The sequence below is a fragment of the Pelophylax lessonae genome (assembly GCF_965119305.1).
Source record: "Pelophylax lessonae genome assembly, chromosome: 3".
NCBI classification, from domain to species: Eukaryota; Metazoa; Chordata; class Amphibia; order Anura; family Ranidae; genus Pelophylax; species Pelophylax lessonae.
In genome coordinates this window covers 245223551-245367729 of record NC_138770.1, presented here as the reverse complement: position 1 = coordinate 245367729, position 144179 = coordinate 245223551, and the positions used below count along the sequence as shown (strand labels likewise).

At 42.9% G+C, this 144179-nt stretch overlaps 1 protein-coding gene across 2 annotated transcripts; it reads right to left on the bottom strand.

Annotated features, from left to right (window-relative positions):
* Positions 1-65723: 65723 nt before the first annotated feature.
* On the bottom strand, positions 65724-122494 carry TIPARP (TCDD inducible poly(ADP-ribose) polymerase). 2 transcript variants are annotated; one of them, XM_082249536.1, is made up of 6 exons: positions 122282-122494; positions 111086-112029; positions 77968-78142; positions 76648-76829; positions 67180-67449; positions 65724-66428 (listed from the first exon to the last, which is right to left on the bottom strand). In XM_082249536.1, exons 2-6 carry the CDS (start codon positions 112000-112002, stop codon positions 65963-65965), a joined length of 2010 nt encoding a protein of 669 aa, XP_082105662.1. In that variant the 5' UTR covers positions 112003-112029; positions 122282-122494; the 3' UTR covers positions 65724-65962. The 2 variants fall into 2 exon arrangements, with proteins under 2 accessions (XP_082105662.1, XP_082105663.1); XM_082249537.1 differs by having other exon boundaries at positions 65724-66410; positions 122282-122493.
* Between the last annotated feature and the right edge of the window lie 21685 nt (positions 122495-144179).

The following is a 144179-nucleotide window of genomic DNA, read 5'->3' as shown; positions in this document are numbered from 1 at the left end:
AATAACAAAAAGTTTGTTAGATGATCTGAAAGATGCTGTGGCTTATAGGTAGGACTTTAGAACACTGGCAATGTCCAGCTCATAGAAAGAGCCTGTATGTGGATTGGTAAATGTTGGTAAGGCCCATACATCCGAGAGCTGACATGAAGATGGCACCTTAGGGACAAAACGAATTCAACTTTGTCTGGAAAAAAGGAAATATTTGCCTTATCCACACTTAAAACAGAGCTCTACCCAAAAGAGGAAGCTCCGCTTGTCTGCGCTCCACTGCCACATTTGGGGGGGAGGGGGGGATTTGATTCCACAACAAAGATTGTTCGACAGGCACAAAGGGTTGCACTGTTAAAACTTGTAGAACTATAGTGAGATCCCAACAAGGAAAAAGACATTTGTTAGGAGGGCAAATTTTTAGTGCACCCCTGAGAAATTGTATCACAAGGGGATCTCTTGCCAACTTAATGCTTGTTACAGATGAAATTGCAGCCACCTGAACTTTGAAAGACCTAGCTCTAGCCCTGTTTGGAGGAACCCTAAAAGGTGGGAGACCAAACTAGAGATAGGGTCAAACTCTTTCCCGGCAGCAAAAGCAGCACATTTTCAGTGAGAAGCCTAAGGACTCAAATCTCCTCCTCTCAATCTTCACCTTTGAAGGTCCAGCTTGAGGGGATTCAGGGGGTTGAATTGTTCCTGAGTTAGCAGATTTTGAAAAAGGGAAATTGATATTGATGGGCAGGTCCTGAGCTGGATAGCCTAAGGAAACCACAATCTTCTTGACCAGTAAGGCAGAGCTGCTATGATTGTAAAAGTCTCTGCCACAGGTCTCCTGAGGAGTTTCAAGATTAGTGGTGGGGGAGGGAAGGCATAGCCCAGACTGCAATTCTAGGGGCATGAAAGAGCAACCCCTTTTTCCCCAGGTTATTAAGAAAGAAAGTGTGAGCTGAACCCCCGACAGCTTGATGTTTATTGCTAAAGCAAAAGGTCTATGTGAGAAAGGCCCCAGAATCAATGTGATGGAAAATGTGAGGATCCAAAGACTATTTGTTGTTGTCTGGGAAATTTTGGGACAACCTGTATGCCTCGATATTCAGATGAATGGGTAGGTATACCGCCTGTAGTATTGTCAAAGTTTTCTCTGCCCAAATCATGATGGGTTCCACTTCTCTCAATAGAGAGCTGCTGTGCATGACTCCTTGTATCTGGATTATGAGACTGTTGCCTTGTTGTCCATCTGAAGGAGTACTGCGCAGTTCTTGATCGGAGGAGTCAACCTAGTTATTGATAGAAAATCTGCCTGAATTTCCAATATGTTGGATACAACTCTCCTGCAGTGGGAAAATCCCATTTCCCCCTGAACTCTAAATTTTGAGCATGGTATTCCCCAACCCTTCATGCTGGCATCTTATTATGTAGTAAATACAATCCATGAGACAGGACCTAGCATTCGGCATCTTGACAGAACTTCCTCCCTGGTCCATCACGATGTGTCCTGCGCATGATGGCTCATGGAGACCTTTATCAGTTAAGTGAGGTGAAGCCTCCTCCCTTGTGTCAGGAACCCTGTTTGAAAATGTCTTGGATGCCACTGAGCCCAATGTACTCACAAAATACATGCACTCATTGTGCATAAACACTGGGAAGCTGTTAGGTGGGAGCGAGCCATAACTCTGCACATCTTTGCTGCTATGTCTACCACCATTTGGGATGGTAAGGATACTGAATCCCATCAATGTATCAAACATTGGTCCAAGTGCATCATCTGCTGAGTAGTAGACAGCTGACTCGTCCTGCTGTTGATTAACCAACTGAACTTCAATGTGTTCATAGGGAGGTCCCTGTGAATCATGAGCTGTGCCTGAGAATGAGCTAGGAGGAGGATATTGTCAGGGTAATGAAGCACTCAAAGACCTTTCTCTCCCAGGGATGCCAAGACTTATATGAGCACCTTTGTGAAGACTCTCGGGAGATGCACAGACCAAATGGAAAGCCCTGAAATTGTAAATTAATTTGCTGCACTGAAAATCTTAAATATTTCTGAAATGAGGGGAGAATGGGAATATGTAGCTAGGCATCCTGGAGGTCTACTGACAACATCCAGTCTTTCAGCTGCACTACTTATATGATTATTTGCAACCACTCCATCTTGAAGCTCTCTAGATGTATGAAGCGGTTTATTCTCTTTAGATCTATCACAGGGTACCATCCTCTGCTCCTTTTTTGTACCAAAAACAGGGTGGAGTAAAAGCTTGTAAATTTTTCTGAGGAGTTTGCCAGGATAACTGCTGCTAGCTCTTGAAGGGAAAATAGGTATTGATATAGAGGGGTCTTGACAAAGACTCGCCCGGACTGATGAAAATTACTCCAACCTGGTCCCGGTTGGGAGCGTTTGGGCATGCAGACTGTCAAATGGTTTTCTGGGGACAGAAAGTGTTTTTTTATACGCCTTCAAAAATATTGCTTAAGTGCTCTTCCATGTTCTCCTGGAATCTCTGGCTCTACAAGACTGCTTGAAATCTCTGGTTTTTGATTTTTGGAATCTGCTAGAAAAAGGCTTGGCCCATCTCAATCTTCTTTCTTGTGGCAAGAGGTCTGATTTGCCTCCTGTCACCCTTGAAATAGAGGGTATCAGGGATTTTTCATCGAAGGAAATCTTACACCAGTTCCTTGATTTCCCCCCATAAAGGGAAAGAACAATTGGTGCTTTTTGAGAAACAGGAACTATCTTTTCATCTTTTTGGGAGGCTAGTCTGGTTCCTCCCAACCGATGGCCTGCTTAACCACCTGAACCTAAGGTTGTACTAATAAAAATTTTAAAAAACAGTATCTCTCCTGCGCTCAAGTGGTATGCGGGAAGGTGAATGTTCTAGGTGTTTTTTTAGGCACAGATAAAGCAGTCTTGCTGCCCCCTCAGGACCAAGGTTATCCAAAAAGCACTGTAAGAAAAAAACAAGAAAAGGGGCGCACCGACCTTGTGCATTACCACTAAAAAGTTTATTAAAATCAAAAGTGGGTAGCGTACAATATACTCACAAACATAGGATATGTACAAGCATGTAGGAAATGGGAACTGCTCGCCTCCAGAACACTTCTCTACTGCTGGATCGCGTGATGGCGTCCACAAAACCTGGTAAGACTTACGCGTTTCGAAGGAGGACCCACTTCCTTAGAGCCAAAATTGCCACACTCTTCCAAGAAAACGTCCAAGGACTCTTATTGAGGCTGCTCCTTAGAATGCTATGGAGCCGATAGAGGTAGGACTCTAGTGAAAGGCCCTGTATGAGCCAAGGAAAGCTCCTCTTCTTGCAGGAATTGAGCAGAAAATTGTGTTAGTAACATGGCTGCCAATTTGGAAAAAGAGTCCTAATGACCTGTTTGAGTAAGGCTGCCACCTATCGACTCTCTGGATCATGATCTGCTGCAAACTTACAAACCAACCTGCCAGTAAAGACAGGGCTCCACAAGAACAACACTTTTTGCTTCTGGAAACATCGGGACAGGACAAAGAGCTGCAGCGCCTCCTGGATCTGTCTTGAAACAGATGCCTAGACCTTAAAGAGTGGGATTGGCACTCAGGGCTGTCACCAATGGCTTTATCATGACTCCTTGGAATCCTCTTGGACTTCTTGGAGCGTATGGGGCTGGAAAAACAAAAGTATCAGCATTAATTGTACTCTTTTAGCAGGATTGCATTTATCTAGCTGTAGGTTCCTTGCCATACCACCTGAGGGTCTTGTAATGGTTTGTGCGATCGGTGTGAGAATGGCCAGGAGAGCAGGTAAACAAGGGAGAAAAAGAGAGTCATACTACTATACAGAAGAGAGATTTAAACCAACAAGTAAGGGCAGAGAAGCTACCTACCAGCCCAATAGAGACTGCAGGATTGTAGAAATATATCCTGATATATTACTATAATTGAATATCAATTTCATCCATTTCCTAGCTGTTTATGGTTACATTTTGAAAAATCTTCGTCAAAGATCACAGAAATCATTGAAAAGACTACCCAAAATGAAAGCACAGCACATCAGCCAGCCTTGTCCATGTTTGGAAAAGTTAGAAATGTTTGTAAAGTTTATATTACTGGATTTAACTTATCCAAACAGGAATATTCAGGAGGCACATCTGGCCATCATTAGACAAAGTTCTCAAGGTGAATGTGGTTTGACAGTTTGAAGAGTAGAATGTTCTGCAATGTCCACACTGGGCCTCTCTGTGCGATGCAGCATTTTGACACTGTTTGTTCTTAGAGCCATTAGGTTTAGTCCAAAGTTTATGCAGTCAGTGGTTGACAAAGCATACAAGGAAGAATTATTAGACAATTCACAAAGTTAAATACAAGGTGCTTTTTGTGAAGCAAAAAAGGGATTTTTAAATGTATGCCTATAGGAAGACTTTAGCTCAAAAATACAATATATCCATTATAATCCAATCCTTTTTATTTAATGAACCCCAAACGGTAAAAGTATATTCTATAAATTATAAAACGCATACTTTATATGTAACAAAAAAATAAAAACACAACAGATGATTATATTTTTCTTGTGCCGATACAAATTTAAAGCTATACGTGCACATTCCATTAGTTTATAGGTAAATGGTTTACAAAACATTTAAATAGAAATTGCAACTAGGATCTGACCCATATAGTAATACAAGAGATTACATATAGAGGGAAGAAAACCCTCTATGCTTATGCTTATGGAAGGTTGCACTGATGGGCACTGATAGACAGCACTAAAGGGCAGTGAGAGGTGGCGCTGATAGATGGTCATTGAGAGGTGGCACTGATAGGTGGCACTGATGGGCGCTTATAGGTGGCACTGATGGCATTGATAGGCACTGGTATGTGGCACTGATGATGAGGCACTGATAGGTGGCACAGGTGGGCACTGGTAGGTGGCACTGATGGATACTGTTTACATCTTGTGATCAGCTGTCATTGGCATGGTAAATGGCTGATTTGCGATCAGCCAAGACCCAACTTGGCAATCACAGAGTTCGCCACTCGTGCACGGCAGGGGGCGCGCGGGCAGTGCGAGCACGGGAGGACAGCCATGTATGCCCTCTGGGCAATCTAAGAAAAATGGCAACAGCGCAGAAGTGAAGTGGTTATATTAAAAAAGTACCTTCTACTGCTCTCTACCTGCAAACCAAAAATTCCTTTATCTTTGCTGCTGTGATCCAACTTCCAGTTAGAGGGAGGCTATGTTGATTCTCCATGGTCCTACTGTACTGAGCATAGCACCCTCTCTTTCTCACTTCTGAGATGGACTATGGACCATGAACTATGGGATTTGTAGTGTGCATAGAGCATTGTACATGACCACAGCTACTATGCACTCAGTGCCGAAACAAGATCATCTAGAGCCCAGGGCGAACATGCCAAACTGCCCCCCTCCAAGATATATAAGCATTATGTGTCAGAAAAAAATCCCCCTACAAAAAGCACTGAGCACTAATGTGCATGCTTACCCCCCAAGCATAATTTCCCCTCCTCCCAGTACAAATCCACCCCCCTGCTGAAATCCCCCCTCTTAGCACCAATCTTTACCCCCCCCCCAAAAAAAAAACCCTAACCCCTAAAATGTCCCCTCCTAGTACAAATCTTCTTCCCCCATCCTCCCTCCCAACACAAATCTCCCTAAATCACCACACCACCGGCTAGAACCGGCTCCCCCCCTTAAAATCCCCCCTCCCAGCACAAATCCCCCCTCCTAGCACAAATCTTCTTCCCTCGTCCTCCCTTCCAACACAAATCTCCCTAAATCACCACTCTTAGCACCCATCCAAATTTCTCCTGCTAGAACATTACTTACCCTTAGCACTCCCCAAATTCCCACGTCCAACACAAATTCCCTCGACCCAATCTCCTTGTGGCACCCCCCCCCCCCACCTCACATGATACCACAGCACTCAGGGCAGCCGTCCCTCCTGCCCACCCCTTGTCCCAGCCCTGTGTGCACTGCTCGTTTAAAACAAAAGGAAGCGAGGGAGGGAGGGAAAGGAGAGGTTTAAGAGCTCATGGAGGATGTAAGAAAGAGGTATAAACATACAGTAAAATATGATTTCATGAAAAATAGATTACAGGGCCTTTAAGTAGTGGAAGTGTATGGATTATTTTTTGAAAAATAATGATAGCATCTAGCATCACTTTACCTGTGTTAAGTGACAATATAGGACTTTTCTAGCACCATTTTCCACCTATGGATAAAGACATGCATACACCTGGCCAAAAAGAGAGAAACAACTGCAGCTAAGTGGGTCCATTCTGGTTGTGATATTACATACTACTCTGTGCCCTTTCTTCAAGCTTGGAGCAGAAGTGAAAAGCATAGGATGTGAAGCCTCCATGTGCTGCAGATTGTTGAGTTCCTGTATGGGTTGCTATTGTTCACCAAATTATATGTATGCCCCCTAGATCCAACGCCTCCAATCCAGATAACACTTGCAAATGATTTTTTTTTTGTTTAAACCCCGCTAAATGGCATGTCTTCTCACACACGCACACACGACCCTGACAAAAGGCCCTTCTTTTCTTACTTTTGTTATTAGAATGGTTGAGTGTGTATTTCTACGCATCATTTCCAGAGCAAGCATTTTCTGGATGAAACATGACTTTGTTCTGGCTTGGTTTCCCTAAACAATTAAAAAAAAAAAATGGGCCAGAACTGATACCAGGGACCTCATTCATTCCTATTGAATGCTGATGTTTTGTTGCTGGGCTAAAATATTATCTTATGATACATTTCGTTCTGAAAGCCAGGGACAGTCCTTTAAAGCCAGACACAGTCCATGGAAATCAAGTGAATATGGGACCTCTGGCATTCATTAATATACCTAGGGGTTTCCTGATTTCTTACAATGAAAAATATTTAAAGGGGTCTTCTTTGAAACTTCCATGATGCTACGAATTCCATTGAGTTAAAGAGGTTGTAAACCTCAGTTTTTTTTGTTTTTTAAAAAACGAACACCTGAAAGAGAAACACATAATGAGTTAGTATGCATCGCATACTAGCTCATTATGAAATACCTTAGAACGAAGCCCCTGCAGTGCCAACCGCTCACCTGTCTCATGGGTGACATGTTCGTCGCCCTTCTTCTGGGTTTGCGGCATCCGGCCATCTGATTGGCTGGAGCCGCGATGATGTCACTCCCGCGCACGCGCGCGGGAGCCGACGGTCACGGCATGGGGCTCTTAAGGAACGGCACGAGCGGCCGTTCCTTCAGAGCGCATGCGCCAGTGATGTCACTTGCTGCATGCAAAGTAAATATCTCCTAAACGGTGTAAGTTTAGGAGATATTTACAGTACCTATAGGTAAGCCTTATCATAGGATCACCTATAGGTACAAGTTGAAGAGGAGGGTTTACTTCCTCTTTAAGGTCGGTAGGAGTTCTGTGTGGTATATTGTATCCTTCAGTTTGGAATTTCCTTATATATGCTGTTGGATGGCACCACCACTTCCTTGCACAACTCTGTGCTATGTAATATCTTTTTTCACACAAATAGAGCTTTCTTTTGGTGGTATTTGGTGGTATTTGATCACCAATTTTTTTTTGTTTGCTATCTAGACGAAAAAAGGCTGAAAAGGGAAAAAAAAAAAAAAAAAACATTTATTTTTTTACTTTCTGCTACAAAACATATCCAATAAAAAAAAAAATCGAATTTCTTCATACATTTTGACCAAAATGTATTCTACTACATGTCTTTGATAAGAAGAAAATCCCAATAGGTGTATATTGATTGGTTTGCATGAAAGTTATAGTGCCTACATATTATGGGATATATACTGGAATGTTTCTTTTTTTTTTTTTATACGACTTATGGCAGTGATAAATGACTTATAATGAGACTGGGATAGTGCGGTGGCCAATCTGACACTAACTGACACTGGAGGGAACTGACTAGCTGCCACTGACATCACCAGTGACACCTATTATAATATTATACACTGTCACTGTACAAATGACACTGGCTGGGAAGGTGTTAATATCTAGGTCGATCGAGGGGGTTAAATGTGTGCCTAACTATGTGGATTATGTGTAAAGTGTGCTGCTTTTACTTAAAGATCTCTAAGTTTCTCATCCCTGTACAGAGCTCTGTGTTGATTGTCAACACAGAGCTCTGAGCTGTAATTTTACACAGCTGATCGGCAGGTACCGGCTGTGAATCATTGTGTACCACACATTTTCTCTAACCCTAATCCTAATGCTCCTTAACCATTGCAGGGCGGGAGGCCCCACTGTAAAGCCCTCTACACATGGGCTGAATATCAGGCGGTATTGGCCAGGTCTATAGATACCGACAAACATTCGGCCCATGTGTACGGCAGCCGGTCCAACAGAAGCCGATCGAACGTCCAGCTTCTGTCGAAGGGGCATGACCGAAAAATGTCTGCTAATTGGCATTCAATCAGCGCTTTCAACTACTATGTCAATGTTATAAAAGATTGCAGAGAATCAACGTCCTTATCAGCAAGTAGAGTCTGGAAATGTGATAAACAAATATGGCTGCTCCCTTGAACGCATTTATTTACAAACTATATGAGCCAATCTTAACCTGGGTGCCTTGGAACCTACCACTGAAAGAAGCATCCTTCCCACTGACCACCAGGCTAATGCACTTTGACCTATAGATATGGCAGGGGGTCCCAGAGACCTGAAAGTTAATTCAAGGGTTTCTCCATGTTAAAAAGGATATAAAAGGAGGCACTATAGTATGGATGGGGGAATTCATCTATTCGGCCTTCTGCAATATTAGTGTGGATGAAGGTATCTTCACTATCAGCTATTGTATTCAGGCAACCGCAGAACCCGCTGCTCCCTAATTACCCAAACAGTGACTGTATCTGGTGCAGTTACGGTTTGGCCAAATTTTTTCCACCCAGTGCAGCTGATTGTTAAATTGAATTTGTAGTTGTGAAGCCGGGTTGCTCTGACAGGGCCACCCGCAGCTTCAATTTTGGCCAATTCAGCAGATACCGGCTGAAATTTGAGCTGTCTATGTCCAGTTTAATACACATTTTAAAGATTTAGGCTTGGTTTAGCTCTGCAGCAGTGCTTGCTGCTTTTCAGAGGCGGTTATGTTGACTTCCCACCACTTATTTAACCCTCTAAATGCTGCATCACTTCGCCTCAACCGCGTGCCCTGGGATGACCCCATTCTTTCAAATGGATTGCTTTTGGTGGTGGTATTGTCCATAGAGCATGACAGGAGAGTTCGTTTTTGCCACTGTTGCAAAGCAAAGCTTCAACCGCCTTGTTTTACCACCCCCAACTGTAAGTCTAAAGCCCTAAATGATCTCTTTCACATGTATATTTAAAAACAATAAAAATAGTACAGCTCTCCTATAGTGCAAAGGAACAGGAAAATGTATGTATTTTTCATTACATTTACTCTGTATCTGCTGTATGATGGAAGATAATCAAGGTGGCTTGTTGGATTTGGGTGTCTTATATCATGGTCAATATATACAGTATCTCACGAAAGTGAGTACACCCCTCACATTTTTGTAAATATTTTATTATATCTTTTCATGTGACAACATTGAAGAAATTACAATTTGCTACAATGTAAAGTAGTGAGTGTACAGCTTGTATAAGACCCGGTTCACGCTACTCCGACTTGGGACGCGACTTGTGCGACCTCAAGTCGCCCCAAGTCGATTGTCATTACAAATTCAATGTAAATGAATGAGAGCCGTCTTAATATACACTACTGAAGTCGTTCCGACTTCAGAAAAGGTTCCTGTACTACTTCAAGGCGACCTCTATCCGACTTGTGCACATAGACTGTAATGGGAGTTGCCTCTAAGTCGGATCCTTATCTATTTTCAAGCGACTATGATCAGACTTTCCAGGAAGAAGAACAAGATTACCCAGGCATTCCCCACAGTCAAAGTCGCCTATTATTTAAGTCTCTTCAAAGTAGTGCACAAGTCGCGCTAAAGTCGTGCTAAAGTCGTGCTAAAATCACGCTAAAAAGTCGCTCCTTCATGAGGCGACTTTCTGGTCGCGGTAGTGTGAAACGGCTCTAACAGTGTAAATTTGCTATCTGTCTCAAAATAACTCAACACACAGCCATTAATGTCTAAACTGCTGGCAATAAAAATGAGTACACCCCTAAGTGAAAATGTCCAAAATGTCAATATTTTGTGTGGCCCCCATTATTTTCCAGCACTGCCTTAACCCTCTTGGGCATGGGGTTCACCAGACCTTCACAGGTTGCCACTGGAGTCCTGTTCTACTCCTCTATGACTACATCATGGAGCTTGTGGATGTTAGAGACCTTGCAATCCTCTACCTTCCATTTGGGGATGCCCCAGAGATGCTCAATAGGGTTCAGCTCTGGAGACATGCTTTGCCAGTCCATCACCTTTACCCTCAGCTTCTTTAGCAAGGAAGTGGTCATCTTGGAGGAGTGTTTGGGGTCGTTATGTTGGAATACTGCCCTGCGGCCCAGTCTCTGAAGGGAGGGGGATCGTGCTCTGCTTTAGTATGTGACAGTACATGTCGGCATTCATGGTTCCCTCAATGAACTTTGGCTCCCCAGAGTCCGCAGCACTCATGCAGCCCCAGACCATGACACTCCCACCACTATGTTTGACTGTAGGAAAGACACACTTGTTGTTGTACACCTCACCTGGTTGCCGCCACACATGCTTGACACCATCTGAAGCAAATAAGTTCATCTTGGTCTCATTAGACCACAGGATATGGTTGCAGTAATCCATGTCCTTCGTCTGCTTGTCTTCCGCAAACTGTTTGCAGGCTTTCTTGTGCATCATCTTTAGAAGAGGCTTCCTTCTGGAACGACAGCCATGCAAACCAATTTGATTCAGTGTGCGGCGTATGGTCTGAGCACTGACACGCTGACCCCCCACCCCTTCAACCTCTGCAGCAATGCTGGCAGCACTCATACGTCTATTTCCCAAAGACAGCCTCTGGATATAATGCTGAGCATGTGCACTCAACTTATTTGGCTGACCATGGCGAAGTCTGTTCTGAGTGGAACCTGTCCTGTTTAACCGCTGTATGGTCTTGGCCACCGTGCTGCAGCTCAGTTTCAGGATCTTGATAATCATCTTATAGCCCAGGCCATCTTTATGTATAGCAACAATTCTTTTTTCCAGATCCTCAGAGAGTTCTTTGCCATGAGGTGCCATGTTGAACTTCGAGTGACCAGTATGAGAGTGAGAGCGATAACAGTAAATTTAACACACCTGCTCCCCATTCACACCTGAGACCTTGTAACACTAATGAGTCACATGACACCCGGGAGGGAAAACGGCTTATTGGGCCCAATTTTGACATTTTCACATAGGGGTGTCACTTTTGTTGGCAGCGGTTTAGACATTAATGGCTGTGTGTTGAGTTATTTTGAGGGGACAGCAAATGTACACTGTTATACATGCTGTACACTCACTACTTTACATTGTAGCAAAGTGTCATTTCTTCTGTGTTGTCACATGAAAAAATATAGTAAAATATTTGCAAAAATGCGAGGGGTGTACTCATTTTTGTGAGATACTGTATATATATATGTATATATATATATATATATATATATATATATATATATATATATATATATAAATGATTCAACAAAACTGAAACTATTAATCAAAGTGAAACCTTTAACAGACAATAGAGATGACTTAGACGTCACTTGAAACCCTCTGCAGAAACTATTTGGCAATAAAGTGTCAGGAGGGAGAGTCAATATGCAGGAAATGATGAGGTAATGAGATGAAAATTGCTGCCACCATGGCACAAAATGCATAATAATATGAACAACGTGCTGTTATGTACAACAGCTGTATTGTCCACATGAAAGAATGTAGGATGGGACTGGCTTGTACTGCTTCACTCTGAGGACTACAGGCTTGGAGGGCAACTGTCAGTGCGGCCCGGTCCCTGCCCGTGTGTGACACATACTGTATATCACTAACTCTGATTCAGCTGAGCTCACACTGAGCCCATGTCTGGATGCACAGTGCAGGCCATCTCTTTCTGAATATGATGATGACTATAATATTACAGATGGAAGAGTAAAGAGAACTGCCTGTACTCATGACTTTATGACAGAGATGCTTTAACAGATTCTTCCTAAAAAACCAAGGACCTGTAAACCTAACACATAAACTTCCTAAAGCAATTTTTTTATCATGTATCCATTCAAGCTGTGGTATGTTAAAGTAAAGTAATTTATATAAAACAACCTTGCAGTTCAAGGACTAGGCCAATTTCTGACATTTGTTGTTTGCAAGTTAAAATCAGTATTTTTTTGCAAAAAAAATTACTTAGAACCCCCAAACATTAGATATTTTTTTTAGCAGAGACCCTAGAGAAAAATAGAGATTGTTGAAATATGTTATATCACACCGTATTTGCGCAGCGGTCTTACAAACGCCATTGTTTTGGAAAACATACAGGTTTTTGAATGAAAAAAAAAAGAAAACAGTAAAATTAGCCTAATGTTTTTGTACAATTTAAAAGATGATGTTATGCCGGGTAAATAGATACCTAACATGTCATTCTTCAAAACTGCTCACGCTTGGGCAGTGGCGACAAACTGCTTTACTTAAAAATCTCCATAGACGACGCTTTAAAAATTTTCACAGGTTACCTATTTAGGGTTACAGTGGGGGTCTATTGCAAGAATTATTGCTCTCACTCTAACGATTGTGACGATATCTCACATGTGTGGTTTGAACACCGTTTACATATGTGGGCACGACTTTCGTATGCATTCGCTTCTGCACGCTAGCTTGACTGTTTTTTTCTTATTTTTTTTTTTTTACTTTTTATTTTTACACTGTGCCTTTACATTTTTTTTTTTTTTTTTTTTATCACTTTTATTTCAAATACAAGGAATGTAAACATACCTTGTAATGGAAATAAGCTTGACAGGGCCTCTTTATTGTGAGATCTTGGGTCAAAAAGACCCCAGATCTCACATTTACATTTAAAAGCAAAAAAAAAAAAGTAATTTTGCCTTTAAGTTATGTAAAAAAAATCATATCTATAATGCTGGAATTCAGAAGTGATGTCGTTCTGTTATTCCAAGGCCATAGAGCTGAGTGGGGGCTTTCTGTGCCCAGTCACAGAAAGCACCGGATTGGCACCGGGCTAACCGAACAGTCCGGTAAGCCCGGAGACGACAGGGAAGCAGAGGGGGTGGTGGGGGGGCGGGGGTACCTCTCTCGTCGCTTCTAAAAGTGATCCCGTGGCAAATCCGCAAGCGGGATCATTTATATGTGTAAGAGAATCGCCCGCTGTATAAAAAAATACCGGACTATGGCAGCCAGCTGCTGCCATACCCGCGGTATTTAACTTTAAACTAATGACATATATATACAGTGCGCTGTCCGGAAGTTTTACGGATTTGAGGCTTCCATCTATGTGGTCCATAAATGGCCTAATTTGCTGGCTACAAACAGAAGAGACAGACACTGTTTATATAATTTTAGAAGATATGAGAAATGAATGAAAAAAACAAGTATTTCTGCAAAGTTACAATTTTTGGACTTGTTTGTAGACTCCTAAAGAGTAACTCCACTTTTGATGAGAAAAAAAAAAAAATTTCCCTCTGGGTGATCTATGTACATTTCGGGGATTTTAAAAAATTCTGTTGCAGATTCATACCTCTTGTTTTGTTGAAGAAATAGCTGTTTGTTTTTCTGTGTCCATGTGTAAAGTAAATGTGAATGAGAGCGACTTTTTTATTAGTGATCAGCTGTTGTACTCGCAGGGTTCGAGAAAAGTGGCAGGGTCCGATTCCCCATAGACCTTTTGGGAGAATCTCACCAAAACTGACATTTTTGTTGCAGGGGATGCTCAAAATCTGAATTGTATCTTAGTGCAGGCTTCTGGGAAAATCAGTGAGCCAATCACACAAGCCAGAAATGAGTAAAGTGTACAGAACGCCTCCAGGTTGCCATATTGCATTGCATTTTAGAGAAAACTACAGCACTGAAGATTGGTAGGAAGGGTAATTTGAAAAAGCGTTATATTACCATATGGCTTATGTCGCAATTGTATTTACTATATTATTTTTTTCCTATAAAAGTGGAGTTATCCTTTAACCGCTTGATCCTGCATTTGCGGGTCTGGGGCATGCCTGCTCACCAACGGCGACCTGCTCCCACTGTGATTAGACATAGCGGGAGCTGATCTGCGGGTACCGCGGACTCAATGTCCGCCCGCACCCGCTGATCATACGGAAGAGAGCCAAAAAAGCGATCTTCCTATGTAAACAAAGCAGATTGCCGTTCTGTCAGTAGGTGAGGCACTGATCCTGTGTTCCTGCAAAGCAGGAGCATGGATTAATGCCTTCCCATAGTAAAATCACCTTCCCAGCCAGTGTCATTAGTACAGTGTTTTATTAGTGGCAGTGCATATTTTTAGCACTGATCACTGTATTAGTGTCACTGGTCCCCAAAAAGTCAGTTATGGGTTGACTTACTAAAACTGGAGAGTGCAAAATCTGGTGCGAATTTGCATAGAAACCAATCAGCTTCCAGGTTTTATTGTCAAAATTTAATTGAACAAGCTGAAGTTAGAAGCTGATTGGCTACTATGCACAGCAGCCCCAGATTTTGCACTCTCCAGGTTTAGTAGGATAAAAACCCTTAGGGCTCTTTCACACAGGCTGACCGTTCAGATCCGCCTGTCCGTTTTTTTTGCGGATCTGAATGGTCCCCCCATGCATCCCTATGGGGCATCGGATGTCAGCGGAGACATGTCCGCTGACATCCAATCCGATCTGTCAAATCTGGACGGATGGAAACCCTATTTTCCATCCGTCCAGCGGATCGGATCAGATGGGATCGGATGAGAACGGACCGATGGTCCGTTCCCATCCGATTCCCCCATAGAGATGCATGGGGAACTGACAGCTGTATCTCCGCACACAGCACGGAGAACAGCTGTCATTCTCCTGCTCAGCGGCGGATCGATCCCCCGCTGAGATAAACGGAGTCCGTCCGACGGATGGATAGTGTGAAAGGGGCCTAAGGGCAGTGTTGGGGGTAACTAGTTACAAAGTAACTAATTACAGTAACTAAATTACTTTTTTTGGTAACTAAGTAAAGTAACTAGTTACAATACTAATATTGGTAACTACACTACTTTACTAGGCTATAGGAGGTAACTACACTACTTTACTAGGCTATAGGAACGCGCTTTCCTGCGTTACCCAAGCCGCGCGATACAATCGTTATTTCGAAGAATAGAGAGGGATGAAGTTTATGACTTTTTGTTGCACTTTATGTTTTATTCTGTTTTTTCAGGTTTTGTTCTCATGTTTCCCAAAGCCTGTGTTTATACAGTAAACTCTATGCAGAAAGAGTGTCATGTATCTTCTTCTACACGGTCAATTAAGAAAGAGGACAGTAAAGTAATAAGTAGTGAAGTTACTTTTCAAATGCAGTAACTAGTAAAGTAATCTCATTACAATTTACAGAAGTAACTAGTAACTAGTAACTAGTTAATTTTTTTGAGTAACTACCCCAACACTGCCTAAGGGTCCTTTCACACAGGCTTTCCGATCAGGTCTGTCTGTCAGTTTTTCAGGCGGACCTGATCAGATGCTCCATGCACCCCTATGGGGCAGCGGATGTCAGTGGTGACATGTCCGATTCTGTCTGTGAAATCCAGACGGATGGAAACCCAATTTTCCATGCGTCTGGAGGATCTGATAGGATCGGATGAAAACTGACAGACGGTCCATTTTCATCTGATCGCCCATAGAGGAGAGCAGGGATCTGACAGGTCTGTCTCTGCACAATGAGCAGAGACGGAGCTGTCATCTGCCTGCTCACCGGGGATCAGCAAATTGATCCCCCGCTGAGCAAAATGGAGTCCGCCAGGCAGAAAGCCCGTGTGAAAGGACCCCTAGTGTACAATTTGTCGGCGGCCGCATTATTAAAGTCCTGCTATAAGTCCTTGATTGCCACCATTACTAGTAAAAAATAAAAATGAATACAAATTCCATAAATATATCCCATAGTCTGTAGACACTATAACAAACCAATCAATATACGCTTATTAGGATTTTTTTTACCAAAAATATGTAGCAGAATATATATTGGTTTAACATTTATAAAGAAATTAGATTTTATTCATTTTTTTATTGGACATGTTTTATAGCAGAAAGTAAAATGTTTTTTTGAAAATTGTGAGTCTTTTTTTGTTTAAAGGGCAAAAAATAAAAGCCTCACCGTTGATCAAATGCCAACAAAAGAAAGCTCTATTTGTGGGAAAAAAAGGACATCAATTTGGGGACATATTTGGGTACAGCATCGCATGACTTCACAATTGTCAGTTAAAATATCACAATGCTGTATTGCAAAAAATGGCCTGGTCATGAAGGGGGTAAATCTTCCGGAGCTCAACTGGTTAAAGTTTATGTTACCCTAAGTATTTTTTTTTTTTTTTCAATGTGTGTGTTCAATATGTGTATTTTATAAATCAAAGTCTCATGATAGTCTCATGTACTTCTTCTAAGTACCTGCTCGATCCTGCCAGTCATCTTTCTTCCTTGTTCTAAACTGACCACACAAAACACAGAAGCTGAGACAGAGCGTGGAGACAGAGCTGCCATCCGCCTGCTCAGCGGGGAATCGGCGGATCGATCCCCCACTGAGAAAAACGGAGTCCGCTGACAGACTCCGTGTGTGAAAGGGGCCTAAAGCCCCGTACACACGATCAGATTATCGAACGATCTGTCGTCCGTTTTTTGTGGCATGCTAATCTGATGTGGAAAGTGAAGAGGTTATTTTCATATGAATTTTCCCGTATAACTGAATTCTACTTCAGAAGTGATGTCATGTGTTGGATTGCTTTGTATGTGTTCTTTTGTCTTTGAACATGCCTAGTCTTGCTCTTAAGATTTTTTTCTGTCGAAAACTGTACTAATGAGACGAAAATCAGACGTTGTGTTGACGGACGATAAAAATTTTATAGCCTGCACATCAGGATTGTTTCGGCCGAAAAGTCGGCTGTCGAAAGCACCATACTAACAATCCGAAAATCGGCAGATCGGTCGTCGGACGAAATTCCCCTTCAGATTTTCTTATCGTGTGTACGGGCCTTTAGACTCCTTGCCCAAGAGATTTCTGATCAGGTTCACCTGTCAGTTTTCCAAGTGGGCCTGATAAGAAGCTCCATGTTGTCCTATGGGTGGCCTGATGAGTGGCCTCGAAGTCTGTCCAGCTCTGGAAAAAAAAGTTAAAAAGGACTGCATCCTTTTTCTTTTTTTCCTGGACCTAAATGTGATGGATTGGAGATAATCTGATACACAACACAACAATCTGATACATGACACAAGTCCATCTACATGAGGCCGCCCATAGAGCCATCCCTGGTCCACCACAGTCCACTCTCTAAAAGCTGACAAACACGGAAGAGTCACAGATGTCACAAAACTGACATCTGCCCAATACTGCACCGATTCAGCAAGGGGAATGCTCATGGATCCTCTACTGAACAGAGTGGAGAACTTACATGTAAAAGAACCCATAATATGGACATATACTGTAAGACTTTTCATTGTTCAGCTCCACAGACTGAATGAGAGAAATCACTTGATCCCCACTGCAAACAGCGTGATATGTCAGTGTTGGATAGATAAACATACACAATGCTTAAAGTCCCGCTGTATGTGTTCCAAGGATAGGAAGTAATGAAAAAGGTAAATGTCAGGTACTTTTCACAATCGCTTTCAAGGGAAAATCCAAAACGCTCTCACAAATCAATGCCACTGTCTCTGTTATCCTAGTACAATACAAACAAGGTATAGTATGTCAAACAAAATGAGAAACTGCCCCAATTTCCATCTAAATGTTAGACCACTGTGTCCATGAAGGGGCTTTGCACACAAATTAAACAATCTTAGGCTTCTTTCACACGGTCCGCCTCCATAGGTGGATCCGTGCTGCTCAGCGGGGGATCCATACACAGATCCCCGCTGAGCAGAAAGGTGACAGCTCCCTCTCGGCTCTGTGTGCGGAGAGGGAGGTGTCAGAACCTCATGCATCTCTATGGGGGAATCGGATGAGAGCGGATCACCTGTCTGCTCTCATCCGATCCCGTCTGATCCGATCCCCTGGACGGATGGAAAATAGGGTTTCCATCCGTCCGGATTTCACGGACAGGATCGGATGCGGATGGCACCGGACATGTCTCCGCTGACATCCGCTGCCCCATAGGGATGCATGGAGCATCCGATCAGATCCACCTAAAAAACTGAAAGGCGGATCTGATCGGATCAAAACAGAGGTTTTGGTTGCACAATATTTGCAAAATATTGCTCAGACCACATTACCTCATTAAGCCCCTCTGTATAGTGTGGTCTATGAGAGTCTCCATATACAATGGAAAACAAAGGGGCGCCAGGTCAGTGAAATAAGTTTTAAAAGCACATTTATTAATCGCACACTTACATGGCAATAGGCAAATGTGGTGACAGGCAGGTCATCCTCATGAATTTGTGCCTATTGCCATGTAAGTGTGCGATTAATAAATGTGCTTTTAAAACTTCTTTCACTGACCTGGCGCCCTTTGTTTTCCATTGTATATTTATTCCGGAGGATCCCCACACCGCTCATAGGAGCTGCCGGTCGCCTTCCCTTCCTCCTTGGACACATGTGACAGTGCCTTGGCCATCATATCTTCTGGAACTTTCCTCCCTCCCCTTCCATTCACTCTGGACATATGCCAGCTCAGGCCTGTTGACATTAATGTTCATGTTTTCATTTTTAATGCTTCACTTTGCACTTTCCATTGTTTTCTTTATTTTTCTATCATTATCGGCATGCACCAGTGAGCGCTGATCCACCAACTTTGGCCGGTTTTGTTTGTTTGTATTATGAGAGTCTCCATGTTGGAGCATATTCAGAATAGCAATGGATAAATTAAAGCCAAAGTCCAGGATTCCAGCCAGGTGGGCTAGCATTTTTGTGCAAGAAGTAGCCTGACCAGGATCCTGGGACCAGGATCTACGGGGAAGCTGAAGGTATTGCAGGATGCAGTTCACTCCACATTTGCTACTTCTCTGAAGCCCCGTAAAAACGTACCGATTGTCGGCTGAACGATCGGCCGTCTTTTGTCCCCGGGCTGTCGTGTCTGTTGAAAAGTGCAAAAGACTGCAGAAGAATTTTGTCCGCCGACTACAGCCGACTGCAGAAGTGATGTCATGTGATGGTTAACTTTCCCTGTGTTTTTTCTTCTCTGAGCATGCCCAGTCTTGCAAATCTGCTGTCTGTCGGCCGAATTCTGTATTGACTGGCGAACAATCGGCTGCTCTGGTGTCTGCATACAAATATTTTAATGCTTGCACGACAGATTCTTTTTGGCCGAAAGTGCGCTGTCGGCTGTCGGAAGCATCATACTAACAAGCCAAAAATCGGCCGATCGTTCGGCGGCCGAACATTTTCGGCCGACAATCGGTACGTGTGTACGGGGCTTTAGACTGAGAGTTCCTAGCCCGTAAGGGGCTGTTACTAGGCTAACAAGAGACTACTAGTTCTCTAAGGAGTGAACCAAGCAGATCTGTATGAAGGACCAAGTTATTGGATGAAGTGGAAGCTGTAAATTGGGAGGAAGGTGTTCTGTTCCTTATTGTCAAGTTAGGCATCCCATAATTCCCATCCCTATCCATGATATTATCCTACAAGATCAAGGACTGTGTTCTGTGACTGAATGTGAGTTGAAGATGCTATAAGCCTGGCTGTGCAGCAGTATGGAACCCTGACATTTGCAACTTCTATGGGGGTAGTGCTACATTTCTGTATGTGAATGATGGCACTGTAATTATTTGATTAAAAAAAAAAAAATCTACTTACCTTCTTTTCTAATTGATATACAGCTGTCACATGACCCAGCTCTTTCCCATTCTGTCTGTAGGGAAACAGTGGCAGGAGGAGCTTCTAATCCTCTGCTATTGGTCATACGTTCAAAATAAAAAACAGCCTTTGGAATACAGAGTAAAAAAGCCCCCATCAATTAAGATATAATATCCCATCCCTGTTGTGTTTAGCTGGTTAGTAGGCATGGAGGAGGAGGGAGGGAATTGACTGTCATTTATCCCTGTGTATATGCTCACATGTGTGACTCTATAGTCACATGGGCTGCTCAGGTGTGATAGGGAGGAAATTCTCAGGGTAGATAACACTGAAAACTGAGCATGTGCAGTAGTTGCCAACGCCGCTCTTTAACATCCCCAACTGCAGTGGGTACATGGACAGGAGGGGTAGATAGAAAACAGCAGGATGAACCAGGTTATTTTGCAGAATACAGAAAACGAATCCCATAGTGACTGAGTGAGTATGAACAGCATGTAATATAGCATGTACTGACAGTTTTTAATGATGTGGGTTTTATGACACTTATGGAACCCGTTCCTCTTTAAAGGTGAAAGGACCCACCAGAAGCCCAACAGAGCACAATGGCAGCTGAAGGCTTCTTATGCATCCTCGCTCCGGTTCCGGCAAGCTAAACGAAAAAAGGTATGGTACATCATTGACAATAGTAACTAACAACAGAGCAATGAAGTCCATACAAGCACAGGTTTGAGGTCTTCCTCAAAACTGGGATACTGGGACTGCTGTATATTACACTAAATACTACACTAAATACTGATTTGTGACAAGAAAATAAGTCCTACTAATGCAATGTGTGCATAGAGAAACAGTCATTGTCTGGAAAATAATTTGAAATCACTCAAAGTATTGAGCGTGATGCAAATGAGTCGATGGAAATCACCCATTGGTTGACTTGATGATGGTTAATGATCTCCAGCTGAGCACTGCAGAAATGGCTGGAAAGGCATGGTGAACTTACTAGGCACCTCACATGGACGCCACAGGCTCTGGGATATAATTGTTACGTACTTTGGCTGCTATTTTTGTTTTCACATGTTATCAGTTTTTGAAGTGGTTCTAAAAGCTGAAGGTTTTTTTTTTTTTTTTTACCTTAATGCATTCTCTGCATAAACCACTTTATAACCACCCGTCGTAGATATGCTGCAGCAGAATAGCGGCTCTGCGCCAGATCACATACCTACTATGTGATCTGACACTTTTGGGTCTGGGGTGCGCACGCGCACCAGCGGCGACCCGCTCCTGCTGTGATCACACACAGTGGGAGCCCAGCAGGGGGTACTGCGGACTCAATATCCACCGGCACTCGCTGATTGTTTAGCACAGTGGCAGAACAGCAATCTGCCTATGTAAACAAGGCAGGTTGCTGTTCTGTCAGTAGGGTAGGCATGGATCCTGTGTTCCTGCATGGATCATGGATCCTGTGTTCCTGCTTGGATCATGGATCCTGTGTTTCTGCATGGATCATGGATCCTGGGATTTTGTTTACCAAAAATATGTAGCAGAATACATATTGGCCTAAATTTATGAAGAAATTAGATTTTTTACATTTTTTTATTTAATGTGTTTTATAGCAGAAAGTAAAAAATATTGTTTTTTTTTTTCACAATTGTCTGTCTTTTTTTTGTTTATAGCTCAAAAAATAAAAATCGCAGAGGTGATCAAATACCACCAAAAGAAAGCTCTATTTGTGGGTAAAAAGGACATAAATTTTATTTGGGTACAGCGTCACACTACCGCGCAATTGTCAGTTAAATTAACGCAGTTCCATATTGCATAAAATGGCCTGCTCATGAAGGGGGGTAAATCTTTCCGGAGCTGAAGTGGTTAATATGTGTTCAGTTTTACATTTAAAGTGTTCCCAAACCCACAACAGTAAAATCAGTCTGTATATGCAGTAAAGCATGCTTGTTATACTCACTGTGATACCTAAGGGGTTAATCCTGCGCATTATGTAAAAAGGCTGTTTCATCCTGTTTTCTCCAATAATCCTCTTCTTCCACTGTCCCCAATCCATCTCCTGAAAAGACAGAGCCTTTAGAGGCACTTTACACATGCTCAATTTAGTGTGTATTGCTAGAGAGTTTTTTTTTTTGGTTCTTGGTTGGGAGGGTGCATGTGATCAGCACAGCGTCAATCACCACTGTCCAGACAGAGGGTCAGGGGTCCGTATCGCAAAAAATGGCCTGGGCATGAAGTGGGTATAGTATAAAACCTTCTGAGTATACCTCTTCCTCCAGCCACTCCTTATACTTACCTTAGCCTGATCGCAATACAGCGCTGTGCATGAGAGCAGCAGCTCTTTTCGTTTTCTCCCTCCTCATAGGCTTAAAGACAGCAGCAGGAGCCATTGACTCCTGCTGCTCTCAATCACAGCTGGTGAGGAGGGAGCAGGGGGCAGAACAAAGCCATGCTCTGTGTGTCAATAGACACACAGAGTGTGGCTTGGAAGTGAGCCTGCACAAGTGCCCCCAGAGAAAGTGGCTTGCTATGGTGACCACTCAGACTCAGCAGGGGGGAGGAGCCAGGCTCAGTGATCGTATTACTCGCTCCCTGCGCCGGGGGGGGGGCGTTGCTGTGATTCGATCCAATACCGATCAGTATTCAGGATCAGGCCATTGATTTTTGGCCTGGACCTGCTGATCGGTTCTGGCAAATCACAGAACAGCATGTGCCTGTGTCTACAAAACAGAGGCACAGGAAAGGTTGAGCTCTTCTCTCTTGGAGCTATTTTCGGTTCCAGGTAGGGAAGAGAGCAGAACCTAACTGAGTAAAAGCAGCACAATGACACAAAAACACATAGCTAGGCGCATTTTAACCCCCTGATTGCCCTCCCCAGTTAACCCTTTTACTACCCTGTCACCATTGTCAACAGTACAGTGTAAGATTTTTTACTGATAACGGTATCAGTGTCACAGGCAACACCAGATAGCGTTAGCGTCAGTTAGTGCCAAGCCCAGATGGTATCAGTTTGCTTGCCACATATTCACTATCATATTTAACCCTTTGATTGCTGGTAACACTATCACAGACACATTATAAACCTCCATTACTAGTATAGTGTCTGAACAGATCAATATCTTTGATCAGTTTAGAACTATAGTAGTGTTCCCAATAGTATAGTGTCCCCAAAGATCACTGGTATATTTAGGTTTTGTGCTGCCCTAGGCCTGACTAAACTCGTGCACCCCCTAATTTAAATATGAGCCACCCCTTCCTATAAAGGCCACGCTCTTCACGTTTAAAGAGGAAGTAAAGTCCCCCAAAAAAAACGAAAAAAAAAAAAGCCCTGTAAAGAGAAAGGCATAATGAGCTAGTATGCATCGCATACTAGCTCATTATGTAGTACTTACCTTAAAACGAAGCCCCCACCGTGCCGCCACCTCAGCGACAGGACGGCGACATGTCCGGCCGTCCTGCTTCCGGGGTTGCGTCCTCCAGCCATCTGATTGGCCGGAGGCGCGATTACATCACTCCTGCGCCTGAGCGCGGGAGCCGCCGTCCACGGCACTGAGCTCTGAAGGAACGGCACGGGTGGCCGTTCCTTCAGAGCGCCTGCGCCAATGACGTCATCGGCAGTATGCACTCTAAATATCTCCTAAACGGTGCAAGTTTGGGAGATATTTATAGCACCTATAGGTAAGCCTTAATATAGGCTTACCTATAGGTAAAAGTTTGTGAGGTGGGTTTACAACCTCTTTAAGCTGATGCTACACTAAAATTGCTAGAATTGCATGATTATTCTTATATGCAGCAGAGTGCCAGTACCAATGCCGCACTACCTTTTGGTGAACTGGAGAGCACCAGCGGCTTAGTACATCCTGGTCTTTAACACACCAGCACAGCAGTATTACTTGGTGACGGAGCGTGTCCCATAAGTGCAGTCCAAGCTGTTGCATTGGATAGCACAAGTAGTGTCCTGCAGCCACCAAGAATTAGAACATAGGCCCGTAGAACCCATAGTGTCCTTCCTGATGTGCTTGCAATTCTTCCTGATTGGCAGCCCACAGATTCTGCAGCACCCGTACTTCCCCCATTTACTGCCCAACCCGGAATTTAGGTGGAAACAGCAAATGTAACTACTCCCCTTGATATTTTTGAGCCGTTTTTCACAGAACATCTGTATCGATTTATTGTGGACCAAAGTGATTTATATACTGATCAGTTTATTGCTGCCAACCCATATTCAAACCTTGCCAGACAATTTGCATGGAAACCTCCCACAGTGTCTGAAGTTAAAACTTTTATGGGTCTAACCCTCAACATGGGCATTATGAAAAAAATGAGTTGCAGTCATATTGGTCCACAGACCCAAATCATCATATGCCCAGGTTCACTGCTGCCATGGCCAGGTGTAGATGAGAATATAATGGGATTTATCCATTTCAGTGACAATAAACCCTTTAGTCCTTGGGGTGACTTCTGAATATGATCGGCTCCACAAAATTCAACCCCTCGTAAATCACCTTAAAGCGGTTGTAAACCCTATAAAAAAAAAATAAAAAAATAAAAACCTGCAAGACAAAGGCATAATGACCTAGTATGCATCGCATACTAGCCCATTATGTGTAACTTACCTTAAAACGAAGCCCCGACACGGACCCCCGGACATCGATGCGGGCGCTGCCATGATCCCTCGTCGTCTCTTCCGGGTTCGGCGGCTCCGGCGCGCTGATTGGCCGGAAGAGACGGCTCCAGCGCGCTGATTGGCCGGAGCCGCGATGACGCGCGGGAGTGATTTTTCCGGCAAGCTCCCGGCAACTTAATTAAAGGTCCCCCCGGACCTTCAGAGCGCATGCGCCGCTCGCGCGAGCGGCTGCATGCACTGTAAATATCTCCTAAACCGTGCCGGTTTAGGAGATATTATTTGTACCTACAGGTAAGCCTTATTATAGGCTTACCTGTAGGTAAAAGTGTCAAAAAGCGGGATACTACCGCTTTAACCAGAAATTTGTAGACACGTATGCGCCCCAACAAAACATCTGCGTAGATAAGTCCCGCATTCATTTTTTGGGCTGCCTTGCATTCAAACAGTTTCTCCCCAGCAAGCATACCAGATCTGGGGTCAAAATGTATAAGCTCTGTGAGAGAGCAACAGGCTATACATGTGATTTTCGGATGTACAAGGGAAAAGATAGTCAGGTGGAGTCCCTAGAATGCCCAGACTACATGGGGAGCAGGGGCAAGATTATTTAGGACTTGGTGTTTCCCTTGTTCCGTAAGGGGTACCACTTGTATGTGAACACTATTTGGTTCATGGCACTGTGAGACCTAATCACCGGATCTTGTTAACACCTGACTTAGAAAGGGGTAGAAAGCCTGCTTGAGAAATAATGAATTGCTCACAGTGAAGTGGTAGGACAAACAGGATCTTTTCGTCCTGTTTTATATTCACGCAGGCACGAAAGTCCACAATTTGCACAGCGTCTGGGGGTGAGAAGCTCCTCTGTGTCCACAACTACAACTTTAACATGGGATGAGTGGACTTCAAGGACCAGATGATCAAGCTGTACTTAGTTTTCCATAAAGCCAGATGCTAGTACAAGAAAGTGTCTGTATACAGTATTTATTTCAATTGTTCAATGCTTTTGTGCTTTACAAAGCAACAGGAGGTAGTGGATCCCTCCTTAAATTTCAGGAAGAGATCATCACAGCCTTTTTGTACCTTGGGTTACCATATCTGTAACATGATCAAAGCCGATTCTGGCTTTGTTGGGGTCTTCAGCCAGCCAGCGGACACGCTGGCTGGTCGCTCGGGAATCCTGGTGGGGCGGAAGGCAGCGCTGTGTGTAATAACAGCCGAGCAACTGCTTAGCCACATCAGTTGTTATTACAAGAGAGCTGACTGTCAGCTAATAAAACAGTACTGGGGTAATGCCTGCAGCTGCAGGCATTACTCTGGTACAACCACTTGAAGCCAAATGATGTACAGGTATGTGATTTGGCGGCAAGTGGTTAAAAAAAATAGTTGTTTTATTGAGTTAATGTTCTGTTGTTACTGTTTTTTATTATTAACCATAGTTTTCTTTGCAGAAACGCCATTCAGCTGCAGCACTGATCTGTTTATTCTGACAGCAGCAGGGTGTGCTTTCAGAATACATACATCAGTACTTGCAGCGCTACTAGAAGAGATTCCTCATCTGCAGTACAAAAAAAGAACATATATGCCCAAGTATTAGGGGCCTCGGGATGGTCAGTGGGCGGATCGCTCCTATGCTTGGGCATATATTTTTTTCACTTTTTTTTGGCAGAGATTTATTCATTCACATTGATCGATGTGAATGGAGGAATCTGTTAGGTTCTCTTTTTTCGTTCAGCCCACAGGCTGCATAGAAAAAAAAGAACATTACATATATGCCCAACAAGGACCAGGAACATACTGGTACATTGCTGGATTTTGAGTGGTTATACCTGGATGATAAATAAAATGAACATATGTCAAAAATCTCAGTAGCGCAAGGATGGTGGAAACCCTTCACCACCCAAAAAGATGTTCACAAGCTTTTTTTTTTTTTAATCAGGCAAAAACTTTATTAAAGATGTCAGGCAAAACATCAACACAAAAAACGAAACAAAAGTACAGAGTCCAGAACACGCACAATACACAAGTACATGAAAAAGCTTGTAGTGATAGCATACACATTTTCCAGCAGAGACCCCCATAGCCAACATGAAAATGTACAAAAATCCATCTCAATCGTCCCCGTATCCCCACCAGCCACAGTAGCCATAAGCAGGGCAGACACCAATCCCCCATGTAGCAATAATCCCCAGACCTCACCCCACCCCTGCCAGTAGGCTGTTCAGGACCAACTCCACCGGGGCAAGCCCTGGCGTAGCCAGCCAGGGAGCCCATATACGGTCAAATTTACTTGCGTTGCCCCTATGTTGATATATATATTTTTCCAGTCTAAGTGTGTCACCCATAGCCGCAACCCATTCCTTAACCAGTGGGGCCCTCGGTGAAATCCATCGCCTCAGTATCAGTTTCCTCGCCTGAAACAGAGCCCGCCCGATGGCCTGCAGAGCCAGCTCAGGGGCCTGGACTCCGTTCACAAGCTTTTTAATGGACAGAGACCTACATATGGCATTAAAATCATATGAAATGATGATATAGCATCAGTCATCAGCAAAGAAGTCCATAAAAGTCCATGAACTAGAACAAATATAAATTGTATCCAAGGAGCGATAATGATCGTGATATTAGGGGAGTCACCCCACTCTCCACCACCACAGTTCCGGGAAAATAGCTGAACGGGACACTCACCGAATGGCAATGCCTCCCCACTCTCGTGAATCAGGCTTAAAGGGCATAAACTCCAGGAAACACCGCTCCACCGGACCGCCTCAAACACCAGTTCAGACTGTATAGCTCCTGTACATGTGAAAATAAATCCTCCACTAGTGTGATACCGTTTCAACACACTTTATTCAACATAGGGTGTCTATCTCTCATGCTGGATGTTGGAGAATGTTATTTGTGCAATAACCATCTTGTTACAAGTGAGTGTAATGTGTGGGATTATGTTGAATAAAGTGTGTTGAAACGGTATCAGATACTCACAATAGCTCTTACTATATCCATCCATTTATGACTGCAGCTGCAAGCATCATCCTGGTATTGTTTTTTTCAGCCGGAGGTCATTCTTCATGTAAAAGCAATCCTAGTGGCTAATTACCCGCCGGATTGCTTTTACAAGTAGTGGGAGGGGACGTCCCCCCTCCCGCTGCCTTCCATGACTTTCCCGGGCTCCCCCAGTCCACCAGGGTACCCAAGAATGTAGCCCGCAGTTCCATCGGCTGACCATAGAGCTGATTGGGGACCGGAATGGCTCCAATCATCTCTATGGAAGCTATGAGCATTTTATCACTTCGGTTTCACCAAAAATAAACAGTGCCATTTTTAAATTGGGAAGGCATCTGACCATACCGATCTTTGTGTGATCAGATGCTTTATTTCGTGTATATGGCAAAAAATAAAAAACCCAGTGGTGGTCAAATACCACCAAAAGAACGCTCTATTTGTGTGAAAAAATTAGAAATTTTCATTTGGGTACAGCATTGCATAACAGAGAAATTACCAGTTAAAGTAACGGAGTGCCGAACTGCAAAAAATACCCTGGTCAGGAAGGGGGTAAAACCTTCCGGAGGTCAAGGTGACTCAATAAAAGTGATATTTTATTTACCATTCTTTGTTCCCAGATCTCACTTATCAAGATGTACTAAGCTGTATAGTGTCACTATACTCCTTTATTGGTGTGCACACAGAACGATATTCATGGTTCACATGGTATATATACAGTATATATACTGTAAACTGTTTAGCTTTCAGTACATTCTATTTTGTACAATTCCTCCTTGATATTTCCATATGGACTTATGGCTCATATTGAGTCCCAGAATGAAAATTAGGGCATAACAGCAGAAAGGATACAGTATGTCACTTCAATGATGTTTAATATAAGGCTTTTATGGTCTTCTAATATGTATTTTAAAGGGGAAAGGATTGTCTCTTACAGTGAACACATGTTTTGAATTATTACAGTAGTGGTTTTTTTTTTATGTGCCTTTTTTTTTTTTAAGTTTTTTATTCCTTGTTTTTGCAATAAAATGAGAAATTGGTGGATTAGCCACTTGAGGCACAAAGAAACAGGATGCATCTTCCTCAACTCGCTGCTTTATGGAATTGAATGTTACCATGTGGCTAAACATTTATAAAGCACAGGGAAAGCCGGCTCCCATATCCTAACAGTGCACAACAGTAGGCAATCTGCATAGCAGGAGATTTGCAATTAATGACTACTACTATATCCAGCTCCTGTAAGACATAGCATTTATCTATATTAAGCTGGCAATACATTGATGGAAATTAATCCGGTTCTGCAGGGACCGACTGAATTTAGATCCATGTATGGGCAGGATGATTGTACAGAAGTTATACCAATCGACTTCTGTTCAGATGCCGTGTCAGATCTTTTCTGCCCAATTAGACTATTGCTAACTTTATTTGCTTTATTGCACTTTGCCTTGTCTGTGAAAAACTGGAACAGTTGGAAGGTGTTCCAATGCTTCTCCAAAATGACAAGTCCCACAGTGCCCTGCCAGAAACAGGCTACCAGTTGTCTTTGTTTAATACAATGATTAGCTATAAATCCTTAAGAAAGGCAACTGAGGGAACATTACGTGCTGCCGGTGGGTCCTTCACAATCCTTTGTGTCAAATAATAATCTCTGTATGACAACTTTACACAAGGCTGATGTAGTGACCTAAGGAGAGTACATAATGGACTAACTCAAGAAGACCCTCTCACCAGACTAATAATATTAACAGAAATCTTCCCAAAAGGTTATATGTACGTTTAGCATATGTTATGCATATTATTTACCTGTATCACATGGAGGAACACCTACCTGCTTAGATAGATAGATAGATAGATAGATAGATAGATCTATATGTATATATATATATATATACATATGTATATATATATATATATATATATATATATATATATATATATATATACTCACCAGCCACTTTATTAGGTACACCTGTTCAATTGCTTGGTAACACAATTTGCTAATCAGCCAATCACATGGCAGCAACTCAATGCATTAGGACATCTAGACGATTTGCTGAAGTTCAAACCAAGCATCAGAATGAGGAAGAAAGGGGATTTAAGTGACTTATAATGTGGCATGGTTGTTGGTGCCAGACAGGCTGGACTGAGTATTTTAAAAACTACTGATCTACTGGGTTTTTTCATGCACAACTATCCCTAAGGTTTACAGAGAATGGTGGGAAAAAGAGAAAATATCCAGTGAGTAGCAGTTTTGTGGAGGAAAATGCCTTGTTGATGTCAGAGATCAGAGGAGATTTGACAGACTGGTTCAATATGACAAGAAAGGTAACAGTAACTAAAATAACCACTTGTTGTAACTAAGGTATGCAGAATACCATCTCTGAACGCACAACAAATTGAACCTTGAAGTAGCTGGGCTATGACAGCAAAAGACCACACCGGGTGCCACTCCGGTCAGCTAAGAACTGGAAACCGAGGCTACAATTCGCACAGGCTCACCAAAACTGGCAACAGAAGACTGGAAAAATTTTGCCTGGTCTGATGAGAATCAAAATTTGGCGTAAACAACATGAAAGCATAGATCCATCCTGCCATCCTATCAACGGTTCAGGCTGGTGGTGTAATGGTGTTGGGAATATTTTGTTGGCACACTTTGGGCCCCTTAGTACCAATTGAACATAGTTGCAAACGCCACGGCCTACTTGAGTATTGTTGCTGGCCATGTCCATCCATTTATGACTACAGTGTACCCATCTTCTGATGGCTATTTCCAGCAGGATAATGCACCATGTCTCAAAGCTCAAATCCTCTCAAACTGTTTTCTTGAACATGACAATGTTCCTTGTACTCCAATGGCCTCCACAGTCACCAGATCTCAATCCAATAGAGCAGCTTTGGGATGTGGTGGAATGGGAGATTTGCATCAAAGATGTACAACTGACAAATCTGCAGTAACTGCGTAAAGCTATCATGTCAATATGGACCAAAATCTCTGAGGAATGTTTCCAACAACTTGTTAAATCTATGCCATGGAGCATTATGGCAGTTCTGAGGGCAAAAGGTGTACAACCCAGTGCTAGCAAGGTGTACCTAACAAAGTGGCTGTTGTGTGTATATATACTTTATACATACAGTGGGTACGGAAAGTATTCAGACCCCCTTAAATTTTTCACTCTTTGTTATATTGCAGCCATTTTCTAAAATATTTTAAGTTCATTCTTCTTCCTCATGAATGTACACATAGCACCCCATACTGACAGAAAAACACAGAATTGTTGACATTGTTGCAGATTTATTAAAAAAGAAAAACTGAAATATCACATGGTCCTAAGTATTCAGACCCTTTGCTGTGACACTCATATATTTAACTCAGGTGCTTTCCATTTCTTCTGATCATCCTTGAGATGGTTCTACACCTTCATTTGAGTCCAGCTGTGTTTGATTATACTGATTGGACTTGATTAAGAAAGCCACACACCTGTCTATATAAGACCTTCCAGATCCTAGAGCTGGCCGTCCGGCCAAACTGAGCTATCGGGGGAGAAGAGCCTTTGTGAGAGAGGTAAAGAAGAACCCAAAGATCACTGTGGCTGAGCTCCAGAGATGCAGTCAGGAGATGGGAGAAAGTTGTAGAAAGTCAACCATCACTGCAGCCCTCCACCAGTCGGGGCTTTATGGCAGAGTGGCCCGACGGAAGCCTCTCCTCAGTGTAAGACACATGAAAGCCCGCCTGGAGTTTGCTAAAAAACACCTGAAGGAATGGTGAGAAATAAGATTCTCTGGTCTGATGAGACCAAAATAGAACTTTTTGGCCTTAATTCTAAGCGGTATGTGTGGAGAAAACCAGGCACTGCTCATCACCTGTACAATACAGTCCCATCAGTGAAGCATGGTGGTGGCAGCATCATGCTGTGGGGGTGTTTTTCAGCTGCAGGGACAGGACGACTGGTTGCAATCGAGGGAAAGATGAATGCAGCCAAGTACAGGGATATCCTGGACAAAAACCTTCTACAGAGTGCTCTGGACCTCAGACTGGGCCAAAGGTTTACCTTCCAACTAGACAATGACCCTAAGCACACAGCTAAAATAACGAAGGAGTGGCTTCACAACAACTCCGTGACTGTTCATGAATGGCCCAGCCAGAGCCCTGACTTAAACCCAATTGAGCATCTCTGGAGAGACCTAAAAATGGCTGTCCACCAACGTTTACCATCCAACCTGACAGAACTGGAGAGGATCTGCAAGGAGGAATGGCAGAGGATCCCCAAATCCAGGTGTGAAAGACTTGTTGCATCTTTCCCAAAAAGACTCCTGGCTGTATTAGATCAAAAGGGGGCTTCTACTAAATACTGATCAAAGGGTCTGAATACTTAGGACCATGTGATATTTCAGTTTTTCTTTTTTAATAAATCTGCAACAATGTCAACAATTCTGTGTTTTTCTGTCAGTATGGGGTGCTATGTGTACATTCATGAGTAAGAAGAATGAACTTAAATGATTTTAGCAAATGGCTGCAATATAACAAAGAGTGAAAAATGTAAGGGGGTCTGAATAATTTCTAAAGAATAATAACTTTTTTCCTGGAAAGCATGTTGTTAAAATAGGTTTTTAGTGTATTGTATATTACATTGTCTATACAGAACAAGCTATTTGTTCAGTTCATTCAGGTACTATGTATAAGTTTCCATACATAACTTTGTACCATCTGTCTTTTACACTAGATGCATTTACTGCGTATATAGTTTATTAATATTTTTGTTTAATTATTAAAAAATATGCGTTTAAACAAGGAATGCAGTGTGAAATATAATTTTAATAGCAAACTGCATTTTCCCTTGTGCCTACATTCTAATTACAAGCACGGCTTGTACATTTGTACAAAAAAAATCACCAAAGAAAGAAAATTCAAGTCCGTTCTAACCAAGAACCTATAGTTACTAATGTCAGAAGTGTTTAATTCTCTATATATAACATATTGATTTTGTTACAGCTTATGAAATCTATGGTGGCTGCTAATATGCTTATTTGGTGATTTCCTAAACCTAAATTCCAGAGACATTTGTGCCTTTTCTTGTACCATTGATTGGCACTTTCTCCTGGCAGCACTAGGGTCATCGATTTGAATCCCAATCACGACCCTATCTGCCTGGAGTTTGCATGTTCTCCCTGTGCCTGCGTGGGTTTCCTCCAGGTACTCCGATTTCCTTCCACACTCCAAAGACATGCTGGTATGTTAATTTGCTCCTGTCTAAATTTTGGCCCTAGTATGTGTATGAATGTGAGTTAGGGACCTTAGATTGTAAGCTCATTGAGGGTAGGGACTGATGTGAATGTACTACATGTAAAACACTGCATATTTTGTCAACACTACAGTTATATAGGGTACATCTAATACATTTAAAAAAAAAAAAATATATATATATATATATATATATATATTAGGAGGTGCATGATGTCTTTTGTAACTTCCACAAATTAATTTCTGAAATGGAGGACTGACTCCTAATTAGTATCGGGAGAAGTTCCATTGGTGCCCAGGGTGATGATACAGAACTGTAAAGCCCCCCCCCCCTCCCCCCCGCAGCTAACACAAGGCATAATATAAACAGAAAAAATGGCGCCTCCTATATACAGTGGTGATCGTACGTTTGGGCACCCCAGGTAAAAATTTGTATTAATGTGCATAAAGAAGCCAAGGAAAGATGGAAAAATCTCCAAAAGCATCAAATTACAGATTAGACATTCTTATAATATGGCAAAAAATTTTAGATTTTATTTCCATCATTTACATTTTCAAAATAACAGAAAACAAAAAAATGGCATCTGCAAAAGTTTGGGCACCCTGCAGAGTTAATATCTTGCACTGCCCCCTTTGGCAAGTATCACAGCTTGTAAACGCTTTTTTTAGCCAGCCAAGAGTCTTTCAATTCTTGTTTGAGGTATCTTTGCCCATTCTTCCTTACAAAAGTCTTCCAGTTCTTTGAGATTTCTGGGCTGTCTGTCACGCACTGCTCTTTTCAGGTCTATCCATAGATTTTGCTTGCAAAAGTTTTTTATTTTGAAAGACATAAGTAGAATAACAACATACAATCTCAGGGAATAGTGCAAAAGTCAGATACACAATGTGACATATACAGAGTCCACATGGGAAGGGCCCTGGTAAAGGAAACAATAGCAACAATGCAAAACGAGAAAGGCATGCTAACTAAAATAGAATTACTAAATTGTCCGAGGACCAGAACAGAGTCCTAGCCCGCTGACGGAGCAAAAACAAAACAAAACCTAGGACATCCATGTAAGGTACAAGTACCCTCTGCAAACCAGGTAGGGGGGCCACCCCCCCCCCCACCCTGTATCCATGGATTTTCAATTATGTTGAGGTCAGGAGATTGTTAAGGCCATGGCAAAAATTTCAGTTTATGCCTCTTGATGTAATCCCCCGTGGATTTCGAGGTGTGTTTAGGATCATTATCCATTTGTAGAAGCCATCCTCTCTTTAACTTCAGCTTTTTCACAGATGGCATCAAGTTACCATCCAAAATTTGCTGAAATTTTATTGAATCCATTTTTCCTTCTACTCACGAGATGTTCCCTGTGCCACTGGCTGCAATACAACCCCAAAGCATGATTACATAGAAACATAGCAACATAGAATGTGTCGGCAGATAAGAACCATTTGGCCCATCTAGTCTGCCCAATATATCTGAATCCTATGAATAGTCCCTGGCCCTATCTTGTATGAAGGATAGCCTTATGCCTATCCCATGCATGCTTAAACTCCTTCACTGTATTTGCAGCTACCACTTCAGCAGGAAGGTTATTCCATGCATCCACTACTTTCTCAGTAAAGTAATACTTCCTCATATTACTTTTAAACCTTTGCCCCTCTAATTTAAAACAGTGTCCTCTTGTGGTAGTTTTTCTTCTTTTAAATATGCTCTCCTCCTTTACCGAGTTGATTCCCTTTATGTATTTAAAAGTTTCTATCATATCCCCTCTGTCTCTTCTTTCTTCCAAGCTATACATGTTAAGGTCCTTTAACCTTTCCTGGTAAGTTTTTTCCTGCAATCCATGTACTAGTTTAGTAGCTCTTCTCTGGACTCTCTCTAGAGTATCTATATCCTTCTGGAGATATGGCCTCCAGTACTGCGCACAATACTCCAAGTGAGGTCTCACCAGTGTTCTGTACAGCGGCATAAGCACTTCTCTCTTTCTACTGCTTATACCTCTCCCTATACATCCCCCCCCTCCATGCTTAACAGTTGGACAGAGGTTCTTTTCATTAAATTCTGTGCCCCTTCTTATCCAAACGTACCTTTGCTCATTCTGGCCAAAAAGTTTGATTTTAACCTCATCGGTCCACAGAACTTGTTTCCAAAATGCATCAGGCTTGTCTATATGTTCATATGCAAAGTTCAAACGCTGATTTTTGTGGTGAGGACATAGAAAAGGTTTTCTTCTAATGACTCTTCCATGAAGACCATATTTGTACAAGTATCTCTTTATAGTGGAATAGTGTACCACAACTCCAGTGTCTGCCAGATCTTTCTGTAGGGATCGTGCAGTCAAACGTGGGTTTTAAATTGTTTTTCTCACAATCCTGCGAGCTGTTCTGTCTGATATTTTTTTTTGGTCTTCCAGATCTTGCTTTAACTTCCACTGTTCCTGATGACTGCCATTTCTTAATTACATTCTGAACAGAGGATATTGACATCTGAAAACGCTTTGCTATCTTCTTACAGCCTTCTCCAGCTTTGTGGGCGTCAACTATTTTCAGTTTCAGTTTTCTAGACAACTGCTTAGAAGAGCCCATCGTGCTGATTGTTGGGGCAAGGTCAGATGAGTCTGGGCATTTAAAGCCTTTGAGATTGACATCACCTGGTCTTCCCAGACGATAACAATCCATGACACTGGCAGGTCTCAGCCTTACAAAGGGGGCAGTGCATGCTATAAATTCTGCAGGGTGCCCAAACTTTTGCAGACACCATTTTTTTTCTGTAATTTTGAAAGTGTCAATGATGGAAATATAATTCAACTTTTGTTGACATATTATAAGAATGTCGAATCTGTAATTTGATGATTTTTCCATCTTTCCTTGGCTTCTTTATGCACATTAATACAAATTTTTACCTGGGGTGCCCAAACTTTTGATCACCACTGTATACTAAATTTGTATTCACCCTGCAGCTGCCATCAATTTTTGGGAAATCCCCAAAAAAATAACTGCTGAAGATATACAAGTATACTTGTGAAAAGTACTTATACTAAAAATGTAAATTGCTACTTCATATACAACTAAACAATTATCCTCATGAGAATGTGACAACAATGCATAAAAAAAAAAAAAAAAATTATAATACACATGTACATTTAATAAATAAAAAATGTTTTCTCTATATAAATCTTCTACACCCCGTGCTTGATTGTGCTCAAATATTCCAATCTCATACGTGCTAATGGGTGATATTCCACCACCTGGAAGGAGACCTGTGTTCCTAAATAGGAGGGCAAACGCGGCCACCTGACCAGCTAATAGGCTCTCCCTGTAGCCAATCGGTGCATGTGTGCGAATCCGGCGCATGCACGCCCACTAGCGGTCCCCCAAAACGAACTACAGTTACGTAGTTTCGCAGGACAAAGCCGACTTGCCGCAGTATATGTAATGCTGGTGGTCGGTGAGTGGTTAATATGTAAATAAAGACCTGAAATAACTCTTTAGCCTCTTGGAGTATCTTGAGGCATGTTGGGAGTATCTTGGTGTGCGGTGAAAGCGGCAGGTGGTAGTTGGGGGCCCCAGGTCAACTTTTATTTGGGCCCACTAGCTTCAAGCTACGTCTCTGACTAGATGCACAGTGAGGACTGTATTTATTGTGAACAGAAAGGTGTATCCACAATTAAATGTCACTCCATTTCTTTTAGGCTTCTTTCACACGGCCGCTCCGCTGCTTTAGTCCGCTGAGGGACTTTTTTTTTTTTTTTTCACGGATCGGATGACATTTGTGTCATCCGCTCCGTGTGCCCGCATATCATCCCATCCGTTTGCGGATGATATGCGGACATAATGTAAGTATATGGCACTGCGGATGTCAGCGGATGACACCGCTGGCATCCGATTTTCCTTCCTTTCCGTTTTTTACACGGAAGGAAAAATAGGGTTCTGTTCCGTTCCAAAAAACGAACTGAAAGGAGGAAAATCGGATGTCAGCGGATGGTATTCCGCTGACATCCGCAGTGCCATTCGCTTACATTATGTCCGCAAATCATCCGCAAAAAAATAGGATGATTTGCGGACACACGGAGCGGCCGTGTGAAAGGACCCATTAGGCTATGGAAATTAGACAGATTTTTAAACCACAATATAACATCCTCAGGCGAAACACAGGACCACTGAATAGTGGGTGCATAAACATCCACAACAACAATCCACATTTAGCCAAATGTTTGTGTGTAAGCCCTCTGAGGAGCATCATGCAAGCATTCCCAGCACAGGCTCATAGTTACATAGTTACACAGTAGTTGAGGTTAAATACAGTGGCGACTGGTGAAGTTTTAAGATGGGGGGGTGCAAGACCCCGCCCTTCTATTTTGACCCCTCCCATTTATCAGAAGCCCCACCCCTTATAGACTCCACCCATTTTGTCCCCTATATTTTGCTTGCGTGAACAAATTCTCCCAATATATCACATATTAAGGGGTCTCTCAGTACTAGTATATCCCATAATAGGGAGCAGGGGCCCTATTATGGGATATACTGTGAGAGACACCCTATTATGGGATACACTGACTGAGAGTGGCACAAACCCCACAGTACAAACCCCACAGTACAGACCCCCTAGCACAAACCCCACAGTAAAGACCTCCTAGCACTAATCCCACAGTACAGACCCCCTAGCACAAACCCCACAGTACAGGCCCCCTAGCACTAATCCCACAGTACAGGCCCCCTAGCACTAATCCCACAGTACATGCCCCCTTTCAATGTAGTGACCAGTGTACATGCCCCCTTTCAATGCAGTGACAAGCGTACATGCCCCCTTTCAATGCAGTGACAAGCGTACATGCCCCCTTTCAATGTAGTGACCAGCGTACATGCCCCCTTTCAATGTAGTGACCAGCGTACATGCCCCCTTTCAATGCAGTGACTAGCTTACTTCCCCCCTTTCAATGCAGTGACCAGCGTACATGCCCCCTTTCAATGTAGTGACCAGCGTACATGCCCCCTTTCAATGCAGTGACCAGCGTACAAGCCCCCTTTCAATGTAGTGACCAGCGTACATGCCCCCTTTCAATGTAGTGACCAGCGTACAGACCCCCTTTCAATGCAGTGACCAGCGTAAATGCCCCCTTTCAATGCAGTGACCAGCGTACATGCCCCCTTTCAATGTAGTGACCAGCGTACATGCCCCCTTTCAATGCAGTGACCAGCGTACATGCCCCCTTTCAATGTAGTGACCAGCATACATGTCCCTTTCAATGTAGTGACCAGCGTACATGCCCCCTTTCAATGTAGTGACCAGCGTACATGCCCCCTTTCAATGTAGTGACCAGCATACATGCCCCTTTCATCCATCCATCCATCCATGATGATATATATATAATGATATCTGCACACTCTGGTCTGGGCCCGGCCTGGGTAACTTGATATCATTCTTGCACCGTGACCTGCCTGTACCTACCTGTTCTGGCCTGGGTCTATCCATCCATCATGGATGAATGGACCCAGGCCAGGCCAGAACAGGTAGGTACAGGCAGGTCACGGTGCAAGATTTATCAAGTTACCCAGGCCGGGCCCAGACCAGAGTGTGCAGATATCATTATCATCATGGATGGATGGATGGATGGACCCAGGCCAGGCCAGGCCAGAACAGGTAGGTACAGGCAGGTCACGGTGCAAGCATAATATCCCAAGCCAGGCCCAGACCAGAGTGTGCAGATATCATTATATATATATATCATCATGGATGGATGGATCATCCATCCATCCATGATGATATATATAATGATATCTGCACACTCTGGTCTGGGCCCGGCCTGGGTAACTTGAAAAATCTTGCACCGTGACCTGCCTGTACCTACCTGTTCTGGCCTGGGTCCATCCATCCATCCATCCATCCATCCATGATGATGATATCTGCAGCAGATATCATTATCATCATGGATGGCATGGCAGGCAATGGATGGCAATGGCATGGCATGGATGGCAGGCAATAGATGGCAATGGCATGGCATGGATGGCAGGCAATGTATGGCAATGGCATGGCATGGATGGCAGGCAATGGCATGGCATGGATGGCAGGCAATGGATGGCAATGGCATGGCATGGATGGCAGGCAATGGATGGCAATGGCATGGATGGCAGGCAATGGATGGCAATGGCATGGCATGGATGGCAGGCAATGGATGGCAATGGCATGGCAGGCAATGGATGGCAATGGCATGGATGGCAGGCAATGGATGGCAATGGCATGGCATGGATGGCAGGCAATGGATGGCAATGGCATGGATGGCAGGCAATGGATGGCAATGGCATGGCATGGATGGCAGGCAATGGCAAGGCATGCATTTTTTTGTGGAGTGGACAGAGGCCTGAGGAGGAGGAGGACTGAGGACTTTCCGGGCTGCTGCTGCACAGGGCTGGACTCGTCTCTCTCTTCCAACCCGAGGCCTGGATCCGAATGCGGTCTGCCGTCCGTCCACGAAGAAGGCCCGCCGCCGCCCGATCCGACTCCAGGTCTCCGTCTCCTCCTGGTCCTGGACTGGTCCTCCTGGTCAAGCGGCGACTCGGCGTCGGCGAGAGCTCTGAGCGGACGGGAGTCTTCTATCTTCTCTCAGCCGCGGGAAGGAATGGAACCCGGAAGGCGGAAGCGGTGATCGTGACGCCGGGGCGGTGCACCGCCCCACGCGTCACGTGACAAGATGATATCCTTCTGTGATTGGTCCAGGCTGGAGTCTGGACCAATCACAGCCAGGTGGGGGTGGCCAAGCGCTCTTTTCTGCGCCCAGGTTACGCCCCCAGAAGGCAGCCAATCGGTGCCTCTTCTGGGTCGTAAACCCCACCCCCCCCTTTAGCCACCACATAGGCCGGTCAGGCCAGCGAACCGATTTTTTTTTTTCCTAACTTTATTGTTTTTTTTTTTTGTCTTTTTTTTTTTTTTCCTTTTTTTTAGGGGGGGCGGCGCCCTGGCGCCCCCTATGCATGGGCCGCCACTGGTTGAATAAAGACAATAGTCCATCCAGTTCAACCTGTGTAGGTGTGTGTGGACGTATACATTTCACATACCCCTGAATGTTTTGATCCTTGAGATGTACCTCCAAGAGTCTTTTAAAAGTAGCCATACTCCCCGCAGTTACTACCATTTGTGGCAGAGAATTCCACAGTCTTGTAACCCTTACAGTTAAGAACCCCCTGCGTAGCCTGAGGTTAAATCTCTTCTCCTCTAAATGCATTGTATGGCATTGTGTCCTCATGCATTCCTTGCGACTGAATCATTTTTTTTCTATGCTCAGATCACCGTTGAGGTATTTGTAAATCGCTATCATGTCCCCTCTCAGGCGTCTCTTCTCCAGGGAGAATAAATCAAGCGATTCTAAATGCTCTTCGTAATTAAGGTCCTCTAATCCCATAGGGGGAAAGCAATAACAATCAGGCTTTTCTAACCTCTCTGTTTTAACCCCTGGCCTTTGTCAGATCTACAATACGAGATCATTGTCCAATCCAAACAGAAGAGTCAGAGATGGTCCATTCTCAGCATACGTGGACAGTGAACTGTAATAATCATGTTTGAAAACACAGTCACCATTTCTATTAGAAATGCTTATCACTCTCCTGGTTCACCTGAGACGTTTATCATTGTAGGCAATCAGAATCTGCCTGGTTACTTTGGGCTTCTGAGCTTTACACATCATCATTTCACTGGCTTACTCAATATATCCACATTACTAATGAGATTACTTTGTGTCATTCATGGAGGCGTAGTGTGATACTGAAATATATGAGTTTCAGTTATCAGAAGTGTTTTGTTCATAACAAGTAATCAGCTTTTTTCTTCTACACTCTAACCTGCGTTGGAAGAATGACAGCTGGAATATGTTTGTTATAAGCAACAGACACGTTCCATTTTCTGGTAAATGAGATAAAAAAAGAGTCAAATCTAAAAAAGAAGGCCTTATACATGTTGCAGATTACTGATTACAATTTAAAAGTTGAATTACTTTTGTTTTTGTGCTAAACACTAAGGGGTTGATTTACTAAATTCAAATAGAGTATGCACTTTGCAAAGTGCAGTTGCCCCAGAGCTTAGTAAAAGAGGTGAAGCTTCACTTTGCAAAGAATATCCAACCACGTGCAAGGAAAATAAAAAGGAACAGCATTTTTGCCTGCACATGATTGGATGATGGAAGTCAGGAGAGCTTCTGCTCATTTACTACGCTCTGTAGCAACTGCACTTGCAGAGTACAATTGCACTTTGCAAAGTGTGCGGCCTATTAGCCTTTACTAAATCAACCTCTAAGTTCACAGTAATGGCGGAGATAGGTAAAAACAAATTGAAAAGGATTAAGAGAGGTGCATAGAAGCCAGCCAGCCCCCAGTCTGATGTACTCACCCTCCAGTCTGCCACCAACCAAGTAGACCTGTCTCATGATATAAATAAAGAACAGGGGTTTAGTTGACGGTTTTAGCTGTGGAAGGGGTTAGTCCTCTGCATTGTCAGATCCTCTACTTCTTCCAGATACCCCAACCATCTCAGGAAAGTACAGAGGCTAGGGGACAAGCTGCACATGCTCAGTTTGGTGTGTATTGCTAGAGAGTTGCTAGAGAGTTTTTTTTTCTTTGTTTTGTTTTTTGGGAGAGTGCATGTGATCAGCACAGGGCCAATCAGCCCTGTCCAGATAGAGGGTCAGGGGTCCTGCAACCTCATAGAGCAGTCAGAGGAGAATGAGAACTCCTCCTACAAGCTTTAACCAGATACTGATAGAAGTCACAAGACTACTATATACTGCTGGTATCTAGCAGTTTATATTTACTAAAATAATTGCATTTCCATGTTCTGTGTACTGTGGGAGACCATATATAGTGAATCTAGGGTCCTGGGTTTAGTAATACTTTAGGATCAGTTCACACTTCAGTGACCTGAAAGTTGCGGGACTTACAGTGTGACCTAAGTGCGACTTTGAAGCGACTTTGAAGCAACTTTAAAGCAACTTCAGGGAATGCAGAGCAGTGCGTCCCGACTCCACCCATTGTGTGACAATAGCGAATGAAGGAGGAGGCGGGACCGGAAGTACTCGTGGAGACGCGCCGGGGGACAGAGTGAGGAAAAGCCGCCGGGACTGAAGAGAAGCCGTCGACAGGTAAGTGCATTGGTCTCGTGGGGGGGGGGAAGCCCACACTGCATTGAAGGGGGCACGCTGTGGCGCTCTGCAATGATTGGGGACAATGCTGTGGCGCTCTACAATGATTGGGGACAATGCTGTGGCGCTCTGCGTTGATTGGGGACAATGCTGTGGTGCACTGCATTGATTGGGGACAATGCTGTGGTGCTCTGCAATGATTGGAGACAATGCTGTGGCGCTCTGCATTGGTTGGGGACAATGCAGTGGTGCTCTGCAATGATTGGGGACAATGCTGTGGCGCTCTGCAATGATTGGGGACAATGCTGTGGTGCATTGCAATAATTGGGGACAATGCTGTGGTGCTCTGCAATGATTGGGGACAATGCTGTGGCGTTCTGCAATGATTGGGGAGTCTGGGGACAATGCTGTGGCGCTCTGCAATGATTGGGGACAATGCTGTGGCGCTCTGCAATGATTGGGGACAATGCTGTGGCGCTCTGCAATGATTGGGGACAATGCTGTGGCGCTCTGCATTGATTGGGGAATGCTGTGGCGCTCTGCATTGATTGGGGGCACGCTGTGGCACTCTGCATTGTTTGGGGGGCACCCTGTGGCATTTTGCATTGATTTGGGGGCATGTTGTGGACACTCTGCATTGATTGGGGTCAATGCTGTGGCATTCTGCATTGATTGGGGGCACGCTGGTCACTCATTTTTCTGTTTGCGCCCCCCCAAAAATTTTGAGCACCAGCCGCCACTGCTGGAATAGCTACAGGTAACAATGTCACTCCTCACCCTGCTGCACCCTGTCTCATTTTCTTGGCCTCCATTAGGTAAGTGACAGTAAGGAGTTGATTTACTAAAGGCAAATACACTGTGCACTTTGCAAAGTGCAGTTGCCCTTTCCAAGTGCAATTGCTCCAGAGCTTAGTAAATGAGGCAAAGCTTCACTTTGCAAAGAATATCCAATCATGTGCAAGGAAAATAAAAATAAAAATAGCACTTTGGCTTGCACATGATTGGATGATTAAAGTCAGCAGAGCTTATGCTCATTTCCTAAGCTCTGGAGCAACTGCACTTACAGAGTACAATTGCACTTTGCAAAGTGCACAGCCTATTTGACTTTAGTTAGTAAAACAACCTCTATGTTCACGGTAATGGTGGATATGGGTGGTGCAGCACTGATGCTAGGTATTCTGGAGCCTCTGTAAAGTATATTTGCAAAAGTCTAATTTTCTAACCCCAAATTAAGTAAAAATTACAAAGTGCACAGTGCATCAACCCCCCTGAGTCTGATTTTTCAGCTTGGGTGGAAGGGTCAGAGGTTACCTGAAGTCTGACAGTTGCTGCCTTGTGCACATGGATAACAGAATCCTGGAGATGTTTACACTCACTAAAGAGGACTTTCACCCCAAAAAACAAGTTATTAGCACCTGTCTCCACTTCCACAATTACAACTTTTTTTTTAACTGTTTTTGACTTAGGTGAGAATGACTTTGCACTCCTGGGCAGATGTGTCAAATGGCATGTGCAAAGATGCCCCAGTTATGGAGGTCCTAGATCTTGGACTGCCTGTGTGTGTCTAGGAAAATTTGGTGTGTGCCCAGATGTGCCACAGATTTCCGCCAGGTCCTGAAAGTCAGGCAAAACCATTTTGGCACATCTGTGCACGCGGCAGGTTCTCAAAGATGATGGCGCCGGTGTAAAAGGTGGGGCCAGCATTATCGAGACTGAAGTTATTCTGTAACTACAGGGCTCAGTTGTTGGACACATGCTTTAATGAACTGAATACAACTTCACCGTTTTCACTAAATGAACATTCACTCTGTAATTTGTTTACTATTTTAGTAAATGGATCCTGTTGTGTATAGCAAGAACTTAAAAGAGAAGTATGGGCAAAGCATTTTCATCCATACTTCTCTTGTGGGTCACAGAAGTGCACTTCTTGTGCTGTCCTGTGACTCAGACACAACGGACAGTGGGCTAAAGCCTACTGTTGGGTGACATCATAGAATAGCTCCAGTCTCTGGAAGGATCCTTGCCATATTATCAGGAAGCTTGATTGGCAGCTGTCTTAGCCTCTCAGCCGGCAGCTGAAATCTTAAGCAAGCTGCCCCTGCGCCCTCGGCAGCCCAGCGCTCCAGTGAGCGATAAACAGGCAGAGCCCAGTCATGGCTCTCTGCTTACAGCGGACCTGAGAACTGAGCAATAAGCAGTAAAAGTGATTGCTCAGTTCTTGGTCTTAGAGCCGGCGGTGGACAGCTACATCATGACACAGATGGAGGAGAATATGTGTGTTTATTTTTTTTAACAACTCCAAAGTTCTCCTTAAGGGTCCAGTCCCACTAGCGCGACTTGTCAGGGGACTTGGTCGCCTGACAAGTCGCGGTGGGTCGCTCGCCATTGAATAGTACAGGACCCGTTCTAATAGGAGAGACACAAGTCGCTCCGACTTAGAAAAAGGGTCCTGTACTACTTTGGGGCGACCTGGAGGCGACTTGCATTGACTTCAATTATATGAAGTCCGTGCAAGTCGCGCCGAGGTCGCCTACACCAAGTCGTGTGACCGCAGTCTGAACGGGGTCTTAGTGTCCGTTCACACTACCGCGGCACGACTTCGGGGGCGACCTGTGAAGTCGCGTGCACCGCGACTTCGGCGCGACTTGCACGGACTTCACATAATTGAAGTCAATGCAAGTCGCTCCGATGTAGTACAGGAACTATTTTCTAAGTCGGAGTGACTTGAATCACTCCTATTAGATTGGTTCCCGTAGCACAGAATGGATCGCGACTTGTCAGGCTGACCAGCCACCTGACAAGTCGCGGTAGTGTGAACTTGGACTTAAGCACTTGACCTCTGGATGACTTACCCCCCCCCCCCCCCCCCCCGCTTAATGACCAGGCCATTTTTTGCATTGCAATACGGCACTGCGTTATTTTAACTGACAATTGCGCAGTTGTGCGACACTGTACCCAAACAAAATGTATGTCCTTTTATTCCCACAAATAGAGCTTTCTTTTGGTAGTATGTGTTCACCTCTGCGTTTTTTTTTTTTATTTTGCGCGATAAACAAAAATAGACTGACAATTTTAAAAAAAAAAAACAATATTTTTTACTTTCTGCTATAAAACATATCTAATGAAAATCTAATTTCTAGATTTAGGCCAATATGTATTCTGCTACATGTTTTTGGTTTAATAAAATCCCATTAACCTCTTCCTGCCTGTAGGACGTCATATGACATCCTGGACTTTGAGTGGTGATATCTAAATGATGCCAGCAGCTGCAGGCATCATTCAGATATTGTTTTTTTCCACCGGCGATTCCCTGCATAATAAAAACAATCATAGTGGCTGTTCAGTTGCTTAATTATTTTTACAGGGGTATGCCCCCCCCCCCCCCCCACTACCCTCCAGTGCCTCTACTGGCTTGCCCGTGCGATTGGCGACCTGGAGAATGAAGTTTACCATAAAGCTAACCAAGGACCAAATGGTCCCTGGCCACCTTTATGACTCTCAGAGGCCGGGTGCAACGTTATGATGTCAGTTCCAGCCCCGATGTAAACATTGACGTGTATTTGGCTGGAAAGCCTGAGATGTTTTTTTTTTTTTCTTGTTTGATGTCAGGCTTTCCAGCCTAGAGGAGAGATGTGGGGTCTTATAGAAACTGTGTATCAATTATGAATATTACCACCACATATACATTGAACACATGTGTTAGTGATTATGACATTCATAACAAACAAATTAACTCACTTAAATTGTGATATAGTTAACTTAATACCTATAACCACAAAGTATAGTGAATATCCCGTAGCAATCATTAGAGTGAGAGCAATAGTACAGGTAACTTGTAAAAATTTGTAAAGTGTAGCCATTTGCAGCATTCCATGAGTGTGCGCAAATTTTAACCACTTAAGCCCCGGAAGATTTTACCCCCTTCCTGACCAGGACCTATTTTGGGATTCGGCACTGCGTGACTTTAACGGACAATTGCGCAGTCGTGCGACGCTGTGCCCAAATTAAATTGACGTCCTTTTTTCCCACAAACAGAGCTTTCTTTTGGTGGCATTTGATCACCTGTGCGATTTTTACTTTTTGCACTATAAACAAAAAAAGAGCGTAAATTTTGAATAAATAACAATATTTTTCTAATTTTTTAATATAAAATTCCCCAAAAAAATGTAAAAATCAAATTTTTTTAACATTTTTGGCCAATTTGTTTTCTGCTACATATGTTTGGTAAAAAAAATCGCAATAAGTGTATTTTGATTGGTTTGCGCAAAAGTTATTGCGTTTACTAACTAAGGGAAAGATTTCTGTCATTTTTGCTGTTTTTTTTTACGAGTAATGGTGGCGATCTGCGATTTTTTTTTTGCGGGACTGCGACATTGCGGCGGACAGATCGGACCCTTGACTGACATTTTTGACCATTTTGGGGGTACCAGTAACATTACTGCAGTAATCAGTGCTATACATATGCACTGTTACTGTAAAAATGACACTGGCAGGGAAGGGGTTAACTTTATTAGTGATCAAGGGGTTAAGTGTGTCCCTAGGGGCATGCTTCTAACTGTAAAGGGGCATGGCTAGTGGTGTAACAACAGAGACATACAATCCTACATAGCAGGACCGTATGATCTCTGTTATTACACAGGGGAGAATGACAGGCGGCTGTGTTTACATTAGCCACCTGCCTTTCTCCCTCTCCACCGGAAATCGCGAGTGGCCGCCGGTCACTCGCGCGGACTGCTTAGGGAACGAGCGGGGGCGGGAGCGCGCCACCGGCGGCGCGCGCTCGCCCCCTAGAGCCTCACAGGCTAGCGACGTAGATCTACGTCACTTTGCCTGTGAGGGGCTGACCGCCAACGTAAATAGTTGTGCAGCGGTCGGCAAGTGGTTAAAGTGTGCCATGTTAGGTATCTATGTACTCGGCATAACATTATGTTTTACATTATACAACAAAAATCGTGCTAACTTTAGTGTTTTGGATTTTTTTTTTAATTCATGAAACAGTTTTTTTTCCAAAAAAATCACGTTTCAAAAACTGCTGTGTAACTACCATTTGACATAAAAAGTTGCAACGACCACCATTTTATTCCCTAGGCCAGTGATGGCGAACCTTGGAACCTTGGCACCCCAGAGGTTTTGGAACTACATTTCCCATGATGCTCATGCACTCTGCAATGTAGTGGAGCATCATGGGAAATGTAGTTCCAAAACATCTGGGGTGCCAAGGTTCGCCATCACTGGTCTAGGGTCTCTGATAAAAACCTTCTATATTATGTTTGAGGATTCTGAGCAATTTTCTGGCAAAAAAATGATGGTTTTTACATGTAAGAGAAGAGTGCCAGAATTGGCCCGGTATGGAAGCGGTTAAACATATATTAATTTGTTTGCACAAAAGTTATAGCGTCTACAAACCATGGGATATATACTATTTTTTTTTTTTGTAATAGTAAGATCAGTGATCAACCACTTTTTTTAAAGCGGTGTTCCAGCTGGGAAGAAAAAGGTTTGAAGTCAGCAGCTACAAATACTGTAGTTGCTGACTTTTAATGTATAGACACTTACCTGTCCAGGGAGCCCGTGATGTCAGCACCCCAGCCGATTTTTTAGATCGGCTGCTGGGTGCTGCCCCCGCCATTCTTCTCAGCCAGTTCCCTACTGCGCATGCTCGAAGTGCGCTGTGCCTTCTAATTAGCCCGGCTATGGGGGAAGGAGTAGGGGAGCCGAAATTCTGAGGGACAGTGCCAAGGCGCTGTCTCCCAAAAGTAGGGAAGGGTACCTGTCAAAAACAGGTACCCGTTCCCCCCTCCCCCCTGCAAAGTGTCAAATGTGGCAACGGAGGGGGGAGGAAACAGATGAGCGGAAAAATGCTGGAAAAAACGCTGGATAAAAAATGCTGACAATAGCGTTTTTTTTAGTAGCATTTTTTAGTATCGTTTAGTAGTATTTAGGAGCATGTAGCATTTTTTTAACAGTTCCTTGAAAAAAAAAATAAAAAATATGAAAAGCTAAAAAAAAATCTATTAATAGTGTTTAGGAGCGTTTCTGCTGGAAAAAGAAACTTTGCAAAAAACATTTTTTTTCTGGTCCTAGATGCTGAAGCTCAAAAAAATGCTAACAGCTTAAGGTAGTGTGCATGGACACATAGGATAACACTATTTAGCTTCTAGGAGCAGAAAAAGAAATGCTAAAAACGCTAATAGCCTAAAGTAGTGTGTATGGACTCATACTGTAGGATAACACCAATTATCTTTTAGGAGCAGAAAAATGGTAATAACAGCTTTTAGGAGCTTAAAAAAACGCTAATGTGCATGGAGCCTCATAAGTACATTTGTAAAAAATAGAATGTAACATGAAACATGGGATTCTTGCATGAGCCTAGTAATAGCAGGCTTCCTTTAACATTCCCTGGAATTCTCATACAAAGCCTCTTATCTGATGAGAAAATGTCAGGATGCAGCACACAGCACGCAGCCCAAAGACATGATGTATGCCCTCAATGACATCTGCGGAGGGGCCCAGGAGCCAATGCCTACACTTTACTCAAATGTATTATTTAACGTAAAAGCAATTACTTTTTGGATACGAAATCAGGGTTTGATTTGCCAATCATTAGGATAAGAATAATTATTTTGATAGTAACAAGTAACAATTACGCTGGAATTTAAAAATGAAAGTCACATGGCTGAAAAATAAAGATTCTTATCCATAAGTGAGGCTTCAAGAAAGGAAACCTCACGTTTCTATACCTCACAGGAGCTGAGTAATCTGTGAAGGAAAGAGTTAATCGTAGACAAATCTTCCATAACATGTACAGTGTCAAGTCTGAACAGGCAGCAGGAAACATTCTTCCACCGTGTGCCCTGGATATAAGAATACTGCTATGTTCTGTTACATCATGGCAGTCTCCCACCTCTTCATGCCTCATACTTGTAATAGAAACACCAATAAAAGGATTGATTGTGACACTGGAAAACACTGGTTACTTAAGAAAACAGTAGTCTGCTTATTATCACACCAGGACTGTCCAAGTCAACCTGGTGAGACACAAGACTGAACTAGATGAGGACAAATTGTTCTTACACAGCGTAACATGAGACTTGTAATAGGGAAGTCTAAACCTTCATTAAAACCACATTTGCTTCTTCGCGGAACAAAAAATAGCATTGTGTCTTTTGCTGAGACTTTTTTTATGCTGGGTGAATTTTTCTTCCACAACTTGAATAATGTGGACATGTTTAAAGGCTAATTCCACCTTTTGATTAAAAAAAAATAAAAATAAATAATAAATATATTAACAAAAAATACACCCACATTGATTTTAAAAAAATGTGCATGTATAATGCTTTTGCAATGGAGCCTGCAAAGTATTTCAACCGTGATCAGTAGTAGATCACTGGTGCAATCAGGCTTTTGCGGACTATTTCTCCAGCCCGGGTCAGTATCGAAATACGGACCTTGGGTTACAGGGCTGAAGGAAGTAACAATAGACGTCTGCTCCATTGAGAGCCTTGGCGGAAGATGAGACTTGTAATCTTTTCACGAAATACTCTGGATGAACCCTCTGAACACTGCAATGCATCCTCTCTAGCAATTTTTTTTTTAGTTTATATACGTTGCAATACATGTTTAAGCTGGCCAGCTGCATCAAAGTAATCCCTTTTTGGCCAGTCCCTACTCTGCTCTGCAAAATCCAAATGCTACACTGGATACAGTGCCAATATAGGGCAGATAGACACAAGTTGTAGGAGAGCTGCAAGTCTTAGGTCTAGGTTATATACATGTAACCCAGCATCTGTTGGGTTACATACATGTAAAAGTTATTGTGATTTCAGCACAGGTATACCTTCTTTCTATTGTAGTTTTTTCCCAGTAAACATTGTATTAGAAACATTTCTTTACCCAAGTTGTACAATGACTAAGAAATATTATTGTAGTCTTTTCATTCAAGATCCTGTGAATGAATGATGCAGCTACGCAAATGGAGCCACACACAGCCTTACCAAATGAAAGGAAACACAGGGTGCTATAGGGAGAAGTACCGCAGGATTCTGTAAGAGGGGCTAAGGACTGTGACAGTGTTTCATATTACACCTTAAAGCGGTAGTAAAGTCTCTATTGCAATAAAAAAGAATGTGCCCCCCTACAGGTTTAGGTCATAATGTAATAGTATGTACTGCATACTAGTACATTATGACAAACTTACCTACAAACAGGGCCCTCCAGCGATACGCTGCCAGGGCTCTCTCCAGTCCCTGGTGCTTCCTTCTTCTTCCGGCCTTCGTTACGGGTTTCGCATCTCTGGTACTTGACCGGCTGGCCTGATTTGACGTCACTCCCACGCATGGGCTGGGGGGAGTCACATCGCTGCGGCACGCAGAACGGGCCGCAAATGTGATCTGAGCTGCACATGTGCGGATCAGATCATATTACCCGCCGACAGGCAGGGGGGATATGTATGACAGAAGAAACCCCTGGGATCTCTTCTGTTATAAAAAGCTTGCCTGTCAGCAAATTTGAAGATTCTACTGTAAGTTTACTACCACTTTAAATATAGATGTACCATAAAACATAGTCAGAAAGGTGGATTCAGCTTTTAACAATGAATAAAAATGGCAAATCAATGCAAGTCTGTATTCACAAATACATCACTAAATTTATTTTTTTTATTGCAAGGAGTACCTGAATTTGAAATGCCACCAGCCTCTTTTAAACCTCCTGTACAACAGAGCTCAGACTGGGAGAGGGATAAGCATCATGAGGGGCCAATCTGTTGTGCAGCAGAGCAAGGAGCTTGCTGATTGGAGAATATGACCGAGAGATGAGATCATCAGTGTGATGTTTCTCCTTCAATGTCCACTCACAGGCTGAGGGGAGGACAAGTCCTATAAGTTTTACTAAATTGCAGCAGAGAAAAAAACAGGTTTCCTCCGCTGCCAAGCAGGGCAATGCTATGTGGCAGAACTGTGTAAATCTTAGGACTGGTTTGGCAGAAAAACAAATCCTTGGGGGAGATTTACTAAAACTAGTGCGCGGGGAATCTAGTGCAGCTGTGCAGAGTAACCAATCAGCCTCTAACTTCAGCTTGTTCAATTAAGCTTTGACAATAAGCCCCCGTTCACATCGGGCCGATTTGATATGCGATTTGGCATGTCAAATCACATGCCAAATCAGAGCCTATTGCCCGCAATAGCACCGCCCGAATCGATGCGACGACGTCTTTGCGGCTCCATGCAGATTCCCAAAAGAAGTTTCTGCACTACTTTTGGCGACTCTGGGGGCAATTTTAATAGACATCTGTGCATGAACCTGCACAGATGTCTGTCAAACTCGCACTGACATACCCTCAGTGTGAACAAGGGCTAAAACCTGGAAGCTGCCTGTGTACTATGCAGTGCTGCACCAGATTCTGTGTGCACCAGTTTTAATAAATCTCCCTCCTATACGTATTTCATCAGTGTGTTTATTTTCCTCGAGTTCAGATTTAATAAATGGTGCTTTAAGAAGTTGAATTGATATTCTCAGATGGTCTCTTAGCTGCAAAAAGGAATTGAGATAAAATCATTGTTTCACTGACCCAGATGTTACATTAGGGTGACAGTTACAATCAGGACACAAGTAAATCCGCTATATAACAGTTTGCAAGTCAAGGACATTAAATTCCCATACATTGACAGTCATAGCATGCCCTGTTTTTTTGTTGCTAGATTAATCTGTAGACCATGGAATGTTTTAATTTCCTGAAATTCTGATTTTTTTTATTACACTAAGATTACCAGAATATTCCTTGTATCATTTGTAATGTATTGAACTGGAATGTAACTTTATGTTTTTAAACATTAGGGGAGAACGCTGTGATCTTTTGTGCCATTCAGCCTTGGAAAAAAAAATGTAATATTGTAATACAGTCTAGATCAATTGTGTTTATTTAAATGTACGGATATATTGTATAGGTATAGACGTTCCAGTAACAGTTGTTGTTCCCACAAAGGGCTTAATCACAATGTAAAATGCACAGGATTGCATGATACTTTGCATGGTGTTACAGTATTAATTAAATTACATGAATAAACGGCAAAGGTAATTGCAAGAAAATTCAACACGTAAGTCTTTTTCCAAGCGTGCTGGAATGGAGTGTGACAGTGGGAACCGGCAGGGCTGTCTTAAAGAGGAAGTAAACCCTCCTCTGCAAGTTGTACCTATAGGTAAGCCTATGTTAAGGCTTACCTATAGGTACTGTAAATATCTCCTAAACATGTACCGTTTAGGAGATATTTACCTTACATGGAGTGACGTCACTGGCGCATGCGCTCTGAAGGAACGGCCGCTGGTGCCGTTCCTTCAGAGTCCCGTGCCGTGACCGTCGGCTCCCGCGCGCGTGTGCGCGAGTGACGTCACCGCGGCTCCGGGCAATCAGATGGCCGGATGCCGTGATCCCGGAAGACGGGCGACTGAACATGTCGCCCGTCATAGAGGTGAGTGGACGGCACGGCGGGGGCTCGTTCTAAGGTAAGTATTGCATAATGAGCTAGTATGCGATGCATGCAATGCATACTAGCTCATTGTGTGTCTCTCTTTCAGGGTGCAAATGAAAAAAAAAAAATGAGTTTACAACCTCTTTAATGCATGGTCACCAGGTGCATGGGGGCCCCATGATACATTACATCATACTTGCCAATTGTCCCGGATCTGGCAGGACAGTCATGCTTTTTACTAAGCTGTCCCGGGATGGTCGTGTCCCAGGCAGCGTCCCATAACCTGTACTGTGCCCTCCCAATCCCAGTATTGTGCCCTCCTGACTCCCCACTGTACTGTGCCCATCTTCCTCCCCCGTACTGTTCCCTTGTGTTAATGTCTTTGATATATGGCATGATTTCTTATTGACTAAAATTCTTCAATTCTTAAAAGTGGGTGTGTAAATTAGGGCAGGCTGGTAGGGGCCCCGGTGCATTTCTTTGACCAGGGGCCCATTATGCTATTAAGACAGCCCTGGGAACTGGTGGCTATCAAATGTTCAGTTTCACAAAATACTGCAGAATGCATGGAAATGGTACCTATGTAAACACGCTTAAGTCAAAGAAATGTAAAAGAGTTTAACACATATTTTCCTGTGAAGAAGAGTATGACGTGAGGGCAATTTGCGATTACTTTCCGGAGAGGTACTATTTTCTCTTCAGTCTCTTGGTACACAAGGCACACAGCGAGGTACACAGTGAGGTACACAGTGGGGTACACAGGGCACACAATGGGGTAAACAGGGAACACAGCAAGGTACACAGTGGGGCACACAGCAGGGTATACAGGGCACACAGTGGGTACACAGGGCACACAGCGAGATTCACAGTGGGGCACATAGCGGGGTACACAGGGCACACAGTGGGTTATGCAGGGCACACAGTGTGGCTCACAGATGGATACACAGGGAACACAGTGGAGTACACAGAGCACACAGTGGGGCACACAGAGGGGTACACAGGGCACACAGTGGGGTATACAGGGCACACAATGACGTACACAGTGGGGGCACACAGCGGGGTATACAGGGCAAACATTGGGGTACACAGGGCACACAGCGGGGTACACAGTGGTGTACACAGGGCATATAGTGGGGTACACAGCAGGGTACACAGGCCACACAGTGGGGTACACAGGGCACACAGCGGGGTACACAGGGCATACAGCGGGGCACACAGGACACACAGTGGGGCACACAGCGGGGTACACAGGGCATACAGCGGGGCACACAGGACACACAGTGGGGCACACAGCGGGGTACACAGGGCACACAGTGGGATACAAGATGGCTGCACTTTCCAGCATGCAGAGTAGCGCGGGGAGGGTCTGTCATTAAACCTCTCATGGAGTGCTCCTCCCTGCTGGCCCCTCAGCTCTTCTCGTTCCTCCCAGGTGATGTCAAATACAAGCGCCTGGGGTGGACTGGAGGGAAGGAGTGGCCATTGGGGAGGAGCGCGCCATGAAAGGTGTATTGACAGCCGCTTAGCAGGGAGCCGACTCACTGGCAGTGCCCGAGGGCAGGAATGGTCAGTCCACCCCGAGCACTGCACAACTACTACACTGATTCTCCAACAGTGCTGCTGACTGCCAGAAATCAACTGCATGGTGGGTCCCTTGCTGCTCTGCCATGCATGCTCAGTGGGGGGGATTCACCCCCCTCATACCTCCCCCCCCCTTATCTACGTGCCTGTATGTCAGGGCGTACTCTGAAATTTGGAAATTCAAGCCCATGGATAACTTTCAGGGGGACCAAGGTGGAAGGATTTCTACATGATGGATGGAACAGATCATAGACATAAAACTCTTGCCAGTTGTATTCTCCAAAGAGCTGTCATCAGAGCCACATCAACCATGAAGATTCTCTCCATAGTTAAGCAGTAGTTGTAACATTCCAATTATAAATGCAGAAATTAGAATAGAGAATAACACCTGTTCACAAGGCCAGTCATAATCCAGTAAGTCTATGTTTGCATATCACATCATCTAGTATTAAAAGAACAAAATTTACATTATTCAAAGGCAATGTGCTCTCTTAATGAAATGCAGAGCAAAGGCAGGTAAACCATTGGTTAATATTCAGAAGTGAATACATTAGCTGCACACCTTCATTATTGTACGTACAAAGGTTAGAGGGTGAATTTTACCATGTTGGTGGTACATTTAAAGAGACTTTGCCATAATGTCTACTGATAATTCTTCTCGCTAGCAGAATATACTTAACAATTTGTGCTCCTTTGCCACCTCCCTACTTTGCTCCAAATAAGTAGTGTTTTTATGCATAGGGGAAGTATGTGACCTATCTCATCTAATAACATTTGGCCTGGTATCTCATCTAATAGCATTTGGCCCGTGCACGCGGGGGTACCTTGCCACTCTTTTCGAGTATGTGCTTACCAGAGCCCATACCACGAGGCTAGGCATATGAGGCTAGGCATATGGGGTTTCCCCACTGCAGGTTCTGTCCCAGTACTTTGGGGAACTGACCGCTAGGGAGGGAGCCAGAATACGGATCAGAAATAAAAGTGTTTAAAATTGAAAAAGTGTGTAGCGCCAAAAGTAAATAAACAACAATTAAATGTGAATACTGTGTTATAAATGGACAACACATTAAAATAAAGTCCAAAAAAGGGAAAAAATTTACAATATCTCACAAAAGTGAGTACACCACTCACATTTTTGTAAATATTTTATTATATCTTTTCATGTGACAACACTAAAGAAATTACACTTTGCTACAATGTAAAGTAGTGAATGTACAGCTTGTATAACAGTGTAAATTTGCTGTCCCCTCAAAATAACTCAACACACAGCCATTAATGCCTAAACCGTTGGCAACAAAAGTGAATACACCTCTAAGTGGAAATGTCCAAATTGGGCCCAAAGTATCAATATTTTGTGTGGCCACCATTATTTTCCAGATGCAGAAGGCACTGGAGGAACCAAATGTCGGACACCCTGAAGAAAGGTCTGCACCAGAGTGTGTGGCCAAGGGTCGATGGGAGAAGACCGCCAAAGCCGACACCTGGCCCTTGATGGTACAAAAGACCAATTTGTGTTCAACCCTCCGTTGAAGGAACGTCAAAATCCAAGCCACCGAGAAGGAGCAAGGATGAACCCCAAGAGACTCACACCATGCAATGTACGTCTTCCAAGTACTTTGGTATATCTTCATAGAAGTAGATTTCCTAGCTTTTGGAATCACTTACCCAGATAAACCTCTATCCATCAGCACCTGGCGTTCAACAGCCAGATCGTCAAAGCCAGCGACTGTAAAACAGGATAGAAGGTTAGTCCTTGGGACAGCAGATCCTCAATGAGAGGAAGCTTCCAAGGAACGTCGGCGACCAGCCGCACCAGATCAGCATACCAAGCCCGGTGAGGCCAGTCCAGGGCCACTAAGATGACCGGAATCCCTCTATCCTTCGTAAAAGTCTTGGCAGAAGCTTGAGAGGAGGAAAGGCATAATCAGATTATACTTACCCGACGGGGCCACCAGCGCGTCTGTGGCATTCGCTAGAGGATCCCGTGACCAAGCCACAAACCTCTGCACCTTACTGTTGAGCCGAGACGCCAACAGATCTACCTTGAGGAAGCCCCATCGGAGACACAACTGATGAAACACCTCCGGATGAAGGGACCACTCCCCTTGGCCCAACGCTTGTTGACTGAGGTAATCTGCATGCCAGTTTTCCACCCCGGGAATGTGCACGGTGGAGAGGGCTGGAATGAACTGTTCTGCCCACCTTAGAATGCCAGGTACCTCCCGAGCCACCAGGACCCCCTTGATGGATTGACATAAGCCATGGCCGTGGCATTGCCTGATTGAATGCGCACTGGACATCCCTGAAGATGATCCATCCAATAGTCCAGGCACAGTCTGATCGCTCAGAGTTCCAAGACATTGATGGGTAGTCTGGACTCTTCCAGTGTCCAGATCCCCTGAGCATCCAGAGACTGCAGAGTCTTGTCCCATTGGGCCAGAATCTCCCTTTGCAGGAACCTCGTATGAACTGTGCAAACTGAACCCCCCAGGCTACCCAGGCCCAGCACCCGCATGCAAGTCCGGAGGGATAACCATCTGCTGGACAGCAGGAGACCAATTGCAGCCTGCAGTTTCTGGAGTTTGTCCAGAGGAAGGAGCACTCTGGCTAAGGCTGAGTCCAGAGTCAGACCCAGATAGTCCAGCTTTGTGGACGGAACCAGAGCAGACTTCTGAAGATTCAGAATCCAGCCAAACTCCTTCAGTGTTTGCATGGTGATTTCCAGGTTTTTCACAAGAGTAGTAGGGGACTCTGCTCACAGAAGGAGGTAGTCCAAGTAGCCCAGTATTGCAATCCCCCGTTGGGGTAACAACGCTAGCACCTGGGCTAGCACTTTTTGTTAAGACCTGAGGAGCGTAGCAGAGACAAGACCAAAGAGTAACACCACAAACCGTTAATGCTCCTCTCCCACGGCAAAGCAGAGGAAGCGCTGGTGACCGGCACATATTGGAATGTAATGGCAAGCATCCTTGGTGTCCATAGAAGCAAAAAAATCCCCCTGATGCAGGGATGCCACCACCGTGTGAATGGACTCCATTGTGAACTTCTGCACCCGCACAAAGCAAATCAGCGTCTTAAGGTCCAGGATTGGACGCGCCTTTCCTTCCTTCCTGGGAACTATAAACAGGTTTGAGTAAAAACCCTGAAAACATCCCGAAGTCGGAACCAGGACAATCACCCCTTAACCTCCCTGGCGGTATGATTCTGTCAGGAATTCTGTTCCAAAAGCGGTACAATTCTTTTCATGGAAATTTGGCGTTATGTATTATAGGCCTACAATTCTTAGTAATTACTGACTTAAACCTGACCAAAACAAGTCTCTAGTAGACATCCCAGATGTGATAAATTTGAAACACAAACAAGTGAATTATAATCGAATCAATAATATTATTTTATTATTTAATATATAATATATATAATAAAATTATATTATTGATTAGATTATAATTCATGTGTTATATATTATATATATATGTGTGTATATATATATATATATATATATATATATGTGTATATAGATATATATATATATATATATATATATATATATGTGTGTGTGTGTATATATATATATATATATATATATATATATATATATATATATATATATACATATACATATATACATATGCATATATACATATATACATATGCATATATATATATATATATATATATATATATATATATATATATATATATATATATATATATATGCATGAATTATAATCGAATCAATAATATAATTTTATATATATATATATATATATATATGTGTGTGTGTGTATATAGGTATATATATATATATATATATATATATATACATATATATATACATATATACATATGCATATATACATATATACATATGCATATATATATATATATATATGCATATATATATATATATATATATATATATATATATATACATAGATATATATATATATATATATGCATATATATATATATATATATATGCATATATATATATGCATATATATAATATAAAATGTGTTATGTGTTTTGTGCAACGTTTTTTTTTTTTGACTTTCCCTCCCTAGTTCCGCTCCCAAGCAGCATTGCTGCTGCAGGGAACGGAACTAGGAAGTCCTCCTACCGACAGACGAGCGGCGGAGATCTCACTGGCGGTCACAGCAATGAGAGCTCATCGCTGGATCGCCAGGATAAGGTAAGAGACGCTCCGCTGCGCTGTCTGCACGCTCTGCCCATTGACCCCGAGCGTGACTCGGGGATACCGCTAATAGCAGAAAATTCCTACCCCGAGTCACGCTCGGGGATACCGCTAAGGCGGTTAAAGCAACAGGTCATGTACTGCCCCAAACAGACCCTGTAAGCGGTCCGGGGACAGGTGCAAGTTGGAAGGAAAGAACCTTGCTGGGGGACAAGAGAGAAACTCGATCTTGTAGCCGGACTGAATAACCTTGTGGACCCACTTGTCTTGTACAAGGGAAGTCCACCAAACCAACGAAGACATCTCCCACCCCCAAAACGGGTGAGGGTGCGCCTTCATGCTGAAGGAGCCTTGTCCGCGGGTCTGGAGAAGCCCGCTCTCAGCTTGCCAGGCTAGGTTTGTTTGGATCCTCCAAAAGAGGCCCTGAAAGGCTTTGAGCCCTTGTCAGTCGACAAGGATGGATGAAAAAAATTCTTATGAGCCGAGAAGGAGGGCCCCCGTCTACGACAAGGTTCCTTGCCCTTAGTTGCGGAAGCAAAGTACTCTTTCCCCCTGAGAGACCTTTAATGATGTCATCCAGGGTAGTCCCAAATAGGCGATCCCCTTGAAAGGGGAGATCAGTCAAGGCCTTTTTAGAAGTCTGGTCCGCAGACCTGCATTCGAGCCAAAAGACACGCTGAAGGACCACTGCCTAAACAGGGAACCGAGTCACTAGGGGAGCCGCATCCAACGAGGCATCACAGATAAACTGCAGCCCCTGGACCAGCTGGTCCGCCAGCTCACCTAAGGCAGGGGGGAGCTTTTCTCCCTCTACCTCACAGCGTACAAGCTTAGCCCACTCGGTCAGAGTTTGCAACACCAGGGCAATGGTGAATACTGGTCTTAGAGACGACCCAGCCGGTGTACATATTGTGGGCCTCAGCCTCCGCCTTCCTGTCAGCCGGATGCTTAAAGGCCGGGGACTCTTCAACCAGAATCATGGTTGCCTTGTTCAATCTGGAAACTGGAGGGTCTACCCCGGGGGAAAAGCTTACTTCTTAGTAAGGAACTCCTCATAGGGGTAACAGCGAGTAAATCGCTTAGGGATCCCAAGGGGGCCTTTGGCACTCTGGATGGCTTGTGAGTGCCAAAGGGAACCTGTTCCTCCATAGCAGCTGTGGCTGCGTCCTCCATCTACAAGGTCTCACACACAGATACAATCAGTGCATCCACCAGCGCCTTTTCGTGCACGGTTGCAGTTGTGGAGGAATCATCCTCACTATCTGAGGATTCTGGGTGCGTGACCGCAGACCCAGCAGGGTGACCCACGTCCGCGGTGGCCAAATCTGATTCAGGATCTGAAGGGACAGATGAGGCAGGGGAAAGGCGGGGGTCGCTTTTTGCTAGCCCATCGCCCAAAAACCACCTCCACCAGGGACACAAAGGACTCCAGGACTGCGGTCAGTGCATTGATGGATGGTTGGGATCCAGAGGACCCCGCCGCCTCAGAGAGGGGATCAGGTGGGGAGATGTGCCTCAAAGAATCCATGATTTACCATGGGGACCCCCACAAAAAGTGTAAAACATTGCACAGGGACAAACCCCACCGCGCTGGCAGCACCACCTGGTTGCCGACACAAGCACTAAGCGATCCTCAGCAGAGAGGAAGAGAACCCCCCCCACTCACCACACAGCAGAAACAGGTACCTGCAGCCACCAGAAAAGTCTGCACTCCACGCGCGGTGATCAGGAAATAAAAAGATCCTGCAGTCAGCACCGGGGGATGAGAAGGGGCTCCCACCGCCAAAATCGCCACCAACGGGGCTCCACTGTCATTGACGTCGCTATTTTCAATGGCAAACCACAGCAAAATGGCCACCGGACTACACAAACATGGCCACCGTGCATAGAACACACACAGGCCAGTGCTGTATCTTGGCCTAGGCCAACAATGCCCAGGCCTAGGGCGGCACTTTGCAGGGGGGCAGCAAAAAAGCAAAAAGAAAAACGGCCTCCTCCCGACTCCCGCACAAAAATGGTCCCCGCTGGCTTGCGTTACACTTTCAGTATAGTGCCAGTCTTATGGGGCGAATTGGGCCAGAGGGCAGGGTCCAGGAGGCAAATCAGTCTGGAACTCCCATAAAGTGGTCACACTGCTACCTGCTGGTATGATAATACCGGCGAGGTGAGAACGTTCAGACAGACCGCAGGCTGCCGAACACACTTAATACAACTGGCCCGACAGTCGCCGATGCTAAGTGTAGCATTGCAGCCTAAAGCTCCCCCAACCCTCCTCCTACCCCAGGTATGGCAGGCATCATGTCAATAATATAATTTCATTTCTTTAAAAATCCTTGTCCTTGGGCAAGCATATTGAATTGCATCATATACAATTAAGACTTTTAATTGTATATGATGGCAATAATATTTTGGACCTGCTCACCTCATATGTCCTATCGCAATATGTTACTGGATTAGTAGGATTACTCCTATCTTATAAGATATTTGGACTTGTGTTTGCTGCCACTGATTATTTCATTTATTTGTATAATGGACTTCTTAGTCATTGTACTAATAAGTGGAATAATCCTATGATTACAATCAGTCGCAGCAAACACAAGTCCAAATATCTTAAAAGAAATGAGTAATCTTACTAATCTAGTGACATAAGGGTGTACTAATGGGCACTGATGAGGCTGCACTGATGGCCATTGATGAGGTTGAACTGATAAGCTGCACTGATAAGGCAGCACTGATAAGCTGCACTGATAAGGCAGCACTGATATGCTACACTGATGGGCGCTAATAGGCTGCACTGATGGGCACTGATATGCTGCACTGATGGGCACTAATATGCTGCTCTGCTGGCCACTGATGAGGCGGCAATGGTGGGTATTGATAAACTGCACTGATGGGCACTAATGAGGATGCACTGATATGCTGCACTAATGGGCACTGATGAGGCTGCTCTGATGGGCATGAGGCAGCAATGATAAGCTTCACTGATGGGGCTGCACTGATATGTTGCACTGATGGGCACTAATAAGCTTCACTGATGGCCACTGATGAGTTGCACTGCTGGGGCTGCACTGATGGGCACTGATATGATGCACTTTTAGGCAGCACTAATGGACACTGATAGGCTGTACTGATGACCACTGATTATGCTGCACTGATGGTTACTGATAAGGCTACACTGATGGGCATTGATGAGGCTGAACTTATGGGAACTGATGAGGCTGAACTTTCGGGCACTGATAGACTGTGGTTGTGCTCTGTGGTTTACAGGTGACAGGGCTGGTAATAAACAGGAAGGGGTGTGGCCTTCACAGGAAGGGATGGGTCTTATTTAAATTACAGGGTACCCAAATTTAGTCAGGCCTAGGGCAGCACAAAATTTAAATACACCACTGACACAGGCTACAGCAAAATGGCAGCCCCCGTGGCACCACGAGGCTCCCAAGGACCCAGGATGGATCCCTAGGCCTCAAGGACAGGCCCAGGCAGGATGGGGGTCCCTGATAGGTGCACCCACCAGGTACAACCCGCTCCACACAGCCAATTGTCTGGGCACCAGCCCAGCCCCCATCGCCAGCATAGCACCCTGCCCCCACCCCAGGAGGTGGACCAGACCACCCACACAGCCTCAGCATAAGTGGAGGGGGGTAGGATGGGGGACAGATGAAAGGGGGGGTGCCTGATGTGGAGGGGAACAAGGAACAAGGGGGTCCAACCATCGCAGGGAAAGGCCCACATCCACCCCAAAACCCTCCAGGGGGGGCAGCTACTCACCATACCTGGAACCAGGCGGGCACTGCTCCGGACAGAACCCCTCGCCATCCAACTCGAGCCAAGACCCGGTCGTATGTGACCTAGTGAGGCATTAAACTCGCAGGCCAGTCTCCATCCAGTGGGGCTATGTCAAGGCCAGCCTAGCACAGAGCTGAGGTCTGCACACGCTCGCTGGCCAGACTGGGGTAACCACTGGATCTAGATTACCCAGCCCGTCGCCGAGTCTGGCAGTTGATTGTAGATCTCACAGGAAAACAACAGGAGAAAAAATTTCTATCTAAATGGAAAAAAATTTGCCAGGAACAGAGATCCCAGCAAGGAACTAGGTCCTTACTCCTGACCAGGCAGAAAAAAAGTACTTATAGCAGAGAGAGAGAGAGCATACTCCCTGGAACTGCCAATAGGCATAGCCAAACTTTTTTTCTGCCTAGTGTCCTACTCCTGTTGGGGGTAGTAGAACCCAATGGTTATGACGCTCAGGAGCTGCGTCCGTGAATGAACGAAAGAAAAAAATACTTTCTAAATTGCAATAACATGGTAAAGCTTCTAAAAGAGTTAAAGATTGGTATGACCTATTTAACTGTCATTGGTACATCAGGTTATGCTGCCAAGCTACAATAAATATATCTTCTTAATTATGACCATTATTTTTAATCTTTATCTAAATTAGTGGTGGTAAATTTTCTTAGTATGGAGGTTCTCAAAGTGGCTCTCAACATCACTAAAGGGTCACATATAAAATTCAGTGAATAATCAGTGTGAAAGACAACAAACACACAACCGGATATAGTCAAAGACTATGGACATGATACAAGAGATTGTCAGAGACTGTGCACATAATACAGAAGATGGCAAGTGACTGTGGGCAGGATGCAAGAGATGGTCAGAGATTGTGGTCACAAGACAAGAGATGGTCAGAGACTTTGGGCATAGTACAGGATATGGTTAGAGACTACACACATGATAAAAAAGGGTGGTCAGAGACTGCAGGCATGCTGCAAGAGACGATCAGAGACTGTAAATAGGCTAGGTGTTGGAGATTGGGGACATGCTTTAGTCATAGACTGGAGACATATTACATGAGACTGCTAGAAATCACTGCTATTACAGGGCCATTTATAGGCAGGCAAAGGTATACTGTTAGGCACCGGCCTTTATATATATTTTTTCCCTTGCTTTTGTTTTTAACTTGTAGCAGCTTAATCACGGCATGCAAGCTCGGGATGCCTAAGACACACTTTTCTGCAGACTCCATTAAAACTAAACAAGAACATAAAATGCTGCCTTGAGTGAAGTCTTTAATCCAGACTTGTACTGTAGAGTATTCTTATTTTCTGTGGAGGATAGTTCATCTGGGTGGAACACAATTCTGCAGGATGTCTTTCTGTGATGAACAATGCCGAGCTCAGAGCAGCTGCAATGGTGTTGAAACATGAATACAAATGAACACAATTTGTTCCACTCCTTTCCCTAAAACATTCCTCAAGATGAGGCACTCTCCAGTCAGGGATGTGCTGCCTGGGCATTGTACAAGCCACACCAATGAAAGCTCAGCAGAACATGTGACTCACGGATCAGAACGCCTTGTCCTCAGACACAGTTGTGAAACTGGATTGCAGGAGGTTATAAAGATCCCTGATGTGAATTTATGCAGATTGATGCACCTTAAAGCAAGTCCAGTGTGTCTGTTCACACTGTGCAGAGCTGTTTAATCAGGCATATAGAAAAGCCTTTGTAATGTCAATTATATTTTCTAACTGTGCCAAAGATTTACTTTCCAGTGCCAAATTTTACCATGGCATCCTTGTGATGTAACTTGGCAGGTCACATATGTTGGAAACAGTCATCTAAGTCATCGGTGGCTTTACTACTCGGGAATTGGCATTCAGAGCATGGCTGCGGTCACTGAAGAATTTTCAGGAAAAGAATGTAGCCTCAGAACCACCAACAGGAGATGGGTGGGCGTGCACTGTATTACGATTTTACACTTTTACTAGGATTTTACCATGCTGGTAAATTACGCAGCTCAGACTCCATGTCCACAGGCACATATGGGGCTGATTTACTAAAGGCATATAGGCGTTCAATAGAGAATTACCCTGAGCTTAGTGAATGAGGTGAAGCTCTGTTGATTTCCATCGCCAAATTAGCAAATGAAAATGCAATTTCTTTTTTTATTTTCTTTGCACATGATTGGGTAATTCTGAGCAAAGTGAATTTTTACCACATTCACTAAACTAGGGGGAGAATTCAGTTGTCATTTCTGTTAGTAAACCAAAACCTATACCTTCCTGGCTAGAGCTATCTGGGTTTAAATTATTATTTTTTTTTACCTAGATGACTACAGAGTGCTTATGCACAGTGTTCTTGACAGGTCTGTTCTTGACAACGAGGGGCAGATTTATATGACTAAGGCTGGCCATAGTAATCCATGTATGGCCAGCTTAAGTCACTGATCCAGAACATGTATAGAGCCAAGGAAACACTTTTTAATACTCGTTTACAACAAGCTTGATCTGGGTCTGTGGTTCAAAAGTATTGAAGCCAAACATTGCACAGCAACTACAATTTTCAGAAGCAGCTCAGCAATGGCAGCCTTTGTACTTCTGCCATGATAGGTGTACTTTACAGGTTTTGCCTTTGCTATGAATAAATGATCATTCTTATTGTTGTAACACAAGACCACCAACATCTACATAATCTTTATAGCCTGTTATTTGACCTCAGACTATCTGAAGACTTCTGGATAAGGCAGTTAAGATACGAATTTGAAGAAATGTTATGTTATCTACTGCTGTTGCCATGACTGCAGGAAAGAGACATTTGGCAGTTATAAAAAATCATGATGGCTTACATGAATGGAAAGTCCATTTTTAATAAAAGAATAAATGATTGTTTATGTAGGGATCCCGTGTATATATAACTTTATATACAGTATATATTTTAGTAAAACTGGAGTTTTTAAATTTATCACTGTGATTCTTCATGATCTTTACCAATAAACATGCTATTGTTTGGTTGGCTTCTCTAGCTGTTAAAAGAGAAGTCCTACAGTTAGACTACAGCCTTCTGGTGTCTGTGTATTTTACCAAACAACTGACAATTGGGAAATATACAAAGCCAAGGATGGAACAGAAGAAAAGTAAAAATTGGTTCTCTGGTCTTTACATTTGCTGCAGTCATTCCAGAGGGGCCCACTCTCCCAAAGGAGTTATAATTTTATATACCAAGAGAAACCAACAGTAAGAGTGGGGATAGTCTACTTTAGTAAGAGGCTTAAAAAAATTAAAGTGGTTGTAAACCCCCCTCTGTAAGTTGTACCTATAGGTAAGCCTATAATAAGGCTTACCTTTAAGTACTGTAAATAACTCCTAAACATGCACTGTTTAGGAGATATTTACTGTATAGAGTGCAGATGACGTCATTGGCGCATGCGCGTTGAAGGAACGGCCACCCATGCCGTTTCTTCAGAGCCCTGTGCCGTGACCGGCGGCTCCTGTGCGCATGCGCTGGAGTGGCGTCACACAGCTCCGGCTAGTAGCATAGCCAGAGTCCGCAGACCCGGAAAGGAAGATGGGTGAAGATGGATGCGGTCTCCAGTGGAGACGACGAGCACTTTGTTTGGCGGTAAGTGTCACATAAAGTGCTAATACGCAATGCATACTAGCTCATTATGCCTTTACTTTTCAGAAGAACAAAAAACAAACAAAAAAAAACCACTGGCTTTACTTCCTCTTTAAGAACAGAATAGAGTAGTGAGGGAAGAGTCAGAGCAGGACATAAAAGAAGCCTACAGGTGCTCTACAACCCACACTCCTACTGGAATATTGTCTTTGGGTGGATTAAGCCTTTAACCCAAGCAAACCCAGGCACTGGCATTATGATTCATAAAACATCCTTAAAAACACATTTTTTTATTTCAACACATGAATATTTACTCACATAAATAAAGGTTTTATTAACAAAAAGGCACACAAACTGTTAACAAAGAAAAACTATTTACAATATGCACATAAATTATGAACAAGTGCACTGTTGGTCTTTATCAAAGAGCTTGGAAGTTTCTGGTTTTCCTCCGAGTCCTTTCTTGTTTCTGAACAAATGTCTCGTAGAGCTCAGATCAGCAGCATTTTCAGTTTAAATGGAAACAGTGTTACTAACTTCTTCATACTGGATAATAAAATATGGGTAGCTCTGGTCATCGTTAAATATAACAAAAATCTGAGGCTCAAAGAAATTGTCCACACAAGAGTCATACAGGTCACTGGTAATGTCCCCAGGGTTTAGTGGCGGAGGCCTCCTCATGGTGTGATTCCCCACCACGTATCTTCCCGTTAATACTTTTGCTAGGAACATGTAGTGAACTCCTTTTGGTGACCGCTTGGAGAAATTGTGGGAATAACTTGCCTTCCTGGCAAAGTAACTGCCCTGTCCAAACATGGTGGCATGTTTCCCACAAACTCGGGGGTCAAAGTTATGTTTGCAGATTCCATCAACAACATCCTGGGAAGTTCCATGAAACAGATGTCTCTCGTTCATAATCTTGTCCAGTCCTGTCATTTTCCTGGTCATGAATTCTTTCTTCCTAAAATGGGAGGAAAAACTGCAAAAGGTAAATAGAGAGCAAGGAACAGCAGCTAAACAATTCTTTACACAATAATACTGTCATGGATGTGAAACTGGAATGAAACTATGTGCCTTCATTAGAGTTAATGACACCTCAGAAAATAACTAAATACTTGGACATGATTTAATGGACACGATGTTGCCTTGAGAAAACTGGGCAGCACACTGTGTACTAGGAGGGATGGCACTGGGCACAATCTATAACTAAGTAATAAGCACTAGATATAAGGTGAATCATTGCTATTGGGACAGAAAGTGGAAATTCAAAACTTTTACAGTTGTCACTGGAATAGGAATAGAAAAGAAAACATTTCAGTGGTGACACGTGCCCCATGTGCCAACAGCCAAATGTGGGATGGTAACAGTGGGGACAATTTACAAAAACTGGAGAGTGTAAATCTCCAGGCAAATAAACACACATATGAAATACATAGGGTGTAAGCTCCGATACTATCCCAGACAGATCTTTCACAGCATTGGGAGAAAAAAAACACAACAAACAAATGGCTCAGCAGGAGAGTGCCAAAAAGAAATCAGTGGGTGGGTTATTTCTACAAGAGAACCTGTCATTTTGCCATGAGTGGGAAATTCTGACAGGCTTTCTGAAGAATAAAATAAATGTTCGCACGGCCAAGAATTGTTATAGGTTACTGTACATTTTGGTCCTGTGACTTCACTGTTCTTTTTTTAAATGTAGCATTCTCTCAGGTCTGCTATAAAAAGAATACCTTTTATATTTCTCCCACAGGAAGAGGTTTTGAACTCGCATTATCTTCAAAATGCGGAACTTGGTCTCGGGCACTGTTTTGTGGAAGAGGGTGTAAACTGTTCGGTAACTCTTGTCTTCCTTTGGCATAGGCACTTGGATAAACTCTTGAGATGAGTCCATTGGGATCCAGGTTTCAGGATAGAAGTTTGGGGTTGTTACTGCGACAGGCGATAAAACCTGCAGAGATTCAGCCATCGGGGAAATTGCTGGCGACACCCCGCTTAGTGTCCTAGGAAGAGACAAATGTACAATTTAGCTTTGTGTCCGGATTCTAGACTATCAGCAAATAGATAATGGCAAAAAAAAATGTTTTTTTTTTGCAGCAATAAAGCATAACATACAAAATTGTGGCAGCTGTACTGCCTAGTTAACATTGTAGTGAGACATACTGGATTCATGAAATTTGTAGCCAACACTTGTTTATATTGGATACAAAGGGAAAGGTTTAGAACCTTGGTCAGGTATTTACTGCAATGTGAGTCCTCCAAACTTTTGCTGTCTGTGTCATCACTGAACTTTCCTCACTTCTTGTCGTGTCACCCGGACAGAAAATGGGGAAATATTTAAAACGAACACTGCAAAAAATGTTATTAAGCGCATAAACTCATCCCCATTCATTTTCAAACCCAAAGCTGGAGTTTAATACACTTATATTTTGCTTTTTTTGGATCTTCTTCCTTTAGCAACCTTTCTGTTTTAATTACACATCTTCTTTTAGACCCAGTTATGTCATCAATTGTTCTGATCTCTGGGCCTCTCTATGCAATGCAGGCAGATCACAGCTTGTGGGAAGGACAGGCAGGGTGCTGTACAGAGCTTCCTGAAAATATCATAGCACCCTACCTCAGTTATCCTCACAATAGCCCTCAACTCTGATGCAAGCAGTGGGCCTGCACCGACAGGTGAATGTCAATCTGAAGGAGTGGGCATTTCTAGGCAAGCTATATTTGCTTGCAGGCTGCCACTGGCAACACCTATACGTGATGCTAAGCCTCCATAATTGAATGAACTAAAATCCAATAAATGAAAGGGCCAGGACCAGTCATGCTGGGGAGAAAAGAGTTGGATGATGCTAGATATCATCTAGCTGGGACGGGCATTATTTGACGTGCTGTAGAGCTGCATCATTAATCGTTTAAAAATTGCAATCTCTACTCACCCCCCCTCATGATCTTAAAATGGCATTTCCTCAATTCATACAGAGCTGTTATCTGCTCACTAACAGCTGTCGAAAAAAAAAAAAAAAAAAGAGCCTCCCGTAATTGTCTATCAACATTGCTAAGGCTGCGGGATAACTATAAACACAACGCTTTGTAGTGTATCATTTTGTTCTTTTAGATCAAAGGAATAAACTTACATCTAGGAGGGCAGTTTACCTCTTAAAGACTAAGGCTCGGTTCACACTACGTCGCTCCGACTTAGGGGGCGCACTGTAAAATCGCGTGCAGCACGACTTCGGCGCGACTTGCACGGACTTCATAAAATGAATGTCTATGCAAGTCATCTCCAGGTCGCCCCGAAGTAGTACAGGACCCTTTTTCTAAGTTGAGGCGACGTGTCGCTCCTATTAGAAGGGCTCCTGTACTACACAGTGGGAGCGGGAGGACCGCGACTTGTCAGGCTGACAAGTCGCGGTCCAAGTCGGACTAGTGTGAATGCGGTCTTAACCTTTTTCTGACACTAGTTGCTTACAAGTTAAAATCAGTATTATATATATATATATATATATATATATATATATTTATATTTTAGCAGAGACCCTATAGAATAAAATGGCGATCGTTGCAATATTTCTTGTCACACTGTATTTGCGCAGCGGTCGTACAAACGCAATATTTTGGGAAAAAATACACTTTAATAATTTTAAAAAATAAACAGTAAAGTTAGCCCAATTTTTTTGTATATTGTGAAAGATGATGTTACGCCAAGAACCGTGATCTTTATTCTGAAGGCCCGTACACACGTACCGATCGTCGGCATACAAACGTCGGTGGACGAAGGATCTGCCGATTGTACGCGTGTTAGTATGGTGCCTCCGACAGATGTCTGCGCACAATCCGCGGACAAAAGTCTTTCTTGCAAACATGAAAATATTTGTATGCCGACACCAGAACGGACGATTGTTCGCCTGTCAGTACACAATTCGGCCGACAGACCGCAGATTTGCAAGACTGGGCATGCTCAGAAAATAGAAAACACAGGGAAAGTTAACCATTACATGACATCACTTCTGCAGTCGGCGGACAAAATTCTTGTGCTGTCCTTGTGCTGTCTTTGCACTTTTCAGCAGACACCGACATCCCGGGGAGAAAAGAGGAACATTTGTAAGCCGACCATCGGTACGTGTGTACGGGGCTTTACTGTCCAGATTTTAGAGTCCTAATCACTGCATTACAGATCAAAGTTTTATCTAGCTTTGTCCAAAAATTACAAAGCAGTTTCTAGCTTTATACAACATAAAATGAACATCATAAGAGCAGTTATTCTTGTAAATGTGGCCATTAAAAATGAACAAATGAACCGATTCTCAGTATGAGGCTAGGGGCATTAAATTGTGGCCCTATATCAAACAAACAATGATATCAGACAGAAATGAAAAACTATCAGTGGTGATAAAAGCAATGGCATTGCAGATTATTCTGTATAAAAGGAAACATTTAGTAGGGAATGGATTCCAAGCTGAGCCAGCATTTTATAGCATAATTGCAAAAGGGCTACAACTCTAACAGTCTACTGGGCATTGAGATTTATGCAGCGTTCTAGCGCCATAAAGCCAAACTATGAAGTATTGTATCAATGCAAACTACTTCTCAGCATGCATTTTAATGCAGTCCATTCATTACATTTACATGCTGAAAGGGCCTTTATTCATACCATGCTCAGGCAATGTAGCCGCTCCGACGGCAAGACCAATTATGTGTACCTTACGGTTACGTTTAAGGCTTCAGCAAGCATTGTAAAGACAAGTTAAAGTACTGCATTATTGGTACTAAGGTTTGAATGGGGAGCCAGGTTTGTAGACATGAATTCCTAATATAAAATCTCTGTAGTGTTTGGATGTATGCAGTACATTGTGTTACGTTCACATGATGGTCAGGCTATCTACTGAATGTTTCACAGCACAACAACCAAAATCAGAGGACTTCCCTGTAAAGAAAAGCCACCTGTTTGGCTTGAAATGGTCTATCTGATTCCACACTGAGGTCAGACAGGCACTGTGGCTCTCTGGCATTTACGGCCCATGACCGAACAAGTGTGTGTGTCAGCGGCAAAAGAAAGAAAGAGCTTGAGGAATTTGGGCTGTTAGCTAATGTTTGACTATCTTTCTATATACAAGGGTGGGTGAAGTGCTGGAGAACCTAAGAGACAGCTAGTGAAATTTAGGAGACACTAAGAGCTTTTGAACTAGGCATTATAACAAGCCATTCATCTCATTGAGAAAAGTAGGCATATTCTTTTCAATGGGATGTCAACTGTGTTATGCCACAAAAGGCCAAGAGGTCCTGAATAAAAAAACCTTGCAGCTGCTTAGCAGGGAAGTCACAAAAACCTGACTGGTGGGGGCACTATGAGTGGTACTACTTGAGCAGGGGTCTCCAAACTTTTAAAACAAAGGGCCAGTTTCCTTCCCTTTAAACTTTAGGCGGCTGGACAGTAGGCAGTGGGAGTTAAAAATGCCCTGGCATTGGTGGGAGTAAACAATGCTATAGGCTTGGTGGTCACTGGGAGTGAAAAAAAAAAAATAATCATTGGTGTCGGTGGGAGGAATAGTGTCCCATCATGGGTGTCAGTAGGAGGAATAGTGCCCCATAGTTATTGTCTATTGTAGACTTAGTTCCCTATCTTTAGTGTCAGTGGGAGGAATAGCATCCCACTGTTGGTGTCAGTGGGAGGAATAAAAGGCAAGCAAAGGGCCACACCCAGCCTGCAGGCCACAGTTTGCAGATCCCTGTACTATGGTCACAAAATACCAATCATTCAGGCACAGCCTGGCTATTACCTAAGGCTCTTTTTATATTGTTAATTCTGTAGTGTGTGACAACTCTCTAAATTAATAAAAAAAAGCAAAACCAAAGGAATCCCTATATGTATGATCATACAAATTAAAGAAAATATGAGTGAAGGTCTGTTATTTATATCTACTGTGCAAGCTGTACCTTCTAAACATTGGAGCTGGGATACTGGGAACCCTGGGATACTGCCCAGTTTGGAATCTTAGCTCCCTCCCCCCATAAACAATAAAAACGCTATAAAATATTAACAATTAATGCGCCACTTCTTATTTAATTCACAATTTTCTTCCCTGTGACGTCTTCAGCACTGCCAGAAGAATGTACTGTACCTGGGTGCAGAGGGGTGGAACTATGCATGTGCCACACAACATATTTGATTGGGGAAACGGGAACTACTATTTTCCTGACTAATGGGAACATTCTCATGTGGTGAGAGGGTATGCAGGTGGCGCTATGAGGCACAGTACTGTATTTTTTTATTGGCAGCTATGTGCATAACTGCCAACAAATGACTGTGGGAAGGTAACAACTGGAAACAAGGGAAAATAACTCACTGCTAAAGGTGGTGTTAAAGCCTGATGACACCCTCCGATGCACGCCCCGGCTCACCTCCGTGAATATACGAATGAAAAAGAAAGAATTGGCGGCACTCCAGATGAAGTCAAAATCCAGATTTATTAGCTGGACATCCCAACGTTTCACACACTACACTGTGTGCTTAATCATTACCAAGGTAGCAACTGGGGCTATGGAGACCATACCAGCCTACAAATGGAAGCGTAACATCACTCTGTCACTGCTCTTTTTTCTAAACTAGTGGTCTCCAAACTGAGGCTTGGGGGCCAGATATGGCCCTTCACCTGCTTTTATCCGGCCCTTGGGGCACTATTTCCTTTATTAACACCAATGAAGGGGCGCAATTCCAACCAATGACACCAACCATGGGGCACAGTTCCTCCCAATGGCATCAACGATGGAGCACAATTCCTCCCAGTGAAAATAACAATGGGGCACAATTCCTCCCTATGACACCAATGATGGGGCACATTTCCTACCAATGACACAACAATGGGGCACAATTCCTCCCAATGACACCAACGATGGGGCACATTTCCTACCAATGACACAACAATGGGGCACAATTCCTACCAATGACATAGCAATGGGGCACAGTTTCTCTCACTGACACCAACAATAGGTCCTAATGACACCAATGATGGGCACAATTCCTACCAATGACACCAACACTGGGGCACAAATCATTCCAATGACACAAACAACATGCCGCAGTTCCTCTCTCGGACACCAACAAATGGGACATTGTTTACTCCAACTGATGCTTGGGCATTTTCTACTCCTGATTGCCACAGCCCCGCCCCCTTAAAGTCTGAAGGACAACAAATTGGAGACCCCAGTTCTAAACTATATAGAGGAAAGAGAAAGCTGACTGGGAGCCATTTCTTCATAGGCAGAAAACAGCAGCGCCTGGTCATACAACCCAAAAGAGCCACCAAACAGGATTTATAAAGGACACGACTGGGGGACAAGAAATAGTGTAAACAAGGACTTTACAAACGAAAAATGGAGATCATTTTTACACAAGGTAAGCAAGTACCTTGCTAATAGGATTGTGTTGCTCCTGGCTGGAGTTCAGCTTTAAAGCAATGAGGATTAGTTTTCATCTGCTTGTGCCAGGCAAAACAGTTGTCAGAACAAACAAGATACAACGTGACACTGAGTACCATAAACAGAAGTAAAACATATAGCTGTGTACCTGGGAGGTTTCCACCTGTCCTTGTATAACTATGTCACACCTTTAAAAAACTGGAACAACAACTTAGAACCCAATGTACAACAATGTGCTAGCACTACAAAAATATTTGGGGAAGCACTTTTTGTGCCGGTAATACTTTGTGCTAAGTTCTGTTCACCTCTTGGGGCAGATTCTTCGTTCTCAGAGCAGAGCAGAGGGCAAAGCTCAAAGCAAATAAATCACTGGCACAGGGAAGGCATATGGCTGTACAATTTCATCACCATGTTTGTAGAGGCTTGAGGCTCAGAGCTCTTTCCTCTGTCCTTTTTTTTGTTCTCCAAAATCATACCAAAAAAATGAAAGGCATCTGCGGACACAAAGAACTGCAGATCACATCAAGAAAGACAGATACCACATAAATACTGATCAAAACGTTCCATGTATCAGTACACTATTCCTAAGAAATTAGGTGATTCGTCAACAGTCACCCATCAGGATCACACTCTAATTATTGCATATCGATGAGAACACTCATAGTTAGCTCATTCCTTCTCTAATTTCCAGATACTTCCAGAAAGTTCTGTTCTGCATAGAGGCAAATGACACCCAATAATGTTCTATTCTATCCCTTTCTCCAGTTTTTGTGCAGAAAGAGGAAGTGAAAGAAATAAAAGACAAGTCGAGTGCACAAGTGTGTACAGAATGAAAGAAGAAACAAGCTATTTCTATTATATTTTTAAGTCTTGGTGTATTATTCAGGTAGGCTATAAATATAAAACTATGCCAAAAATGAAAAAAAAAAAAAAAAAAAAAAATATATATATATATATATATATATATATATATATATATATATATATATATGTGCAAAATGTGCATAACAAAACCTGGTGATCCTGTCAGTCCTAGAGCCTTCCTCCAGGACGGTGACAATTCCCTGCAGTGTGGTCACCAGCAGCTGCTGTCAAGGCTAGGATGCCATGCTGACGACCCTACATTCACCGCCAACCAGAACTGGCTATGTAATCTAACCGCTTGTCCTGCTACTGAATGCAGGGCACCATCTTGGATCCCTTTTCTGGCAGACTGAAGACCACAGGGACAAAGATTTTTGCCACCTAGGTAAGTGAAAGCTAGTAAAAAAAAAAACAGCTTTACTTTTCCACGGAGAGGGAGAGTGGATTATGTTACACAATGTTTAGGGCAGACAATTAACTTTTACGTTTCAAGGAGCCCTAAAATTCTTGTAATGAACTGCAAACTCTGACTAAGTTACACACAGAGGGTCTTGTACTTTCACAAGCGCTCCGCTTATGTTTGTAGCTGGGGTTATCAAGCCTAAACACGCCTGACTATGGACTATACCTCCAAGTACTAAAAATAGCAGACAAAACATTACGCATTTTATGTCTTTTATTCACCTCCTACGTGCAGCATGCTTCAAAGTTTATGGCGTACGTGTGCATTCTGTGATAACATGCTTAGCTGCTTTCAGGGCCTCTTCCCCTAATGTGCAGCATGTACGCTCTTGCTAGACTCTGCATGTCAAGCCTCTGGGCAGACTAACAGCTTCCTACTTTATCCTAAGAGGACAGCGTGTTCCTAAATATTGGGCTTTGCAATCCTGCCTCCAGCTGTGCATGAGATGCCTCAAACAGCTTCAAATCAAAACAGATTAAGCTGCAGCACCTCATAAATGTGGCTTGCCCAAGCCAACACTGCTTTGGAACATGACGAATCGGCAATGTCCTGACAGAGGGCACTTTTTGTTCACAGCGCACGTTAATGGAAATATTTACCAGTGTGGTTCAGATTAGGGATTCCCGGACAGAATGGGCCCCCCTGACTATCTCAAAAACAGAAACAATGTCTCCGTCTTGTACGTTACACATGTAGACAGAGCCGATGGTGGTATGCATTACCACATGTATTTTTCTGGGAGTGAGTTTTTTTCTGGAACTGATGAGGACAATGTGACCAGCTGCGTGTTAAGCATTCAATGAATCATCTAATCACTACCAAGGTTATACTCCTAAAACTGCAGAGGGGCCTCGGATCAAATGTCTGAGGAAAGAACTCTTCTTCCTCCCCACAGCAAACAGATCCAGCTTTTCATGTCACCATAATGGACTGGGAATAGTTGCTATGGGCACTTCTTTCTTTCTGGTCATGAAACCCTCAGTGATACCATAATTTACCGTCCCAGGCACTCGTTTTTATCAAAAAAGCTTTTTCATATAAATATTTTTGTAAGTATTGGCACCGTTACGTTACATATTTACAGATAGATTGCCATCGCTGAGTGGAACATACAAGTTGTAGGGGCAAAATAGTGCACACATTAGCACACTGACAGCAAATGTCACCATCCAATAACGGAAATCGCTAGAGACTCTAGTAATTGGAATTCAACCTATGTCTGTCATAAATAGAAATCTCATACAACCCAATCTCTATAGGCAGAGGTTCAGAAAAACTGAACGCACATTACAACAGTCACAAAGATATGGAAAATGATCTACCAAAAGATCTTGCTTCCTCTCTGGGCCTCACATACAACTTATATGCATATTGTTTGGAAATGCTATGGTCCTCTGTACAACTAGAGAATATAACCAGACAGTGAGCGCACCTAATGAAAGCAAATAGCCCCTAAAGCAGTACGGAGTACAATATGGTTCGGATTTTGTCTATCTGCTGACTTGGCCGAAGTTCAAACTGTGGGTGGCCCTGTTGGCTCAAAAAAACTCAACTAAAAAATCGAAGGAGCTGGATAACAAATGGTCAGCCAAACAGTGAATGCATCCAGTCAGATGTAGTCACTGTTTAGGTATTCAAGCATCTGTGGGTGCTGCGGCTACTTAAATACCATAGCCTGCAATGGAGAGTCCCCCACCCACACTGTTTAGTGTGGACAGAAGACTCAACTGGTTTTCTTTTGTTCAGCCAGTTGAATGAGAGAAATCCAGCTGTGTATTGCTAGCTTTAATGCCAGTCAGACAAGCAGATACCACTGGCAGTGAGACATGCAGATACCACTGGCAGTGAGACAAGCAGATACCACTGGCAGTGAGACAAGCAGATACCACTGGCAGTGAGACAAGCAGATACCACTGGGTGGGAGACAAGCAGATACCACTGGCAGTGAGACAAGGAGATACCACTGGGTGGGAGACAAGCAGATACCACTGGCAGTGAGACAAGCAGATACCACTGGCAGTGAGACAAGCAGATACCACTGGCAGTGAGACAAGCAGATGTCACTGGGTGGGAGACAAGCAGATGTCACTGGGTGGGAGACAAGCAGATGTCACTGGGTGGGAGACAAGCATATACTGCCATTGAGACATGCAGAGAGTGCTGACAGTGAGAAAGACAAATGTCTTCTACTTTTTGTATACAGAAAGAAAGCATATGTCGCCAGAATTCTCTTAAAGTGATCAAAAGTATGCACCTAAACTTGATGTAATGTGTTAGCTTTATTAAAACTGTGAACTTTTAAATGGATCTATGGTGTGCTGGCGGCATATGCTTCCTTGTACATTAATCACCAGTTTACTGTAGCACCCTTATATTCTAGACTCTACACAGGAAGGAGTGTGATGAGCATACTTCTATGACGACAATATACAGAACACATTTATAGAATGTGGCCACTTACTGTAAATGTGGCAGTAACATCACAGAGGATCTAAAGAGGGGGCGTCTTTTGATTTCTTTCCTAAAGCAGGCATTCTGCTGGAAGCCATCTTTGATGTTCAGTATATACTGGTTGTGCCACGTAACAAAGCGGACCTCTTTCAGCCCACGGCAGTTGGCTTCCTCTATCAGCTTCACCACAGGCTGTTTGACAAAACAAATACAGTTACCAGTTGGCTAATTTGTTACAATAAATAATTTACAGTTTCATTAAATAAAATGTTTCAATAAAGGCTTTCATGGGTTTATACACTGTTTCTTTCCTCTAGATATCAGTTGTTACAGTCCATTCATGCCTTAAGACCACAAATAACAGGGCACTCCTGTACAAATAGAAAAAGTAGGCCAGGGAAGGATGCAGGTCTGGGATACTGAAACTTTACGCTGGCTTTAGCAGAGCAGAAAATGGTATTTGTTCTACAGCACGTTTGCTAGCCTGATTGGAAGGGTAATGAAGTCCAGTTTATTAAAGGTTAAGTTCACCTTTAAAAAAACAAAAATGCATATCTTTTTGCAGGTAAAAAAAATTGCATTTATTTATGCCTTTTGCAGGAGCCTGTTAAGCATCAGTAGATTGTGGGTGCAATGCAAGGCTCCTTCAGACTGTCAGTGTATCTGTCTGCTCATACCTCATATGATAAGGCAGTTACTCAATGACAGGAAGATTGAATGAACTTCAAGAGTGGTCATCAGCAACATGGTGGATCATTGAGAACTAAAGGCCATCAGCCGCAATGGCAGGCAATGGTAGTTGCAGTTCTCCCATTCCCATAACTCTCTTTTTAAATTGTGACAGCGGCTGTGGGGAGAAGATCCCTTGCCCACAGTCACAACAGGATTTCAAGGGGGCGCAGGGGCTGCTCAGTTAGCAACATGTTACATGTTACACCCTAAATATGGGTGTAATGTGTAACATGTTAACCACTTAAGCCCCGGAGGATTTGGCTGCTGAAAGACCAGGGGGTATTTTGCAATTCGGCACTGCGTGACTTTAACAGACAATTGCTCTGGCGGCGCGCGCTCGCTCCCCAGAGCCTCACAGGCTAGTGACGTATATATACGTCACTCTGCCTGTGAGGGGCTGACCGCCGCAGTATATGTACTTGCGGCGGTCGGCAAGTGGTTAATAAAGGTAAATGTATCCTATAATTCATGCACACCTAAATAGATGAATGCCTAAAATTCTGAAGAAATTAAGCTACAGGTTGCTGAGCTTGGGCGTCTGATGACATTCTAATAAAAATGTGAATATTATGAACCAGAAAGTAAGGAGCCAACTTACCTCTGAGTACTCCCTCCACCCAAAGTGATCTCTGCAAAAGTATTTCCACACCGTGTGGTAATTGGAGCTAAGACCGGAGGTAGAAGGGGTAGACAGGCGTCGGATTTGGTCAAATTCAAATTCAGAAGATTCATAAATAGTCATACAGTCCAAATTCACTAAGAAATCATGTCCCCTAGGAAAAAAATAAAACACATAAGAGTTGCCATTAATGTACTTTCCTCCGATGGTTTCATAAAGGCATACAAAGATACATCTAAATAAAACAATGCAGAAGTTTTCTTTTTTCGGCTACAAATTAAATTGGAATAATACAGCTTTTTTTAAAAAACGTTGCTTCTGATTTGTTGCAACCAAAGTGAACCACAAGTATACATTTTGACTAATTAAACCTGGCAAATTTTAAAGAGCAACGAACCCATCCTTTTGGTGCCCATTCACACCACAAAAATGTCCACCAGATCCATTCCGGATGCGCTCCTGCATGTGTGTTTTTAACGCGTTTTTGATGTTTCCGGTCTCACTCCAGTGCGTTTTTGATGCATTTTGTAATGCGTTTTACTGCATTTCACTACAGTTCTGTGCATGAAAAAAGCAGCATGTTGTACTTTTTTTTCCTGGAACTGAAATGCACTGGAATGCACTACACTTGAGTGAACTATGCCACTGGAACTCATATAACCTACTTTCCATGTGATTTTGATGCAGAAAAAAAGCACTGCACTGCATGTAGTGTAAACAGGCCCTTACTGATAAAATTTAGGTGGCAGCTAAATTCTCCTGGGGATGTCAGCAGGACATATTGTCACTTTCCTGATTGGGTGTAGGTGACAACGCACCTAAACAGAACACACCAGCGTTTGCACGCTATACCTAGCATAGTGCATTCCAGCTAGTGCGCAGAAGCCCTTCACCTGGCATGATTATCAAAATGTTCAGCGTTTCTTCTAGACAACAAAAAGCACTAGACAGTAAAATGGGTCAAGTCTCCAAGGCAAGCCATCATAGGGTTGATTTACTAAAGGCAAATAGGCTGTGCACTCTGCAAGTGTTTTTTCTTAGTAAATGCCAATGTGGTAAAGCTTCACCCAATCAGGTGCAAGGAAAAGAAAAAAAAAAACATTTTTTCTTGCACATGATTGGATGATGGAAATCAGCAGAGCTTTACTACATTTGCTAAGCTCTTGGTAAAATGAGTGCAACTTCACTTGCGTTGAGTGCACCGTCTATGGGGAAAATGAGCCCAACTTCACTTGCGTTGAGTGCACCGTCTATAGGGAAAATGAGTGCAACTTCACTTGCATTGAGTGCACCGTCTATAGGGAAAATGAGTGCAACTTCACTTGCATTGAGTGCACAGTCCATAGGGAAAATGAGCGCAACTTCACTTGCGTTGAGTGCACCGTCTATAGGGAAAATGAGTGCAACTTCACTTGCATTGAGTGCACAGTCCATAGGGAAAATGAGCGCAACTTCACTTGCGTTGAGTGCACAGTCCATAGGGAAAATGAGCGCAACTTCACTTGCGTTGAGTGCACAGTCCATAGGGAAAATGAGCGCAACTTCACTTGCATTGAGTGCACAGTCTATGGGGAAAATGAGCGCAATTTCACTTACGTTGAATGCACAGTCTATAGGGAAAATGAGCGCGACTTCGAATAACGACAACTGGAATTGAATTCGTAGTCAAGGTCTACAGATTACTACTTAGATCCAGTAAGCACTTGCAGAAATTGCAGCACCCAAAAATTCCATGAGTTACTCTCAACACCTTACTAATACGACCAACTATCTGACCTTCAAAACATCAACATTTGACAACTTTCACAATGTTCCATAAAACAGTATGGGGTTTCGGCCTTTCATACATGACTCGTTTCGCAAGCCTTGCTGAGAATTAAAACAAAGGAATTAATGATTTAAATGGATCATCTGTTCTACAGCTGTAAGCAGAAACGTGAACGAAAAACGAAACTGGGCAGCATTCCTGAACACAAATCTCTTTTGAGAACTGAAAGTGCCGTGCCCTAATGCTACATGTCTGACACACACGGTCCTGGTTGTTAACCCTCAGATGTGTTACCATGGCAACCCACAGCCCTAATCATATTATTATTCCCAATCAGGAAAGTGACAATATGTCCTGCTGACACCCCCAGGAGATGCACACTCATGATTACTGATACATGGAAAAGATCTCTCTGCTATAGGACGAGTCTGATTAGAAGTACCCGCAGCAATTACATTCGTGAGTCACAACCTCAGTCGTGTCAAGTGGCCCCATTTCACGACCTTCTGGCGTACACATATGGGCATTAATATTGGCACATGACAAAGAGTCTGCAGAATACAGCTACAGCACCCGCTCACCAGGGATGGTTTACTAAAACAAAAGAGCGTTCACTTTAAAAATGAGCGTTCGCCTAGACAAAGCTGCGTTCAATCATACAACCATGTGCAAATAAATTCTGATTTTATTTTATTTCCCTTGCACATGATTGGGTATTCAGAGTTAACACACTGGTTCAGCCTTGATCAATGTAACTAATTATAACAGTATATCATACGTGCCCTTGGATGAGGTGGAAAGCAGAATGTCACTCCCCCATCCCCCACCCCCGCCTCTCCCACTTGCCCAATCAGAAAACCCCTTACATTCATTCAGGAAATGCAAAGCATTCTCTAAATGGTGCCTATGCTGAGCGGCTGACCTGTGTTCACAATGTAGGGAAGCAGCCGATCAAAGTGGGACACGGAAGCAAGCAGGGATCACCAGAGTAGTCTTCTTCAGCCATTTCCAGCAGCATCAGCCCGGTATGTCATCTACATAGTTACTTGGACCGACGTAACTACGTCTAACAGGCCAATGCCTGGCATTATTCTTTAATACTTTCTATTCTGATAATCTCCTTAAACAGGCTGTTAAAATCTCTTTTGCATAACAGGTTTATGAAATTATGTAATATGGGCAGCGCGGCATTGTAAGATTTAGATTTCTAGCACAATATTTTTCTATTAGGAGTCCACACAAAGTTATTCTTCATACAGTTATGTAAAATTCTCTCTGGCTGTTGGCTAGGCAGGCAGGCTTCTGCACAACACAGACAACCAAGGACCGATTCACACTGGGAATTGCGCTCATGTTCCTGTGCAATATACGCCATTTGAATGGGCGTGAAATCACACCACACCAAAAGTAGGGCATGCACTACTATAAAAACGCACTGCAACTGGGTCGCAGAGTACTTCTGTACCATGCGATCCGGAGCAGGCAAACGCACTGCCTTTGCGACCTGTGTTTGAGGTGTCATTAGCATTGCACTGACACCCACTGCAGATCCCAATGCGGTGTAGGAGACGGGCACGGAATGCTGGTTTCCCGCACCATGTTCTAGTGTGAATGTGCCCTGAAAGCAGAGATCATTTAAACCAGCAATCAGCAGAAACAGATAGGAGGGCACCTCCTTCTCGTCAGTCCTTCCTGGGGAAAATGGTTATTGCTGGGTTGGGTTTTTGGCTGAAAAAGGTTCCAAAAACATAAAAGCAACGTCATTGGTATCTACAGGATATTCTATGAAGTATATATAAGGACGGCATGCTGTATGCCCTAATCCACCCTCAGTCACCTTTGTTTCTGCAGTTATAAAGTTTCCCAGTGGCTAATAGAAAGGGCCACAGTCAGTGTATGCTAATTACAATTTTAATTTGCAGTTTGGTGGAACTGGAAGGTAGGGGGTGACAATATGAAGAATGAAGAAATATTGTTAAAGTATTTTATAAAGGTTATTTTTTATTGGGGGGGGATAGGGTAGGAAACGGTAAAACCACTTAGCTTTTTTTGCCATCTGTGTGTCATTAGATTAGGGGGATTTGACTTCCTATCCTGTTGACTCAACAGGCAGTACGAGGATATTGTTCCAATGTGAGGGATATCCCCTCTAGGACAGCTGTCACTGGAACAAACATCCCCAACTTTCATTCCTGTTGGCATTAGTAATCAAGGACTGATAGAACGTATCTCACAAATGGGGACACCTGCAATAAAAACATGACAGTGGTTCTAACCCCTACCACTATCCAAATATAAAATCTTTTTCCTTTACTAATACTTAAATAAAATCAACAGCAGTGTATGCGCCTCTGGATAACACACTGACAAATGTACTTTATTAATGTTTTAAATCATCCGACAAGTGTTTGATTGTGAAAAATCAGCAAATCAATCATTCATTAATTTATGATCAGAAAACCATGTGTCTGAGGGTGGGAGAAGTGGCATTTGATAGATTGTTTTCCAATAGTATATTGCTGTAAAATCTTGTTATTGATTATCTGTAGCAATTAATCAGATGTGAACTGTCCCTTTAGGCCGGGGGTTAAACACCAAAAGCTAACAAATGGCTGCTCTCCTTTTTTCTCCTCTAGGTTTCACAATATAATACGTATGTGTGAAATGAAATATCTCAGGTAAGACTGTATTTAGAATGCGTGAACTAGGGCAGAGAGTTCTTTAGAATTGTCATATATTCTTATTCCCATGAAGACAGAACATTTGTAGAAGGCAGAGAATCTATTTTATGTGCACACTGGGAAGGAATTCCTGGTCTGAGTGTAACTGCTCAGACTACGGCTATCTAAACATGTGCATAGCACGACTATAAATAATAATTTGCATGAGAAAGGCAGAGGCTGCAACAGTTTCTCTCACGCTATCTTGCTACAGCCAACCATTTTGCAATACATGGACTGCTCAAAATAGGTATCATTAACCATGACCTGGAAAAAGTGTTTGCGTAAAACTGACTTGTCATTGCGTTCTGGACTCTCTTTGTTTTATTATACGGAGCCTATGTGTCTATTTTCATACATGAAATACATACTTTCTCAGTACTGCCTTACCCCTTGCACTGCACTTTCTGTCAGATGGCATGCCTAGATTGGGCAAACTGAACAGTAGACTAGTGTGTCCCAGACCACCTAGACCAGTGACTCCTAGACTCCTCCAAGCTAGTGTCAAACAGACCCCTCTAGACTCGTATCAAACAGAACACCCTAGACTCGTATCAAACAGAACACCCTAGACACGTATCAAACAGAACACTCTAGGCCAGGGATCCTCAAACTACGGCCCTCCAGGTGTTGAGGAACTTCACGTCCCATGCGATATTGTAAAACTCTGACATTCACAGACATGACTAGGCATGATGGGAATTGTAGTTCCTGAACAACTGGAGGGCCATAGTTTGAAGACCCCTGCTCTAGGCTAGTGTCAAACAGACCACTCTAGGCTAGCATCAAACAAATCCCTCTAGGCTAGTGTCAAACAAATCCCTCTAGGCTAGCATCAAACAGACCCCTCTAGGCTAGCATCAAACAGACCCCTCTAGGCTAGCATCAAACAGACCCCTCTAGGCTAGCATCAAACAGACCCCTCTAGGCTAGCATCAAACAGACCCCTCTAGGCTAGCATCAAACAGACCCTTCTAGGCTAGCATCAAACAGACCCCTCTAGGCTAGCATCAAACAGACCCTTCTAGGCTAGCATCAAACAGACCCCTCTAGGCTAGCATCAAACAGACCCTTCTAGGCTAGCATCAAACAGACCCCTCTAGGCTAGCATCAAACAGACCCTTCTAGGCTAGCATCAAACAGACCCCTCTAGGCTAGCATCAAACAGACCCTTCTAGGCTAGCATCAAACAGACCTCTCTAGGCTAGCATCAAACAGACCCTTCTAGGCTAGCATCAAACAGACCCTTCTAGGCTAGCATCAAACAGACCCTTTTAGGCTAGCATCAAACAGACCCTTCTAGGCTAGCATCAAACAGACCCTTCTAGGCTAGCATCAAACAGACCCTTCTAGGCTAGCATCAAACAGACCCCTCTAGGCTAGCATCAAACAGACCCCTCTAGGCTAGCATCAAACAGACCCCTCTAGGCTAGCATCAAACAGACCCCTCTAGGCTAGCATCAAACAGACCCTTCTAGGCTAGCATCAAACAGACCCCTCTAGGCTAGCATCAAACAGACCCTTCTAGGCTAGCATCAAACAGATCCCTCTAGGCTAGCATCAAACAGACCCTTCTAGGCTAGCATCAAACAGACCCCTCTAGGCTAGCATCAAACAGACCCTTCTAGGCTAGCATCAAACAGACCCTTCTAGGCTAGCATCAAACAGACCCTTCTAGGCTAGCATCAAACAGACCCTTCTAGGCTAGCATCAAACAGACCCTTCTAGGCTAGTGTGAAAAAGACCCTTCTAGGCTAGCATCAAACAAACTCCTCTAGGACAGTATCTCCCAGACCCCTATAGGCTAATTTCTCCCAGACCACCCCTAGGCGAGTGCTTTCCGATACCCTTGCTAATTTTTCCCAGATCCCCCCTTGGTCTTTCTCCCCTTTTCAATAAATTTTAGGCTCAAACAACAGACATTTCTGTAATTGTATTGTATGTGTTAATGTATAAAGTCTATGACACTTGATTTACTAAAAAGGAGATGTGAAGATGTCCTTTTGATATCCAGAGGTGTACAGGAATAATTTTTGTTGAATCCCTTGTTATACATTGTTCATTAACCATGCACTTTGCAATTATCTCATATGAAGGTCAAAGCTACCCAGCCTTAGTTGAACAATTTTATTATTCCTTTTAGTGTACGCAATCTGTAATGGTCATAAAATGCTATGGAGTGTGATTTACTGAAGTGTGAAAGTGTATGTCAGGGCAAAACAATAAAACAAGAAAAAAACATATTTTGTACATCTCTCCAATGTATGTTTTATACCTTTAAATATGCTATTTTAAATATATAAATAATAAAAAAAAACGGTTGATCTGCCAGAAGTTAAATGTAGTCCTACCTGTTTGAGTGACATCACAGCCCTTGCTGTGCTAAAATTGCCAAGCAGTGTTGTCAGCCCTACCTGGTGGGCTACAGAACTCCACCCATCCCCCATCGCTCTCTGTCCCACTCCACATGCATACATTTAACTTCTTTCTCTGCAAAATAATGCTGCTGGCATTGACCCCCAAGAGCCTGTCCTCACACTGTGTACTGGCAAAGGGCCATCGAGAGATGTAGTTCTGGGGATGTGCCTATGTCAATAGGAACAGAGTGCCTAGCAGTTGTCCCTGCCTAGTGAAGATGTCACAGCAAGTAAACAGAGAAGTTTCTCACTACAGGAACAAGACAAAAGAAGAGAATATTGCTGGAAAATTCTACTGTTAAATTTAGGGGGATTATCTGGTAAATCCTGGACATACACTTTGAATGAGGTGGTGTGTGGTGAAATTTAATTTTTCGGAACCACATCAACTCTTGTGCAGAAGAAGTTTTGATTCTTAAACTACGTTCTAGCTTGATTTCCTTTCAGTGGACTTTGAAATGTTCCAATTCCAGGTTTGCCGTAATTGTCGATGGGTGAGCTTACTCTTCGTCCCCCTGCAAAGAGCCACAAATACCAGTTAAGCTTGCCAGTAAAGTCCACCTAATGCAGATGGTGTGGTAACAATACTGCACTGCTTTTGAACTCAGCCTAGAGTTGCCACACCCATATGGGCGGTGCCTGCTTGCACTACAGTGGAATAACAAATGTTGCAGGGCGTGGCTATCAGCATTGTCACTGCTGTAACTTGTCAATCAGCACCTGGCCACACCTAGTCCCGCCCTCTGGGCTGACAGCATTGCCTGCTTTGCTGATACTCTTCCACTGTGAGCTGCAGTGTCTGAGAGGGGGGCATATGAGACATAAATGGAGGATTTAGCTCAGGTAGGGAAAGTAAAGGAAGTATTTTGTTTACTTTACAAGGCTTGTAGATCACATAGTACCTGGATTGGGTATTTGTTTAGGCTGTTATAAAGGAGCCTTTAGTTCTTCTTCTGTCTGACCTCATGAACAGCCCCCCTCCTGATGTGACTGTCAGCACAATGACATAAATGGTTAAAGTGTCACAGGATCATATTAATGGTGCAACAATCGCCTACTGTGTATAGTCACCATGAGATTGTAGGAGAGGTTTTCACTAACACTATTTGCAGCACTGAATGTGATTTTAGGATTATGGGAAACTGGAATGAAATTTCAATCTACAGGTAAACAGGGTGTGTAGTTCTCAAAGACATGAAGAAATATTAGTGAGTAAGCGCTTCATTAAAAAGAAGAAGTTGAGGGTGATGATTGTTTTTCTTATCAGGACACATGTGCTGTACAGCTATTCACCGCAGTTGCAAAACAGCAAATTGGGGTGATATGTGACCGTAGAAATATCGTCAGCTGCCAGAAAGCAATCTCAATCGGAGTCACATCTGAGCGTCAGGAAGCTTGAGGGGTTTGTTTCCCATGGTGTGGTCACAAAACTGTTATGTGATTGTGATCTTTCAACACCTTCTTGAGAAACACTCTCGTGACAGTCTTTTGCAAAAACACTGCATTATCTGTACGCTTATTCTGCTTTTCAGGAGTCACAGAAAATATTGTTTATCAGTCCTCTTACAACAGATAGCAAAGTGGGGTGAACTCACTCTGCACACCTCAATATTATACTGTGACTTTACATGGCTGGTCTTCCCTTTATAACCCCCTGTGCCCCTGACAGCTCAATCTGCCATCAGCCCACAAAAAAACATCTGGTACTTTAGGGTACCAAGAACATATCACCCTGCTACCAAATAAATACAAGAGCACTGCTACCGACCCTATGAAGGACCATGTCCAACTCTATGTAACTACATCTGCCACCAGTCTTCAGAGGACAATATGAGAACAAATCCCACCCTTCCACCAAATAATACAAGAGTACTGTCACATTGGAGATGGGGGACCACGTCTAATCCTAGGTAGATAATTCTACCATTGGTCTTCAGAGAAAAATCTGGTGCTTTAGGATACCAAGAACATATCCCCCTTTTACAAACTAAATACAAGAGCACTGCTACTAACCCTATGGGGGACCAAGTCCAACTCTATGTAAATACATCTGCCATTGGTCATCAGAGGAAATAATGGTACTTTTGGATACAGAGAACCAATTCCACCCTTCCACCAATTAATACAAGAGCACTGTAACATCGGGATGGGAGACCATGTCTAACCCTAGGTAAATGAATCTGCCATTGGACTTCAGAGGAAAGTCTTTTACTTTTGGGTACAGAGAACAAATCCCACCCTTCCACCAACTAATACAAGAGTACTGTCACATTGGAGATGGGGGACCATGTCTAATCCTAGGTAGATAATTCTACCATTGGACTTCAGAGAAGAATTTGGTACTTTAGGATACCAAGAACATATCCCCCTTTTACAAACTAAATACAAGAGCACTGCTACTAACCCTATGGGGGACCAAGTCCAACTCTATGTAAATACATCTGCCATTGGTCATCAGAGGAAATAATGGTACTTTTGGATACAGAGAACCAATTCCACCCTTCCACCAATTAATACAAGAGCACTGTAACATCGGGATGGGAGACCATGTCTAACCCTAGGTAAATGAATCTGCCATTGGACTTCAGAGGAAAGTCTTTTACTTTTGGGTACAGAGAACAAATCCCACCCTTCCACCAACTAATACAAGAGTACTGTCACATTGGAGATGGGGGACCATGTCTAATCCTAGGTAGATAATTCTACCATTGGTCTTCAGAGGAAAATCTGGTACTTTTGGGTACAGGGAACACATGCTTCCCCCTGCCACCAACTAAATACAAAAACACCGTCACATAGGAGATGAGGAATTATACCCTATGTAAATACTACCATCTAAAAATTGGTGTCTACATAAACTTTTGGGGGCTTCGGATCAAAATGGCGGGGGTATGCACTGAAGGTAGTAAGAGACATCTTATGGTGCATGTGTGGCACCACTCTTAATTTGCCTTCTTCATCCTGTATATTCTCCCAGGAGTGTTGACTTGGCTAATCTAATATTATAAAGGCATATTTCAATCACGGCGCAGTGAACTAACACCCACACTGAGTCTTGTGCACAGCCCATAATTACCCAGGCTTCTGCGTGACATTAGAAAAGGACAGATGAATTCAAAGCAGACAAAGTGAAGGGAAGGCACAGAGGGTGTGTACTATGGGGTCACTGATTGACGATTAATTGATGGTGACGTGACTTGTGCTATTTCTAAACTCTACACGTTTCCAGGAAAATGACAGAGATGCCAGTACTTTATTCACACGCTGCCACTGAGCTCTCACACAGCACAACCATGAATGAAGCATTTCAACAAAATATAAAAACAAAATTAGTGCAGCGCTAACAAATATGGTATAACCCATACAGTGTATATAATGGATAGAATTTAAATACACATAAATCAAATGATGAAAAATCGTTGTAAACAAAGCAGTGTAGATAATGGTTTAAATGAGTAAACATATATCAAAAAGTCCATAAGTGATCCAATAAAAAGGCACAAGTCCCAGAAAGGTGATGTCAGAGCGGGAGGCTTGAATCCCAAGATAAGGTAGGAATACACCCGTTATAATACAATCACAGTGGCAGCTTACCAGAAGCTAAGGCCTCCAACTTAATGGAACGTCCACACACACTTAGATGTAAGACCAAGTATATCGCATTATTCAGAGACCAGGAAACCAAGTATGCTCTGCTGCATCATATAAGACTTAGGACTCCAAAGATGTTATCACATGTGTATGAAGGGAAATGAAAGGCACATAGCATAATCCCATTTAAAACACATAAGACGTTTATTTACAAGTTGCACTTACAATGAGCCAACTTGGATCAGGCACATCAAAAGACAAGGCAGACCGTGGCGCCCCGCGTGTGTAGAACAAAAGCCGGCGTTTAGGGGGCGTGACAGCTGTGCATCCGGTACCGCCCGACCGGTTTCGTCATACGTGACGTCGTCCGGGTTTCGTCATACGTGATTTGTTTATGAATGAAGCATTCCATATTTCTACATAAAATATATTCCAAGAAACACGCATTCTACTGGGAGAACATACAAAGTTCATGCACGTGTGATAAGTGCTGATCACTTAAATCAGGGATCCTCAAACTATGGCCCTCCAGCTGTTGAGGAACTACACATCCCATGAGGCATTGTAAAACTCTTACATTCATAGACATGACTAGGCATGATGGGAATTGTAGTTCCTGAACGACTGGAGGGCCGTAGTTTGAAGACCCCTGACTTAAATGAAACCTGTTATGAGGAGCACATGGAAGCTGCCATTGTGTACCTCTCCTGAAATGCTACAAGTGGTTATAAACCCGTGCATATACCCAGTAAGGTGACTGGCCTCAGGTGATACACAGAGATAAAACAAATCCTCCTACATAAGTTGTACCTGTTTATCTGCAATTTTCTCTTCTCTACAGCTGTTCAAAGTTCCAAATTTTTACAGCTCTTCCGAACGTTCTAAAAAAGGGGAGGAAAGCTGAAGTTTCACTCTGCAGCGCTCAGTGAGGAGAGCTCTGAGAGCTGATTGGAGGGTGGGGATGCCGAGGGGATACCCCCCCCCCCCTCCCCCTTCACACAGCACAGAGGAGCAGAGCTGAGGCTGTCAATCAGAGCTCTTTTCTCTTGGTGTCATGAAAACTTGTCAGAAGTAATTCATGCTGATAGCTGAGGAACGAAGCAATAGACAGAAATGACACTTTGTGCTTTTAATTGAGAAAAGTACACACTATAGAGCAGGGATCCTCTGGCCCTCCAGATGTTGCAGAACTACACGTCCTTTGAGGCATTGTAAAACTCTGACATTCACAGACATGACTAGGCATGATGGGAATTGTAGTTCCTGAACAACTGGAGGGCCATAGTTTGAAAGCTCATGCTATAGAGGGATATGCTTTGTTCGTATTTCATGTCTGAGGTTTTTAACCCCTATGAGTACTTCGAGTCACTGACCTCAGACATGACTTTGCTCGGACTTTTCTGATCTGTATATGTGTTGTTGGTCAGTGGCCAGGGAGTCAGTATAAAACCAGGCATTAGCATTTACTGAAGGAGGTCAGCAATAGCACGAATAATATGCCTCTCAGAACAGATGTACATATAATACGAAGGGCCTATTCACACCAAAGTAATCAGTTGCGGTGGCATGGCATTTGTTAGCACATGAAGCATTAAGGCAGCCCATTCATCATGAATAATTGGCTGCCAACACGCAACAGGCGAAAAAAAAAATGCATATGACCCTTTGCAGAACACAGCACAACACAAGGTATATTTGTTGTGGTGTGCTGTCCTATGGCACAGCAATGTGAGCGCATTACAGCACTTGCACTGCTACAACGCACAAGTGTGAATGGCCCTGAATATATGAATTGGGTTAAAGGTAAACATTTTTTTGCCCACATCACCCAATCTTCTTCAAACTTGAGCTGTCGGCACTGGCATGGTTGCAAGGGGCAGCAAGCAATGTTCTTGTTAGCCCACAGCTTTTTATTGGCGCTTATAATAATAATAATACATGTAAGCATTGCTTCGATGTATGAGATAAAAGACAACGCTTTGTCTTGAAGAGTGAATAAATAAAACCACCCCGGGTACTGTACAGAACAAATTATACTGTATCTAATTGAAGAAGACATTGACCTGATTAAGGGATTACTCAGAACAGCTTGTAAATGTGCACTCTGAATGAGTCGAGTCTGGAATCACCAGCAAAGTGGCTGCTTGTTTCTTCCTGGCAGTATGCGGAACTATATGTGTTTGTTGCAATTCTGGTAAGACCTGTCAGGAAGTAAACTTTGTGTTCCCAGGATCAGATCATACTTCGAGCAGATGCAAGAACGCTGCTATGCTATGTGCACATATACGGCCTGCAACAAACCAAATTCACAACTTTTTTTTAGTGTCGCTGGGCCCTTTACTAGACACTTCTGAGTCCAGAAAGGTCTTTTATATAAAAATCTCCATTCTTGTGATGTTTGAAGGCTTTCTCAGCAGGTCATCTCATTCAGACTAGGAATAATAAAGGGCTTGGAGTCATCAAACACCTTTCAGGTTACAGAGATGGTGACCATTCAGGCTAGGGTCACACCTATGCGTGTGGCAGTGGGTGTGGGGATTGCAATGATTCCCTCACCCGCAGTAAAAACGCGCTGCTGTCAGAAAACACAAGGTGCTGCCATTCATTCTGATTGGCACCCCCACGCATGTAAACTCAAAGTGCATGTGCAGGAACCGCCGGGAAATTGCATGGTCAAAATGACTATGTGATTTCCCAGTGGATCGCAATTTGCACCTTTTTCTATGGGAAACGCAGGCACGGCAGCCCATTGAAATTAATGGGCTGCAGTGCCCACGCAAACACAGGCCGCAAAAACGCTAAAGTGTGAACCTAGCGTAGAAGTAAAGAGATAATACTGTAAAAAAATCAGCGCTTACATTACGGCAATGCGCTTATTACTGCAGTGTATTGGTATGAATCGGCCCTAGAAAGTATCTAAACCCACAACTCTTTCTCTAATCCTGGAGCCAGAAAGGGCTAGAACCTCTGTCAGGTGTTCATGCAGTTTGCATTTCCTCGGGAACTGCAGGATAAGTGTGAAATTCAAACTTTTTTCAATCTGTAGAACACTAATAGAGGGGAAATCTTACAAAATGGATTCTACTCTTTTTGCCTACTGGGTCACTAAGCAGAGGAATTTGAAGACTGACCCCTCATCCAGCATATTACAAGACAGTGGTAGGCAGATGAAAGGAGACGGGAAATCATCCATCCGTGGTGAAATCTTTGTTTAGCCACAGAATAGTGACAGTAAAAAACATCTTACGCATTTCGGCATATAGCCTTAAATAGGGCTATTTGCCAAAATGCGAGAGCTGTTTTCACTGTCACTATTCTGTGGGTAAACAAAGATTTCATTACAGATGTATGAGTTGCTTGCTCCTTTCATCTACCTACATGATGTATGGGTGTTTGGAGCCTGAGCACCAATTATGCAGATTCCTTGCATGGCTATTCTGGGGCTCTGAAGTGAAAGGCTACACCAGTATTCCTTATTACAGCTCAGTGGTAGTAAAGCAGCATTAGAATGCCATGTCATCTATAGTTCTGTGGCTATAGTTTCCCTTAAGCATCAGGCCCACTCACAGAACAAAGTAAGAAGAAATTGAAATCCACTGCGTAGTGGATAAAATGTAGGTGATAGATGTTCCGTGAATAAGCAGTATTGGTTTGTACATCGGTCAGTTTCACTTCCTGGATTCAGTTTTTATTTCAGAGCGGTTACCTTTTCTCACTGCATACAACAAGAAATTCAGACAGTAAGAACTTCCTTTTGTTCACTGCTAAAACTGATTACTGTCACTTAACTTCTGTTCCTGAAACAAGTGACAGTAATATGAATATGTCAAGTATTATATCTGAAGGAGTGGTGACACCAAACCAGAAAAACAGCAATGGTGTCATTTATGTGTACAGGGTGGGTGCATTGCCTATCAGTAAGAGCTATATTGGTAGTCTGCATTTAAAAAAAAAAAAAATATATATATATATATATATATACTTTCCTGGTGTCAGTGGGAGTAAACATTGCCACATCTTGTATGAGGGGGGTAGTGCCCCATCGTTGCCATCATAAGGAGGAATAGTGCCCCATTATTGGTGTCCATTGAAAATATTGTGCCCCATCATAGGTGTCAGATGACAGAATAGCATTTCATATAAGTGGCATAAATGGCGCTAAAAGGGCCAGGTAAAGACAAGCAAAGGGCCGCATATGGCCCCCAGGCCACAGTTTGGTGACCACTGCTCTAGGGTCTCTGCTAAAAAATATATATAATGTTTGGGGGTTCTAAGTAATTTTATAGCAAAAAATACAGATTTTAACTTGCAAGCAACAAATGTCAGAAAAAGACTTAGTCTTTAAGTGGTTAAACTGACCTCATTTACAGATCGAGGTTCATCCATTTGATCTAAAAGAACAAAATGATACAATGTTTCTGTTTATCTCAGTGCTGAGCAATGTTGTGTGAAACTTTTTTTTTTTTTTTAGAGCTGTCAGCTGTGAGCAGAGATTGGCTCTGCAATGAATCGTAGAAATTTCAGATTAAGATCGTGAAGGGGGTTCAATGGAGATCGCGATTTTTTAAAGGATTAACCGTGCAGCTCTAGGTGTGATGCAGCACCCATCATTCTGACTATATCCCAATGCAGCCTGCTGATGGAGGTGTGCTGCAACGCACTAACGTGTTGTGGTGCAGTGCGATGCCAGAAAACAGTTACGATTTTTGAATGCCTAATACAGCGCATAGTAACACTTGAAAAAATGTGCAAGTTTTAGGGTATATTCACATAAAATATACAATCAGACTATGTTGGGCAGCTATTCCAGCGTGGTTCCATGGCATGGACAAGGCAAAATACCATGTCTCGTATATGCCTGGTTCACACCCCTGAACTGCGGTAGTCTCTCAGTGCAGCGCAAGGCAATCCGCTGCCTCACAAGGTTGCAATCCACTGAGCTCAACGTTTCGTCACTGCGCTGGGCTTGGTTGAATCACACTGCACACCATTTATTGCACTGTAATGTAGCGGCTGGTGTGAACCAACCCTAATGCAACCCTCTTCAGTGGTGTGAATATAGCAGTAACCCCATTTTATTAAATTATTTCATTTTTTTTTTTGATCACAGGGATGAACCTGCTAATTTGCAAAGATATTTTCCAACCATTGTTATAAATGAATGGGAACACCTCCAGAGGTGTAAATGAACACTGATAGTTCCAATCCAGCCCTTTGTAGATCTCTAGGCACCGTGATACTAGCACGGTCTATCATTCTCGGACCTCACAGCATCTCTTCAGGGCAATGTTCAATGAGAAGAGCCAAGCCTTCTATAGACGGAAAGATAGATACATAGATAGATAAGTGTTTCCAGCCTTGCGGCTTATTCTCCATGTAATGGAGCAGCTCAGAGATGTACATCATTAGACATTACCATCCTATCATGCTGCAAGTCAAATGTGCTTTCATCACACAGAAATCACAGTGGGTGCATGCATTTGTATACCATCCCCTGCAGTGTAACTGGCTTATACAGGATTCATTATCTCAGGGGGGAAATCCAATCAAGACATTAGCAATAAAGATGAATGAGCGTAACGGGCCTTAAATGAACTGCTAAGGTGTCTCTAGAACAGTCTAGGACCCTGCAAAAGCATGCATGCTGACTGCTAGTTATATTCCTTCCTAATGTAAGCAAAGCCAAATTTATAGCTGAACTCCAGGTACATAGTATTACATGATTAGTCCCAGTTCACACTAAGGCGACCTGTGAGGCGACCTGGTCGCCTCACAGGTCGCCTCCCATAGGGAAGCTGCGGACCCGTTCTAATAGGAGCGACACAAGTCGCTCCGACTTAGAAAAAGGGTCCGGAGCTTCTTTGGGGCGACCAGGAGGCGACCGCCATAGACTTCAATGTTATGAAGTCCGTGGCGGCCGCTCGCACCGCGACCTCGGAGGTCGCGGTGCTAAGTAGCGTCGCCCCTATGTGAACGGGGCCTTAGTGAATCCAGTTATATATTATTAAATACTCAATAGAAATAATGTAAATATCTATATCTGCTCTACAAGCCCCTGCACCATATGTCTCTAAGCCAGGGATCCTCAAACTACGGACCTCCAGCTGTTGCGGAACTACACATCCCATGAGGTATTGTAAAACTCAGACATTCACAGACATGACTAGGCAGGATGGGAATTGTAGTTCCTGAACAACTGGAGGGCCATAGTTTGAAGAACCTTGCTCTAAGCCAATGAATGCTCTGTCTACTGGATTGAGGAGTACTGTCAGGCATCAGTCTGGACATGCTTACAGTGATCACCTCATCAATGTGCTGCTTTTCCTTCATGGACCAATCACAGGCTGGGAGCGGACTGATGACCAAGTTGACCAAGGCGAGGTCCTCAATCTAGCTAAGCTGGCTGGAAGGTGTCTGGACCACCAAAGCTCTTTATTTAATTATTTATCTGAAGTTTGGCTTCAGGCCCTGTTCACACCTGAGCGTTTTTCAGCTCGTAAAACGCTCATCCCTGAAGTCTCCAAATGCCCAACAAGCAAAATCCCATTCATTTCAAGGCCCCTTTTCACATATGAGCGTTTTGTCACCTGAAGCAAAACGCCTGAAGCTCAAAAAAAGTACATGTTCTTCTGTTTTGGCAGATTACAAGCGTTTTTGTTAGATGTCAATGCCTGCCTCCAAATACCTGCCAATAACGCCTGAAAAAACGCATGAAAAAAGCCCCAAAAACGCCCCCCCCCAAAAAAAAAACGCCTGAAAACAATACTCTCAGGTGTGAATGGAGCCTCAGGGATATTTACAGCCAGAAAAACAAAGGTAAACACATGGCACCATCACTAAAGGTCTCCCCCTATTTTCCAGCATTAAAGTCTTTTTACTAGGGCTTTACTAGGGGCCGCTCAGCCCCCTTTTCTTCCCACTGCTTGGAGGGATGGGGGCAGAGACTTCACAAAATGCTCAGGAGCCACTGTCAATCACAATGGTGATGGGTGGGCTATGGAACAGAATGGGCCACTATTACACGCTCTAAGCCCCGTAAACATGGACCAAGATGGAACATCAGATTGCTAGTACAGAATCTCCTCCCAGGCTCTTTCGTTCACACTGCTGGGTTGTGTACTTTACCCTGCCTATGTCACCAGAGTGTGGAAGCCATGAACACCTGAAGCAGGAGCACAAGCCGTGCCAACCATGCAAAGGGTAATTGGCTCCACAGTCCTTCTCCATTTCCAACAAGCAAGGGGAAGTCTCTGGGAGAATAAACAGGTATTTTCATATAATAAAGATACAAATTTATTGTAGAAGCTATTTTTTGTGGATTAACTGACGCTTTAATAAAAGGCAAAGTACAGCAACTGACAGTGTCCAATTGCTAATCTTGTTTCACTCTTCCGATGAAAGGTAAAAAGGAATTGGTTGTTATGGGTCACTGCCTTCTTGTCTGTAGGTAGAAAACACTGGGCTGTACTGTATAGTTCAGGTCATGTTGGTTTGCTTTGTGTTCTGCACATCCTGGATTGCTGATAAAAAGCCTTTCAGAGTGAAACCATTAACTAAGATTATCCTTGCAAACAAACCTTTTAACAGCCAAAGAGCAAAGTCATCAATTACAGGACCGGCACATAAAAAACACTTGCATTAGTGCTGATGGACTCTGGATAGGTTCCATGTTATCTTTAAAGATAAAGAGCTAAGGATCAACATATAGCACTTGATTGGAGAGGTAACCTACATAAAATAAGCCTGTTACATAAAACGCAGGTCAGCGCCAGTCCCTGCCATCTGCAGATAAAGTGCTGCCCACTGGACAGATATGGCCTCTAAACGCATTCGAATAATCAGTTTTTAGTTTCCATTACTTGACCCTCCCTCCGAAAAACCATCAACTTCTTATCTGCAAATCTGCATGTTGAGCAATGTCTGGTGTAACATGGGAATATTGCAGGACGCCATGCTCTGGAAAATGACGATGGACAGACAAGTCACAAGTCAGGAAGACCTAGCAGATCAGTGCTGTCCTAGAACACCAGTACTCTGTGTGATGGAACACAACGCTTCTCATTATTTACTAGTATGGGGGACTTTGTGCTCTAACCTTACTTGCCAAACCAGAAGCAAGCAAGAGAATTTAGGAACGACGATAGGAAATATAAATTGTTACCTGGATGATATAGGACACTCTTCTGGAAAGAATACAGTGGATACTAAACCCTAATTTACAAGTATATACTGTCCCTATAAATCTATTACTTTTAACTTTCCTTAAAATGACAGTTCTTGGCCAAAGGAAGGATTCTATAAATCCAATCCCCCTCCCATCTGCCCCGGTTTGTACTGTCAGGATGTCTGTATAGCACAATAAAAATACAGCACAAGTTTACCAAGGTGCAGATGAAGAAAACAGATCCATAGGGGTTGAATTACTAAAGGAAAATAGACGATGCACTTCGCAAGTGCAGTTGTAATCTACAAAGTGCAGTTGCTCCAGAGCTTAGTAAATTAGGGGAAGCTCTGCTGACTACCATTATCCAATCACGTGCAAGCAAATATGCTGTTTTTTTATTTGTCTTGCATATAAAATTGGGTATTCCTTGCAAAGTGAAACTTTAGGTTTGGTTACTAAAGGCAAGCAGACTGCACTTTGCAATTGTAGTTGCTCCAGAGCTTAGTAAATGAGGTAAACTTTCACTTTGCAAAGAATACCCAATCACGTGCAAGGAAAAAAAAAAAAACCAGCATTTTTGCTTGAACATGATAGGATGATGAAAGTTAGCAGAGCTTCTGCTCATTTACTAAGCTCTGGAGCAACTGCACTTTGTAGAGTGCACAATCTATTTTTTGTTTTGGTAACTCAACCCCTTTGCCCCATTTACTAAATTCTGGAGCAACTGCACTTGTAAAGTGCACAATCTATTTGTCCTTAGTAAATCAACCCCATAGTATCTATGTGATGGTATCGATACTGATGCCTGATGTGTATGCCAATATTTCTGCGTATATATATATATATATATATATTTGTTGATTCTAATAGAAACCCAGTATCTTTGTAACTTCTGATGTCTTCTGATGTCCAATCATGTTATCAGCCCTCCCAGCTATATTCTGTGAACTGCAAAACCCCTCCTCCCTATGAACTAGAGAGGAGGAGAGAAAGGAAAGCAGCATGGGATGACAGCCCTGTTTCACTATAGATACTTAAGGCGGAGTTCCGCCTTCCCCTCTAAAAATTAAAAGTCAGCAGCTACACATACTGTACATATACTGTAGCTGCTGACTTTTAATTTTAGGACACTTACCTGTCCTGGAGTCCAGCAATGTCAGCACCGCAGCTGATGTATCCATTGGCTGTTGGGTGCTGCCGCTGCCATTGCCGGTAAGGGAACCCGGCAGTTCACGGGTGGTTTCCCACTGCACATGCGCAAAGTGTGCTGCGCAATCCTATTGGCTCGGTGGCAGAGGAGGCCGATCTTCCGAAGGACAGTGTTGCGGCGCCATATCCCGGAAGTGGGGAAGGGTACCGGTAAAAAACAGGTACCCATTCCCCCCTCCCCTGAAAAATGCCAAATGTGGCACCGGAGGGAGGGAGGAAACAAAAGAGCAGAAGTTCCACTCTTGGGTGGAACTCCACTTTAAGAGTGAATGAGCGCCACCACCCTAAGACATGAACTAGTGGGATCACTAGGTAAAAAACACAAGAAAACTAATGTCTTAGGACTGATAAAATTCAATATATAACATTTTTGTGTTTAGATGCACCTTCATTTTGAGCAACCAGTGTGGACTCTCATCAGTATACCTTGTTACTAAAACTGGCTATCAAAATACAGACTTGCCAAATATACATATTTGCTAGAACTCGCTATTATTTCATCAGTTGGTACTCAAAGCCAATCTGCCACTTGTTGAATACCTGAACAATAGCTGCATCTGATTGGATACAGTCATTATTCGGCCGAAAATTTACAACCCAACTCCCTTGATTTTTTGAACTGGGCTGGGTAGTGCCAATAGGGCCACCCACGGCCTGAAATTTGACCAATTAAGTATAACCAGGCCAAAAGGGATGGCACTGAGGCCTACATTGCAGGCTTTACTTTTAGTGACCTTTTTTTTTTTTTTTTTTTTTTTATTTAAAATCCTATCCGCAGCCTAAAAACAGCTTTTATGACTCAGTGGCAAAGCACTGAGCAGATGAGAGTGTCACTGTGGGGGATGAAGGAACATAAATGAAACAAGCAGATTTCCTGGTAGCAGTATGGGGTCAGGTGAGCATAACTGCTCCCAGGTCCAGTCTAGCCATTCATTACCAAAGCACGAGCTAGTCATTTTTTATCCATGCAGCAACAGAAGGCAAGGGCACCTTGTCCCAGCAAGTGCAGCCTGCTAAGCGGCATATTCTTAATGCAAAGCTTGTTTGTGTTCATAGGCAGGGGAAGAAGAACGGCTTTCCGAAACTGCCAGAAAATCAACACTGTTCAATCCATCTGGGAGGAATGATTTTCCCTTGTGCTATGGGAAAATACAAATCCTCGGCTCACTCCCTTGTATGCACAAGCCTTAATATCTTGGTTACAGTAACCATATACTTGGACAAAATAAGGAGACTTGTGCCGGTGTCACATCATTCAAGATGTACCATTTGGCCTGATTGCTCACATCTTCTAAAATGTGGTGAAATGAATGATTAAACTGCTTTTACATGCCTATAAATTGTGCTGATAGCGTGAACGTAGGAATGTTATCTTGTACCACCCTCAGTAAACACGCCGCACTGCGGTCCCTATTTTATTAGGAATGGAATGAAACACAACAGCGCAGGTCAAGGGTGGCAATTCCATTCAAATATTTGACACATGACTGAGAACATTAACAGCTAATTCCTAACAGCCTTATCATCCACACATGTGCGCACACTTATCATCCACACAGGCGCGCACACTTATCATTCATACAGGTGCGCACACTTATCATCCACACAGGCGCGCACACTTATCATTCATACAGGTGCGCACACTTATCATCCACACAGGCGCACACACTTATCATTCATACAGGTGCGCACACTTATCATCCACACAGGCGCACACACTTATCATTCATACAGGTGCGCACACTTATCCACACAGGCGCGCACACTTATCATCCACACAGGCGCGCACACTTATTATCCACACAGGCGCGCACACTTATCATCCACACAGGTGCGCACACTTATTATCCACACAGGCGCGCACACTTATTATCCACACATGTGCACACACTTATTATCCACACAGGCACGCACACTTATCATCCACACAGGTGCGCACACTTATCATCCACACAGGTGCGCACACTTATCATCAACACAGGCGCGCTCACTTATCCACACAGGCGCGCACACTTATCCACACAGGCGCGCACACTTATCATCCACACAGGCGCGCACACTTATCATTCATACAGGTGCGCACACTTATCATCCACACAGGCGCGCACACTTATCATCCACACAGGCGCGCACACTTATCATCCACACAGGCGCGCACACTTATCATTCATACAGGTGCGCACACTTATCATCCACACAGGCGCACACACTTATCATTCATACAGGTGCGCACACTTATCATCCACACAGGCGCACACACTTATCATTCATACAGGTGCGCACACTTATCATCCACACAGGCGCACACACTTATCATTCATACAGGTGCGCACACTTATCCACACAGGCGCGCACACTTATCATCCACACAGGCGCGCACACTTATTATCCACACAGGCGCGCACACTTATTATCCACACAGGCGCGCACACTTATCATCCACACAGGTGCGCACACTTATTATCCACACAGGCGCGCACACTTATTATCCACACATGTGCACACACTTATTATCCACACAGGCACGCACACTTATCATCCACACAGGTGCGCACACTTATCATCCACACAGGTGCGCACACTTATCATCCACACAGGCGCGCTCACTTATCCACACAGGCGCGCACACTTATCCACACAGGCGCGCACACTTATCCACACAGGCGCGCACACTTATCTTCCACACATGCACGCACACTTATCATCCACACAGGCGCGCACACTTATCCACACAGGCGCGCACACTTATCTTCCACACATGCACGCTCACTTATCCACACAGGTGCGCACACTTATTATCTACACAGGCGTGCACACTTATCTTCCACACATGCACGCACACTTATCCACACAGGTGCGCACACTTATCTTCCACACAGGCGCGCAAACGTATTATCCACACAGGTGCGCACACTTCTTATCATCCACACAAGCACCCACCCTTCTTATCATCCACACAGGCGCGCAAACCCGTTATCCACACAGGCGCGCATATCCATTATCCACACAGGCGCGCATATCCATTATCCACACAAGCGCACATCAACATTATCTACACAGGCACTCATAAACGTTATCCACACAGGTGGGCATACTCATTATCCTCGCAGGCACGCATACATGTTGACTTCACAGGCACACATGCTCCTTATCCACAGACATGATTACTCATTGTAAAGAAGGATATAATGTGAAGATCTCAAAATGATTGCCACACACCTTTTTTTTTTTTTTTTTTTATGGGCAGTAAAGGGTTATAGCATGCCTTATGGCAGCCAACCAGTAATTTTCTAGCTGGTTTTATGGTTAAATAATAGAAATGGTTCAACATATTACAAGGCATGCACAATAAGTTATATAAATATGTTCAAGCTCAGTCACATATTTTAAAGCCAGCAATGCTTATGGGAGTTTGCGACAAATCAAACACTTTATAATTCTTTATACCGGACAAGCAGAAATCTGTGACTCCATGTCCATCTCTGTACAATCAGTGCGCTACAGAGGGGGACCAGCCAAGATTATATATCCAACACTGAACCCTTACACATCTGTGTACCATGTGTATAATGTAGAGGAGAGGTTGTCTGGATAAAGCATAAACCTAAAATCGGGGACAAAATACTGCCACTTGCACCAGTACTTCATGGACTTTAACGAATCAGAACAAACACCTTTTAAAAAGAATCCCCTCCGCCAATAAACAACGTGAATGGGCAGTTCTAGAGCCAGCTGAGCTCAGACACAGTAAGACTCGCGCTATGCCCAAGCTTAGCTGAGCTTGAATCAGCTGGCTCCATGTTGGCGTCATGGTATTCAGGGCACTATTTGAAAATCTGACTTTCAGCGTCACAGCAGATCATGCACTTTACTGCTGGTTCCGGTGTTGTTCATTTATTTATTGGTAATTGGTCCAGGTAAAGTATTTTTGTTTTCTGACCACTAGTTCGACTTTCTAATGGTTAGATTTAAGGGTTTTTGAATGAGATTAGTTGACTCAATGATGGAAAAATTGAAAGCTCTCAAAATTCTACTGGTGTATGGCCAACGTAACTGGCATTCTCTGAATAAAGCTGGTCTTACATGGGTCCGTTTTTTTTTTTGTTCAACAAGCGGGTTGAACGAAAAAAAACTGACCTAATTTCCCCATCTACGCACTTGATTTCAATGGGGGAATCCTCCCCACTCTGCTATTGTATTCTGAGAGTGGGCAGACTTCCCTCCCCATCGTCGGAATACACTGATCAGCGCTGCAGTCTATAGCCTGCTGCACTGATTGAGCAAAAGAAAAAGAAAAAAAGCAATATGGTGGTTGAATGGAAGTCAGTTGCTAGACTTATTTCTGTTCAACCACAGCGGCAATGCATGGATCGAAATTCAGTTGATCCCTGCTCAGTCGGCTGAAATTCAATCCATGTATGGCCAGCTTTAGTGATAAGAAGAGTTGAGGAATGGTCGCACAAACCATCGAATGCAATCGAAATGTATTGATGTGTTAAAAAAGCACTGAATGTAACAGGGGACAAAATTGATGACGCGTTTCACACGGCCAAGCGTGCTTTATCAAACCATGGTTTGATAAAGTACGCTTGGCCGTGTGAAACGCATCATCCTTTTGTCCCCTGCATTATGCCTGTCACATTCAGTGCTTTTTTAACACATCAATAAATTTTGATTGCATCCGATGGGTTGTGCGACCATTCCTTATCACTGGAATCGGCAGCAGTGGCAGGGTGTGCACCCCAGCAGGATTGTGTTGATTTTAGCCTATGAGAATCACCTGGAGCAGCGTTTTTCTGTCCATGGCCAGCTTTAGTTCTGTATGGTAATAACAATGGGAGCTGCACATGGCATGGTGTGATGAAACGTTGAACTGGATTGACTATTGTCTTTATTGAACCTTACCTACTATGTAACATACTGTGAAAAATAGAACGCGGGTCCAATGGAATGCATATATACACAAAAGAGACATAAGGTACATTTCTAAACCAGCAGGTTACTGAATTTTGCTTGCTGCCTGCTCTTGCTCTTTAGGTTATTTTCCAGCGGCGTAGAATATTGGAGAAGAACAATGAGCCATGCTTGTGGACAATGTACTACGGCATATTTACACAAGACTCAGGAAGTAAAAGCACTTGCTCATGAATGGATAGCTCCCTTGGGAAATAAAGAAAAAGGTTGCTGTGCAGTCAGCAACAATCATGTAGTATTATTCCTCCTGGAAAAGGAGAGAGCCAAGTGGTTAAACTCTTCGTTTTCAAAGCTGGCGCATGAAAGGGATGCTCTGACGCACAGGTGACAGATGCTCGCCGAAACTTTAAACAGTTTATTCAATGAAACAAATAGTGAATGCATTTGTGATTGCAGAATCTCCAGGACCGCATTTCAAAAGGCTCGCTGCTTCTTGGATCGCTCGAGTAGAAACCAATTAGTTTGATTTCATATGGAAATAGGAAAACGTGCAGCTGATAGTACCCAGACTGCTCAAAGAATGTATTTTAAACCCCTCTGACGCTCAAAGGACACGGCCGCTTTGTCATTTGTGTTGCCAGGTCCTGCTGAGTTTCAAATTATTTATACAGAAAAAACTCCAACATAGTCCACAGAGTTCGTTTTTGTCTTATTGCTTTCCAGATATAGAAAACACTTCAATATTGAGCCAAGAGTTTTAAATCAACCACCATCCTAAAGAGGAATCTTACCGGGCTATCAAAAAATAAGTCAGCACCTACAAGTACTGTAGCTAAAGCGGAACTTCACTCTCTCTATCATCATTACCCATTCCTTATGCTGCTTGCAGTAGTACATAGATAGGAAGGTATATTGAATTTACTTGTTTTAAACTTTCTTTTTTATTTGTTTTTTTCCCATTTCTTCAGTCCCTTCCTGGTTTCCGGCCTAGGCCAAAATGATGTCATACTTCCCAGGAGTCTTCATGGGCATTTTCTTCTTTCATCTGGAGGAGGGTGGGGTGGGGGGGGGGGGGCTTTGTCACCTACCTCAGCTAAGGGCTGATGGATTCCAGGAAGTAAATGCTATCTGAATTATCTGTCCTTACTCAACATAGCCACAGCCAGAAATGCTAGGGTGGGTTTTCAAAATGATTTCCCAACGAAAAAATAAAGGATGGAGGTATTGATGGATGTGTGAGTTTGCTTTGAAAATTAAAAATTAACTAAAAAGTATTTTGAACTTGCAGTGCTCAGATAGGGTTAAGTACTGCTTTAAAAAATAAAAAATGACCAGTTTATAAAAACCTCCGCCCCCTTCCTTTCACCTGAAGTCTTTGCATCTCTCTTTCTTCCCAGGCTGCCATCTTGGATTTGGGGATTGGCTGTCACTTCCTGATCACTTTCAGCCAACCCCTTTAAGATCACAGACTGCAGGAAGCCTAATGGGCACCCAGTGGCATGAATATAATATACTGCATTCTCTGATTCAATGAGGTAGGGAGGTGTGGGAGGCAATGTGCATCCCACTATGCAACATAGGCACCTTCTAAAGCTGAATACTCAAAAGTTCCCAGGGTTGAATTTTTCTGGGGCGCCTAACAGCAACCTATTATTAGGACATTATTATTTCTTGACAACTGTGGTGACAAGTGTAATTCTAGCCTCTTTCTGTTGATCATGTACAACAGCACCTATACAACTAAACACAGAATGAAAATGTCTGTGTAGCATTCCCCTACTGCACAATAGTAGTTGGACAAGGACAAAAGTCACCTATGTCTGACCGAACTCCAGCTTTATCTTACAAATTCCCCAATGCCGTATATATATGCACATTACTGCAAAACAGGAACTACCAAAATAGACATAGCCAACACACATCATCTAGGAAAATATGTGTTACGGCTAAAATTGCAGAGTGCCGGGATAATTGCAGTGTACTGAGAGACTGTGGCTTCTCCAGGGGCAACAGTCTAAAACACTGAGGTCTGTCGCTGAGCCATCTCCTAGGGAAAGTGTAAATGACAAGAACCAGAAATACAACTCAAGCCAAAGTCACAGGGAAGAAAAAAAACACAATGGAGTAGTTGTCTAGTCATCCAACATCATTTAATGCAGTTCGGTTTCCATTCCTTAAAAGAGAAATCTGGGAATCGCAAAAAAGCCTAGATGGCTGCAGCACTTATCCAAGCAGTACCTGTCCCCTGCAGGTTCTAAAACTGAGAACTGAGCGATCAAACTCTGCTGCTCTTGATCCTCAGCCTGCACAGAGCTGGTGACTGTCAGTCACGGACTCTCTACTCTGCCCCTTCAGCACTCACTGGAGCGCCGGGCTGGGGAGGGTGCAGGAGTGGCTGGCTCAGGCTCTCAGCAGCTCACTGAGAGGCTGAGACAGATGTCGGTCCATATAGTCAGGATCTTTTCAAAGCCTGGATCGGCTCTATGACATCAGCTGACAACAGATCACAGGAGTGAAGAACTAACTGCACTCTTGTGACCCACCTTGAAGAAGCATAGTCAAAAAACGTTGGCCATACTTCTCCTTTAAAGAGTTTGGGCTTTTAACGGTGATGCTAGCTACACACACTGGTTATACAGCACTACCCATTTTTAAAAACTAAGTCCACCTTTCTGATCATGTTTCATAAGTCCGCAGCCCTCCACCCCCAAACCACCCTCCTCCATCAATTTTTCAACTGCCATTGTGGTTCCAATGCAAAAACTAAAGCTTTTTTTTTTTATTATTTAAATAAATGTGGGTAAAATGTTCACAGTGTTCTATCAATTCTGCAAACCCAGATCTTCAAAACCTTTTCCAGCTCACAAAATTGGAGAACAATATCTACTGTCTGTAATGGAAAAAAAAAGTCAATGAAAAAGCAAGCTATAATCTGAGATCATTAGGATGCTGTAATGTTGAGGTCACATGTACACATGTGCTTACACCTTCCATTAGGAATAAACAATTCACTAATAGCCTTTGGCTGAAGGCAATACAGCTGACAAACCCCATGACAGGGTCATTATAAGAGCACATTTTTTGACCATGAAAGCCCACCATCTTTGGAAGAGCTATGCAACATGGAATGGCCTAGTGACTCATAGGGGGAGAGCTACTAAAACTGGAGCGCTCAGAATCTGGTGCAGCTGTGCATGGTAGCCAATCAGCTTCTAACTTCAGCTTGTTCAATTTGCTTTGACAGCTTTGACAATAAAACCTAGAAGCTGATTGGTTTCTATGCAGAGCTGCACCATATTTTGCGCTTTCCCACCTTCTAGTGCAAAATCTGGTGCAGCTCTGCCTAGAAACCAATCAGCTTCCAGGATTTTTTGTCAAAGCTTAATTGAACAAGTGAAGTTAGAAGCTGATTGGCTACCATGCACAGCTGCCCCAGATTTTCCACTCTCCAATATTAGTAAATCTCCCCCTATGAGTCACTAGGCCATTCCAGTTTTGGTAAATCAACCCCATAGCCTTAGTCCGATAAGTGTGAGAACAAGTAAAGATAGGTATATAAATGACAGATCATAACTAAAACTGTAATGATCTTGTGAAACAAACTTGTGAAACAAAACAAAAGATATGATATCTATTTATTACAAGAATGGTGTAAAAGGCTCTGCCCAAACAGATGTTGGTCGGCTCTATTGATCTCTACCAACTGTGATACAGCAATGTATTATTTATTTAGTGAGCATCTGCTGATAGAATGAAAGCCATAAATTCCTGCAACTTAGAACATTGTTAAAGTTATCTCAGTTCATGTTCTTTGGCTACCTGAGTAATGATCACCTATTTATGAATCATAGTAAACAGGCGAGTAAAGAAACAGAAGGCTGTTTCTATAACAAGGAACAATGGGATGTGTTGCAGATGACAGGGCATGAATTGCTTGCAATGCCAAGGAAACAATGTTTAAAAACAGGAACAAACAGTTACCCTACTTGGCCTCTCAGGGTTATGTAAAATGCTAAGCAGGCACTTCCTGGTTTTGCCCATGATAAACAGATAGGCCTGCTGAGCCCATCTGACCACAAGAGATTAACAGCTTTGTCCATGTACTGTGGTAACCATGCTTGTGCAGCTCCGGCTTGTTTGGGAACTCCTTAGAATGGCTCAACACTCAATTATTTTTGCCCTGTTGCCAGGAAACACAACACTGCCTTCAAATACTGGGAAGCATAGGTTGCTGTGACCATGAAGACTTTTTATTGATCTCTCTGAGTAAATGGCCCACGCTGACTTCAGGGAGTTAATTACAACCACAGAAAGCCTCAAACTTTCTGGGTACTGACGCTCTGACCAAGCTTAGCATCTTGTGATGGGGTAAACACTACACAAAGGCTTCATTTGGTCCATAAAAATAAGCAGACAGGTTTCTAAAAAAAACAATGAACACAAAAGACATCACCACAAACAAACACAGCTCAATATAGATGTACGTGATCAATGAAACAACTTGTGGTGGTATGTCCAGCAGTAGTCACATTTAACTAGACTTATTATGTAATGTTGAAGACATTTCATATGGCACTTTTCCACTACGAGTACCGGCTCGGCTCTACTCGGCCCGGTTTGCTTTTCCACTGCTGGTACCGCATGGTACGGTGTTGGAACGGTTCGGTACGGTACGGTTTGCTTTTCCACTAAAGTAGTACTAAAGTTAAGTGGAAGGGATAACAACGGGGTGGGTGGGATTCTCTGACCAATTAGTGGCTAGTAGTGACTGCATGCAAAGGATTGTGGGATATGGTACCGGGTATGGTACCTCTTGGAACCACAATCGAGTAGGTACTGTTTTTGAGAGCCGTACCGTTCGGTTCCATGCAGTGGAAAAGCGCCAATAGCTTATCCAAGCCTTTTTTTCAGTTCTTAGTGTTCAAAAACGACCTTATATTTGTAAATGTTGGGGCATTTTCCTGACATTCAACAGAACTGAAGAAATGTTTAAATAAGTCAGCATTGGGACCGGAGACCAAACCTAAATACCGCATCTATGTAAGAATAGGAGACTAACCAAGGTATCATGGTAGGAAATGGCCGCATCCCTTTATTATTGGTATAGTAATAAAAATTTGACCAATAATAATCATTTTTTTATTTATACCAATACTTTTAGGTATGTCTAGTACACTCAATGAAAAAAATCAAATGAAAAAATACCACTTTTGGAGCAATCGTCTAATAATCTGATCATTAGTACACTGCTTTCGAGAGCCAAACACGATAGTTCATGCAAAAATATCCGAAGGGACAAGCACAAAAATTTTTCTGGTACGATAACAGAACAAATTGCTTTCATTTAGTTAGTATGGTATTTGTATGAAAAAAAAATTGTGTGACCAAGACCATGCATGCTCAGAAATAAGCGAATATATTACAATTCATTACATCACTTCCGAAGTAGTATTCTGTCATACGACTTAGTTCATGGATTCCCAAACTACGGCCCTCCAGTTGTTCAGGAACTACAATTCCCATCATGTCTAGTCATGTATGTGAATGTTCAGAGTTTTACAATGCCTCATGGGATATGTAGTTCTGTAACAGCTGCAGGGCTGTAGTTTGGGAATCCCTGCTTTAGTTAGTTCCTAACTTTGGTTTTCGATATGAGACTAGCATGCAAAAAAAAAAAGTGATCATTCGTCGGATATTCTCAGTGTGTGTTAGAAACTTTACACTAACTACATAAAATCACCAAAGTACTTGTTTAAACATATAAATAGTTCAGCCATTACAGCTCGAACCTTCTATTAGGTAACAAACAAAACACACTGTCCCCTTTAGCAGAAGGGACAAGACCACTCTATAAAGGACCACAACAATGGGCGAAAGGGAGGGATGCATCTTCTGCTATCACCTCCGCTCTAACGACCAACTTCTTTCTTCTTATAGGTACCTTGGGTCACCTGACTAGCTGCTGAACATTCTAGAAGACTTAAAAAATCACATGACAGGTAAGTATCCAATTAAATTAATTTAACTGTTTAACAGCCAATTTGGGTCAGTCCCAGGTCCCATAGGTAGGGGGTCGCTATTATGCTCCCCCTACCTTGCATCCTCAAACATGGGATGCAGTTTGCCCTGGATCAGCATGAACGGTCACTCGCGAGCATTCAGAAGAGGATAGAAGTGCACTTCCATCCAGATCTGCTCCACCTTCTGCCATGCTGCTGGAGCCATAAGATGTAACGCTACTGATGGAAAGAGAGGATTCTGATGAGGGGCTTTCATATCTGTGGGTGAATTTTGATGTAAAAGGGGTACTCTGATGGGAAGGATGGGGCTTCTGATTTGATGAGAGGATTCTGTAATGGGGGGAATCTGATGTAATAGGGGGACCTGATGGGAATGGGGGGATGCACTGATGTCATGAGGGGGCTGCAATGTGATGGGGGAACCTTTGATGTAATTATAGAGTCTTTTATGTGGTTGACTTGAAGGAGTGACACTGAGGTAAAGAGGGGACCTCTGACGTACAGGGAGTCTTCTGATGAGAATGAAAGAAAAAGGGGCATTTTATATGCCCCCCTTTTTCTCATGGGATAAGTGGCAGGTCAGAATATTTCCAGTCAGGTTTAGGCGGGAAGATAGCAGGGAGAATTTACCTCAGGGAACCTGCCTGGAGATATTGTAGTTAAGGGTGGAGTTTAGGCAGTCTGTCAGGTGATAGGTCAGTTAGTGAGGAAAGTGGGAAGGCACCTTAGGAATTTCTAGAACATTCCAATAGGTTATATAAGGAGCTGGCATTACCTGAGGGGCTCATTCACCTCACAGCACTCAACATTGGAGTTTCCCAACCCCCCCTCCCCTTATGTCGCGGCTGTTTGTTATGTGGAAGGTCACTCTTGCAACTATGCAAGGGTGGACAAGTATGTTATTGAGTATGGGAGTTTGTTTTGAAGAAAAAATTGCTTTATTTATTGATGCAGCCTGAGCTGTAATGGCTGGGTTGTCTGGATTTTAATAAAATGTATTGATTATTTATTGAAGCTTAACCAGTAATAAATGGCCGCGGACAATTTTAAGCCAAGTCTTGAGTCTTTGTCTTTTTTATAAATAGAAGCATGTATATAAGTTTTTATTCTAATTTTAAGGGTATATCAAAGATCCTGACTACTGTCCCATTACATTTCATTAAGGTGATTGTGCACTAATCTCAGACTCAGGTTTTCCACTGATAGTAAGTAACATTTACGTTTTTTTGTATTTCGGACTGTGTGGTCCAAAGATTTTTTGTACTTTTACAGCTGGGTTCACACCTATGCATGTGTGCGGGCTGTGTTTGCTGGGGCACAGCAGTCCATTCATCTTGATCATGTAATTTCCCCGTGGTTCCTGCAAACTCACTGTGTTTTTACATGCATGGGGGTGCCACTCAGGATGAATGGCAGCTCTGCCTAATTTCACTGTGGGTTGTGGAATGGCTGCAATTCCCTCACCCACATTTAATGTGAACCAAGTGTAAAGGGTACAGTGACTGCAAAAAGCTTGGATAAGCTAAAAAATGTCTTTAACATTGCAGAGTAAGGCCAATTGAAAGTGACAAACTACCACTAGATATACAGTGCCATGACTTGGGAAACTGGGAACCTTCACAGAAAACATGAGTGATAGTAATCCAGACAGTCAAATAGTTCTAACAGTTCTTTTGCAATAAAGGAAAGACACACACATTCGTATACACAACCAGCAATGGTATCGCATTCATTTAAATTGGTGATTCCACCTGGCAGAAGAGTGTTCCCACAAGGCTCACTCATACTGAAAAAAGGGATTATACACATACTAGGTCATTTGGCCAAGATAAAAATATATGCAAAGACACTAGCACCAATCAGAGGCCAGCATCAAAGTTGACAGAATAATAAAATGCAATATACAGTAGGTAGCATCAAATATTGCAATTTTTGAACCAATGCTATACTAATAATTATCTAGAAGCATACGATTACACTAGTGTTTGAGTTACCAATCAGGTTTGTTACATTACACTGTTCACAAAGGCTACATCAAGTTATGTATAGCAGGACATGTAGAAAAAAAAAAAAAGGTTACAGAAGCCCTGAGGGGGTAGCACAAATGACATTCTCATCATTTCATCTTGAGCTGTTTCTACCTTATATGGTGCTGGGTTGACGGAACGTCACAAATAAAATATGAACCGAGTCATATCATGCAGGTCAATAAAACTCAACCTCAAACATCTATTACAAATTAGCACACCACTATTAACACGATTAAACAAACGACTTCCGCTTTAAATACTTACTGATATCGCAGTTTGATTCTGTCACTATCCGGGCTACAGTACAGTCTTTCCAGGTGCTCCTGGGAATCGTCATTTATGCTTTGCCAAAGGCCAGTGCTACGTTTCCTAACTTGCCAATGATACGGCAACACTGTATGATGTTTTTGGCAATCTTTACCATAAAAACATAAGCCTTGTAAGAATTCCACACAAATGTCAATCCCCTCCTTCTGATGGACATGATATTGAAGCTGATTCAAAAGTTCAAACACGAGAAGTAGAGATGCTTCTTCTGTTTTGTCCTCAAATATCCCAGTGTTTGAATGATTATTTTGGCTCACATTGTATTGGTCCAGAAGACTGGTGTCCTGGAATAACCCAGATGAATAACTTTCTAACATCTTGTCCAGGCAGATTGGGTTGGTGGGATCGCTAGAATTTGTTTGTAAAAGAGGATCCTGGAAGGAGCCATTGGCAGTGTTAGGAACAGTTCCACTAGTGCTTTCTGGAGGAAAGGAGGGTTCTGTGCTCTCTATTACAGATGCCTGCTCTTCCTCCAGCTCTTGTGTGCCATGTACAGATGTAGGGTGCTCTGTTACAGGCCTAAGACTTGAACTCCCAGATATCAGTGCAGTACTTTGAGAGCCTAGTGCTTTCTTCACAAGGGGTTCACAAAGATTACTAGCAGTCCCAGCTTGATCATTGGACACAAATAACCCATTAAGAGTACCAGACCCTAAAAAACTAGTGAAGATTGGTTGCAAAGCATGTAGGGTTTCCGCGTCTAATATTTTCTGGGCTGGCTTCTTTTTAAAACAAGGTTTCACCAAAGGAATTTTATCAGTGTGCCTAGAAAACTCCCTGCTGGACACTTCCGATCCCTTTAATGCACAATCACCCACAGATCCTGCGTCCATTACTCGTAAAGCATCCTCCATGTTGATGACCGCAGTTTCCAGTCTAACCTACACAGAAAAAGAATGCAGATAGACATTTAATTGTTGGTTGTGATAACAGAACACTATTCAGCATATAATAATGTGTGTGCAGCTTAGACCTACTGTAATTTATTAGGAATCACCAAAACTTAGCAGCCATTCGTACAACTATAAGAAGGCATAGGGTAAAAATTCAAAGTAGGGGGGCAACATAGAATAATAATGCAAGTGCAGAGGTCCGAACAGAAATGTTAGGAATTCTCTTTGCTAAATGCACCTATGAATCAGAAGAATGTTGAGTGGATACATCAGTTGCCCACACTTTACAGGCATCGACAACAAAGGAATGTACATTGCACCTTAGGGTGGTTTGCCGCTCAGTATCCAAAGCCACAAATACTTGCACATGACAACATCAGATCTTTGCACACGTCTCACCTTTTATTTACATTACAGCAGAAGCCATGAAGAAAAAACACAGTATATTGCAAACAGGTTTAGCGAAACAGACAGGCACAGGCTGACTAAAAGGCTGTCTAATGTCACATGTGTACACACCCTGTCTCACTCACTATCTTGCGCTCTGATACACACCCAGTCTGACACATTCACATGTCCATTTTCTCTTTCCCATCTGTGAGACAGATCACTAAGCCTCCAAGGCTAAGTTCACCTTTTATTTTTACTGACCTATGCAGACAAGGGGTCCCTGTAGATTAAATTGCACTGCGCCGGCTGTAAAAATATTGTTTTTTACCTTTAGGCCTTATCTGTCACCCATGAAGCCATTTATTTGTACAGTCCTACATCCTGACTTTTTCCAGGACACGGGAGACATTGGATGCTTATCCCCAGCAACGCAGAAGTGAATGCTGATTCCAAAGCCATGCACGCGCAGTACGCTCTCTCCCTCTATCCCAGCAGTGCTTGGCTAGGCCTTGCTGGGACAGGGAAAAAGAGCGCGCACTACATAGTTACATAGTTAGTGAGGTTGAAAAACTACATCAGTCCATCCAGTTCAACCTATGATGTGTGTGTGTGTTTGCTGTTAACCGTACATTGCATACCCCTGTATGTTGTGGTCTTTAAGGTGCCCATCTAATAGTTTTTTGAAACTATCGATGCTCCCTGCTGATACGACTGCTTGTTGAAGAGAATTCCACATCCTTACTGCTCTCACAGTGAAGAACCCCCTCCGTATTTTAAGGTTAAACCATTTTTCCTCTAGTTTTAGTGAGTGGCCACATGTCTTATTGTCACAGATCAGCAGAAAGGGCAAAGAGAACCGCTCCAGTGATAAGGTAATCCCAAACCATCAAAATAAGGTGCAGCAAGGATCCGCAGTCCAGACAACTGTAATGTATAGAGAGAAATAGCCGCACTCCAATTTGAAGGTGAAAAATATAAAATCTGTTTTATTCGAATCCAAAAAATAAAATCAATTCAAAGTGTATCCATAATACAGTCAGAGACAAGAGATGGGCGCATAGTAGTTGACGCATTTCACGGATAAACGTCCGCTTAGTCGTAACCATGTAACCAACCAACTACTATGCGCCCATCTCTTGTCTCTGACTGTATTATGGATACACCTTGAATTGATTTTATTTTTTGAATTTGAATAAAACAGATTTGATATTTTTCACCTTCAAGTTGGAGTGCGGCTATTTCTCTCTATACACTACACGTGTCTTATTGTATTCCCTTTCTCTGAATAGTGTGTTCCTTATGCTAGGGTCGCCAGTACAGTATTTGTACATTGATATCATATCCCCTCTCAATCGTCTCTACATGGCTTTTGAATCAGGAAGCTCGCTTGATCTTGCAATGCTGGGGGCGAGTGCATGACAACTACTATCTCCTGGAAATAAGTTAGGACCTAGGTTGGTAGGACTTCATGGATGACAGAAAATGCCTACAGGTATGCCATTTGCATAACAATATTTTTATAAATGGCAGAGTGGATTTTTTAAACTGCTGGGCCCCTTGTCTGCAGGGGCCAGTTTATGTAAAAGGTAAGCTTAGCCTTCAAGGCAGCAGCCATGGTCCAGCAGGTAAACTTTAAGGGTGTGTATGAACATCAGACATACTTAGCAGAACAAATGTGAGGATGGACTGTATAGCACTTGTTGTCCGTATTTGCCCGTAGGTATACACATGCATGAAAAAATCTTTTAGCTTTTCAAGGGAGTTTGGCATATGTGCGTATTTGCGCGTACGTGCAAAAACATACTGACCGGCAATGCAGATTCTTTTTTTTTTTGTTAACTGATCTATACGCAGAGCAAGTTTACACTTTTGTGTGTACAGGCCCATTAAAAGCAATAGGGTGCATTTTTATCAGTAAAGAAACTTCCTTGACTGCCTACGAATTTGGCGTTTTTAGGTCTCAGTGTGCCAGAAACCTAAAGCAACAAATGTTTTACTGTTCAAAGGACCAGATAAAAGTAGTACTAGTAGTAGTAGTACTACAAAAGTAAAAACACTACTGCCCTATCTCTTTAAGTACTGTAGAGCAATCCTTTTAGGGCTTCAAGTGCACTGGTCTACATTTACCAAAGCTGCGAGAAAACGCAAAACATTGCTAAATAGCTTTTTCCCATGGTCGGCAGTCAAAACGTTCCTATCCTGAACGCGATTCTTCCGTGTTCAGAAGAGGGTGGTTAAAGCTTACCTAAACATGGCAGCTCCTAAACTCTGCTAAAAGCCTTCATGTACATAGACCATAGACTTTTATAGAGTTGAGTTTAGGAGCTGCCAGTGTAGGATAGTGTACATGAAGCCTTAAAATGGTGGAAAACTATAAGTAAGACTGCAGATGTCACTGTTCCAAGGCTTTTTTGTGTAATACCATAGAGTGATGAGCAGTGGTATGAAGAACCCACAGCAAGAGATCAGCCCAGGTTCACTTTGACCTGCTGAAACGTCTTGTGAGGTAATTACATGCTGTCGTTATTTACACCAAGTGGTTATATAGGCTCATAAATGCACCAACACAGGATATAATAATAACAGCTTATAAACTAGATGGTTATGTTTTGTCCACATTGTTGTTTGAAAGCCAAAGGATGCCTATCTTTCCATAAAGATTCACCATTATTTTCAATAAACATGCCCTTCTATGCACTGGACAGACACTTGGCGCCTGTCTTATCTTGAGGAAACAATAGAAATTGTTTTAGGAACTCTCCTTATCATGGCTCTATCGTTATCTCTTGTGATTGGTCAAGCAGGAGTGTCTGCAGAGATGACAGCGCGTTCACAGGCATACAATTGTATCCCAGTTTGATTGGCCAGATGACGATCGCCTCACGTGTATGGCTACCCTAAGCTCTTTATTCTCCTAAATAACCAATATGAGACGATGAAATGATCCTTACCTAAATTGTAAATCTTACTTTTATTTATACATCCCTGTGGTAGAAGTATATATTATAATGCCCACAAATGAATGGATTTCTATGATTTCCTTTGTTCTCTTCTCATGCCATGCTTTCCACACACGCCACAATGCCATCTAAGTTTATTATCTAAACATAGTCTCATTGGTGACCAGGACACGGAGCTCCGGGCTTTTTTGGTTTATATTATTATCTAAACATATTCAGTCAATTTAACAAAGCTGGCCATACATTTCAGAAAGGTGACTGAACATGATGTAAAGATTTGATAGCTAGAAGATCTATTCCATCTGGTAACCATACTGACTGGCAACAAAGAACAATCCGGTTAATAAAGGCACCATTTCACTCCCTGACATCTGACGATGACTGGGATCACACTACATTTACATTTTCCCACTCAGTGATTTTATATTTGGTACGTAATGTCCCAATTAAATATATAGGAAATCCTTACATTTTTTCACCTCAACCAACCAACAAAGGATAAACATGAATGTAAAATAAAGGAATAAAAGCCTTTCACAGAGCTGCCTGACTTCTTGTTTTGTATCTAGCCTAATACTGACATTTTTATACCCGACCAAGTTGGGAACAAAACTCTGCAAGTGGTATACCATTAATTATTGCTGCCAAATGCCAATCAACCAAGAGACAGAACTCCCCGATGCTACACTGGTGTGCCAATTAAACTGGGACGCCAATTCCTTTTAATCAATGAGATTGTGCATTGCACCACCATGCTGACAGAAAGCTGAACATGACCCGTGTATTAATGTGGGCATACGTTAGAACATGATGTAATTCTGTTTTCTTCACTACAACTTATGGGAATTCATTGAGCAAAGACAAACAGAATCCCCCAGATTGCAATGTTCATTAAAACCATACAACAGGAGCCCATGGGAACCTTGGAAGTCCCTCAAATGACAGACACCTCCATTATGTCAGAGATCGTACATTGTGCATCATCTTCTAACAGTGTTGTTATCCAACATATGTCTATCCATGACTAGAATATGACAAATAAAAAGATTTCTTTGTGAGAAAAGTAGTCTCAATAAGTGAGTGAAATCTTTGATCTAGAAGTTACCTATCCAGCGTATAGGGAAATCCCTATCTACTGCACAAGCGTTTCATTAACGGCAATATGTAGACTAACAGCTTATATCTTAGCCCTTTAGACACAGCAAGTAACCCCTTTAATAGAAGAGTTCCTCCTCTTTTAGGGCTCCCGTTGACAGGCCTTCTTGTCGCATGCAGTCCTGACAAGAAAATGCTATGTAGGACCTGCTTTGCCTGATGTTCAAACACACCTCAACATGACGTTTTGCATCCAAAGAAATGCAGCGCAGGTTAAATGAAACTGCCATGTGTTCTGCTCAATGGGATTTTCTGACCTGCATTTGATATGCATTCCAAACGCAGGAAAGCAATGCATGTCGCCATAAGCCCTTATACTGACCCCCGTTCTGCATCTCTGGGCTCACCATAGACAAGCAATATCTTCCTCAGAATGACCAATGCATGTGAATTGTAGAATTGTAGCACCACTGTTTTGCAACTAGCCCTAGGGATTGGTAATGTGTACACCGGTTCTCCATCATATCCCCTAGTGTAGCTCTAAACAGGCCAGTCATTGCCATGAACATATTAGACATAAGATTAGGTGTGAAATTTGGCTAAACTACATTGTGGACAAAGCTTTCAACTCTCCAAAGCTTCAGTGGACTAGCAATTAAACACTAAGAAATGGAACAAATGGCTCCCTATGGTCTAAGCTACACAGGTAGCAATCGATTGCACGCAACTTCCTATTGGCTGTCCAGCAGCGCAGTCCTCTGAGGATACAAAAGATGGACTGGAGTAATGAAGTAAGTGCAAGGAGACCAGCTGGCATGGGTACATCTCCAGTTACCGGTCCCTGCACACTGGTGAGGGACATGGACAGCAGACTTAGGTGTGGAGAGGGAATTTACATTTTGCCAGGAGACTGGTTTTAAGATCTCTGTTTAACATTTTTAAACTGGAGCTAAATGGTCACTTTAAAGGCTCCAGCAAAGCTTGCTGAAAGCCCTGTAAAAGCTCGCAGTACACACCGTTCTTATTGAAGCTGACGCCCATGTAAGCTAGACCTCAGAGCACTGTGCAGTCATACATGATTCAGTGCTTCTACATGCATCTCGTATATCATAGGTGGATCCGCATGTATGGTGACTGATTGTCCCTCTAGGCAATTCAACACTGGTGATCCTGGTAGTGCAAACACACCTGTGCTGCTCTAGCTAAAAGATGATCTCTCCTCTAATTTCCAGAAACCCAAACCAAATTTCAAATATATTACTTTACTGCTACTCTCCTAAGTGCCTTTGAACATGTTTCGTCTGGGATAAAAAGTGACTTTGTATAGATTACTGGGCCCAGTTACATATTAACATAGGTTGGGATATATTGTGTCGTGTCCATATTGGTACAATGTCCTTGCCAGAATCCGATTAAGATGAGTATGTATGTCCATCAACAGCCACCCTTACCTGAATTACATATAAAATATACTGCATCAGAAATAAAGCACCCCTTGTGTATACACTATATAATCTGAGTTTCAGTATACAAAGAATGCATGTCTAAAGAACATTTAGCAAATGACCCCTATATATACACTAGGTCCAATATAAAATAGCCCTAGACACCAAGGCAAAGAAAAGTTTATGTTGGATGAGAAGGTTTTTATCCTCATTGTCCATGGTTTGTGAATAAACAAGCCCATTCCCCATGGGCTATTTACATGGGGTATGTACATAGATGTTCTATAGACTTCATGGTGGATAGGCATTGCAAGCTATACATGGGCCTGTTTGCAAACCAAAGGTTAAACATTACAATGTATAGCCAACCTTAGTCACACCTAATGTATTATTATACATTGATTGTTAGTAAAGATAAAGAATTCAATCCCAAAACCTCACACTAATCAGTACTATTATATTAATGTATAGCATAATACGGCTACAGCCGGTTAGCTTTCTAGTTCGTGAAATGTTCCCTTACTGTGTACAGTGCTATGGCAGATATTCTATCCACGTAGCATTGGATCATACCATCACTCATCCTACAACTGGACAGCTTTGTAGTTCCTGAAATGTTCCTTCACACTGTACAGTGCTATGAGAACAATGATGTGCGTTTAAAGCAATATCTCTATACGAGTACTAGAGGTCAGGTCTGTAGCCCTTGTACAGAGCAGTACTAGAGGTCAGTTCTGTAGCCTTTGTACTGTATAGTGCTATCAGTATATGAGTACTAGAGGTCAGGTCTGTAGCCCTTGTACAGTGCAGTACTAGAGGTCATTTCTGTAGCCTTTGTACTGTACAGTGCTATCAGTATATGAGTACTAGAGGTCAGGTCTGTAGCCCTTGTACAGTGCAGTACTAGAGGTCAGTTCTGAAGTTTCTGTACAGTACTATGAAAATGATGCTGTCTATAGAAAGTTGTATCACTATATGAGATATAAAGCCCCTCACCTTTTTAGTCCCTAAAATGTGTCTTTACAGCAGCATTTCTCAACTAGGGTTCCTCCAGAGTTTGTTAGGGGTTCTTTGTAATTTTTGCCTCTCTGAACTGCAACCACTGACATGACAATGATCTTTTTAGCTCTCTGTAAGGGGGCTCTCTTCTCACTGATGACCAATGTAAGGGGGCTCTCTTCTCACTGATGACCAATGTAAGGGGGCTCTCTTCTCACTGATGACCAATGTAAGGGGGCTCTCTTCTCACTGACCACCAATGTAAATGGGCCTCTCTTATAACTGACCACCAATGTAAAAGGGCCTCTCTTATAACTGACCACCAATGTAAAAGGGCCTCTCTTATAACTGACCACCAATGTAAAAGGGCTCTCTTCTCACTGACCACCAATGTAAAAGGGCTCTCTTCTCACTGACCACCAATGTAAAAGGGCCTCTTTTATAACTGACCACCAATGTAAAAGGGCTCTCTTCTCACTGACCACCAATGTAAAAGGGCCTCTTTTATAACTGACCACCAATGTAAAAGGGCCTCTCTTATAACTGACCACCAATGTAAAAGGGCCTCTCTTATAACTGACCACCAATGTAAAAGGGCCTCTCTTCTCACTGGCCACCAATGTAAAAGGGCTCTCTTCTCACTGACCACCAATGTAAAAGGGCTCTCTTCTCACTGACCACCAATGTAAAAGGGCCTCTCTTCTCACTGACCACCAATGTAAAAGGGCTCTCTTCTCACTGACCACCAATGTAAAAGGGCCTCTCTTCTCACTGACCACCAATGTAAAAGGGCTCTCTTCTCACTGACCACCAATGTAAAAGGGCCTCTCTTCTCACTGACCACCAATGTAAAAGGGCTCTCTTCTCACTGACCACCAATGTAAAAGGGCTCTCTTCTCACTGACCACCAATGTAAAAGGGCCTCTCTTCTCACTGACCACCAATGTAAAAGGGCTCTCTTCTCACTGACCACCAATGTAAAAGGGCCTCTCTTCTCACTGACCACCAATGTAAAAGGGCTCTCTTCTCACTGGCCACCAATGTAAAAGGGCCTCTCTTCTCACTGACCACCAATGTAAAAGGGCTCTCTTCTCACTGACCACCAATGTAAAAGGGCTCTCTTCTCACTGACCACCAATGTAAAAGGGCCTCTCTTCTCACTGACCACCAATGTAAAAGGGCTCTCTTCTCACTGACCACCAATGTAAAAGGGCCTCTTTTATAACTGACCACCAATGTAAAAGGGCCTCTCTTATAACTGACCACCAATGTAAAAGGGCCTCTCTTATAACTGACCACCAATGTAAAAGGGCCTCTCTTCTCACTGGCCACCAATGTAAAAGGGCTCTCTTCTCACTGACCACCAATGTAAAAGGGCTCTCTTCTCACTGACCACCAATGTAAAAGGGCCTCTCTTCTCACTGACCACCAATGTAAAAGGGCTCTCTTCTCACTGACCACCAATGTAAAAGGGCCTCTCTTCTCACTGACCACCAATGTAAAAGGGCTCTCTTCTCACTGACCACCAATGTAAAAGGGCCTCTCTTCTCACTGACCACCAATGTAAAAGGGCTCTCTTCTCACTGACCACCAATGTAAAAGGGCTCTCTTCTCACTGACCACCAATGTAAAAGGGCCTCTCTTCTCACTGACCACCAATGTAAAAGGGCTCTCTTCTCACTGACCACCAATGTAAAAGGGCCTCTCTTCTCACTGACCACCAATGTAAAAGGGCTCTCTTCTCACTGGCCACCAATGTAAAAGGGCCTCTCTTCTCACTGACCACCAATGTAAAAGGGCTCTCTTCTCACTGACCACCAATGTAAAAGGGCTCTCTTCTCACTGACCACCAATGTAAAAGGGCCTCTCTTCTCACTGACCACCAATGTAAAAGGGCTCTCTTCTCACTGACCACCAATGTAAAAGGGCTCTCTTCTCACTGACCACAACACTAATAATTATTGCTGTAGATATAGTAATTATTAGCGAGGTCCCCTAAAACCAAAGTCATTTGAAGGCTTCCTCTGTGTTAAAAGGGTTGAGACAGACTAGACTGTCATAAACTGTACAGTGCTATAAGAACATTGCTGTACTTATAAAGTTGTATCACTACATACGTACTAGAGGTCTACAGCAGATCAGTCCTGAAGTCCCTGTAATATCCCATCACATTGTATAGTATTATGAGAACAATGCTGTCCAAATAGTCCCTGAAATGTCATAGTAGACTGTACAGTGCTATGAGATCATTGCTATCCATATATAAACTTGTATTAGTCTATAATGACTATAGATATACAGTCCTGGGGTAGGTAAGTGTGCAGAGATTAAGGTGCAGTGTAAGCTCCCCCAGTCCTAGGGAAGGTAGGTATGCAGAGATCAGGGTGCAGTGTGAGTTCCCCCCAGTCCTGGGGTAGGTAGGTGTGCAGAGACCGGGGTACAGTGTGAGGTCCCCGAGTCCTAGGGAAGGTAGGTATGCAGAGATCGGGGTGCAGTGTAAGCTCCCCCAGTCCTAGGGAAGGTAGGTATGCAGAGATCGGGGTGCAGTGTAAGCTCCCCCAGTCCTGCAGTAGGTAGGTATGCAGAGATCGGGGTGCAGTGTGAGGTCCCCCAGTCCTAGGGAAGGTAGGTATGCAGAGATCGGGGTACAGTGTTAGCTCCCCCCAGTCCTAGGGAAGGTAGGTATGCAGAGATCGGGGTGCAGTGTAAGCTCCCCCAGTCCTAGGGAAGGTAGGTATGCAGAGATCAGGGTGCAGTGTGAGTTCCCCCCAGTCCTGGGGTAGGTAGGTGTGCAGAGACCGGGGTACAGTGTGAGGTCCCCCACTCCTAGGGAAGGTAGGTATGCAGAGATCGGGGTACAGTGTTAGCTCCCCCCAGTCCTAGGGAAGGTAGGTATGCAGAGATCGGGGTGCAGTGTAAGCTCCCCCAGTCCTAGGGAAGGTAGGTATGCAGAGATCGGGGTGCAGTGTAAGCTCCCCCAGTCCTGCAGTAGGTAGGTATGCAGAGATCGGGGTGCAGTGTGAGGTCCCCCAGTCCTGGGGAAGGTAGGTATGCAGAGATCGGGGTACAGTGTTAGCTCCCCCCAGTCCTAGGGAAGGTAGGTATGCAGAGATCGGGGTACAGTGTTAGCTCCCCCAGTCCTAGGGAAGGTAGGTATGCAGAGATCGGGGTGCAGTGTGAGCTTCCAGTCCTGGGGTAGGTAGGTGTGCCCAGAGTAGGTGTGTAGAGCCCCCTTATAAGATAAGAAGGAATCCTTTGTTCTGTCCCGCAGTATAGAACACACTCCTAGGAAAGTTCCCCATCCATCCAGCTCCGCTCTCCAGCACATAGTCCCAGGGCAGGGTGACTTACCTGCCTGATGATGAAGAGTGTAAGGTCCGGAGAGCCCCAGTTCTGCAGCTTGTAGTCCCCTGGAGGAGCCCCTCTCTCTCCCTCTAGGAGAAGGAGGAGGAGAAGGGAGGAGGAGGAGGGCTTCCTATCCAACTCTCGCCTGCTGCTCCGTACGTGACCGGCGGCCCATTCCTCCCCGTACACTCCGCACACACACACTCCTCACATGCTACATTAGACGCTTTTAAATATCGCTTCCCTTAGTCCCTCCCACGTGAGCAGCGAAGGGCTGAATAGGAGGGGCCTGCACAATCATTTCTCCTAACCAGAGTACAGTAATAAGAAGAGGGCTGGGGAGGTGACGAGCGCCATCTGCTGGTGGGAGAGAGCCGCTGACATGGAATTGTCACTGTCAGGTTGATTTACTAAAACTGAAGAGTGCAAAACCTGCTGCAGCTGTGCATAGAAACCAAGCAATCAGCTTCTAGTTTTCTTTATTTTGTTAAAGCTTAATTGAACAAGCTGAAGTTAGAAGCTGATTGGGTACCATGTAGAGCTGCATGCGATTTTGTACTCTCCAGTTTTAGTAAATCAACTCCTTAGTATACAGTGTCATCTCCTTCATTACACCTTGGGGGGGAGGGGCTTCAAATTCATTCACAGGAATGACAATACAAATCACCAAAGGTACAAAGTCAACATCAGTTTATTGCGTGTCATTGGAACAAGTAAGCTCTACATACCAGTGGCAGCCCGTCCATTAGGGACGCAGTGGCGCCGCCCCCCCATCCATGCCCCCTAATCTACATGCAGGGCGTCGGATGCATGGATTCCAATAGGGTTTTTTTTTTTAAGCACCTGATTAGAGCCAGAGGCGCTAATAAGCTTCAAAAAATGGCGGTCTCGGGGCGCAGAACACTAAGCCCACCCAGTTTCATGACAATAGTGAATGAATATTTGCTATTATCACACTGATTCTCCTTCCAGCCAATCAGGAAAGGGGTCTCACGAAAAAAAGAAGCAATTTTATTGGCCATTGGCCAGGAAGAGGGAGGAGATACATGGCCAGAGGAAGTAAGAATGCTGGCTGTCTGTCCCACTGGGTGGGGGGTGGTGTTTTTGCCTGCTGTCTGTCCGTCCCAATGGGGGGGTGTATTTGCCTGCCGGCCGGCCGTCCTGCTGTGGGGGTGGTGGATTTGCCCCCCCCCCAAATTATCATGCACCAGCCACCATTGATACATACATAGAAAGCAGGGGTGGACTAGCCGGGGAGCAACAATGAGAGAAGCAACAACGCTCCAGGCAATCTGATCACTGGGCTGAGGATCAGGTTAGCCAGTCCCTGAACTGGGTAGTATGAAGAGATATACAGAGGAGGTTGCTGCACTCTAATCTTCAGAAAAATGAGTACCTTTATTCCATTAAATCCATAACAGACATCAAATCAACACCATACAAGAGGACAAGAGCAGCATGGTTAATGCGTTTCACGAACAAATTCACTTTTCATACCCTCAAAGCACATGCGAGATTAACTCTTATATATCCGAATGGCAGCTGAATCAAATGAGTGCCTAAATGAGCTGCCTTGGACAAACATAAGAAAAACAAATACAGAAAATGCAAGAAACATACATGGAAATTCGACTACCCACTAGATATATAAAATATAACCATTGTAAAAATAATGTAGCAAGATCCAGAGGTTTGTAAAAAAAACAGCCATAAATGTAGATAGCACAATTGCCCCCCCCCCTGGCCAGTCTGATCCCCCATAAAAAGGCGCACGACTCCGCCATCCCCCAGTGCAGCATGCGCATGGTGAGATCTACAGCTTCCCCCCTCCTGCATGAGCCCGGGTACTATAAGGTCCATGCCACAGGCAGGCTTTATATACTGTTTGTCCGCAAAGGTGTTACCCTGGCGGGCCCACATAGTGAGCTGGCTGGGTTGGGAGTCGGGACTCAGAAGTTTCTGGATGATGTCAAGAGGGAGAAATTTAAAAGAAATCTTCAGCTACCCATTGGCTGAGGAGGCAGCAGTAGACGGGCAGCCAATGGATGGGCTGTCCATTACTTCCTGCGGCTTCCTGCATTGTTGTGGCATGGAGCTGCTCTGCAAAGAAGCTGCATTAGTGATTGAGGTGAAAGTGTTCTGACCCAAAAGCTAGAAATGCCTTCCTTCCTTCCTCTCTCCCTCTCCTTTCATTTCTTTTCTTTTTCCTTCCTTTCCTTTCTTCTTTCCTGTTTTCTCTCTCCCTACTTCCATGCCTCTTTCTTTCTTTCTTTCTTTCTTTCTTTCTTTCTTTCTTTCTTTCTTTCTTTCTTTCTTTCTTTCTTTCTTTCTTTCTTTCTTTCTTTCTTTCTTTCTTTCTTTCTTTCTTTCTTTCCTCTCTCTGGTTTTTAAAACTTTCAATAAATAAATATATAATAAAACATTAACACTCTCAACAGCCTAGCCACCACGGCTCAGGCCGGATAAATAAAATCACATTTAAAACCATCAACTTCCACTCAAATATAAGAAAAACCGTCCCCCTTTGCTATAGCAAAGGTGACCCACCACATAATATACAGCCGTGACAAGGGAGGCGGGGGGATGGGGAACTCACACTGCTGAATCTTCTGAGGCGAATGAGCCCCTCTGAGGGGAGCTCCACCTTATATAGGGTCTCAGAGGGCTCTAGAAGCTTCTACACTAAACCTAGTCCTATAGGTGCTCTGACCCCTGCAACACCACGTCCAATACAGCTATTCCCTCAGGATACCTTGAAAATCCCTCCCTTTTTACCCGAGGGAAAAAAGGAGGGAAATATTACCTCATGAACTAATTTCCTACCCCAGCCACTCTCCCATGAGGAAAAGGGGGCTTATTACTGTTCACCCTTTTCCTTTCATTCTTGTGAACATTCAGCATGTGGAACTACTGATCCTGGATAATCGACGCATAACCTGAAATCATACAAGAGACTAATCTTTCAGTGGGAAGGATGAACACAGTAATTCACGAACATTTGAATTTTCAAAAAGTTAGCGCACACTGGGTACCAAGACAGCTTTTCGCTCTTGTCCGGCACAGAAGATTGTCTGCGGAAAAAGATGGCCTGGTTTGATCACTAGGGGCGTCCTATTTCTCCAGGACAACGCACAAGCTCATACTGCTCACAGTACTACGTGCACATTAAAGCAACTCGGCCGGGAGGTATTGCCACATCCCCCTTACAGCCTGCACTTCGCTCTGTTATTTCCACCTGTTTGGACCCCTAAAAGAGTTCCTTGGAGGTCAGCATTTCAGCACTAATGGCAAAGTGAGGCAGGCTGTCCTAGGATGGTTCAGGTGTACTGACGAATCATTCTATGCCGAAGCTTTGCAGGCATTCGTTAAACACTGGGATACGTTTATTAATGTAGCAGTGGAGTATGTCGAGAGACAAACGCAGTCTCCACTCCGTAATATTTGTTCTTTTATTATATAAACTCAAAAGTCCCGGTTTGGCTTGAACGCCCCTTGTGTATATGTATATATATATATATATATATATATATATATATATATATATAAAGTATGAGATATGGTACAGTATGGGCCCGGCTAAGTGATCCGGTCCTGGTGTCATTTCCACGGGCCTCTTTTTATTATGCTGCAAGGAGGTTCTGTAGCAAAGACAGAGCTCCGGCCTGGGGATACAGGACACCAACCTGTAAGAACTGCAAGTAACCAAGTTTGCTGAAGATGTATGCTTTTTTTGCGTTGGTTGGGTTTAGTGTACTGACTAATAGAGAGGCTCCTGCATGTTTTGTTAGTATCGGGCTAGGATTTATTTTTAGGTCATTTTGTTTTGTTGTACTATTTTGCAATCTTTTAACTAAAATTAAGCTAGTTGCTTGCCAGTTTTAAAAAAAACTTGCTTTCTGAAGCCAGCCTGTGCATCCTTCTGAGGTTTGTAGTGTACCTTTGGGATATAATTAATGATCTGAAGTAAACCTTCCTATCGTTTTCAGCCAAGGAAGCTGCCATCTTGATCTCTGTTTAATCTACAACTGCCATAATGCTGCACATGTGATGACACCAGCCATTGGACGGTTTGGTTGAGAGCACATCCAATAGGAGTGTTACATTCCCAGCATGTGTCGGAAATGTAACTGTTTTTTGAAACTGTTAAATGGATGGGTTTGCTTCCACTTTAAAAAGCTGATTTGTTACATATACAAAGAACCATTTATAATCCTAATCCAGTAACATCGCTACTATACGCAGTATATCCCCATGCATTTGTACATCCATTATAAAGAGAAGTATTTTGATATATTTCTAACATTGTAACATCCACCCCCCTCTGTCACATGTAGATGGATCTAGTAAACAATGAGACCACAAGGAGGACAGGGACACTGAAAGTAATAAAGTTTAGGGAAGATCAGCAAGACAAAGTGAACAGAAACACCACATCAGCTTTAAAATTGTGTGAAAGAACAGGCAGTCCTAAAAGGGAGGGCCTTGATGGCTAGAATCATTAGTGAGGTATCAGGCTATTCTGCCCTGTTCCATCTGAGAAAATCTTTAAATATAAACAACAATATAGCAAAAAGGGTGTATTACCTTAAGAACAATGTTTTAATTAAAACAATACAAATATACTCATCAAGTAGCTTTAAGTGTTTAGTGTAAGCAGAATCACAGTCACAACTCAAGTCAAGGAAATGGATGTCCAATGTAGAAACCTGGGCAACATTCAACAGCAAGTGCAAGAGCTGACGCGTCTCGAGGGGTATACCCTCTTCCACAGAGCTGATTTGTCTGCTGACCTTTTGCTGTTTAAATCCTAATGCAACCAAAACATATGGCAGGCTCTTCCTCCTGAAATTGGGGAGGAGCCCCCTAAAGGTTTACCCTGTATGAACCACAGTTTGCCCATATGACAGATCTCATCAGACACTAAGGATGATTTACAGTAAATATATAAAAATATTAATATATTGCTATACATCACACGTATCACAGATGTCTGCACCACTGTGTACAGCACAGCAATCTTTCCAGCACCACACTCACATTGTGTGTAACTTGCTATAGTACTAATAATTAATAATTGTACCCAACAATGTCTCTGCTTACCATTGACTCACTAATCCTTGGAAGTGTCCTAGGACTGGAACACATAGAAGTGTGCAGAGGCTGAAGCACATGCCTGCCACTGTGTGCGGAAATGCTGGTTTAGTGGAAGGAACATGTAGGGCCACAGGCGTAGACTGAGATCTCACGTGTAAGAGGAGTTGATATAACATGGAGGGAGCGATTATACTATGGTGGCTGCTAGGGTCCACTCTTGTCAGAACATTTGGGTAATAAGCCTTAGTTTTCAGCTGGCCATATAAAGGGGAACTGGATTTTAATTAAAATATCAAAAACAACCTGGGTTGGTTGGCAATTCCTAGCCTAGAGCTAGGGAGTGCCAATACCTTATCCACTCTAAATAGCAGTTAGCAACCAGCTGCTGAGCCACAAATAAGCTGCTTTCAAATTGCACAGAAAATATGAAGGGGTGACCACAGGAATGACCACTGCCTGCTAACTAAAGGCATATTTCATAAGTGGAATGAAAGGAAAAGGGAAGGCGGTAATAAGTCCCTTTTTCCTCATGGGAGAGTGGCTGGAAAAGAAAATTGGTTCATGAGGTAATATTTCCCTCCTTTTTTTCCCTCAGGTAAAAAGGGAGGGAGATTCAGGGTATCCTGAGGGAACAGGTAGTGGGCGTGACTTTGCAGGGGTCAGAGCACCTATAGGAATAGGTTTAGTGTAGAAGCTTCTAGAGCTCTCTGAGGCCCCTATATAAAGTGAAGCTCGCCTCAGAGGGGCTCGTTCGCCTCAGAAGACTCAGCGGTGTGAGTTCCCCATCCCCCCCTCCCTTGTCGTGGCTGTATATTATGTGGTGGGTCACCTTTGCTATAGCAAAGGGGGACGGTTTCTTATATTTGAGTGGAAGTTTATGGTTTTAACTGTAATTTTATTTATCCAGCCTGAGCCGTGGTGGCTAGGCTGTTGAGAGTGTTGATGTTTTTATTATATATATATATTATATATATAAAACCAGTAAAAAAACGGCCGCGGCCAATAATTTTTCCAAAAGAATACAGGTGTCTGCTTTTATTTAAGTTAAGTTTTAATATTAGTAAATCCTGCCTACTGTCCCATAGTCTTCTAACTGTTTTATTGCAGGAGAATGCAATGCACACAGCACATGTGTAAAAAGGAGCTACTACTATTGTTCACAAAAGGAAATAAAACTGCAGTGTGAATCTGGGGTCTAGAAGAGTGAATAGCAACACTGAGTGGAATAGACAACCTTAAACCGAGTCTTCTGCTAACTGAACATCTGGTAATTAAGGTTTGCGCTTGGCCAGCTATAAAGGAAGGTGGGATGAGAATTTTTCCTTTTTTTTTAACCTCTAACAACATAGGCATGTGCTTGGTCAGCAAGAAGGTCGGGTTGAGGCCAATATTTTTCTTTTTAACATCTTGCAATATAGTTGTATGCTTGGCTAGCTAAAAGAGGAGGTGGGGGCTGGATTTTTTTTAACATCTTGCAAATCTGTGCCTTGCCAGTTTTGAGAAGAGGACAGGGCCATTTTATTTTATAACTTGCAACATAGACGTGTTATGGCCTGTTATAAGGGCAGGTGGAATCCCTATTTTTAAAAGTACAACTTAAGGCAAAACTTTTTTTTTTGTTTTGGATAGTGTGGAGAGGGATTAGAACCCCTGTCAGTTTTTATTGCTACCTGTGTCCCCATTAGGGAGAGTAGCCCTCTCTATTTGTCCTGTTTACGTTTACCATTGAAAGTGAAAGTAAAAGAAAATCCCAAATTTTGGGTTGTCCCCAAAAAGGTAATAGAGGGGAAATCTTCCAATGGCGAAAATAGTTCTAGTGACCTTGAGGTCCCCAAGAAATTCCCTTCATTTACATGGATTTATTTTCACTACCTGTTTGGCTGTGGGACTTTTTTATTTTTGTTTTAAAGCTAAACTCCATCTTTTTTAGCGTTTACATAGTCCTTTTGGGCCGGCTTGGCCCAAACTAACTATGTCCTCACTAACATGTGAGGCTGCTCATCATGAGGCAGCTTGTGACATCACCAGCCTGCCTCTCTGACTTAATCAGAGGAAGCTTTGTATTCATTGATAGAATACACTGCTTTCTGTGAATGGTTGAGCCCCGTTGTGATAGACACTGCTGTGTTTCGGGTACGACACAGAAAGTCTCAGCGCAAACCCGAAACACAGTGCGGTATGCTGTATGTAGCCGAAGCTACATACAGTTTATACCACACATCCAACAGCCTCATATGTTAGTGGGAGACATAGTTCCTTTGGGCCAAGCTGGCCCAAAGAAACTATGTAAAGGCTAACAAAAGATGGAGTTTAGCTTTAAAGTTCTAGTGCAACAGCCTATGTGAAACCTTAATGTGCTGACAGCATGCTGGACATCCAGACCGCTGCTCCGGATCCCCAGCTGTCCAAAACACCCCCTGCACAACATAGCACATGAAGAATGAGCATTGTTGATTGTGACTGTTCACATCTGCCCTTGTTTTTTTTACTTTATAGCTGCTAAAGTCAGGAATACTCCAACCCTAGTTTACTATATTCAGAGGTCAAGCAGAGAACATTCCAAGCTATGTTTTAGAAAAACTGTCAGAATTTCAATGAACTGACAGTTCAAAATAGATTCCCGAAGCTTAGAACTCTCTGGATTTCGAATTATTTAAAATGTTAAAAATCATCATATCATTCACAAATTTAATTTCTGAATTGGGAATTGTCTGGTCATCCTGATTACTCTCTAACTTTCCTCAGACCCCATCCCTAACTCCCCCCTAAAGGCCCGTACACACGATAAAAAAAACGTACGAAAAATACCACTTTTGAAGGGATCGTATGATAATCTGTTTGTTTGCGCACAGCTTTTGAGAGTTGATCAAGAAAGGTCATGCGAAATTATCCGATGGGACAAGCACAAACATGTTTCTTGTACGATACCAGATCGTACGATTTTTGTTTAGCTAGTGCAGTTTTCATGCGAAAATACACTACAAATACAATACAACACATTACATCACTTCTGTATTTTTATTCTGTACAAGAATTTTCATCACTTTAGTAACCCCCTTATTTTTGATATGGAGACTAGCATGTAAAAAGCGGATGATCATTCGTCTCATAATCTCATTGTGTGTTTTCTAGTGAGCAGAACTAACCTGCACTATTTACCCATTATCTTTAGCTTCAGAAGAGGAAAAATTCTTTATTCATAATCCTTGAAGAATCTTTTTTTCTAGCAAATACTCAAGCAAAGCAGCCACATTCCACCACATTGTCAACCTCTTGGTGAGCAGTTATTTTAAAAGAGAAGTATGACTTTGTTTTGTTTTTTTTTCAGATACATACTTACCTAGGTGGATGCAGCATCAGTCCAATGCTGCATCTGCACCCCTCCCCCCGCGTCTCTACACTGAAAACCGAGTGATCAAACACCGCCGATAGCTCGGGTCTGACAGCTCCCGAGCAGACAGTTGCTGACTGTCAGTCAGCAGCTCTCTGCTCTGCCCCCTCCTTGCTCATTGGAGTACTGGGCTGTGGAGGGGCGGGAAGCAGCCGGCTTAGGCTCTCAGTGGCTCACTGAGAGGCTGAGCCCAGTGCTGGTCCAGGCACTTGGCAGATTCTGACTTCCATTGTCATGATGACGCGGTTCCTGGACTGACTTCTCTGACGTCAGCAGAGAGCAGACTTCAGCCCGCTCTCTGCTGAAAATGGGTCACAGGAGTGCAAAACGAATTGCACTTCTGTGATCCATAGAAGATGTAAAGCCAAACTAGCTTTGGCTATACTTTTCCTTTAAATCTTTTAACAATGCTGTACAAGTCTCCTTATGATCTAATATCTTAGTATTAAAAATACATTTCCTTATGGTAACCTGTATTGCGTCTCTGTCTTGTAATCGCAATGATCTTATGCTCTGGAAGGCAGATAATCTGCCATTTTCAATTCTTTATTATAGATTCTAGGTTATATCTTAACCATATCTTTTTTAATTATGTACTCAATATATACACAACCATAGGGGAAGGAATGACCGCTCTAGCTGATGGCCGCGTGAAGCCACGCAGACCTGTTCACCTCTCCAGAGATAGGAGAACCCGCTGCACCTCCTGGCATGACGAGATACAGCAAAGACTCCCCTACATTTTTAAAAATTGTCCCGTTTATTCCCGGCGAAGCCACGTGGAGTACGCCAGCAGCCCTGTAAATTTAAGGCCTTGGAGGGAATCTGGAGATGGCTCCACCACAAGCCGTTATATCGATATGAGCGCCCTGGATGAAACCGAACCAGCAGCACCGTCTCAAGGGAATCCCTTTGCGGCCTTCATAACATCAGATCAGCCAGTCTCAGATGTTGTACTTAAAGAAATGCTATGGTCTATGCGTTCCTCTTTACAGTCAGTCATGCAAAAATGTTTTCATAAGTTCTCAGCCGAGATTTAAGGTCTAGGCGATAGAGTTAATCACTTAGAAGAGGGTTTGAGTAACTGTATCACATCCTTCAACAATATGGTTGATGCCCATGACCGTCACAGCGACGAATTCAATTGGCTAAAAATCCAAAGTGGCGGATCTGGAGGACCGATCTTGAAGAAACAATTTAAAGATTAGGGGTCTGTTCTGCCAGCACAACTGCCCCACTTTGTCCAAGATCAATTTAAAACAATAATTCCATCTCTATCTTCTGAGGATCTAATAATCGACAGGATTCATAGAATCCCCAAGCCATCCTTTTTGCCGCAAGAGATTCTCATAGATGTCCTGATGAGAATCCATATCTTAACAGCGTTTTATAAGAAAGAACAGATTCCAGACTATGCAGCGCCCTTTCAGGTGCTCCCTGACCTTTCTGCTCATACCCTCCAACGCAGAGAAAATTTTACAATCGTGACGAAAGCCCTACGCAATCTTGACATCTCCTATCAATGGAAAAATCCGGCAACAATGAAGATCTTACATGAAGGAGAATCAATGCCTGATCAATGCCTTGGAAGAAGGCATTGACCTACTCATAAAATGGAACATCATCCCAGACCAATCAGAGCATATCACACATATCAAGGACCCACTCACACATATCAAGAATTACGAAAAGTCTCCCACAGAAAATCCTCGCAACCTTGCCTGGCATCGAGCAGGAATATAAAACCATCAACACACTGTTACCCACCTTTCCCCGGTGGCATTGCTGCAATATCCCTATGTTCCCACCCTTGCATTCCCCAAAGTTCAAGCAGCCTCACTGCTTCTCTTTCAAGTTTGACTTTCTTTTTTCTTTTTACATGTTGTTTCCTTCCCAATTCCATATTGGAATCCCTCATTTAAGATATCCCTATGGTCCACCCCTTATATTGTTGTTTTTTTCTACTATTGGTGTGTAACGGACTTGTCATTCCCTTTTTTTCTATTTCAAATGTGCTATGGTCCACCATGTCACTCACTCTGTGCTGCTCCGAATACACATACAACAAGCTCATATCATATGTTACTCCTATTGATATGACCCTTAAATTTTTGTCTCTTAATACCCGTGGCCTTAGCCATCAAGCCAAACAGTTCTCTCTATAAAAGGAGGCGTTAGCCACTAATACGGATGTCCTAATTGCTCAGGAAACTCACTTTCAGGACTCTGCAGTTCCCAAATTTTCCCATAAAGACTTCCCGCATCTGTTTTTAGCCAATTACTCTTTGAAAAAACGTGGGGTTATGGTGGCCATTAAGAACTCAGTAGCCTTTACGCTACACTCCTCTTACATTGATAAGGATGGCTGCAGTGGTGTATTTAGGTTTTGTGCTGCCCTAGGCCGGACTAAATTCGTGCACCCCCTAATTTAACTACCACCCACCCCTTCCTGTCAAGGCCACACCCCTTCCTGTTTCGCGCAGCCGAGCCAGCTTGCCGCAGTAAAACTGGCTGGCTCGGCTGCGCGAACTGACAAATGTGTAAATTGGTTTGTGGGAGAGCTCCTGGGGCTAAGCGCACACTCCTGGGGCCCCCACTAGGTAGCGGAGATGCCAATCCAAAGGGCCGGCGGCACGCGATCGCTCCCCGCTGAGAGAGAAGGACGGTCAGATGTTGTAAACACAGCAGACCGTTCTTCTCTCTGGAATGATCACAGAGCGCCTGTGATCCTTCTATTTAGGATCACAGGTCTCTGTGGTCATTTGACAAGTCCCTCCCCTGTACAGTTAGAAACACCCCTAGGCTCACATTTAACCCTTTGATTACCCCTGGTGTTAACTCCTCCCTGCCAGTGTCATTATTACAGCAACAGTGCACATTTTTTAGCACTGATTACTGTAGTAATGTCACTGGTCCCCCCAAGTGTCAAAAATGTCAGTTAGGGGTCCGATCTGTCCGCCGCAATGTCGCAGTCCCGCTAAAAACCGCAGATCACCACCATTAGAGCATGGAACACTTTGCAGTACATGGAAATACCGCCCTCCACTCTAGCTCTGTACGTGTACAGTCACTGTAACTGTCTTTTAACTTGATGTTACTACTTTGGATTGATTTTAAACCCATGGATGGGTAATAAAAGACATTTTTAAACATACTACACCATCTGGAGTTTCTCTTCCCTTTGGCCTCTATTTGCGCTGGGAGCAAGGAAGGTGGGACCTGTCACGGCAATTGAATGGAGTGACCACACAGGAAATTCAGTACCTCCCCTGGTCTTGGTGACTACTATATAGTATCTAAGACCAACAACATCTGGTGAGTGACCCATCCTTAGTCACGTTGGATAGTGGCCGGTGTTATCTAGATACCATACGGCTGACTGGGAAATCTGCTCTTAGCACTTGTGCTTTATCTGCACTGGATTATATATTATTGGTACAAGGAACTTACTTTGGACTTTGATCACCCAGTCACTTTATTACAGAATTTTGAATTTTTTTGTGGACTTACACAGAGCACTTATGATGCACATGCACTTTATATGAATTGTTTATTACTATATTTGTATACACAGAGCACTTATGATGCATGTGCACTTTATATAAATTGTTTATTATTGTATTTGTATATATCACAGGCAAGCGCTGTAGGTAGCCCTTAGTAACAGCGGCTATATCTAATAACTTCACATTTTTTGCCCTCAGCTGCTGTAATTTTTTTACTTTAACACATTATTAGTTATCACAGTTTCACTGTGGCGCGAGGGATATACTACAGGTATATTTATTGATACATGAGACAAATACAGATAAAAATTTCCCAGTTCAATTTGCTAACCAGTTTGCTTACCAACCAAATTAACCTGTCTAACAGTTTGCGTCAAAACAGGGGTTTAGTTAGCATACATTTGCAAGCTATGGCATATACTGGATAGCCGACTGGATTCATAACAACAAACTATTGAGCCCCACATCACTCCTACAACAATTTAACCTTCCGAAATCCTTATATTTTACTTTGGCCCGCATCAATCATTTCTTGCTGACCACACCACCCCCAATTATTTCCTACACCCTAAAATAACAGAAATCCTTTAACCAACAGCAAAACTCAACAAAGGAACCTCTATCTTTTATAACCTATTACATGACAAACAATCCTTTAACAAAAATGGTCCCATGACCAAATGGAAAGAGGATATACAAGACTCATTCTCGGGCTAACCAATGGTAACAAGCATTACAGTATAGCTCTGAAGCCCCTCACTGCGTTAACCATTGAGAACTTGCGTTAAAAATCAACACCAGATGGTATCTAGCGCCTTACAAGCTAGCAAAAATATCTTAACCCCTCACCCCTTTGTTAGAGAGAATGTGGCTCCGTAGGTAACTTATTTCACATTCTTTAGCCATGTCTAAGTATCCACAGCTTCTGAAAGAAAATCTTCAGCTTTATTTCCGAAATCTCAGGTATCCTAACACTCCCTAACCCAAGTCTTGCCATTTTAAACATAGGAATTGATTCATTCCCCCTCAAATAACGAAAAGTCATAGCTAACTTACTACTTGCGGCAAAACTCACCATAACCCGCCACTGAAAGAAAGACCTGGCCCCTAATCCTACAGAAGCTGTGCATACCACCCACATACACTATTCATACGAGAGAGCACTACCTATCTACTCAGGCAAATTATTAGCCTTTGACAAAGCTTGGAAACCATGGACCGATTGTTAGCATACAAGGTTTGTATTTAATCAGCAACAACCACTGTATGTCATTACTGTGTGCCTATTACATTGTATGACCACTAGATGGCAGTGTTACATTTGTGAGTTCATGTTTTTGTCTATGCCTCAAAAGGAATAAACGAGTTCCTGCTTCGACCAAAAGCAGCGTTCAGTGAAACAACAGACTGTCTACCTGTACTTTGTTTAGCTCCAAAAGGTTATGTCTAACACCGATTGTTACAAACACTGAGAATTGTATTCTATTGATTTTCCTGTTTCGAATCTCAATCTCTCAAACTAACAATATGCACATTTCCTCTTATTACCTCCTATGTATTATGTGCTATTAACTACAAACGACATTCCCCTACTACCCTGTTTCCCCGAAAATAAGCCCTACCCCGAAAATAAGACCTAGCTTGATTTTTGGGGATAGCTGCAATATAAGCCCTACTCTGAAAATAAGCCCTAGTTAAAATCCTTGTAAAAACATGTAATCTGTTTTGTAAAAAGATTATATAATGTGCAGTGTGTCTCCTTTTCTAACTTGTTTGTGGAAAATACCTTATTTACAGCGCCGCTAACAAATGGAGACTCACTGGATATTATTTATTATAGTTTATTTTTAGGATTACAGAATGTCATAATGCTGACTCCTGAGCTGACAGGGGGAGAGGAGAAGAGAAGTCAGGGGACACAAAAACTTTTTAAAAAATATTGTTTTATTCCAGGTTTTTTTTTAAACCTAGAGAGGGGCAAATGCCACAGCACAAGGACTGTGCTTTCTATCATGCTTTAAAGGATCAGGGTGTATTTTTTTCTTTAACCTCCTAGGCGGTAATCCCGAGCGTGACTCGGGGTTGATTTTTCATTGCAGGATCGGTAACCCCGAGTCACGCTCGGGGTGGATTGCAGAGAGCGCAGCGGTGTTCTCTTACCTTATCCTGGCGATCCAGCGATGATCTCTCATTGCTGAGATCGCCAGCCGAGAGTCCCGCCGCTCCTCCGTCCCTCCGTCGGTCTGATCACTTCCTAGTTCCGTTCCCTGCAGCAGCAATGCTGCATGGGAGCGGAACTAGGGAGGGAAATTCAAAAAAAAAAAAAAACGTTTCACAAAACACATTTTATATTATATATATATATATATATGCATATATATATATATATATATATATATATATGCATATATATATATATGCATATATATATATGCATATATGCATATATATATATATGCATATATATATATATATATATGCGCATATATATATATATATACCGGTATATATATATATATATATATGCATATATATATATATATATATATATATGTATATATATATATATATATATATATGCACACACACACACATATATATATATATAATTATATTATTGATTCAATTATAATTAATGCGTTATATATTATATATATATATATATATATATATATATATATATATATATACACACATATATCTATACATAACATATAATGCATGAATTATAATCTAATCAATAATATAATTTTATTATATATATTATATATTAAATAATAAAATAATATTATTGATTCGATTATAATTCATGCGTTTGTGTTTCAAATTTATCACATCTGGGATGTCTACTAGAGTCTTGTTTTGGTCAGGTTTAAGTCAGTAATTACTAAGAATTGTAGGCCTATAATACATAACGCCAAATTTCCATGAAAAGAATTGTACCGCTTTTGGTATGTAATTCCTGACATAATCATACCGCCAGGGAGGTTAAGGGTTATAACCACTTTAAGATTGTCACTGCACATACCGTAAATAAATAAGACATCCCCTGAAAATAAGCCCTAGTGTGTTTTTTTGTAACCAAAATTAATATAAGACCCGGTCTTATTTTCAGGGAAACACGGGTAGCACCAAGTAGAAAATATATCTTTCCACAAGTGTTTATAACCTGTATATCTTAACTCTCAATTTTACCTTTGTATCTTGTCAGCGACTGCGTCCGCATCTATTCCAAAGCTGTTATTTTTTTGTTTACAAAACTCAATAAAAAACGTATTGAACAATAAAAAAAGATATACACAACCATAGGCAGATAAACACATAACCATACAGTATCTAAGAAATCTTTCAAACTGAAAAAATCAAACCAGGTGCACAGGTGGGGATTGTGACTCATTTCATACTCTCTGTGATCTCATAGATTTTAATCTCCATTAGCAAAGGATCAAACACATATCCTAGCACGATGTAACGGACACCATGGTCATAGCAAACAAAACAGTTCTCATAAAGTTTGTCAAAGTAATTACCATAAGCTTCCAGTAACCTTCTCAGTTAAAGTATAACTAAAGACAAAACTTGTTTTTGTAGTTTTGGATAGAGTAAAGATGGATTAGAACACCTGTCAGTTTTATTGCTGTCTGTGACCCCATTAGGGAGATTCTCCCTCTCTGTTTGTCCTGTTTACCATTATCATTAAACGTGAAAGTAAACGAAGATCCAACATTTTAGGTTGTCCCCAGAAGAGTATTAGAGGGAAAATATTCTAATAGGGACACTAGTTCTGGGGACCTGGGGGTCCCCAAGGAATTTCCTTAAAGAGTTTGTTACCCCGACACTTCATATTCCTGATATGTGCCTGCTGTACCCAGTACTTGTATGAGAAAGAATCCTAATCTCTTTGTGTTGTTTCCTTTGTGTGACATCTCTGGTGTTCCTGCCAGTCCTTCTGCTTTCCTATTAAAAACTGACCACACTAAGCAGGAGAACACACCGTGGCCAGTTCTCTAACTATGCTGGGAACTCAGTGCCCTCTCCTCCAATGATCAGACTTGTCCTTATACGCCCCCGCTGCACAGCCATTCACTGGGAAGCTCAGTGTTCTGCTGCTTCTCCTCCGCAAGCTCCTATGCAGCTGAGAGCAGAGGGAATGTGATGAAGTATTTAAAAAAAAGAAAAAAATGTATTTATAATCTATTTCAAAATGAGACAATTTTGTCACATATCAGAATAGTTCTTATACACAAAATATATACACATTTACTCATAGATATATATATATATATCTATATATACAGCTTCATCACTAGCCTAGTCTCAAAATACCAACCTAATCGCTCTCTTCATTCCTCTCAAAACCTCCTGCTCTTTAGCTCCCTCATCACCTCCTCCCATGCTCGCCTCCAGGACTTTTCCAGAGACTCCCCAATCCTATGGAACTCCTTACCCCAATCTTTCTGATTATCTCCTACTCTATTAGCTTTTAGACGATCCTTGAAAACCCTCCTTTTCTGAGAAGCCTATCCTACCCACACCTAACAACTATACTTCCATTTTCTCCATCAGCCCACCCCCCACAGTTATTGCCTTTTGTTTCACTTGACCCTCCCTTCTTGCAAATTTCTTTCCTGAAACCATGTGCGGGAAAGAAATTCAGAAAGTGTTGACAGGGGAATCCCTCCTGCCGAGCAATTGTCTTCTATAGAGGGGGAAGGGGCGAGCCGGGGAAGCCATCCCTGCAAGGAGAAGAGGAGAAGACAAAGTGATTATTGCTAGTGGCTATAACAGCCGCTAACGATAATCTCAAGAGAATCCGGCAGGCTGGTTGTACCCAAATTGATCGATCAATCGGTCAACTTGGTACATTTAGCCTGACCTTTAACGGTGCAAAACTTAGCCAGTTCCTGCTGAACCAACTGAAATTCCAACCGTGTCGGGCCGGCCTAAGCCTCAACCAAAATCTAAACATTTGTAATGTTGGATTTTACTGACAGTTCACAAATGGATACATAAAACTACTTAAAGCGGTAGTATACTCATTTTTTTTATTTTTACCTACAGGTAAGCCTATAATAAGGCTTACCTGTAGGTACAATTAATATCTCCTAAACCTGCACGGTTTAGGAGATATTCAACCTGCATGCAGCCACTGACGTCAGCGGCGCATTCGCTCTGAAGGTCCGGAGAACCTTCAGAGCTCCTTGCCGGATCTTGCTGGAAAGTGAAACTCCCACGCGCATGCGCGGCAGTGACGTCATCACGGCTCTGGCACTGTGAGTGGCCGGAGCCACTGAACCAGGAAGAGACGCAGAGGGAGCATGTCAGCGCCGTCAGCGTTGTCCAGACGACCATGTCGGGGCTTCGTTCTAAGGTAAGTATTTCATAATGAGCTAGTATGCGATGCATACTCGCTTATTATGCCTTTGTCCTGCAGGGTTTTTTTTTTTTTTTTTTTTTCAGGAGTATACAGTAACACTTTCAAATGATTCAGACCATGCAGAAATCATGAGTTCAATCATGTTAATAAGAGACAAACAGGAATGGAAGCACAAGAGAGACACATAAACTATAAAAAAAAAAAAAAATTAGAACAGGGGAGTTAAACAAACAACACATGATCACTCAGCACATTGTGATAAACATAATGATTTATGTAACAATGTTTTAAGTTTAAATCACAGGATGAACTGAAACCTTTCTCTCGTGGTTTAAACTATGCGGCCGTTTGTCATTTCAAAATATTTGAAACATTTATAGATGTGGATCATTTTGCAAGAAAATTGCAAACATTATACGTGTGTGGAAGATGGGATGGTGGAGGGTACTGATACAGGAGTGACTTTGAACATATCCTCTACTACATATGGAAATGCGCATTCACTTGGGAAGGTCATTGAGCTTTTTTATCACAAGTGAAACTGAGAATGAAAATATATCAACATGTGTAGAATATTCATACTTTTAGTATATACAAATGAATACCAATTTACAATAATATAAATATAATATAATACTATAATATAAATATAAAATAAATGAGCAATTTTAATGTACACAAATTATTGAGAGATTTAAGCTGGTTCAGCAGGAACCAGGCTTGTACACCAGGGACCGGCCAAATTTTCGATCATTGGGTGGCTGTTTTGGACACAAACAAATATGATAAAGCCATTAGATAGCTGAAAGATGACAGAACTTATCAAGGTACACATCATGCACAGCTCTCTCTCTCACTCTCGCAAAAGTTTGCCAGCAAGGGAGGAGGGATGCGTCATAGGAGAGCCAAGGAGAGCTGCAGAGCTGGGGGGGGGGATGGATGAGGGCGGAGATAACAGGAGACTGCAGAGATCCATGAGTATTCTTTTAACCACTTAAGACCCGGAAGATTTTACCCCCTTCCTGACCAGGGCCTATTTTGCTATTCGGCACTGCCTTGCTTTAACGGACAATTGCGCAGTCGTGCGACGCTGTACCTAAACAAATTTCACACCCTGTTTTTCCCACAAACAGAGCTTTCTTTTGGTGGTATTTGATCACCTGTGCGATTTTTTGATCATGCGCTATAAACAAGGAGCTGGAGAAAGTCCAGAGAAGGGCAACTAAACTGATTAGGGGGTTGGAGGACCTTAACTATGAAGAGCGGCTGCAATCGCTCGATTTATTTTCCCTGGAGAAGAGACGTCTGAGAGGGGACATGATAGCAATTTATAAATATCTTAATGGGGATCTCAGCTTAGAAAAAAAGCTGTTCATTCGAAGGAATTGCATGAGGACTCGAGGACATACAATGCGATTAGAGGAGAAGCGGTTTAACCTCAGGCAACGAGGAGGGTTCTTTACTGTTAGGGCTACAAGATTGTGGAATCGTCTACCACAAGAGGTGGTTTCTGCGGGTAGTATGGTGACTTTCAAAAGACTCTTAGACTTACATCTCAAGGATCAGGAGATTAAGGGCTATGTTAGATGATTACAGTCACACACACCTACACAGGTTGAACTGGATGGACTATTGTCTTTATTCAACCTCACCTACTATGTAACTATGTAACTATGTAACAAAAGAAGAGCGTCAATTTTGCAAAAACAACAATATTTTTCACATTTTTTTATATGAAATTCCCCCCCCAAAAAATGAAATTTTTTTTAACATTTTAGGCCAATTTGTTTTCTGCTACATATGTTTGGTAAAAAAAATCGCAAAAAGTGTATTTTGATTGGTTTGTGCAAAAGTTATTGCGTTTACTAACTAAAGGAAAGATTTTTGTCATTTTTGTTGTTTTTTTTTTAACGAGTAATGGCAATCTGCGATTTTTTTGCGGGACTGCGACATTACAATCTAGAAGCAAATATGATTTTATTACAAATTATGTGAGCAGACTTCAGTTCCTCTTTAAGTGAAGGATTGGTTGACTGGAAAGTTAAATTAATAAAACCTCTGGTGCAAAAGATTGCCCTCCTATCTTAGAGATATGATGCAGGAAATACAAAAAACATGAACGACTTGAATGACCTAAGGATATAAAGTGGATTACGTCTGCTCTTTACTCTTCAGCTCTCCATGAGTTAGACATGGAATCAATGACGCTCTATTTAGATCAATATAACTAATATAGCCACCATTTGAAGTGAGTGTAAAGGTTAATTTTGTTTAACCACTTCTGGACCGGAAGGATTTGTCCCCTTAATGACCAGGCCATTTTTTGCGATTCGGCACTGCGTTACTTTAACAGAAAATTGCACGGTAGTGTGACGCTGTACCCAATTACAATTTATGTCCTTTTTTCCCACAAATAGAGCTTTCTTTTGGTGGGATTTGATCACCTCTGCGGTTTTTAGATTTTGTGCTATAAACAAAAAAAAGAGTGACAATTTTGAAAAAAAAAAAAAACGCCATATTTTTTACTTTCTGCTATAAAACATTCCCAAAAATTTTTTGAAAATTTAATTTTTTATCAGTTTAGGCCAACTTGTATTCTGCTACATATTTTTGGTAAAAAAAAATCCCAAAAAGCGTATTTTAATTGGTTTGCGCAAAAGTTCTAGTGTTTACAAACTACAGGATAGATTTTTGGACTTTTTATTTATTTATTTATTTATTTTTTATTAGTAATGGCAGCAATCTGCGATTTTTAGCGGGACTGTGACATTGTGGTGGATAGATCGGACCCCTAACTGACATTTTTTACACTTTTTGGGGACCAGTGACACTAATACAGTAATCAGTGCTAAATGATATGCACTGTTACTGTATAAATAACACTGGCAGGGAAGGGGTTGATACTTGGGGTGATCAAAGGGGCTAAATGTGTGCCTGTGTGCTTACTGACTGTGTGTGTGTGTGTGTGTGTGTGTGTGTGTGTGTGTGTGGGGGGGGTTCTGTGACAGGCACAGACAGATCGCAGTTTCAGCTTAGCTGAAACTGCTTATCTGTCCCTGCATGGCAGAGAGAAAATCCGCCTGCTTTGTTTGCATTAGCAGGCGGGTCTTCTCTCAGTTTCCTGGACAATCGCGGGAGGGCAACGACGATCGCGCGCGCCGCCAAAACTACATGCACTCCAGGCACGTAGTACTATGTGACTGGACGCAGCCGAGCTGCCTAGTAAAAGGGCGGGGAGCGGACGGCAAGTGGTCAAAACAAAATGTTATGAATTCACAAACTATTTAAAATTCATATACTTATAGGTACATAAATAAATAAAAAAGTGCATCAATCCAAAAGTTGATAATAGAAAATTGATTAGAAGTGCCAATAAAGTGACTATAAAGTGCAGTAATTTCCAGTACAGCAGGTGATAAGTAGTGCATCCTGTGTATGAAACCTCCACCACTATGCACTCACCAGAAGGCTAATGGACATTAGCGTAAACTGTCACATCCACCTGACAGAACCTCCATGTTTTGAAGTTCAGCATAGATAAATTACATCCAGAGTGGAGCCCACAGCTCGTATACCCAGCGCTCTTGTCACAGCCACTACCAGTACTCTTGTAGACAAGCTATGGGCTCCGCTCTGGATGCATTTTTTTCTATTCTGAACATCAAAACATGGAGGTTCTGTGAGGTGGATGTGACTGTGGGGGGATGTAGTAAAGCTGGTGCAAAAACAATCTAGTGTAGCTCTGCATAGTAACCAATCAGCTTCTATGATTTATTCCCAAAACCTAATTGAACAAGCTGAAGTTAGAAGCCTATTGGTTACTATGCACAGCTGTACCAGAATCTGTGTGCACCAGTTTTATTAAATCTCCCCTAGTTTACATTATTGTCCATTAGCCTTCTGGTGAGTGCATAGTAGTGGAGGTTTCATACACAGAATGCACTACTTACCATCGGCTGCACTGTAAATCACTTATTTTGGAGGTCATAGGTGGATGCTGTTTGATATATGGACTATCATTGAATTTTTTATTCAATATCTTATCTATAGTAGCACTTGCACTTTATGGTCACTTTACTGGCACATCTAATCAAGTCTCTATTATCAACTTTTGGATTGATGCACTTTTTTATATATTTATGTACATTTGAATATATGAATTTTAAGTAGTTCAAGAATTTTTGTAGTTCAAGTAGTTCAAGAAATCCTTGGGGCCCTTTAAGAGTGCACGTAACGTCAGTCCCAGCTAATCTGCATGCAGTATAGGTACAGTGTAAGTACGGTGTAATCTTGACAAGGGTGCAAGGTAGATGTGGTTCAGATGCAGTAAAGGTTCCGTATAATGTGGTATAGAGTTGGTATAAGTGCGGTCTAGGTTTGGAATAAGTGTGTTTTAGAGTGCAATATGGTTGCAGCATGGATTGAGTATACTTGGTGTCCTGCTCTCAGTGGCTCGGTCCCTGCAAGAAGTATCAACACTGAACGAATAACCCTCTCACCAGTCCCCAGGATGCTGCAGTGGCCTCTTGAAGTATA

Excerpts from the sequence above, each read along its gene's own strand:
- TIPARP (XM_082249536.1), bottom strand. The coding sequence starts at position 112,002 with ATGGAGGATGCTTTACGAGTAATGGACGCAGGATCTGTGGGTGATTGT. Across the intron at positions 76,830-77,967 it reads GGTGGAGGGAGTACTCAGAG|CCTGTGGTGAAGCTGATAGA; the intron begins GTAAGTTGGCTC and ends TTTGTCAAACAG. Across the intron at positions 67,450-76,647 it reads ATGTTACTGCCACATTTACA|GACACTAAGCGGGGTGTCGC; the intron begins GTAAGTGGCCAC and ends GTCTCTTCCTAG.